At 42.1% G+C, this 102,881-nt stretch overlaps 4 protein-coding genes across 6 annotated transcripts; 2 read left to right on the top strand and 2 right to left on the bottom strand.

Annotated features, from left to right (window-relative positions):
- The first annotated feature begins 9,295 nt into the window (after positions 1-9,295).
- HSP90B1 (heat shock protein 90 beta family member 1) lies at positions 9,296-26,263 on the top strand. Its single transcript, XM_045826607.1, has 18 exons — positions 9,296-9,474; positions 10,434-10,536; positions 11,167-11,308; positions 11,853-11,969; positions 12,997-13,328; positions 17,131-17,242; positions 17,516-17,638; positions 18,378-18,494; positions 20,104-20,241; positions 20,335-20,412; positions 20,535-20,600; positions 21,121-21,390; positions 21,646-21,891; positions 22,630-22,766; positions 24,515-24,593; positions 24,673-24,828; positions 25,342-25,464; positions 25,965-26,263. The coding sequence occupies exons 1-18, from the start codon at positions 9,426-9,428 to the stop codon at positions 25,992-25,994; spliced, it is 2,418 nt and encodes an 805-aa protein (XP_045682563.1). The 5' UTR covers positions 9,296-9,425; the 3' UTR covers positions 25,995-26,263.
- A 6,249-nt stretch (positions 26,264-32,512) lies between these two features.
- Positions 32,513-39,720, bottom strand: CUNH12orf73 (chromosome unknown C12orf73 homolog). Of its 2 annotated transcripts, XM_045826468.1 has the most exons (4): positions 39,660-39,711; positions 38,107-38,213; positions 36,006-36,123; positions 32,513-33,736 (listed from the first exon to the last, which is right to left on the bottom strand). In XM_045826468.1, the coding sequence occupies exons 3-4, from the start codon at positions 36,111-36,113 to the stop codon at positions 33,641-33,643; spliced, it is 204 nt and encodes a 67-aa protein (XP_045682424.1). In that variant the 5' UTR covers positions 36,114-36,123; positions 38,107-38,213; positions 39,660-39,711; the 3' UTR covers positions 32,513-33,640. The 2 variants fall into 2 exon arrangements, with proteins under 2 accessions (XP_045682424.1, XP_045682423.1); XM_045826467.1 differs by lacking the exon at positions 38,107-38,213 and having other exon boundaries at positions 39,660-39,720.
- A 93-nt stretch (positions 39,721-39,813) lies between these two features.
- On the top strand, positions 39,814-59,998 carry TDG (thymine DNA glycosylase). Of its 2 annotated transcripts, none has more exons than XM_045826466.1 (10): positions 39,814-40,032; positions 48,416-48,558; positions 51,804-52,039; positions 52,824-52,893; positions 54,363-54,498; positions 54,694-54,776; positions 54,855-54,949; positions 56,981-57,152; positions 57,562-57,687; positions 58,109-59,998. In XM_045826466.1, the coding sequence occupies exons 1-10, from the start codon at positions 40,010-40,012 to the stop codon at positions 58,237-58,239; spliced, it is 1,215 nt and encodes a 404-aa protein (XP_045682422.1). In that variant the 5' UTR covers positions 39,814-40,009; the 3' UTR covers positions 58,240-59,998. The 2 variants fall into 2 exon arrangements, with proteins under 2 accessions (XP_045682422.1, XP_045682421.1); XM_045826465.1 differs by having other exon boundaries at positions 58,106-59,998.
- A 188-nt stretch (positions 59,999-60,186) lies between these two features.
- Positions 60,187-79,268, bottom strand: GLT8D2 (glycosyltransferase 8 domain containing 2). Its single transcript, XM_045826577.1, has 9 exons — positions 79,221-79,268; positions 77,012-77,104; positions 73,019-73,190; positions 69,136-69,253; positions 67,896-67,980; positions 67,178-67,290; positions 64,865-65,031; positions 63,920-64,032; positions 60,187-60,713 (listed from the first exon to the last, which is right to left on the bottom strand). Exons 1-9 carry the CDS (start codon positions 79,237-79,239, stop codon positions 60,541-60,543), a joined length of 1,053 nt encoding a protein of 350 aa, XP_045682533.1. The 5' UTR covers positions 79,240-79,268; the 3' UTR covers positions 60,187-60,540.
- Positions 79,269-102,881: the final 23,613 nt, after the last annotated feature.

Below are 102,881 nucleotides of genomic sequence, written 5' to 3'. Positions count from 1 at the left end.
CACTGCACCTAGTAACTAAACAGAGAATATCTATGAACTGGTCAAAGGCTCCTCTGACCTTTTTCAGAAAGTTCTGCATTCAAACGCTGTGCCTCCCACCCTCCATCCCCAGTGAACATAGCCTCTGACTTGAGTGACCTTTACTGAAAGCCCAAGGCTGTGCTTTTCTTTTAAAAGTTTTTTATACTTAAAATGTAAATCGGTGAGAATGTAAATTGGTACAACTTTCCTTGAGGGCAATTGGTCAGTGCCTATCAAAAGCCTTTTAAATCAAGCCAGCATTTTATTTCCAGCAAGCGTTGCAATGTTAAGAACTTATTCTATTTGTCTATACGGATTTGCCTCTGAGGATTTTCATAGCAGGAATATTTGTAGTGGTTTAAAATTGGTAATAAGCTAAATTCCAACAATAACAAATTGGATAATTATGACATAGTCATGGCATGAAATAGTGCACAGCCATTAAAAGATAATTTGTAAAAAATATTTATTTCTAATAATGTTTACCATATGTTGGCAAATGAAAAAGGCAATTATAAAAAGAGTTATAAAACAGCATTATTCTGTGATCCTAATTTAATTTAAATAGATGTTAAATATTAATAAAGACACCAAGATGCTAATAATGATATATCTAGTAAAGAAATATGGGTTATTTTAATTTTTATTATTTTTAAAGATTTTATTTATTTATTTTTAGAGAGGGAAGGGAGGGAGAAAGAGAGAGAGAGAAACATCAATGTTCAGTTTCTGGGGGTTGCTAGGGGCCGTGGCCTGCAACCCAGACATGTGCCCTGACTGGGAATTGAACCTGTGATGCTTTGGTTCTCAGCTCGAGCTCAGTCTACTGAGCTACGCCAGCCAGGGCTATTTTAATTTTTTCCTTGATCTTTTTTCAATTTCCAAATTTTTATAATACATATTTGTGTCTTTTGAAATCATACAAAGATAAAATTTCTCTTTTAAAAAAAGCCTTTAAAACTCTTTCAAGTTGTCAAGAGGTATGTGGTGACTAGAACGACGTAAGAAATTTTTTAAATGTGAGTTCCACTTTGTTATGCCATCACTTAACTCTGGGACCTCATTTAATTTCTCCAGACCTCAAATTTCCTAGGCTTTCTAATTTTCTTCATAAAAGGGAGACTGGGAGGTTGGAGATGGGAGTGTAAGTTAGTAGAGCCTTTCTTGTAGGGGAATTGCTAAATATCCATGGAATTTTGCATGCACATACTCTTTGCCCTAACTATTCCACAACTGAAGATTTAGCCTCCAGATCAGCTTGCACAAATACGAAAACCTGTGCATATTCAAACATTTCCCGAAGCACTGACTGTAATAACAACAAACTAGAACAAGACAAATGCATGTCAATAAGGGGAGTACATAAAAAGGAATGAAACAGCCAAGATATATTACATGGAATAAGCTAACATGTAGAGTATTGTTCTATTTATCTTTAAAAAGTTAGACATTTTATTTTTTAATTTTATTGCACACACACATCTCTAGTAGGATGGGAACAGTGGGGTGGGCAGAACCTGGAACTCTTACCTTTGATCTTATAGTTTTCTTTACCATTTGGGTTTTTTAAAATACATGTTTTTAATTGAAACATATAATATATGAAAATATGAAACATGAAAATATATGTTTTATAATTTAAAACTGAAGGGAAAGTTGTGGAACTACAAGATTGTTAAGATTGCCTTCAGCTCAACAACCGCATTGAAAATTACACCATCTGACCATGTATAATGTGCACCCACATTTTTGGCCTAAACTTTCAGGAAAACAATCTTTTGTTTTAATTTTTAAATTCAATTATTTACTTATTTATATTTAGATACTTGTTTTTGTATTTTAAGGAATTTTGGCATTTATTCTTGAACATATTATGATACAAGAAATTTTATGTAACAAATTATTACAAAACACAGGAACACACACAAGGTATTTCAGGTACTACCCGGGTAAAATGTGCTTTCTTATGTTTCCCTCCAAAACCTGGGCAAAAAAAGTGTGAATTATGCACAGTAAAATATGGCATCATCAACATGGCTGATTTGATCATGCAAAATATCAAATTTATCTCCACAACTTAAAATTTAATAAATCTCTTATTTGAAATTCAGTTAAGGCAGACTCTAGGGAGATGTTTGTTTTTAACTAATACAAAAAATGTAAACTACAGGACTAGAGGTGAATTTAATTTATAACAGGTTTAAACTTTCTAAGTACATGTAAGAGACACCAAGAGAGACCCAGAGATTTTATTAGCAAATGAAGGTGACCATTTTATAAATTCAAAATCAATTCTCAAGCAGGGTAATGTGGTGTGAATTGGGGCAAGGGATAAGGAAAAGAACATGAATAATCCAAAATTACAGATAAAACTAGTCAAAAAGAAGATATAGCATAAACTATACTTACATTAAATATCTATAAACATTTATTCTATAGCCAAAAATAATACAAGTTCCACAGTTTGGAAACATTAAACATCATATAAACTGCTTGATGAAAAGCCACCAAAAGGTTCACATGAGAATATAACTATGGTTGTCTAATGTCTTAGCTAAAATCTTCATATTTTTGAAATGTTACTAGAGGACCAAGGATCCATTCATTTACTGATGGGCACTTAGGCTGTTTCCAGCACATGGCTATTGTAAATAATGCTGCTATGAACATAGTGGTGCATAGGTTCTTTTGAATTGGTGTTTCAGGATTCTTAGGGTATACTCTCAGAAGTGGAATTGCTGGGTCAAAAGGCAGTTCCGTTTTTAGTTTTCTGAGCAAACTCCATACTGCTTTCCACAGTGGCTGCACCAGTCTACACTCCCACCAACAGTGCACTGGAGTTCCCTTTTTTTCCACAGCCTCTCCAGCACTTGTTATTAATTTGTTTCTGATGGCCATTCTGACAGGAGTGAAATGGTATTTCATTGTGGGTTTAATTTGCATCTGTCTGATGGCTAATGATGCTGAGCATCTTTTCATATGTCTCTGGGCCCTCTGTATGTCCTCCTTGGAGAAGTGTTTATTCAGGTCCTTTGCCCATTTTTTAATTGAGTTGTTTGTCTTCCTGGAGTGGAGTTGTGTGAGCTCCTTATATACTTTGGAGATCAAACCCTTGTCCAAGGTATCATTGGCAAATATGTTTTCCTGAAGCTTTTTAATTTGATGAGGTCCCATGTGTTTATTCTTTCCTTTATGTCCCTTGCTGTAGGGGACATATCAGTGAAAATATTGATGGGTAGGATATCTGAAATTTTCCTGCCTATGTTCTCCTCTAGGGCTTTTATGGTGTCATAACTTATATTTAAGTCTGTTATCCATCTTGAGTTTATTTTGGTGTGTGGTGTAAGTTAGTGGTTCAGTTTCATTTTTTTTGCATGTACCTCTCCAGATCTCCCAACACCATTTGTTGAAAAGGCTTTTTTTACTCCATTTCATGCTCCTGTCCCTTTTGTCAAATATTAATTAACCACAGAGACATGGGTTTATTTTTGGTCCCTCTATTCTGTTTCATTGATCTATGTGTCTGTTCTTATGCCAGTACCAAATGAGTGGATCAAAAAACTGCGGTACGTTTACACAATGGAATGCTACACAGCAGAAGAAAAGAAGGATCTCCTACCCTTCACTACAGCGTGGATGGAACTGGAGAGCATTATACTAAGTGAAATAAGCCAGGTGGTGAAAGACAAATACCATATGATCTCACCTATAAATGGAACCTAATCAACAAAAGAAACAAATGAGCAAAAAAGAACCACAGACATGGAAATAAAGAACAAACTGAGAGTGACCAGAGGGGCAGGAAGATGGGGATAACAGGGTAAAGAACAGGAAGGGTCAGGTCAAGGAACAAGTACAAAGGACCTATGGACAAGGACAGTGGGGTGGGGACTGTCTGGGGGAGTGGCCGTTGGACAGGGCAGGGGAGAGCAATGGGGGGAAATGGGGACAACTGTAACTGAACAACAATAAAAAAGAAATAAAATTGAAAATACATAAATAAATAGATAAATACCTAGAGCCTAATAAAGAAAAAAATAGGACCGACGACTTCTATTACTATGTAGATCTACATCTACTTCTCCATTCCACAGTTCACCCTTGCACGACACAGGTTTCAACTACATGGGCCCACTGACACACAGATTTTCTTCAATAAATATGGACAATACCATCAATATATTTCTTCTTCCTTTGATTTTCTTAAAAACACTTTATTTTGTCTAGCTTACTTTATTGTAAGAATACAGTATGTGATACATAAAACATATGAAACGAGTCAGTCCACTGAGTATGTCTGGCCAACGGTAGGCTCTTCGTAGTTAAGTTCTCGGGGGAGTCCAAAGGCATGGACAGAGTTTTGGCTGCACAGGTTGTCCAAACCCCCATGTTGTTCAAAAGTCAACTGTACTATGACGGACAATTTGAAGGAAGCTAACCCTCCTGTCAAAATAACTAGAGAGGCTGGATAACATACCTGAGAATGTATTTAAAGGCATCAGGTAGCTACTCAGGCAACCAGGGTTTGAGGAGATGCAGGCAACAGGGAGTTGAGGACACAAGATTCCAGAGAGAAGAGAACGTTATAGAAGCGAGCCCTACACTCTCTGCTGCCTTTGCCCTCCCTGTGCTGACTGATGCTTACGCCACACAGCACCGCTACTCTTTGAAGAGGGTGCGTGGCTGAAGAGAGAAGCAAAGCTCAACAGCCTCATCACGCTAGTGCTAGAAAGATGGAATTGGAGTTCAGGGCCCACCAAGAAGGGGGCCTGGTAATCCCTGGCTTTCTGGTGTACTTTCCAGATGCTCAGTCTTGGTTAAGAAGATCTCCCTAACCCCTAGCACGTACTCACAGGCTTTCTTATTTACATCTAAGCTGGATTTATTTTCTACAAGGGGTAAGATAGTAGTCAATTTTATCTTCCTGGAGATGGATAACCTGTCAAGGTTTCATCATGTATGAAACAAACTATCCTTTCCCCTCTGAATTGAAACAGTTGCTTGTCTCACGTATTACATTTAAATTATTTCTGGATTCTCTCTTTTGTTGCACTCATCTGTCTGAATATTCCAACATGTAGTGGGTATTTATCATTCTTTTTTATTTTGCAGCATCTGAATCCTCTCCCTGTGTTTGGGGAAATCCCCACCTTATGATTCTTATCCCCAACTTAGGAGCCGATCCCTCACAAAAGCATCTGAAAATGTCAGAGCTTTTCTCAGCTTCCCTTAAAACAAGGGTGTGGCATCCGTCAGCTTCTAAAACGGCCTCAGTGATCTCTGACTCCTGGTATTCACATCCTCGTGTATCCCTTTCACCAAGCAGGGTTATTGCAGAAGGGACGGTGTGTGATTTCTGAGGTTGGTCGTGAGTTATTATGGCTCCTGCCTTGTTTTCTGCCTTGGCTCAGCACTCACTATGGGGAAAGCCAGCTGCCATACGGTGAGCACACTCAAGCAGCACTATGGGGAGGTCCACGTGAGAAGGAACTGGGACCTCCTGCCAATAAGTATCGGAGTGGGCCATGAGAAAAACATATTCTACAGCCCAGTCAGGCCTTGGATGAAGGTGGCCTCTTGAGAGACCCCAAGGCACAGCCATTCAGCTAAGGGCTCCTGGATTCCTGACCTATACATACTGTGTGAGGTAATAAATGTCTGTTGCTTAACCTGCATAGTGTGGGGGTAATTTGTTACACAGCAATAGGTAATATGCAGCGTATGGCACCAGACAAGTTCTCCATTGGTTTTATATTCTTCCGTAAAATTCCATCGTTTTCTTCATAGTTTTCTTCTGTAAAATTGCATAGTGTTCTTCATAGTTTTCTTGCATAGTTTTATATTCTTCCATAAAATTGCATAGTTTTCTTCATAGAGGAGCTATGTCTTTCTTGACAAGTTTAGTCCTAAGTATTTTATGGGTTTTGTCTCTAATATGAATGAAACTTATTAAAAAGTTCTATGTATGTTTTTGCAAGATGAAAGCAAGTCCATTGATGTTTATCTATTTACCTTACAGTCAATAATTTAGTGTGTGTGTGTGTGTGTGTGTGTGTGTGTGTGTGTGTGTTTCTTGAATACATAATCATTTCATCCGCAGGAAGGAATTTCAAAATAAGACTGCAACTTTTCTAAAACTACTTCCTTTTCTGGTCATACTGTTAGACACTCTTAAGCAGTACGGGACAATGCTGACAGCAGTGGGCATCTCTGGTTCCTGATTCCTACTAAAATGGGTTTTAGTGTTTTGCTGTTTAGAATGATAGTTGATTTTAGTCTGGGTTGTTTTTGTTTGTTTGTGGTATAATTTCCACATCAGAAAATTCACTTTTTTTAATGGACAGTTTGGTAAGTTTTAATCACCACCAAAATCAAGATCAAGAGCATATCTATCATCCTAAAAAGTTCCCTCATACTCTTTTTGCATTCTTTTATATCTTTGCTTCAGTTTAAATAAAATGCACGTACTTATGATGTAACTCCACTGTCTCTGTATGAGCAGAGACTGTACCTACACTGTTCACCGCTACACTGCCAGCACGTTGCATAATACCTGGCATACACTGGATCTCCAACCCTGACAAAGTAAACACATGAATGAATGAGTAAACCAATCGACTAACCAAAAATTCACCCTGGTGCTCAGCCCCATTCCTTCATGCTCCCTGATACCGGCTGCTTTTGTGCCACGATCTCCTGCATTCTGCCTGACCCCCCACTGCCAGACTACACCTGTCTACACCAGGGAAGCGATCCACTGCCCTTAATGGCACTCCTTTGCTTATGTTTTTTTTTCTTCCAAGAAGAAGCTTAACGACAACAATTACAAACCAACAAAAACAGCTGTTTCCAGTAGAGTCCATAGATACATAATGTCAAAAGAGATAAATTAGAATTAGGAAGCAAGGGAATCAGATCCAAAAGTGTTCAATCTTAATGGTCAGTCTGGAATGTAAGTCCTGAAGGAGCTACACGAAGATGGGAACTGATGATAAAACAATGGGTCAAAAGTGACAAGAGGTAGAGAGAACAGTGAGAAACTGCAAGTCCTCCCTCCCTTTTACAGGGTGCATAGCCAAGGATCTCCTGTCTTAAAGGGGCAGAGGCAAGCCAGACAACAGCTAGCCATCTTCTGCCAGTCTTGTATTCTGTCTGCTTTATAAATTCCCACCATCACCGGCAGAAAAGTGTACCCACAAACACTGGATCTATTTTGGAGGGCATGTCTCATTTTCAGTTCCCTCCAGGTGCAGCACGAACCGCCTGCCACTGGTCAGTTAAGGATGGAATTTGCACTCTCAGAACTGGTTGCTTACTTGTTCAGGGCTGAAGACAAATGTAAAGGGGTTGAACTGTGAAATGCAGGAAAGTAAAAGAATTCATATTTTTCCAAATATAAAAAATAAACAAGAGGGAGCCCCCTGAGATGTGCTAGATGAGATGCTGCTCGATTCATGAATCTCTTGATAACACCAGTTAAATCTTCAAAAAAAAATAAACAAGAGTCAAAACACACAAAAATGCAATTGAGATTTCTGAATGTAATTCACACCCTAGTATATTCTTTTAAAAAATATGCAAGCACAGAGGCATTTAAAAAAAGCTTTGTAAACTACCTTTTGCTTGCTACTAATAAATGTAGGTAATTTGGGCAGATGTAAATAAGGCACCACCACAATGTGTAAGCACCAACCACAGAATTAAGACGGTCAAACCCAAATAGGGGAAGTTCTAAAAGATTGTGATAGATCGTCACTGTAAAGCATGTCTTCAGGAATTTGAATGATTATCAGAAAACAAATTCGAAGTTCAATTTTTCTAGCAATAAGAAAAGGAGTGTTTTTGTTGGAAACGAAGGTGCGTCAGGGTGAGGGGTATGTAAAGACTAGGTTAGAGACAGAACGTGTGTCGAAAGGCGCAAGCTGAGCGTGAGGGACTTCCCTTACAGGAAAGACACCTGGTGGTTTTTGTGTCTTTCTGAACGCTGACTGAGTATTTCTATGAAGTTACGAAGCTGCACTCCCTCTCTCATTTTGCAGCCCCACAGGTTTTGCTTTCAAATACCTGCAGGTGTATCCTCCTGCACCCGTTAAACTGAGAGGTTTTGGGGTCCCCCCCCCCTTTCGCTCTGCTATACCGGACTTCACAACCATGCTCTCCTCCCGACCTACGGAAGGGACCCTAGGACCACCGGGGCCACCGTCTTTGAATTTTATGAGGAAGTCGAAGGCATCAAAGTTGCACTTTCAAAGGAAAAAAGAAAGAAAATAAAAACCCCACTACCCTCTTCTGTAAACCATAAGGTCTCAGGCAGTCGGCAGCAGAACAGGCTGAGGAAGTACAGGCTCGGCTGCCCAAGTGACTCACAAGAAGCTATTATCGGAATCCCGTGCTTCCTAGCCCCAGGAGATACCCAGACTCTGAGAGGCTGGCCCGCAGAGCACAGGTCGGCCTTGGCCCAGGCGTGGCTGCTTCCTAGTCCCGCTTCTTAGGGGTGTGTACATTGAAGAGTCCTAGAATTGGTACAGATCGCTACTACAATTAAAACTAAATGTAAATTCTAAAGAATGCAGCGCACCGTTCACGCAAAGACACGCTGGGAAAGGGCAGAAGAAAGGGCCAAACTACGCAGCTGGTCAAAGACTACGATTCCCAGCATCCAATACAGTGTACCCTTAGTATGTTGCATGCCGGGAACTATAATTACTCACAACCCCCCTCCCCCACCCCCTCCCCCGCCCCCCCCACACCATCCTCCCATCTAAGAGCACTCCGGGGATTTTCATCCTCTCACGTGTGTCTCTTTTCCGAGATGCACTGACAAACTGAAAGCTAAGAAAAATCGCACTGGAATCCTTGCAATGTGACTCCACGTGCAAACAGCCAAGATCGCGTTGCCATGGCTACCGTTCCCCTGGTCACGGAATTAACGCGCTCTAGGATCCGGAAGTAGTACCTCTGCGACCTCTCCAAAAAGAGGAATGTGTTCTGATCTGACGTTTATTGGACGGTTTCCCATAAAGGCCAAAGCTTCCCAGGCAAAGGGGCGGACCCGGGTGAGAGGGGCCCGCGGAGCCATTAGATTGGAGAATAGAAGCTGTGGATGACCAATCGGAAGGAGCCACGCTTCGGGCATTGGGCATCGCACCTGGACAGCTCCGATTGGTGCACTGAGGTCCCCCCCTCAGATCTCCATTGGGTACAGAGAGTGCGTGGTGGGGCACGATTGGTGGGTTCGTGTTTCCCGTCCTCCGCCCTCGAGAAGTAGGGTGAAAAGCGGCCGTACTTGCTTGGGGTAGTGGGCGGACCGCGCGGCGTGAGGTGTAAGGATCTGAACCCAGGGGTGGCGGGACCGAGGCGGCTCCTGCAATCAAAAGGGACTTGAGACTCGTCGGCCGCGCGACATGAGGGCCCTGTGGGTGCTGGGCCTCTGCTGCGTACTGCTGACCTTCGGTGAGTGATCCAGGAGGAGCGGACACCCCGGACGCCCCCCCTTATCAAGCGCGGCCTCTTCTCGAAGGTTCTGGTGCCGTTGATCTTGCGAGTGGGATAAAGTAACAGGGCCTGAGATGGCCAGGGGGGACCATCGCTTTTCCTCGAAAGAGGCTATGGGGCTTTCGTTTACTGTTTCTCCTCTGGAAAGAAAAGAGAGAACGGGGTTATTTAAATCCCTTATAGATCTCCTGGTATCCGCGTCTGGAGGTGGGGGCCTCTTTCGAGTTCTCGCTACCCCGAAAGCATTGCGGGTGCCTGGTCGCAAGGACTTTTTGCCGATGCCTCAACCTTTGGCTATTAGAGCTTGAGGACCCCCGTCCCCCACGTCTTCCGATTCCTGGCGAACGTGCGTTTCCTTTCTTAGGTCCCGGGTTGGGGAGCGTGGAGCCCTGGATCACGGCAAAGGCACTGTCCGCGCGACTGATTACATTGGTGCTCCAGCTCCTTAACAACTCCTCCCCTTCTTGGGTCCCTGGGCCCAATTTCAGTTCCCCTCGCCAGAGGTTACACAAAATCCTATTTGCATTCTGACCTGTGATTTTGAAGGCCTGTGCTTTGGCATGGTCAATTTGGAGGCCTTGTCTTGGCCTGCGCACTACACGTGAATGTGGAAGGGGCCTGATATCAAATCTGCTGAACGTTAAAAAGGATCGGGGGTGGCTCTTTAAAAGTGATGATTACCTCCGTATCTCAGAATCTAGTGGGGAACGAACCGCAGTGTCTGAACTTAAATAAGAACTCGGCAGGCTTGTTTTACATTAGCTAATTAAACCAGGGGATCCATTCTCCCATCCCTATCTCATATACATACCAACTGAATTTTGCAACCCCTACCCATTGCCCTGTTTATTTTCCTTCTGAGAACTACACGAAGCAGTGGGGTTTTAAGAGGGTTTCATTGTTAAATCTTCCTCCAGGGTTGGTCCGAGCTGATGATGAAGTCGATGTGGATGGCACAGTAGAAGCGGACCTGGGTAAAAGTAGAGAAGGCTCAAGGACAGATGATGAAGTAGTACAGAGGTTTGTGTTCATTTAAAACTATACTGATAAGCCCTCTCCATACTGGATACTTCCTTGGTATCTCCAACAGCCCAGGTGAAGTAAATTTAAATAGCTAAAAAATGGTCAGAGAAAATGTAGCAAGTGTGTGCACCCAGAAGTATCTCCTGACTTGTCCCGAAGAATGGTCAAACTTGAATGAATTCCTTTGAGAACTATTTTGATAACTATGTTGCAGAATACTAGCACTGTAACCTTCTTAAGACTTTAGAAAAGACTCCAGTTGAACAATGTTTTAAAATTTGGCCTCTTGGAACTTAGTTGTGTAGACCCGTAGAGCTTCCTGGGCAAAGGGGTGGTTCCACATGTGAGGGAACATTAATGAACATGACTTTGCTTTTTCGTGGAAGAAAGTTGGGTTTATTTTTCTGACAAAGTTAAGAACCGAGTGTTTGCAATGCAGTGTTAAAGGTAACAAACTACTGTGGTACAATAGCAATGACATGGTAGATTAGTAATATTGTATAAAGGTCTCCATTTTACCTTTTTAACCCTTAAGACCACCTTAAAACACCACTGTGCTCTCATCACAGATCCTGTCTTTTTAGAGGGAACTAAGAGATTCAATATTTATCAAATTTACTTTCTTAGAGAAGAAGAAGCTATTCAGTTGGATGGATTAAATGCATCCCAAATACGAGAACTTAGAGAGAAATCAGAAAAGTTTGCCTTCCAAGCTGAAGTAAACAGAATGATGAAACTTATCATCAATTCATTGTATAAAAATAAGGAGGTAAGCAACATGTGGCTAGGATAATTTTTTTCTCTGTATGGGAGCATACTTGTTTACTTTCATATTTCATAGTAAATGTACTTAAATAGTAACTCCAAATAAGTAGTTAGCAAAGTTTAAATACCCAGGACTGTAAGTACAAGTAATTGCTACTAGATATAGTGTGTGCTGTGTGATGGTGGGTGGGGATTGTTAGACATTCTCCCTCCGCTTTCCTTTCCCCTGCATATATGTTCATGGCCTGCTAAACAGTTGAGAGTCCTCAAGGACCCTAACAAACCAAGCTTCATGTGTTACATACCTAAAGATCACCAGTAGATTGGTGTTACTGCTCTTACCAGTTCAGGTGTCCCTTTGGGTTGCTATAGTCCTTCATGTAAAGAGCTGTACCTCCTTTACCAAGAGAGTAAAGCCTCCTCTTTACCATAAAATGCTTTTTTTCAGAGCACAGAGGAGAAATAAAATGATTTTGACATTAAATGTAATGTTTCGTGTTATCTTGAGGCTAATTAATCTAACTGTATTTAATCTGGCTTCCAATTAGATTTTCCTGCGAGAACTGATTTCAAATGCTTCTGACGCTTTAGATAAGATAAGGCTAATATCACTGACTGATGAAAATGCTCTTTCTGGAAATGAGGAACTAACCGTCAAAATTAAGGTAAGCTTAACACAATTTTCTTTTTCTTTTTAAATAAAAAGAATCCTTAGCATTAAGAATTCACTTCCATCAAGGTAAACAAGTTATGCTGCAGTAACAAATAACCCCCCCCAAATCTCAGGGAATAAATCAAAGGTCAGCAAAGTAGGGCCTGTGGGCCAAATCCAACCTGCTGCCTGCTTTTATAAGTCAAGTTTTATCGGAACATTGCCCCGCCTGCTTGTATATTATCTGTGACTGTTTTTGTGCTGCGTGGCAGAGCTGAGTAGTTGTGACAGAGACCATATGCCCCCCAAAAGCCTAAAGTATTTACTCTCTGGCTGTTTTACAAGAACAGCTTGCCACCCTCTGGCTTAAATCAATCACAGGCTGTGGCCTCTGCTTTGTATCATCCTCACTCCAGGCCACAGACTGATAGAGCAGCCACCACCTGAAGTGCAGCCGGTTGCCGTGGTGTAGAGAGAGCTTGGAGGGTCTTATATCAATTAGAGGCTCCGTCTGAAGGTCACAGTCTTACTTGCAACTTACTGACCAAAACTAGTGATACGACCTCCCCAACCATAAGTGGAGGGAGGAAGCATATTCCTATTACGTTTCTGGAAGGCAGAGAGTTGGGAACATGTGGTGAAGAACATTGATCCCCACAGATTCCATACACAGAAGTGATTCAAGCTTTCAATTTTTATTTTCTATCAAAGACATCGGCAAAACATAAAATTTTATTATTTTTGAATATTTTCTTCAAAAACAACTTTTGTTTAGTCTGTCTCTGCCCTCTTCTGAAACTTTCGCAAATACACTGAATTTACACTTACCCTCTCTATAAAGAACAATGCATATACTTAAGATGTGCATTTTCTGAAAAGACCATAAAACACTATATGGAAGAAAATACCACAGTTCAGTTTTCTGTATTGGAATTGATGTTGCACAAAGCTGGGAGTTTTTTAATATTTAGCTCAGTATTCACTTGTCATACCATGAGTAGAAAGCAAATATAACTATCTTGTTTTTGCCTTCCCTGTAGTGTGACAAGGAGAAGAACCTGCTGCATGTCACAGACACCGGTGTGGGGATGACCAGGGAAGAGTTGGTTAAAAACCTTGGCACCATAGCCAAATCTGGGACAAGCGAGTTTTTAAACAGAATGACCGAGGCGCAAGAAGATGGCCAGTCAACTTCTGAACTGATTGGCCAGTTTGGTGTTGGTTTCTATTCTGCCTTCCTTGTCGCAGACAAGGTCATTGTCACATCGAAGCACAACAACGATACCCAGCACATCTGGGAGTCCGACTCCAATGAATTTTCGGTGATTGCCGATCCAAGAGGAAACACTCTAGGACGGGGAACGACAATTACGTGAGTGTTACTAATTCTTCATGATAATTAACAGTGGGAGTGAGGACCTTGACTGTCCAGTTTGGGCTCTCTGAGCAAACGCCTTATTCTGGGTTTCAATTTCCTTGCCTATAAAACGAGGAGATTGAGTTGTTCCCATCAGTTGAAGAATGTTTTCAGGGTTTGCTAAGGGCCAGACACCCAGAGTTAATGATGGCTGCTACGCATGGAGGACGCAATAAGTAGGCAAAGTTAGCTCTTCCCGGGGAGAAGGCAAAGTGGAGGCCTCCCAGAGAAGGGGCTGGGTCCAAGTCTCCCAGGGAAGCGAGACTTAGAAAGGTAGTCAGTCTGTGGAGCATCATAGATAAAGGCGTGGAGGAACGGCGTGGTCACAGGATTAGTTTTCCAGAGGAGGGCGGGATTGGGTGCAAGGAGACTCCATGGGTGGCGATTGGAAATATTTGAGATCTGTGGTACTAGTGGGTTGGGGTGGATTGCAGAGACTAAAGACTTAAAGTTAAGAAATTTTTTGGAAGAAAATGTCTCATTTGAAGATAATTGGAAATTACTGAATTCTAATTACTGAGTAGGAAAGAAGCATGTATCTATCATCGTAACCAACTTTCTTCATCCCAAAACATAACATTTCCTGTCTCCGTGGTCAGAGATGTTCCTTTCACGAAGGCTAGTGGGAGGACTGCATGTTAGTTCTTTACCAGTGTACTTGTCCCAGTTTCCCCTTCCCCGCTTTGTTATGAACGCTGACATCTCCCAGTCTCCTCAGGAGGCCTCACTAACAGCCATACCCCAGTGCCCTCTCTCATTAGGTGTCAGAGAGGAGGTAAATCACACCTCTTAACTAGAAAGAGAAGGAAGATGATGTCCCAGGAGGTGGTGCTGTTTTAGGGCCTGAGAGACAGTCAAGACTACCCAGAAGGAAGCTTCGTGAAAGCAAATGCTTTGTTGGCTGCTCTGTTCCCAGAGCCTAGCCCTCGACTGGCAGATGTGTGTGTGAATGAACAGGCGTTGGGACAGTTCTGTGCAGGCAGCGTGGATGATGTTTGATGAGTCAGCGAAACTGTACAACAGGTTCTGCTCTCCCTGGGCAAAATTGCCTTTTTTTTTTTTTTTTTTTTTTTTTTCCTTCAAGTCTTCCTACCCTGCCATTCACTCAACAGATACTCATTTGAATGCCTAATACCTGCCAGGGCTTAAGGCTACAGTGGAGAGTAAAACATGCAGCCCCTGCTCTCTCATGGCTCATTCTGGCAAGGGGAAAAACATGAAGTCTGATTCAGGGCGGCAGACGCAGGAAAGGCCAGAGGGCCTTTCTGAAATAGTGATGAGTTCAGATGTTCCAAGCAGCATGTTGAACGTTTCGGAGACGAAGTCCCTTTGAGGAACTGAAAGTCTCGAGTGGCCAGAGGACGACGGAGAGTGGAAGTCGGGGTCCTGCCCTGCGTGCATGACTTCATCTCTCTTTGTACCCCTAAATTAGCCTCTGCCGTACCCTCAGGAGAAACTTTGTGAGGATTGAAAGAGATCATGAAATAGGAGTGCTTCTGTCCTTCCTACCACAGTGAGGGCGGGATTCTCCACTTTTCCCCAAAGCTAGTCCCTGCTTGCGATCCCTCATCTGGCCTCCTCAGAAACTAAGCACACATTAATTCCTGCCCCACCTTTTCAGGTAGGCCTTTCCCACACACCGCCTCTCTCCGGGCAGAGTGGAAGCATTCCAGGGTCCCCGGGGTGGGGGAAGGCAGGTGGTGCCATCCTCCCTTCTGTCGGGCACACGCTCTCTTTCTGTCCCTCTCCACAGTTGGGCTTTAAGACGCACACTGGCCTGTGCTACTTCACGTCTGTCATGACTCGGCCCACTCGCTGTATCTCTACCTTATCTACCGCCTTTCCATTGAAATAACTCACCGATAATCCTTGTCGCCAAATCCAATGGATTTGGTCATTTTTTAAAAATATTTATTTATTTATTTAGAGTGGGAAGGGAGGGAGGGAGAGAGAGAGAAACATCAATGTGCAGTTGCTGGGGGTCATGGCCTGCAACTCAGGCATGTGCCCTGGCTGGGAATCGAATTTGTGATGCTTTGGTTCGCAGCCTGTGCTCAATCCACTGAGCCACACCAGCCAGGGCTGATTCGGTTATTTTTTAACTGACATTGCTCCAGGAATAGATTCCCTGTTTTCCTTAGTTTTTCTGGGGTGCATTCTACCGAGTTGGCTTTCTACTGCCCAGTTTCCATGGCCCCGCATGTCTTTTCTTTGCCCATTTCTTAAACGTTGGTATTCTTTTTATTTACATTATGACGTTTATATTCTTTTTATTTAAAAGTTAAGTTTCAACCCTCTTCTCATGCTTGTGTTCCTAATTTCATCTTACCACTGTCATGGATTCGGGTTCCAGATTCTTCTCAGGATTCTCAAATCTGTATTCTTAGTCGACATTACAAGTCAGCAAACTTTTTCCTGAAGGGCCACCTAGTGAACAATTTAAGCTTGTGGACTGTTGGGTCTGTCACATGTCACAACTCTGCTGTTCTAGCTGAAAGCCACCTTAGGCAATATATGATGAGGTTTTGTCCCTGTAAAACTTTGTATGGGTACCAGCCATCCACAGTTTGTGAACTCCTAGTCTGGATCTCACTACTGGGCACTGTTCCTATCTATATCTAATTCCCATTTAAATGCCTCTTAAGATGTCAAATCATCAGCTTCAGCTCACATCCACAATTGAACTCTTGCCCTGACTGGTGTGGCTCAGTGAACTGGGCATCCTTCTGCAAGCTGAAGGGTCTCCAGTTCAATTCCCAGTCAGGGCACATGCCTGGGTTGCAGGCTGGGTCCCTGGTTGGGGGCATATGAGAGGCAACCACACATTGATTGATGCTTCTCTCCCTCTCTCCCTCCCTTCCCCTCTAAAAATAAATAAATAAAATCAAAATTGAACTTTTCCCCCAACCCAGCATCTCCAAGATGCATTCTGCTCTGAGACTAGAGACTTAGTCACCTCATTAGGCTGCGTCATGTGCACTGTCTGCCTACTTGTTGGCAAATGCTACTGAGCTGTTAACTTTTTGAGGCAGGAAAGGAACCATGGATACATCTTCACTTTTATTGGGGGCACAGACGCCAAGATAAGGGCTAGCTCTGCTGTGTTTGAGAATGTGTGGTTTGTTATTTTTGGTGGGTAGGGGTCAGGATGTGCAGATTGGGCACTGAGGAAGAAGAGGAGGCAGTGCTGCAGTTTTCGGTGTTGGAGTTAGCTGACCAGTACTGTCCAGTAGAACCCTGGTGGATGTCTTCTGTGTCTGCATTGTCCAGTATGGCTTGGATGGTGCAGCCATAACAATAGTTCGGGTTAATTTTCTAGCTTTTTTTTTTTTAAGGAACATTGTTTTTATTAGGGGTTCACTCTCTATAATAATCATTTGATTTCTAGATTTACTTTCAGAGTGCATATAATTCCACTTTTCTCCAGCTGTTTTCTCACCTTGAGCTTTCTTCAGATTTCAGTTCTTTCAACTGAAAAAAATCAATATATTTAGAAGGGTGGGAACATTCTCATTTCCTACTTGGGACTAAGGATAGTCTCTACTTCAGGGAGTGCAAGGAAGATTCTTTTACCGTATCCATACTGGGTATATTTCGCTCACAACCACTTACTGGTGATGAGAGTTCTTACCATGAATAACAGGCTATCTTGAACTAAACAGAACTACTGGCTATTAGTATTGTCATGAAGGCGAATTTATAATCAACTCTTCTAAACCATGGATGTGTCTCTATAAATGTCTTATTTCCTTTGCAGCCTTGTTTTAAAAGAAGAAGCATCTGATTACCTTGAATTGGATACAATTAAAAATCTCGTCAAAAAGTACTCACAGTTCATAAACTTTCCTATTTATGTGTGGAGCAGCAAGGTAAATCTATATTGCTAAAAATTTATATATTACTTTGGTACATATTTAGTATTTAGAGAAAGGTAAATGTGTTTTTGTGTTTTTTTCCAGTTCAGGATACTTGGGCTTTTTTTTAACAGAAGACCTGTTTTGTTTTGGGTTTTGGGTTTTTTTTGTTTGTTTGTTTTTGTTTTTTGGGGTTTTTTTGAGCTGTCATTTTGTTTCATTCTGTAGATGAAATCAGAATCATTAAAGAAATGAGTTTAATCCGAGTTCTACTTTCTATTTCAATAGACTGAAACTGTTGAGGAACCCATGGAAGAAGAAGAAGAAACAGCAAAAGAAGAAAAAGAAGAATCTGATGATGAAGCAGCAGTAGAAGAAGAAGAAGAGGAAAAGAAACCAAAAACTAAAAAAGTAAGTCTGGTTTATGTCCCTGCTTAAAATATTTTTCAGGATGTATCAGGAAAACACAGAAACCTAAGTAGGTACTGATTTAGGCAAACTTCAGTTCTTAAAGGTTGTCTCTTTTTCAAATGGTAAGTCCATCCTATAAAAACGAGGGCTGTGTGTGTTTTTCCCCTTCTAGAAAGTTGTAAGTACCAAACCCGGTTCATTCTTATAAGAGTTTTCTGACTTCTAAATATTGCTCAGGACTGGCGGCTTATAATGTTTTGAATTTTAAAATCTTAAAAAAGTGTTCTACATCTTTTTTGTTATGTAGGTATTAACTATAAAAGTAGTTCTCTGGCCTGTGCAGGAAGCAGAGTAGGTAAAAGTTAATGGCTGTGAGCTTGAGTAATAGTTATTTTAAGATGTTGAGTTTCTATAATACATAATACGTATATCCTAACCTCAAAACCTATTTTCAAGAAATAACATTTTAGCTAAAAATAGTGGGGAAAAAATTGGCTTTTTATCAATTTCAATGATAACCAGTTGCCTTTTTATATTAAATATCAATCTTAAATCAGCCTTAAATGTTGAGAAATACTTTTTTCCCCTAAACTTTTTATATAGTTGGCAGGAGCTATAGTTAATATAGATTAGAGGTATCTTTTGTTCCTCCCATGTTCTTTTCTGAAATGCCCTCGAGTCATGGTTTCCACTGGTGTGACTGCTGGGAGAAACTAATTAATACTGTTAATAACTTCAGGTTGAAAAAACTGTCTGGGATTGGGAACTTATGAATGATATCAAACCAATATGGCAGAGACCATCAAAAGAAGTGGAAGAGGATGAATATAAAGCTTTCTACAAATCATTTTCAAAGGTAACTATTACTTAAAATAATGTGATCATAAAAAAATACTAAATTCCAAAATAAGTTTAAAACAATTTATAACTGCTTTACAATTGGTTTCCTTTTTAACCCTGTGTATTTTATATTATACATTTTTTTTAAAGATCCATTTATTTATTTTTGAGAGAGAAGGGAGGGAGAGAGAGAGAGAGAGAGAGAAACATCAATGTGCGGTTGCTGGGGGCCGTGGCCTGCAACCCTGGCATGTGCCTTGTCTGGGAATCGAACCTGCGATACTTTGGTTCACAGCCCGCGCTCAATCCACTGAGCTTCGCCAGTCAGGTTATATTACGCACTTTTTTAAAAAAGTCACTCTGGGAAATCTGTAGGCTTCCCCAGAGTGCCTGTGTTACAAGAAAAGATCATACCTCCATGGGCATATGTGTGACTCCGCTCTAGAACCCATAAAACAAAGTTGCATTATTGACTGGCTTTTAACATAATCCTCAAAGAGCTTGTTTACAGCAGCATTAAATAATTACTGTGAGGTCACAAACCTAGATGGGAATAACTCCTAACTTTTTTTTCTTTTACTGATCCCTTGTAACTCTTAAAGATCCAAAACTAGCACAGGCTAAGATTATTTCAAGTTAATGTTTCTCTAAACCACATTTTGTACAAAATAGAATAGTTTAATTGACTTAGCATGGCTAGCTAAAGCAATAATCTATGATTGCATTTGTTCTTTACTCTGTAATTCTATCTGTTGATTTGTTACTTAACCTTTGTCTTCCTTATGTTAACATCCAACCACTCTTTAAGGTTTACCTCTAAAAACTTTCCCTTGGTTCACTAAAGTCCTACTAGTGTATATAAAGGCACTTTATCTAGGGCAGTTGCATTGGAAATACACCGTAATGTGAGCTGCATCATATTATCCTAAATATTTGTAGAAGCCATATTTAAAAAAAATAGAAACAGGTGAAGTTAATTGGTAATAATATTTAACTCAACACACCCAAAATAGTATGGCTTCAACATAAAAAATTAAAATTTACTTTTGGGGTTTTTTTTTACACTGTATCTTCAAAGTCTGGTTGTGTATTTTACACTTAACCACCAATCACATCCCAATTCGGACTAGCCACATGTGGGTTCAGTAATGGATAATGCAATATATGTAGGGAATTTCTGCTTTTATACTTTTGTAGCTATTCACATACATCTTTATACCTACTGCTATAGTCCAAATTCCATGGGAGAAATCTGTTCTTGAGTACTTTCCATGGTTGACAGGAACACTCATGAAGTATGGTGTATGGTTTTGTCATTTGGGTGGGTTGCTGGTTTTCCCGTCCTGTAAAACGTGGAGTCCATCCTTCCCGAGTTTAGGAGTAATGTTATTGCCAGTTACCATCAAAACAGCCCTGTCTGGCCAGCTGAAATCACAGTCTTAGTTGTTTCCTCTTCCCTCCAGGTGCTCCCCCACCCTTTTTTTGGAAAAGGAACTTTTTTTATTAAATGCTAAACTGAACTGTACTATGTAACAAATTGCCTAGCCTTTGTACTGCCTGTGTGTGTGTGTGTGTGTGTGTGTGCACGCGCGCCTTTTGAACAACTAAGTACAAACTTTCCACAGGAAAGTGAAGACCCCATGGCTTACATCCACTTTACTGCTGAAGGGGAAGTTACCTTCAAGTCCATTTTATTCGTGCCCACGTCTGCTCCACGTGGTCTGTTTGATGAATATGGATCTAAGAAGAGTGATTACATTAAGGTGGGTTTTTAAGTAATGTAAACAGAGGTTTTTAATTTGAAAGTACAATTTCCAGATGGTAACCTTTTTTTTTTTCTTTTTGTCTCTGTTTAGCTGTATGTGCGCCGAGTGTTCATCACAGACGACTTCCATGATATGATGCCCAAGTACCTTAATTTTGTCAAGGGTGTTGTAAGTACCTGAAGGTTGGGAGAAGGGGCAGTTCGCTGGTTGGTTGGTTGGTTGGTTGGTGGTTGGTTTTGTTTCTTTCCTGTGTTTTTATTGCTCACTGGACTTTCTTTTGCCGTGTGTAGGTGGACTCCGATGATCTCCCCCTGAACGTGTCCCGTGAGACTCTTCAGCAACATAAGCTGCTGAAGGTGAGCGTCTCTGGGAAGAGAGTGGCTGCTTTGCTCTTTGATTGGGCCTCGGGGGACAGTTTCCATTAGCGGAGTCACCAGATTGTGGGACTAGTCCTTGGCTGTTCAGATGAATTTCATTTTACTCTGAAATTCTCAAATCCTGAGAGTCTGACTATTTTCCCCCCGCCCCCCCCCCGCATTATGTAATAACAAAATATTCAAATGTATAGAAAAGAATCAAAAGAAATGTATCGAAAGAATTACATAGCGACCACATACATATGTATACATATACACACACACTACCTGGTCTAAAGTTAGAATATTAACATTAAATCCAACTGTGACCATTTCCGCTGACAGTTGAGTTGCGCTCGGTCTGACATGGGGGTGCTCACCGTTCCCTGCCCCTTGGTAAACGGCGGTGATAGTGCCTGTCGGCGTCTTTCCCCACTACTCCCCTGCCTCCTCACATGTCGTAGGTTCTCAGAACTTTGAGATGAAGTTCTCTAATCAGTTTTTCTTTCATTGTGGTTAGGTGATTAGAAAGAAGCTTGTTCGTAAAACTCTGGACATGATCAAGAAGATTGCTGATGAGAAGTACAATGACACTTTTTGGAAAGAATTTGGTACCAACATCAAGCTTGGGGTGATTGAGGATCACTCCAATAGAACACGTCTTGCTAAACTTCTTAGATTCCAGTCTTCTCATCACGCAAGTGACATCACTAGTCTAGACCAGTATGTGGAAAGAATGAAGGAGAAACAGGACAAAATCTACTTCATGGCCGGGTCCAGCAGGAAAGAGGTGAGACACGCTCTACTTGTCAGGGACCATGGTTTGTGGCTGGGAAGTGACAGCTAACTCTTGAGAACAAAAAGGAAACGTAATTGTAACTTTGAATTGTAGTAGTTATGAGGCCTGGTCAGTCACTTACAGTCTCTGTGCCTCTTAACTCTCCAGCTGTAAATGAGATGGTTGGTACTCTATAAACATAGCTGCTAGCATGAACACGTACATCAAGGCTAGACTTGGGAAGCTAAAATTCCCTTTATTTTGTAGGCTGAATCTTCTCCATTTGTTGAGCGACTTCTGAAAAAGGGCTATGAAGTGATTTATCTCACAGAACCTGTGGACGAATACTGCATTCAGGCTCTTCCTGAGTTCGACGGGAAGAGGTTCCAGAATGTTGCCAAGGAGGGAGTGAAGTTTGATGAAAGTGAGAAAACCAAGGAGAGTCGTGAAGCAATTGAGAAAGAATTTGAGCCTCTGCTCAATTGGATGAAAGATAAAGCCCTCAAGGACAAGGTATTCTAGAAATTAGAAAGTGTGAACATTTTTTAGTATCTGTAACAATATTTTTTTTATTGTTTTGTCAATAAATTAAACTTTGCAGCTGGTTACTTTGTAACCATTAAAACTTGTCAGGACAACATTTAATATTGTGGTTAAATTATTGGAAGAACAGGCTTAAAATTTAGGAACTACAAAGATTTAAAAGGATAATAGTGGTTATTCTATACGTGGGTGCTAGATGGTTTTTTTTCTTTATTAAATGAAGGTTTTCTGTAGTTTTAATATTGCTGTTGTAATAACTTAATTTTTTACTGGTTTAGTTTTATGTTTTTATTTTTTTTTATTTTTTTATTTTTTTTTTTAAGATTTTATTCATCCATTTTTAGGGAGGGAAGGGGGGGGGGAGACATCAATGTGCGGTTGCTGGGGGTCATGGCCTGCAACCCAGGAATATACCCTGGCTGGGAATCGAACCTGGGACACCTTAGTTCCCAGCCCGCGCTCAATCCACTGAGCTATGCCAGCCAGGCTAGTTTTATGTTTTTAAAAACTGATGTTTAAGTATTTCTGGCTGAAAAAACTCAGATTGTTAAATGACAGTGGCTCCTATGAATCTGAATGAGAGATACTTTGTTAGACTGCCTCTATGTTTATGGTCTTAAGGGAAGAATCCTTGAGTTGAAATGCAGTTGTCGAACGGCTTTAACTAGTGATATTTATACATGTCTAACTTTGGTTTCTTATCCTAAGATTGAAAAGGCTGTGGTGTCGCAGCGCCTGACGGAGTCTCCGTGTGCTCTCGTGGCCAGCCAGTACGGGTGGTCCGGCAACATGGAGAGAATCATGAAAGCGCAAGCGTACCAAACAGGCAAGGACATCTCTACAAAGTAAGTGGCCTTGGGAGAGTCCCTGCCACGGGGTGAGCTCTCATCCAGCCCTCCTGTGGAGGCTGGCATTGTCCTCTACGGAGCTGGTGTCAGTGTCCACTGTATGTTAGGTAGACGACGAGCTTTATAAAGGGGTTCTTCCCACATTAGCTTGGGAAAGAAAGGGTCTTGGATTTATAATTTATTTTACAGTATTTCAAATACAAATTTTCTTAATCTCTTACTCATAAATTATCTTCACTTCATTAGGTTATGTGCTTGGCCTGGTATCTAGACTTCTTTATATTTTTAGTTGTATGTACAGATGAGATTAATGACCATTTTATTACTCAAATTAGTTAAGTCTTTTAAGATTTTCTTTATTTTTACAGAGAAGGGAAGGAGAGAGAGTGGAATATCAATGTGTGGTTGCCTCTTGCACACCCCCTACTGGGGACCTGGCCTACAGCCCAGGCATGTGCCCTGACTGGGAATTGAACCAGCAACCCTTTGCTTCACAGGCCAGTGCTCAATCCACTGAGCCTCACCAGCCAGGGCTGGTTAAGTCTTTTTTAACCACCATGACTCTCCCTCAAATAGTATGCCCCACAAAATTAAAGATAAAAATACAACCCATGAGTTAACAAGTATTTTGAACTCAAAGTTCAAGTACTGGAAGTAAGTGGGTCTTTGGTACCCTTTATTTTTAAGAAATAATGTCAAGTTTATGTTTCATTGTTGTATCAGTAGCCTTGAAAATGGTCGTCCGTATGTCCATCCACACCACCACCCCCCGCCACTGCGCTTTTACTCTCTTGTCCACCTCTTATTGCTACCTAGTATCATACTTTTTTCCCCAAGGCCTAGCTTAAGGAGCCTTCTCACACATGTTTTTTTAAAAAAGTAAATACGGACTTACACACACTTAGAGTTCATAATTAGCATGACTCACCAATATATGTTTATACAGTAAAATGCTAAGGTGTCATCTCGCTTATGTGTTTTGTTCCCTAACTAGACTATAAACGCGAGGTGGAGAACAGGTTTGTGCTTATCCCATTGCAATAGGATAGTAGTCATTTAATAAATGTACACCTATTTCAGTCCTTCATTAATAGGAAGTTGCCTTCCATTCAATAAACATATTTGAGCACCTACTGTGTTTATTCATCGATGGTCTAAAGTGGACATTACTGCTGTCTTTGTCACATACAGACTACTCAGGATGACAAATCAAGTCCTAATCTTCTAAGGCCAGCACAGGTCATGGGCATACCGGGATGGGGACAGATGGAGTTCCTCCCTGTTCTCAACGTATAGTTGTTAGAGTGAAAACACTCATGGCTAAAATGCTAGAGATCACGAAGGAATGTTCAGAATTGGGAGCTGAGCTCGGGTGAAAGAACCAGCTGACTTTTCTTGGAGCCATACTGGGGAAGGCATCGTGGAGAAAGTGTTATTTGAGCAACACCCAGAAGCTGCCTAGACGACCCAGAGCTCTGGGGACAGAGCTGCAGTTGAGGCAGCGAGGATAATTATGTGGGAACCAGCAGGCTACTGAATCAGTTCGTCCACTCTGCGTGTTCTAGGCGCTTGGGATTCATCTAACAGTGCCCGTCCCCCTTCAAAAGGGAAAGCATGATGTGGCAGTATAAGAACATCGTGATTCCTTCCAGCGCTGCTCCTGTAATTATGAAAGTGAGCAGTAGAAAAACTGCATGAACCCTAAAATTGGATGTTTGTTAATGTTCATTTTTACCCCTTAACAGTTACTACGCCAGCCAGAAGAAAACATTTGAAATCAACCCCAGACACCCACTGATCAAAGACATGCTCCGACGAGTTAAGGTGAGTGAACATTACAGCCGTACTCCTTCATGTTGAATGCTTTGTGCCTTTTAATAAAGTCTGATTTCTTCCTCTTCAGGAAGACGAAGATGACAAAACAGTTTCAGATCTTGCGGTGGTTTTGTTTGAAACAGCAACACTGAGGTCAGGATACCTTTTACCAGACACTAAGGCATATGGAGATAGAATAGAAAGGATGCTTCGCCTCAGTTTAAACATTGACCCTGATGCAAAGGTTTGTATTCCCAACCTTCCCACGTAGGCTTTTTTTTTTTTCCTTTTTTTTTTAAGAATAGGTTCCCCTTGATTACGTGATTGATGTAGCTCTGAAAATTGGAACTAATCTCTACTTTTTAGAAATAATTAATTATTTTTTTAATTTACTGATTTAGAAAGAGAGAAACACCAATTCATTGTTCCTCTTATTTATGCATTCATTGGTTGATTTTGTATGTGCGCTGATCAGGGATCGAACCCGCAACCTAGGCATGTCAGAACAATGCTCTAACCAACCAACAGAGCTACTGAGCCAGGGCTAGAAATAATTTATTAAATGTTTGAATCCCCAGTATCATGTGCTGTACTAGAAGTTAAACAGAAATTCTTTTGTGTGCTTTTTTTTAATCTTCCATTGTTAGCTTGACTGCTAACTCTCATTGGAGGACTGTGAAATTCATTGAGATCTTACACATTTAAATAGGCGAAGTGAAAACAGATCCATTAATGGGCTCATAAATGTTGTTCTTAGGTGGAAGAAGAACCAGAAGAAGAACCCGAAGAAACAACAGAGGACACCACAGAAGACACGGAGCAAGACGAAGACGACGACGTGGATGCCGGAACAGACGAAGAAGAAGCAGAAACAGCAGAGGTATGGCTAATCGAGAACGGGACTTAGTTCTGGCAAATTTAGGACTGTGTAACGTAAAGAAGTCAGACTTATCAGAAATCTGCCCCAAAATAGGCATCTCATATGAAATTCAAAAGCTCTAGAGCAAATCATGTTCTTTCTTTAAATAAAGTATATCCTTTGATCTTCCAGCTTCTTTTATTTCTGTATTTTAGACATCCATTCTTGATGTTTCTAAACAGATTTTTCCGTAACCCACAATTCTTCCATACTGTGCCATTTGCTCTGCCTTACTATATAGCAACATTAGGGTGTTTTAAACTTATTGTTTGTGTTCGGGGCATTGATCTTGTGAGTACTAAATGATCAAAAAATTGTTTCCAGATTAGCAAGGTGAGGTGTTAGCCTACCGCTGAAATAATAGAAATAGAAATACACAGAAGGTGCACATACGAACCTTCTGTGCGCTAAGGGTTTTATTTCTGCTGGCTTTTAATGTCTTCTGATTTCTGTTTTCACAGAAATCTACAGCTGAAAAAGATGAATTGTAAATTACACTCTTCACCATTTGGATCCTGTGTGGAGATGGAATGTGAAATTAAGTCATTTCTTTTGGGAGAGACGTGTATTTTGGATGCTTCCCCCAGCTCCCTTTTCCCCTGCACTGTAAAATGTTGAAATTGTGGGTCACAGGAAAAAGAGGGTTTTTTAGTTGAATTTTTTTTAACATTCCTCATGAATGTAAATTTGTACTATTTAACTGACTATTCTTGGTGTAAAATCTTGTCATGTGTATAAAAATAAAAAAGATCCCAAATAATCAGTGTCTTGCCTATCTTTGTTTGTTTAAATATAGCCCGGACCAGAGTGCCTCAGTTAGTGCCTCAGTTAGTTCCTCAGTGCATCATACTGCAAAGCAAGAAGTCACTGGTTCAATTCCCCATCAGGGCACACGCCTGGGTTGCAGGTTCAGTCCCTAGTTGGGGTGCATGGGAGAGGCACCAATCAGTGCTTCGCTCTCTCATCGACATTTCCCTCCCTCCCATCCCCTCTCTTTTATTTAGAAATAAAATCTTTAAAAAAATAAAATGGGAGCTCAGCCAGAGAAACATGTTATGAAGGTATAAGGATCCTTTCATAATAGTATTAATTAGCTATTTGTAATATTTTCAATTTGGGGGGCCACAATAAGTGACCAGTTTTAATGATTGTTACAGAAGTTAGAGCCATTGGTTTACATTAAACAGTGACATCTGAAACATGCTCCTCGGAACCCTCCAAACTCCCCCCACAGCTTTACTAAGGTATAATCTCGTACTACTAGTTTCTGGCTTGTGTATGTCACGTATTTGGTTCTCCAGGAAGCACTGCGGTGGAGTACACAGGCTGTTTATTAAGGAGTGTCCTCAGAACACCTGTGGAAGGAAGTGGGCCTGAGCGGAAGGAGAAGTCCAGCTGCCGTGCAGGTCCAAAGACCACCTCCACCAACCCTGGGGAGTTAGGGAGCCAAAGTGGGCCCCTTGAGTCCATCACTGCTCTATAAATTGCTTTTGTCCTGTATTTAGACCCAGAAAAGAGGTTTCCAAGGACTGCCAGAAGTACCACTCACTAACTGGTTGGATAAGACAACAAATTTATTCTCTCAGTTCTGGAGGCCACAAGTCAAATCCAGGTATCAGCAGGGCCATGCTCTGAGATTGGGTAGAATCCTTGAGTCTTCTAGGTAGTGGTAGCCCTCAGTTCCTGGTGTTCCCTGGCTTGTGGCTGCACCACTCCAGTTTCTGCTGCTGTTGTTGCATGGTGTTCTCCCTGTGTGTCTAAGTGGCGTGTTCCTTTTCTTTTATAGACACCATCCATATTGGATTAGAGCCCACCCTAATGACCTCATCCTAACTCATTACATTTGCAAAGACCCTCTTCCCAAATACAGTCACATTCACCTGTCCTGGGGGTTAGGACTGCAACATCTGCAATGGGCAATTCAACCCGTAACTTTTTTTAAAGGTTTTATTTATTTTTAGACAGTAAGGGAGGGAGAGAAACATCAATGTGGTTGCCTCTTGCATGCCCCTTACTGGGAACCTGGCCTGCAGCCCAGGCATGTGCCCTGATTGGGAATCCAACCAGTGACCCTTTGATTCACAGGCTGGCGCTCAATCCACTGAGCCATGCCAGCCAGGGCCCCATAATTTTTTTTAAGTTTTTCAGTTATATTTCATAACAAAGATGCTAGCATGGGTTCCTCAAAATTGGGGGTAAAGAAATTGTGCCAGTCCAAGTCACAACCGTTAGAATTTTGTTACGTACACAATTCCAAAATAACTTCACACTTCCAATATTTCACCTCGGTTCAACTTAATTTGTTAACAAAGACTACTTTCTCTTTGTAAATTCTTATTGAGTTGATTGGGATGACACTGGTTAATAAAATTATATAGGTGTCAAGTGTACAGTTCTCGAAAACATCATCAGTATACTGGATTGTGTCCACCATCCAAAGTCAAGTCTCTTTCTATAACCATTTATTCCCATTTACCCTCTGCCACCTCCCCTTCCCTCTTGTAACCACCACACTGCACAGTGGCAGTAAGGTTTTTGTTTTTGCTTAATCTCTTCAACTTTTTCTCTAAGCCCCACAACCCCTGCCCCTGCTGACAGCTGTCAGTAGGTTTTCTGTATCTATGAGTATGTTTCTACTTAGTTTATCTTCTTCTTTAGATTCCACAAATAAATGAAATCATATGATATTTGTCTTTCTTTGGCTTATTCCACAGAGCACAATACTTTCCAGGTCCATCCATACTGTCACATAAAGTAAAATATCCTGTTTTATGGCCCAGTAATATTCTATTGTGTAAATGGACCACAGCTTTTCTATCCGCTCATTTACTGATGGGCACTTGGGCTGCTTCCAGATCTTGGCTATTGTAAATAATGCTGCAGTAAACATAGGTATGCATGTATTCTTTTGAATCGGTGTTTCCAGTTTCTTCAGATATATTTCCAGAAGCAGAATCTCTGGGTTATAAGGCAGTTTCACTTTTAATTATTTGAGGAAACTCCATACTGCTTTCCACAGTGCATTCCAGCCAATAGTGCACAAGGGTTCCCCTTTCTCCACACCCTCACCAACACTTGTTGTTTGTTGATTTATTGACAATGGCCATTCTGACAAGTGTGAGTTGATATCTCATTGTGGTTTTAATTTGCATTTCTCTGATGATTAGTGACATTGAACATCTTTTCATGTCTATTGGCCATCTGTATGTACTCTTTGAAAAAGTTTATTCAGGTCCTTTGCCAAATGTTTAATTGGATTGTTGAGTTGTATTAAGTTCTTTATAAGATTTGGATATTAACTTTTATCAGCTGTATCATTGGGAAATATGTTCTTTTCATTCAATGGGTTGTCTTTTCATTTTGTTGATGGTTTCCTTTGCTGCACAAAAACTTTATTGATGTAGTCCCATTTGTTTATGTTTTCTTTTGTTTCCCTTGCCCAAGCAGATATATCAGAAAAAAGTATTGCTATAGTGCTATAAGAAATAGCTGAAATTTTACTGCCTATGTTTTCTTCTAGGATTTGTATGGTTTCATGACTTATATTTAGGTCTTTAATCCATTTTGAGTTTATTCTTGTGTAAGTTGGTCTAGTTCCAATTTTTGCATTGATCTGTCCAATTTTCCCAACACCATTTATTGAAGAGACTGTTTTTACCCCATTGTATGTTCTTGCCTCCTCTTGAATATTAATTGACCATAATGGCATTGGTTTGCTTATGGGCTTTCTATTCTGATCCATTGTTCTATGTGTCTTTTTTTAATGCTAGTACCATGCTGTTTTGTTTACTATAGCTTTGTGGTATAGTTTATCAGGTAGCATGATTCCTCCAAACTTGTTCTTCCTTCTCAAGATTGTTGTTGCTATTCAGGGTCTTTTGCAGTGCCATAGAAATATTTGGAGTATTTATTCTAGTTCTGTAAAATACACCACTGATATCTTGACAGGAATTGTGTTGGAATCTGTAGACTACTTTGGGTAGTATAAACATTTTAATGATGTTAATTCTACTTATCCATGAACAGAGAATATCCTTCCATTTATCTGTATCTTCTTCAATTTCTTCCTTCTGTGTCTTTTATGAGTACAAACCTTTCACATCCTTGGTTTAATTTATTCCTAGGTATTTTATTTTTTGATGCAACTGTAAATGGAATTATTTTCTTTCTCCCTCCTTTCTCTCTCTTTTTCTTTCTTGCTAGAGGGGAAGTGAAGCAGACAGAGGAAAAGAAACATCAATGTTCAAGAGAAACATTGATCAATTGCCTCTTGTATACCCCCAATAGGGTACATGGCCCACAACCCAGACATATGCCCTGACTGGGAATCGAACCAGTGAACTTTTGTTTTGCAGGATGATGCCCAACCCACTGAGCCATACAAGGCAGGGCAGTGGGATTATTTTTTCAGTTTCCCTTTCTGACAGTTCATTATTGGTGTATAAAAATGCAACCCATTTCTGGATATTTATTTTGTATGCTGTCACTTTAATGAATTCATTTATCAGTTCTAGTAGGTTTTGGGGGGGGTAATCTTTAAGGTTCTCTATATCCAGTATCATGTCATCTGCAAATAATAATAGTTTTACTCATTCTTTTCCTATTAAGATACCTTTTATTTCTTCTTTCTGTCTTCTTGCTCTGGCTAGGACCTCCAGTCCTAGCTGAATAAGAGTATGAAAGTGGACCTCCCTGTCTTGTTCCTGATCTTAAGGAAAATGCTTTTAGTTTTTGCCCATTGAGTAAGGTGTTGGTACTCTGGGCTAGGGAGCCTGGTGTGGAACTGAGACTCCACACTCCTCAGGGGGAGGATTCACAGCTGAGATACCACTCTGGGATCTCAGCCACAGCCCCTGGGAGCAGGGTCAGCCCTTCTCACATTTCTGCCCTTCCTACCAATCTTGGTGTGGTTTCTCCTGTAAATCCTTGGTTATACGACTTCTGTTCAGACTCTTCAGTTGGTTATTCAGGTTGATTGTTCTACATTTTAGTTGTATTTCCAATTTGGACCTGGGAGGAGGTGAGCGTAGCTTCCACCCACTCCACTGCCATCTTGGATCTCTCCAATAGTACTTTCTAACATTTATAGAAACATTAACTTAGCACCATCAGCACTCACTGTCAATGTCATTTTTATTATAGTTAATTTATAATTCCCACTTGCTGTCATAGTCAAGCTTATACAGAGAAACAATCAAGAATTACAGGAGGGGAATCAGAATGCTTTGATAGGCCAGCATGCCAGGGCCCCAAACTCCAAGACAACAGCTCTTTGTTCAAGACCTTGACCTATGAATCTCTTCATCTGGCTGCTGCATTGCCATTAATAAGGGATGTCAATTGTGTAAAGAAAGGAATGGCTAAAAATTCCATTGATTCATTGTTAACCACAGAGCATTAAAGTCATGTGAAAGATACAGATCACTTCTAAACCCACAACTGGTTTTTCCTGAATTAAGAAAAATGCTGTGGTCCTGGTCAAGTAGCTTGGTTGGTGCATGATCCTATATACCACAAGGTTGCAGGTTCAGTTCCAAGTCAGGACCCATACCTAAACTGCAGGTTTGATCCCTGGTCAGGGTGCATAGAAGAGGCAACTGATGGATGTTTCTCTTTCCCTTTCTTTCCCTCTCCCTCTCTCTCTCAAACATATCCTGAGATGATGATTTGAAAAAATAAAGGAAATTTCTGGTATTCTATCTACATGGTGTCAGATCAGAGTCACTAAACAAGAAATAAGTAAATCTGGTGTTTCTGGAGACTGGGGGAAGTTGCAAAAAATACAAAAAAAGAAAAATAGTCATGTTGTTAAGATCTGAGGCTTCATTTCCAAGACTGATGTTGACCAGAACCTAATTGTCCTGGGGGCTTAATGATTATGGGAAGGCAAGTGCAAGGAAGGAGAGAGGCAGATTTGGATGGTCTGCAGTTGACAACTGAATACAGAATAGCCAGCTGGCAGGGAGGCACGGGGCGGGGGATGGGGAGAGGGTGTGGAGCCACCACGCTGCTCTACCCGCATCTCCACGTGTTCATCCACCCAGACGCGCTCCCGACAGAGGGAAACTTCCGGTGTTAGGTATCATTTGACAGTGTACCTGACACCCATTCGGTCATAACTTTTTGATGTTATATCCAGCCAGCAAGGCATCCATTGCTTTTTATTACACTGCTTCATGGCCAGAATGCCTGTTTGTACTTTCTTCTAGACGTTTATTAACTCTTTGAATAAAGAGTTGCTTTTTATTTTTATGAAATATGTTCCCTAAGTGAAATATGTTCCCTAAGATGCTAGTGAATGAAAACGTAAATATGGTGATGTCTTTTGTGTATTTACAACCAGGACAGAGATGAACGGCTTCATTTCTAGTCCGTGAAACAATTAACCTTTACTGACTCAACATAACGTTGTTTATATTAGGATACCCATTGATTCAGCTACTAAGGAAGGAAAGAGAAACTAAGAGACAATTTAGCTCCCCACTTCACCTTGCCCTATTTAGTAGATATTAAAATTGGTAGATCCTAAGATACTTAAGAATTTCTGGCTCTAAGTCATTTGCCTGTTACTTTTCTTTGTAAAGTTGTACAATTATATGAATAAGTATTTCAATTTCAAGAGAATTCTTATTGAAGTCTATGTGTACTATTGAATCACATACCACATGGCTGTGTGAAGGTGTGTTAGGATTGTTATAATTTAATTTTGAACTAATTTCATAAAAGACCCAATGTGGTGGTGAACGGTTAGTAAATTTTTAGGACCTGTGGGACATGAGGGCATGTTTCTGGAGGTCATTCATCAGGGTCTTTTCCAAGTTCAGGTCCAGGAACACAGGGTTAATCTTGTGTAGAGGCAGAGAGAGAGATTCTCTTATGGAACTAGTATTTCCTCTTAAGCCTTATATCAAGAGAACTCTATGCAAGGTTCCTGTAGTGACCACTTTCTCTAGGAGCTAACAGTCAAAATCAACAGTGACCGCAAATCATATAGCAGTGTGACCATTAGTAGTCTGAATTTTTTTTTATTAAATTTGACATGTTATATTATGTAAGCTTCAGGTGTTCAATGTGTTACTTTGATACACTTATATACTGTAGATGGTTGCTGTTGTAACAATATTTATCATATTACCTAGTTAAAATATAATATCACTGTCTAGATCAGTAATTTTCAACCTTTTTCATCTCATGGCACATATAAACTATGTATTAAAATTCTGCAGCACACCAAAAAAATATATTTTTTGCCGATCTGACAAAAGAAAGATAAGTATAGTTTTGATTCATTCATACCAGACAGTTACTGTTATGTGGGTTGTTGTCATTTTTTTTTACTTGACAATCTAAGGGAAAAGAGGTCAGTGCCCCTGACTAAACAGTCAGGTATCACATGTTCTAAAAAGTCCTGCGGCACAGGGTTGAACACTGCTGGGCTAGCGTCATCACACTGTGCATTATAGTTCTACGGCTCTTTTACTACTTGTTATAAGCCGCACCCTTAAACACCATCACTCTTATACCCCCTCCCCATGCCCTGCTAACCACCATTTTACTCTCTGCTGCTTTGAATTTCACAGGTTTGATGTTTTTAGGTTCCATATATAAGTGATATCACAACAATACTTTTCTTTTTGTTTGATTCATCTCACTTAGTATGCTGTGCTCAAAGCCTATCCATGCTGCGGTCAATGGCAGGATATCCCCCTTTCTCGTGGCTGGAAACACTCATTGTATACATGTTTTACATCTTTCTCACCCATTCATCTGCTAATGGGGTTGTTTTCGTCCCGTGGATAACACTGCAATAAACATGGGAGTGCACATGTCAAAAAAAAAAAAGAATTGTAAGAGCAGGAATCATTGCAAATACTCTAGCTCACACGACAGTCACAACTAAATATCTATCAAACCACATTAAGAAGCTGATGATACACGCTTTGGCAGTTTTCAAGAGACACTAGTGAAATCATCAATAAATCTCAACGCATCAGTTACTATCGAGTGCACCCCTCCTCCCGCAGTTCGAGTTGTATTGGGTGTGTGAGGACAAGCAGTCTGACTCCATAAACTTCAAAAATATACACTGAAGACTTATTATTCACAGAGTTCTTGGCATAGTTGTATTTTGAGGTTTCTACTGTTGAGAAGTTTGAGGTTTTTGTTCTCTCTCTTTCAGTCCCAAAAGCTCCGTTTTGAGTTCTCCAGGCTTTGGGGGAATTTCAGGTATTGTCTATTAAAAACAAAAGAAAACATAGATGCCAGTGCTTTCTTAGACTGTAATTCAATGTGACCTGAAAAACTTCAAAGCAAATAAGAAGTTAAGGACAGAAAGTCCCTTGCTACTCACTGATAAATCCCTATTACGAGAACCCATGGCTGCCCAAGGTCCTTGCTAGCCCTACATTTATGGCTCTACCATCCAGCCTATGTCTTAGTTCTGCAGAACTCCCAGAGGGAGAGTCTGCATCACTACCAACTAACAGATCAAAAATCGGAATAAAGCTTTCCATATATGGAAATGTATTCCTGTGCAATTTACTGCCTCTCTACCATGCATAAAGCAGTAAGCAAAAACATACAAAACTGCATTCAGGAAAGAGGGTCAGGAAAAGCCTGAAAAGGCCACTTTTTTTTTTTTTGGTAAGTCACTTTAGTGAGATTATTTGCATACCATATCATTCATTCACTGTAAGCATAAACTGAATGGCCTTTAGTATGTTCACAACGTTGTGCATCCATCATTACAATTGATTTTAGAACTGCGTCCCCAAGAGACGCCCCAGAGCCATCAGCAGTCACTACTGTCTCCACACAGCCTTCCGGCCTCCGAGCCCCTGCCCTAGGCAATCATTAATCTACTCTTGTCTCTATAGACTGGGCATTTAATATAAATGGAATTATACAGTATGTAGGCTTTTGTGACTAGTTTCTTTCACTTAGCATGTGTTCAAGGTTCATCCCTGTTGTCACATATCAGTGTTTCACGTCCTCTTAGAACAAACAGTATTCCATTACATGGGTATACCACATCTGTGTATGTCCACTGATCAGCTGACAGACAACTTGGATTGTGTCCACTTTTTGGCTCATCTAAAACTCGTATTTTGCCATGTATAATGCACACTTTTTGCCCAAATTTTTGAGGGAAAATAAGGATGCACATTATACATGGTAGCTACTGGAAAATAAAATTTCTTGTACCTTGTATCTGTTTTTGTGTTTTGTAATTATTTGTTACATAAAATTTCTTGTACCATAATATGGTAAAAAAATAATTGCTGCACCCTGGCTGGCGCAGCTCAGTGGACTGAGCGCAAGCTGCGAACCAAAGCATCACAGGTTCGATTCCCAGTCAGGGCACATGCCTGAGTTGCAGGCCACAGCCCCCAGCAACCACACATTGATGTTTCTCTCTCTCTCTCTTTCTCCCTCCCTTCCCTCTCTAAAAAATAAATAAATAAAATCCTTTTAAAAAATAAATTAAAAATAAATGCTAATATTCCTTTAAAATACAAAAAAAAATCTAAATATAAATAAGTAAAATATTGAATTGAGGAATTAAAATGAAAGATTTTTTTCCTGAAAGTTTGGGTCAAAAACATGGGTGCGCATTATACACGGCAAAATATGGGAATACTTCCATGAATATTCACATACAAGTTTTTGTGTGGGCATAAGTTTTTCACTTCTCTCGGGCATAAACGGGGAAGCAGACTGGCTGGGACACACGACTCCATGTTTAACTGAGGACCTGCCAGGCTGTTTGCCACAGCGGCTGCACCCTTCGACATTCCTCACCGCCCTGTATGAGGGTTTGAATTTCTCCACTGCCTCACCAAACCTTGTCATTACTTGGGGTTTTTTTCATTAATAGCCATCATAGTGGTTATAAAGTGGTGTCTTATTGTGGCACAGTCCTTTGTGGACCCTACATTCTAGTGGAGGAAACAAGAAGCAAACAGAGACAAAGGAATAAAGTAATTGTAGATTGTGCCCCGTGCTCTGTGGAAACAAAGGATGGGGACAAAGCAGCAGAGGAGCAATTCTTGTGACGCTGCCCAAAGGACCCCCACTGCTGGAGGAGATTTGAAGCAGAGACCTGAAGTTTTGAAGGAAACCAAGGCAAGATCTGGGAGAAAAGCAGTCCAAGAAGCGATAAAGCATGGCCTTGAGGTAGCAATAGGCCTGATGAACTTGAGAAACAGCAAGGAAGCATGTGTGGCTGCAACAGAGGGAACAAGGAGGAAGGAGATAAGGTAAGGGCCCTGGCAGGCAGGTGCCAGACTGTGTAAGACGTTAAGGCTGTGTATGATTTCTGGGGAAGACTGTGTTAGAGCAGGCAGGCCATGAGGACATGGCATTGCTGCAAATGCAATTGGATGCCATCGTAAGGTTTTTAGGCGCAGGGCAAATGTGCTCCTGACTTTAAGATCACTTTTGCTGCTGCGAGGAGAGCGCAGTGGTCCCAGACCCAGGAACGAGGACCCTCCTGCACTCACCAGGTCTGGCCGGTAGTACCTGTGCACCACTTCAGCCCCTGCGAACATGGCCAGGAGGCTGGCTGCCATCATCTTCACGTAGCTGGTCCAGGGCACTCCCGCGGGCATGGTCAGCAAGCTGGGTGGGGAGGGAAAGTGGGCAGTGTTAGTAGGTTTCCAACTCACGTCTAAACCAAGCTGGGAAATAAGTTTCTCAGCAGTGCAGGACAGGGTCAGAAGACCATCGTTCCCTCCATCCCTGCACCTGGAATCCTTCAGAATTTAAAGACAGCTCTGCAGGAGCCAGCGGAAGGCCCACCCGCCTTGTTTCCCTGCACCCCTCCAAACTCTAGAACTGCAGGCTGCACTCCCACTGGCCCTAGGTATGCTCCCAGGGGCCGACTGTACCTCGGAGGGCACGGGCACTCTGCAGTAGGTCGGAGAGTGGGCAGAAGTGTGTCCAGGAGCCCGAGCAGCCGGCCATCACACCAGTCAGGCGTGCAGGGGCTGGGGCCCCTGCCAGAGAGGACAGTGGGGGCACTGCAGTGCGGGCTTGTGAACTGGGCAGGGCGGGACTTGGGGCCAGGACCAGCATTTTTTTTAAACCGATTCCCAGGTCTTTCCCAGCCCAGGTGTCTGTCTCCCTCATCATTCCCCCATAGTAGGATTTCCCTGGCAGATGCTGAGGCTTAGGTTTGGCTCTGGCTGGATTAATGCATCATTTGTCCCTTTGCGTGCACAAATTGCTGGCGTTAGCCACCTTTAACAAGCGGGTGGAGACTGGCACGCTGAGCAGTGAGTGCTCAGGTGAGGTCACCTTCTAGTGAGTGAAGTTAAAGGCACTCTGTCCCTGTGCCAGATGTCCTTTGATGCCTGAAACACCTACACCGAGACAGCTGTATACCTCTGTGCTATGATGCTACTGGAAAAGAGGAAACCTGAAGTCGACATTTAATTAGGCATTTTTAGGTTGTGCTTTGGTTACAGATTGATTTGTGTTAAGAAAAGGTTAATACAAGACAATTTCAAAGGATTATGGTTGTGTGTATAAGATGAATCATGATATACCCACTTTTTAAACAGGGATGTATATCTGACATAAAATAAATCACATATTTAAAGTACAACATTTGAGGAGGTTTGACATGTGTACACCTGTGTAACCATTCTTAAATCAAAATAATGAACGTATCTATCATACTCAAAGTTTCTTTGTGCCTTTCTTTTTTTTTAATTTTTTAAAGATTTTTTAATTTATTTACTTGTTCTTAGAGAGAAAAGGGAGGGAAAAAGAGAGAGAGAGAGAAACATCAATGTGTGGTTGCAGGGGGCCATAGCCTGCAACCCAGGCATGTGCCCTGACTGGGAATCAAACCTGCAATGCTTTGGTTCACAGCCCACGCTCAATCCACTGAGTTACACCAGCCAAGGCTCTTTGTGCCTTTCTAATCCCCCCACATCGCTTTCTGCCCTGGGCAACCATGGTAAGCAAGCTTACTAGGTTCTTGAAAGGAACAGGAAAACTGGGAGGACAAGGGAAACAAGGTGAAGTGACTTGGCCTTCTTTTGCTTTCCCGTCACACAAGGTCTGTTGGAAGTAGAGACATATTTGGCAAAGACAGGAGATTTTCTCCTAGGCTTTCCCCATCAAGCTCACAGCAGAACAAGTCTGTCTTCCAGGTAGAGTCAGGGTGGTGAGCGAGACATGATGGAACAGGAGTCACTTTGTTGATTGCTTCACCATTCCCACGTTCAATGTCCTGCTCCCCAACAATCTTCTAGTAATCTCTTCATAAGACAGAACTAAACTGAGGCCCCTGGTCTGCTGAGGTTATGAATGGACCTGGCAGACCCAGAAGGCGCAGCCCCAGAAGGCGCAGCCCCACAGTGAGGGAGGTGCTGGTTGCCCAAGGGCAACTCTTCCCGAGTGAAAACCTCCTGAGAAAAGTTTGCAGCTCTTACATGTACTTCCCGTCACCAAATTTACCTCTCTGAAATCAATTAGAAGGCACCTGCTTTAAAACTTTTCTAGACTGTGATCCTAGGTGGTTAGAAACCAGAGAAAAAGAGGATGCACTGCTATTCATTCATTAATTCAACAAATAACTCAATAGATACCTACTGTTTTGTACTGGTCTCAGGTTATCACCAACCAATGTTGTGACTGAACCAGTCCTTTCGGTTCTTATTAGGGCTGTGAGACACCCTTCAGCAATAGCCATCAGGAAACTTTGAAAAGATACAGGTTTATTATTTATAAGACCTGGAAATTACACAGCACACCTGCGGCCCCACAGCAAGGTGGCAGCCAGAGAGTGAGTGAGTGCACCCACGTGCTCGGACCTGGAGTTCCGCTTTTACTGGAGTCAAGTACGGGTGCCTAGGGTTTTACAGTTCACTCTTCATCAGTGAATTTAAAACAAGAGAGTGAAAATTTAAAGCACAGGGGAAGGGGAAAAAACAAGTAGCCCAATGGTCATTTATTGAAATCAACCAAGATTCCTAAAGTAAAGCAGTTCTGGGAGGTGGCCCAGCTCTTCAATGGCTCTTTAACCTATAATGTGTGTGTGTGTGTGTGCATGTGTGTGCATGTGTGTGCATCTGCCTGTATGGTAATGTCTTTATTCTAGATGGTGTGTGTGTGTTAATGTGTGTGTGTCTGGCAACGTGTCTGTTCCAAATAGCCAATCTATGAAATTGGATGCCTCTTAGAAATGAATGCCGCATTCAAAGCTTAAGTGAGGCACCTGCATGAAAAAAAGAAAAAAAGTACCAGGGTTTATACATAGCCACCACGAGTTAGGTTCTGAGTAGTACCTAATAAGGGACACCGTATTTGTAAAGGTTCTGAAAAGTTTTAGAATAGTAAAAGTTGTATTTAAATAATTTACATAATACAAATTAATCATTCTACATATACTCATGAAAGCGCTTTCTTGGATTGCAGAATGAAGAAGCCACATAAAGCGCAGAGGCACAGCCATCTCCCAGCCCACGTTACATTAGTGAGAAATAAACCTTTGTTGCTGTAAACCACTGAGATTTTAGAGTTAGCTTTTACCGCGGCTTCACTAGGGAAAACTAATACAGCAGCCATGTTTTTCATCATGCAAACTAGAGAAAAGGAAAGAGCCATCTCCATTAAGTTATTTAATGAAATCCTTGCACAGCACCAATGACAACTTGAGAATCAATGAGACAAAAACCAGCTGTAAGAGCCATTGAGAAAAAAATAGCGTTGGTCTGTAAGGTTATAAAGAAAACCATGTTTATAACCAAGGTTATCAAGATGCCTCAGTGGCATCTACTATCATAAGCTCCAAACTGATATTTTTTACACACCCAAGGTAAAGCAGACAATAGATGTAAAGTTTTAAAAAGCAGTTTCACAATCATCTCATTTTATACATTAGGAACTTGAGGCCCAAGATGGTAAAGTGGCCTGGACTCCCAGGGTTTCTGATTCCACAGACTCTTCTTTCTCCCACAACATGCTTGATAATTAATGCAAAACAGTTTTTAACCAGGATAAAATTTTGGGTGGAGAGGCCTGGATAATTTTGATCGGTAAGCATAACCGCCCCACCTACACAGCGTCCCCAGAGGACATCATCACCCATTCACTCCCACCACCCGTCCACCCCCTAAGAGTCCTGGGGGGGACAAAAAACTTACGTCAGCGGAGCGCTCACCCTCCCACCTTTGTGTCCTCCACCCTTCCCAAAAGGCCAAGCGGCAGGTAGACACTTGATTGGACTGTCCTATGACACGTGACGTCCACTAGTCGTGGGACTTGGCGCCGAACGAACGGAAGCGCCCCGCAAAAGAGGGGTTTGCACTGTGGGGAGGGGGGGACTAGATGCTTGGGGGGAGGAGCTAGAGCGGTAGCTGCTATCCCAGTTCTGCCACCAATTGTGTCCAAGTGTCTCGTTTTTTGTCGAACTGCTGTACAAAAGCCAAGATACTACAGCGACATCGCTCGCTTGTCTGGCAGGAGTAGCCGTTTTCGCGCGCGGCAGCTAGGAATGGAAGCAGAGAACGCCGGCAGGTAAGGCCGGGGCGGAGCGCCGCCCCTCCCCCCCGCACTCCTCACGGCGGGGCTGGCCGGCGCGCGCGCGCACGCACGCACGCACACACACACACACACACAGGCAGGGGGTCTTTAAGTTCCGAGGCCCGATACAAAGGCCGGCTTTGCGCGTGCGCACTGCCAGCCTGCTCTGTTCACTTCCTCACCCGGGCGGTCCTGACGCGGCCTCTCTAGCACCTGAACCCCTCTTTTCTGTCGTTTCCGGCGTCTAGCTGGTTATAAAACGTGTTAGTAAGCAATCAGCAGCCTCCTGTTAATATTTCTGGCTGCCATTCTTGGCTGCATTTCCTTCACCCCATATTATATGTGAAGGAGCTGTGAGGATGCAGTATCATCGTATCCGTTCAAGAGTTTGCATTTTAGAATTAGGTGTAGTGTGGCTTCCTTCCCCCAAAGGTTTGCTGAAAGCATCGTCAGGGGCCACGAGGTAGACAGCATTGCCAGCCTAGAGCTCTTGAATTCTGAGACTTTGGGTAACAGTCCAAGAAGTCCTCTAAAAATGTCGTCTAGGTCTTGGGGACGAACTGAAGAGTCTACTTTTAACATGTCCTTTGGGGAGTGTTGGACGCGTGGAAGGAAATGTATTGCAAAGTCAGAGGTTTCGAGATTTGAACTGGCAGAAAACCAAATAAAAAATAATTAGATATGTTATATAACAGGGTCTTTTTAAAAATAAAGTGGTGATCTATATTGGACTAAAATACTGTTAGATCTATGAAGAATTAGCCTCACTCTCAGTGGCTAATTGGCCCCGAAGTTAGGCAAGACACTTCATTTCTCTGGGCCTGTTCACGTCGTGAAATAGGGCATCTCTAAGATCCAGTTCTGACACTCTGTGAATCCGGGTCATGTGGAAAGGGTTAAGTAACCAACATAGTCTTAGAGTTTAGAAAGAGATACTTTAGATAAAGGAGGACTTTATCCTGACTTTGTGGGTCAAATTCTGAAATGAAGTACTCCACTTCTTTCCCAGAACTTTACAAGTAAAAGAATTCAGCAAAACTTGTGAAAATCACTCTCACCCTTGCGATCTTCAGATCAGAATTGAAACTTGGGTAAAAACCTACCATCGGGTGAACTACATGTTTATAAGACCTTATTCAGTGTCTTATAAAGCAAAGTAATAGGTCTCTGGTACAACGGTTAGCTCAATACTGACTTATATTCTGTCTTCAGTTAATCCATAGGGTTACAGATAATTTTTAAATTTTAACTTGCAATACTTTACCCTCAGGAAACATGGAGAATTCTGCATTAATACTGTAAGGAGTTTATCCCTGGGAATTCTAAAATGACAGGCCACAGACAATTCCAAGAAAGTGGTCTTATGTCACCCTTACTTTGGAATCCATTGATTCATGCCATCCAAATGATGAGTTTGCTTTTTACTTTGGAATATTAACCTCAAAAAATTAAAAGAAAAAAATCTGTGGGTATAGACTCTTTTAAAAAGAGAAGATAGTTCAAGAGCCATCTAACCAGAGAGGAAAAAAAGGAAGAATAGGGCCAGTATGTTTCTAGTGAGATCAAGCATGGAATAGACATTTACCAAAGATGGAAACAAGATGGCAAATCAGAAATGGCTGGAAAAAGTGTCCCATGGACCACTGAGAATACAGACAGGGAACATTAACCCTCGAATAAGATCAAGCATTCTAGAAGTGTTAAAGAGAGCAAGGAGAACTTTTGGGGTTAGGTGAAGACAACGAGAAAGACAAGAAAGGCTCAGGTTTTCTCCCTAGTTTACGTAGTGTTGGTAGCAACAGAAACATAAGCACTTAGTTCTGATTTTTGTTTTTCACCTTCTGTGTTAAAGTGATTGCAGACTAGAAATGGGGAATGAATGTTTGTAAGAGATTTAAAGCTAAAAATCAATGAGGTTCTTTAGGAAAACTTTAGCTGCCATAGCAGAAACTCTATTCTCTGGCCTGGATGAGTTGGATTTTAAGTGAAAGGCCACATACAGCAGTGTTTGAGAACTTGTAGGCAACAGGGGAGGGGTCTGAAGCCAGAAAATAAATGTGTGGGTCCCTGTTTCTCCCAAAGGTGGAATCTGCCGTTATGGACTTTGATCCTAAATAAAATGGTTACTTCTCAGTGGTTATTGAGCATATTTAAAAGGCACTAGGCTATAGTATAAGTGCAGAAAAAAGCAAGACCTACCAAGCTAGGTCATTCCCTTTTATATAACGATACTAGACTAGACAACATCAGAAGGATGATGACAGAAGGTACTTAAATATTTCATCATTTCCTGCTGTTTTTATTATTGTCATGGCAAACTTAGTTTATACCAGGTGCTGTTTTAAGTGTTTTACACCTGTTAGCTAATGTAATCCTGGTAACCAATGAACTAGGTGCAACTATTCTCATTTTACAGATGTGGAATCTGGGACATAAAGAGGTTAAGGAACTTGCCTATAGAGCTAGTAAGTGGCAGAGTGGAAGCTTGGACCCAGGCAGTGTGGCTTCAAAGGCTGCCTTCCTAACAACTGTGCCGTACCATTTGTGTATGGGGATGGGGGGTGGGAGGGAGCAAGATGAAGATGGGTTGATGGCAGTCTAATTAGGCGAAATCAAAACTGGTTAACTACTGGAAGAGTTGAGAGCAGGCTAAAGAGAGGTCTATACTGATGTGCCATGTACTTCTACCCCAACTTGGTTCTCTTCAGAACTTTAACAACTTCTCAGGGTGCTGGTGAAATGATAAGATCTACCTGTGACCTAACTCTGGGAGGGTTTGTGGAACTGATGGGTTGACTCAGAATCCAGATCAGTCCCAACGGGCTGGAATGGTGAATCATCTTTTACAAAAAGAGGCACAATCCTTTGTTTCAGTGGGGAAAAATCAGCGGTCCAAACGGGAGATGAAGGAGAGGTGTTAAAGCAGAAGTTTTCGTTGATGGGGAACGCCGCAGTGTGAATCACCAGTGTACTGCGAGTGCCAGTACAGCCGAGTGCCAGTAAAGCCAATGTGTTAGGTTCTGTGAAGTCTCCAGGATGAGGAAGTCGATCGCCCTGCTCAGTTTCAGGACGACGGGGCTGTATCTGAAGTGTTTTTAGTTTGTTTGCTTCTGAGCATCAAAAATGACCAAATAGTGGGGAAGCTTGAAATCATACTACATGAAGAGAAGCTAAATGAACTGGGGGCTCTGGCTTATTCTGTGTCTTTGCTTTTATAGTTTCTGGTAGACTGTGCACAGCAAGTACCCAGTAATCTGTGACTAATACACACACATCCACTTAAGCAATATTAAATGGAATCCTTAAATAGTTACGGTATTCCATCATAGTTTGCATAAGTAGTCCTTTTTACTTGAGCATTGGGATTACTTAGCATTGATTGATGTTTTTGTAAGTATTCAGTGTTCTATATGTTTGTTTAAATGAAGATGATAAAATGTTGCTATGAATGTTTATGCCCTTCCAAATTCATATGTTGAAGCCTCATCCCCAGTGTGATGGTATTTGGTGGCAGGGGGTGGGGTTTAGGAGGTGATTAGTGCTCTTGTAAAGGAGATCCCCAGAGAGACCCATCACCCCTTTTGGCACATGAAGACACACGGAGGAGGCAGCCCTCTGTGGGCCCAGAAGCAGGCTCTCTTCATTATCCACCCATCTATGGTATTTTGTTGTAGTGGCCCGAATGGACTGGGACGAGTGTATTTAGAAAGAGCAACTGCAGTCTCTCAAATAGTGCAAAACAATTGTAGATTTTAAAAAGTTGGAATTTGGCAGAAAACTGTACTTGAACAATGATTAAAATAAATTTTTTTTAAAAAAATGGAGTTGTTCCTTTTAGAGAAAACCTTAAAGAATTCGTTTTTTGAAATACAGCAAAATCTGAATTAACTGGACTCCTCGGTCAGCTGTGTGTGTGTGTGTGTGTGTGTGTGTGTGTGTGTGTGTGTTGAGAAAGACTGTTGGGAGATACACAGTTCATCAGGAAAATACACTTTTCTCAATTTCAGACGACTATAAAAACCTACCTTGGAGCAGTGCAGTTGAGGAGAAAGGGGGTGCACGGAGAGGCCAAAAGAAAGGAAGGGCAGTTAGCAGCAGGGACAGGAGACAGCACACAGGGCAGGTGGGGACAAATGTAAACGATAGGGAAAAGTGAACGAGAGGAAGTAAAACCATTCATACCTCTCTGACCGAGTAGCTCATTTGGTAAGAGCATCATCCCGATATGCCAAGGTTGTGGGTTCAACCCCTAGTCAGGGCACATACAAGAAGCAACCAATGAATGCATAAATAAGTGGAACAACAAATCTGTGTTGCTCTCTCTCTCTCTCTTCCTTCCCATCTCTAAAATCAATTAAAAATTACTCAGCCCTGGCTGATGTGGTTCAGTGGTTGAGTGCCGGCCTGTGAATCAAAGAGTCGCTGGTTCAATTCCCAGTCAGGGCACATACCTGGGTTGCAGGCTGGGACCCCAGTTGGGGGTGTGTGAGAGGCAACCACACATTGATGTTTCTCTCCCTCTCTTTCTCCTTTCCCCTCTCTAAATAAATAAATAAATAAATAAATAAATAAAGTCTTAAAAAATCATTCATACTTATAACTGATATTAGAGAATTCTAAAAAATGAAAACTCTTTTGGGATATGTCTGGAGTCTGGACAGATTTGGCCCTGTTTTCTATACATTCTCCATATACAGATGGAGAAGTCACCAAATCTCACCTCTCATTTTCATGGTGAGGGAACCGAGTGCCTGCCGGGATGAATGATTTGACTGAGTGCTATTTTGTAGCTCTTCCTCTCATACAGAGATCATTATTGTTCATCAACATTGCAGAATTCTGAGTTATGAAGTGGCAGTTACCATATATAAATACAACAAATGTATTTACATTAAGGATGAAGGAAGTTTATGTTGCTTACAAATTTAACTGCTATTAGATGAAAGAAAATGAGACTATCTAGAGTCCTTTAGTTTTCTAGTATTCAGGTTCATGAGGGATTTTGTACAGATGGCATGCATGCTTCTGCCAACCAATAAGAACGTTGTAATCCACCCTCTTTCCTGTTCTTCTTGCTGTTGGAAGCTGTGAGATGGTCAGACTAAATGTAAACATTCAGAGATAGTATGTTGCCTTAGAACTTACACATTCTATTTTCCAAAGCTTTATTTTTTCGTTTCTGTTCTAATTTAACTTACCACAAAGTATCACTTAAATATTATAGGTAGATTTCTAGATTTCTTTCAAAATTGATACATAAAATAAAACTCCATTATTTTTCTTCATTATTTTTCACTTTAGTTAACTGATTTTGAAAATACTAATTTTCAGTTTCCAAACCCCAGAATCTCTCAAGATCCTTAATGACCCCTACATATGCTAAGGGAGCCACCATTTGGAAATTTATTTTTTAAGGTTCAGAATCCTTTTGGAATGTGAATGGTGTCTCCCGGATTTACCTGTTTTGTCATGTATAATGTGCCCTTCTTGCCCACATGTTTGAGGGAAAGGTACGGAGGCATATTACACGTGGGTAGCATGATTGCACACCGTGGGTGCAGTAACCCCCTGCATGACGCACACAAAAACGCGGGTGCACGGTGGACACAACAAACGGTGTGTGCTGTGGGCTTGGGTTTCTGTGAGGCACTCAGAATGGAACCCGTGTGTGAAACTCCAAGAACAGCAGCAGGAAGCTTGGGGGAGGGCGGGTGGAAGGCCGCCGTCCTGACAGTGTGACAGACTAAGAACAGACCTCGTGCGTTTTCTGGCCGCGCGTTTATTGTGACCACATGTCTTTCCTTCCCCGTATTCCAGCGGAAAGGGGCTGTGAGCCTCTGGGGAAGCTGCCCCTGGCTGCGACGTCCCAGTTCGTTCTGCTGGGATTTCCAGAGGGTAGACTGCCTGTGATGTCGAAATGTGACCCAGCCTTGCCCAGCTCCTCATTAGAATATTTAAATCGTGAACACCGAACACCCAGTGTTCTATGAAAACACTGAAACAGTTTAAGAAAAGAGCTACAAATAGTAGTAAAGCAAAGTGTGAAAAAGGAGGATGTTATACTTTATGCCAGGCACAATTTAAGCTCTTCTCTTCGTTTTTATATTTGAACTTCTAGTCCTTGGCTGCATTTTTTTTTTCTATGTGTAGCCTTAGTTTACAGTACCATTTTATATTTTTTTCCATGGTAAAACATATATTAAATGTTTTCTGTGCTTTCACAGAATGTCCGCACATTTAATTTTTAGGTGCTGCATAATGTTTTCTCATATTACTGTTTGCTAAATCATTGCTCTTTTTTTTACATAATTTGAGAACAATGTATTTAAAGAAATAAAATTCTTCAGAGGCAGTTTGATATCCTTCTTGCTAATTCTTAACTTTTTAAAATCAAAGTACCCTTAAAGATAGCTGGAAATTAAAATGCCTCTCCTGCCCTGACTGGCGTGGCTCGGTCGGGTGTCATCCCGCAAAACCGAGGGGCACTGACTCGGTCCCCAGGGGGCACATGCCTGGGTCTCGGGTTCGGTCCTAGGTCAGGGCCTGTACAAAAGGCAGACCATCAATGTTCCTCTCCCTCTCTTTCTCCCTCCCTTTCTCTCTCTCTAAAAATCTTTTTAAAAAATAATAAAATAAAAAGCCTCTCCGGTGATCTGTCTGTTGTGAACCAGGGGATTGAGCCTCTGGCTTTCTTTGCGAATCTGTTCTCTGTGCCAGTAGCCCAGCCGCCCAGGGGTAGACCCTTGAGTCTGTCTCAGCCGTTTACACCCTCCCAGGGGAATGCTTGGTTTGCCTCCTTTACCACTATTTTGTTAGGATATGAGGTACGTCCCATAAAATTGACCCACTTAAAGTGTACTAGTTTGCCTTTTTAATTTCTGCTTTCTGACTTTCTGTCTTCTTTCTGCACATGCAAAGAGAAAGAAACCCCGTAAATAGAGTATCTTACCACAGAGCATACGACTTTTCTCTCCAGATAGTAAACAGCACTTACCCACCTTACTTCCTAGTGTTGTTCTTCCTACTGTGTATCATATGGCGTTATTTGGCATTAGTGTAACTTGAGTTGCATAAAGTGTGTTTCCTTCCCTAGCTTTGTGCTGATGGCAACAGCTTGAGGTAGAGTGGTTTATTGTCATCAGAAATATTTTGGGGAAATTGTTGTCTGTGAAGGTCTCTGTTCCTTACGGTGAACAGAACACTTTGAACAAAGTTTAAATCGTGTTTAGAAGAAAGATCTAGAGTGGTTTTTTTCTGCATAAATTCATAGACATTCATAAAATATTCATTTCTAGTCTTCATTTAACAGCAGAAAAAACAAACCCAGCAACAATGAAAAAACAGATCCAATGAATGAATGAATGAATGAATGAACAGGCAAATAAACCAAAGGAGAACTTTATTTTATTTCAACTTGCAACATATATTTATTTTCTTCTCCCCTGCTCCCACATTTAAGAGAACTTTAGATTAGGCTGGAAGAGGGGTGGGACTGGGGAGATGTTGGTTAAAGTGTACAAACTTCCAGGTAGAAGAGGGTAAAGAGGGGGATAAATGGTGATGGAAGGAGACCTGAGTTGGGTGGTGAACGCATAATACAGGTGATGTATTATAGAATTGTACACTTGAAACTATATAATTTTATTAACCTATGTCACCCCAATAAGTTCAGTAAAGTAAAAAAAAAAAAGATGAGCAAGTTCTGGGAACAATGCACAGCATCACCATGCTATTATTTACTTGAAAGTTGCTAAGAGAATAGATCTTAAGTGTTCTCACCACGAAAAAGAAGTGGTAATTATGTGACACCATGGTGGTGTTAGCTAAGGCTGTGGTAGCAGCAGCCGCTGTGCAGTATGGAAGAGTACCCAGTGAACATGCTGTACACCTTTAACTTACACAATGTTGTATGTTAATTTCATCTCAAAACTCAGGGGAAAGTTAGGCTGGGGGAGGGTTAGGTTGGGGGGAATCTTTGCGACAAGAGAAATAAATACCAAAAGTAGGAACACAAACTGTTTTTGTGTTCCTCTGTGAATTAGTGGGCCTTTCGTGTCTCCCTACTAGAAAATTCCCATGATCTCATTTCAAAGAAGCTACAGGCTGACTTGACAGGACTGTTCAGTTTTATTGATGACACATCTTCTCATTAGACAGTGTGAGAATTAATGAATGTCTGGTTAGTAGGCACTCAGCAAATGTTGGGTGAGTGTGTACGTATGAGAATAGCGCTTTCTCCTCACTTTGGGTCTGTGGTCAACTCTAAATAAATACTTGTCTGGTTTCAAAATATTTGGACCCTGACAATTTTTTTTTTATAGCTGATCACTTAAACTTGCATGTGGGTAATTAATTTTATCCTCCTCTGTTCTTTCAGCTATTCCCTTCAGCAAGCTCAAGCTTTTTATACATTTCCATTTCAACAAATGATGGCTGAAGCTCCTAACACGGAAGTTATGAACGAGCAGCAAATACCAGCAGAAGCTGCAGAGCCAGCTCCTGCCGAAGAACCTGCACAAGGTAGTTTTTACCAGGATACTATAGAAAATTAGTTATTGGATCAGCTAACTTTTTAAAGAAGGTGTTTAATGATCAATTTTAGTTTGGTTTTAGTGTTAAAATGTTTAGCCATTTTATTTTATTTCATTTATTTTATTTTTCATTTTTTATTTTAAGATTTTGCCTAAGATTTTATTTATTTTTAGAGAGGGGAAGACAGGAAGAGAAACATTCATGTGTGGTTGCCTCTTGTGCACCCCCTACTGGGAATGTGGCCTGCAATCCAGATACGTGCCCTGGACTGGGAATTGAACAGGCGACCCTTTGATTTGCAGGCTGGCACTCAATCCACTGAGCCACACCAGCCAGGGCAAAATGTTTAATCTATGTTTCAAGTACTTAGTATTCATCAGGCATGTGATAGGATTGGGGGAATAAAAGAACACAGATCTTGCCTTGGAATATCTCATAATCTAGTAGGGGAAATAGTAAGTAAGCACACATGCGTGCCTCAGCACACAATGCAGTGAAGAGGGGCATGGGATGCTGTGAGAGCCTATGGGGTGGACCCCTAACTCAGACTGAGGCTCATGGGCAGCTTTCCAGAGCTCAGAAACTCAGGAGTAATGACTTTATTATCCCCATGCAGAATGGGCTGGGGAAAACTGCAGGCTGAGGGAGAAGCATGCACAAAGCACAGGCAAGAAGAAGCATAACAGTTAAAAAATAATGATTCTGTATCATTGGATTCTGGGTTATAGCAAAGAAATGGTGAGAGATGAGCCTGGATAGGGGGCAAGTGAGGCTTGATTAACCTAAAAAAAAACAATAATAATATGTATTGGGTTGGCCAAAAAGTTCATTCAGTTTTTTTCCATAAAATAAAAGACACACTTTTTATTTTCACCAATAACTTCATTGATTTGGATATTTTGAGTATCTTGGCTGTCTCCCACCTAGTATAACGCTGATTGTTCTCAATTAATGTCTTGATTTGATCCCTATCAACTTCAACTGGTCTACCAGACCAGGGAGTATCATCCAGTGAGAAAGCTCCAGCATGAAACTTTGCAAACCAGTTTTGACACATTTGATCAGTCACAACATCTTCACACACTGCACAAATCTTTTTTTGTGGTCCAGTTGTGTTTTACGTTTTTGAAATAATAAAACATAATATGCCGGTAATGTAACTTATTTTCTTCTATCTTCAGTATTAAAATAGTTACACAAAAATTCACCGATTTCGATTTGTTTTAATGCACGCCGATATGACAGCTGTCACAATACAATCCAACAAAATTGTTTCGAATAAAGTTAAAAACAACGAAGTGCTACTACAGTCATCCTAAGAAAAAACCAAATGAACTTTTGGCCGCCCCAATGCATCCTATCCTGAAGACAATAGGGAGTGTCAAGAGAATGTAAGCAGAGAGTAACTTTAGTATACTGGCATTTAAAAATACCTTCCTGGCCCTGACTTCTGTGGCTCAGTGGATTGAGCACTGACCTGAGAACTGAAAGGTCACCAGTTCGATTCTCGGTCTGGGTTGCAGGCCAGGTCCCCAGTTGGGGGCATGCGAGAGGCAACCAATTGATGTTTCTCTCACACATTGATGTTTTGATGTTTCTCTCCCTCTCTTTCTCCCTTCCTTCTCATCTCTCTAAAAATAAATAAATAAATAAAATCTTTTAAAAAATAAAAATGTTAGCCTGGGATTGTATACCTGAAACCTGTATAATTTTAGTAACCAATGTCACCCCTAATAAATGCAACCAATCAATCAATCAATCAAGTAAAAATATCAATCTGCAAGTATTATAGACGATAGATCACGTGGTAGCAAGCAAGCAGAACTTGGAAACAAGGAATGTGTTAGAGACTCTGAATAATCGGGACGAAATAAAGAGAACCTGGAGAGGTGGAAAAGGACAGAATTAGGAACTACTCTGAAGGTGGAATTATGTAATTACCTGGCCATGGTCAACTGCTTTCATGAGGGGACGAGGGAGAAAGAGAAACCCAGAAGTAACTCCTGGGCAGTTGGGTGAAGGAGGTACCATTCACCGAGACAGGGGATTAGAAGAGAGGGGAATAGATTGGGGGTTGGGGAGTGGAGAGAGGGCAGCAATATTGTGTGAGAGACATGCCCAGAGTTCTAGTTTATGATTCCAGGAGCACATCTAACTCCAGGGCATTGGACATAGCCCTGCCCTTGACTTCTGTCTTTCTGGGCAGGCAGATGAGGACTGTCCCAGCTATAAGCCAGTGGAGGCGGATCCCCTGGCCTAGGAGGGGAAAGGAAGGACGGGAGGCCAGGGTGGAGAGACACCAAGCAGTAGGAGTGTGGGGTAGGAGCCTGAGAAGTTATGAGTCATGTCAAAGAACTAAGGGTAAGGAAAGCAAGGCTTCCTGTTGTATACTTTGGGGCAGTGGTTTGTGACCAGGGGTGATTTTGCCCCCTAGGGACATTTGTCATTATCTGGAGACACCTTTAATTGCCGTCACTGACAGGGTGCTACTGGCCTCTAGTGGGCACAGGCCAAGGTTGCTGTTGAATATAGAATGTTAAACATTCTGTAATATACAGGACAGGACCCCACCACCAAAAATTACTCAGCTTAAGATAAGATGTCAGTCGTGCTAAGACTGAGAAACTGTGCTTTAGGTCCTGAGATCAGATCCCTGGTCTTGCCTTTTGAAAAAATACTGCCAGCCAGAGAGTTCATCCTCAGCACCTCCAAATCTACCTTTCTGGCTGTGTGTGGAACAGCGTACCCACTCACAGTCTCTAAAACAAGCACACAAGCTGTCTGAGGCTTTCTACTGCTGGAATTATGAGGAAATCGAGTTAAATGTTTCCTCTCCTATCTGTTTTGCCATCTACTTACTCTTTCATTTGTTTACTTAACTGTTTATGTATTGACATTTGGAATTCTTATAAAATAGTACATAGATACTTTGTATTCACGGGGAGGCCAAGATGCTAGATAAAATTGTGTGAAAAATCATCTGTCATCATTGTGGAAGTTTCCTCTCAAGAAGACCCAGTAGGAGAAGGAGAGTTGGGGACGGGGCCACATGAACCCAGTCCCAGGGTGAGACAAGGGGAGACGCTGTAAAGGAGACTGATGCTGGGAAATGGAAGAGTAAGGTAAAAAGAATGTTGATGGGTGACTGTTCTGGGAAAGCTGCCTAGAGTTTGCAATTACGGTTTTCTGCATCATATCCTGGAATCATTGTGTTTCATATCATTGTGTTTCAGAGACTCGAAAGGGAAGGAAAAGAAAAACAACACAACCAAAAAAACCAGTGGAACCCAAAAAACCTGCTGAGGCCAAAAAGTCTGCCAAGTCCACAAAGTCAAAAGAAAAGCAAGAGAAAATTACAGACACGTTTAAAGTGAAAAGAAAAGTCGACCGTTTTAATGGTGTTTCAGAGGCTGAACTTTTGACCAAGACTCTGCCGGATATTTTGACCTTCAATCTGGACATCGTGATTGTAAGGACTTTTTTTATCTTCGTTTGGTTTTGTAGCTAGCATTGGTGGATTAACCTGACTCTATCCATGCAAATAATTTTGCTGAAAAGGAACATTGCTAAGAACCCTTTTGGCCGCCTTAACGAAGTTGTGTTATTTGGGAGTGTGTAAGGGGGTGGACTCCCGCAGGGGGGCTGCCTGGTTCCCAGTCCTGCCTCATGAGTTTGACCCTACACAAGCCTTAGAATTTCTGAACACTGGTTTCCTCACTGGTGAAAGAGGGCAGATAATAGTACCTCCCGCACAGGGGTGCAATTCAGTTAAATAATCCATGTAATTCCCTAAATTGCATGGCATCTGGGAGTTCTCCCTAAGTGATAACATTGATTTTGAACTTTGATTTTCGTCTGCACTTGTAAGAAACAGCAGCATGCAGACAGCTGTGTGGGTGGTGCGGAGGCAGCGACGTGTTGAGAGTTGAGAAGCAGACGTGTGGCTGGCCCGGGGTTGACCGATTGCTGCAGAACCTCCTTCTTCCCAGCCCAGCTGGGTGGGAGTGGGGCCCTGGAGATAGGAGGGAATAAAACTGGTTTTTAAAAACAACAGCAAAGCTTTCAGCATAAAGGAAGTTTCTCTTCTCAGGATGGAATAACTTTTTCCAGGTCAAGAGTAGGGAATTGATAAATGATACTATCTATAATGTCAAATTAAAATCTTACTTTAATAAATTCAGTTTTGTCTACCACTCCTCCACAGAAGCCGTAAGGCCTAAACCCTGACAAAATGTATACATTTTTTTTTTCAGATTGGCATAAACCCAGGATTAATGGCTGCTTACAAAGGGCATCATTACCCTGGACCTGGAAACCATTTTTGTAAGTGGTCACTTTTCACTTCTTTTTTTTTTTAATGTTGGTAACATCTTTTTTTAAAAAAGATTTTATTTATTTATTTTCGAGAGATGGGGAAGGGAGGGAGAAAGAGAGGGAGTGAAACATCAATGTGTGGTTGCGTCTAGCACACCCCATACTGGGGATATGACCTGCAACCCAGGCATGTGCCCTGACTGGGAATCAAACCGGCGATGCTTTGGTTCACAGGCCTGTGCTCAATCCACTGAGCTACACCAGCCAGGGCTACTTTTCATTTTTTTTATTATTATTTTACTTTTAAACTAGGTATTTTTGTTCAGATTTTAGTTTTCTTAAAACCAAATTGTGTTTTTAATAAAAAGAATTGTGTGTACATATGTAAATGTATATACATGTTTTCTTTTTGTGTATACAGAATGACACATCACTGGTTAACATTTTGGCTTATGAGAGTAGAGGGGCGTGAACAGGAGTGCTTTCTCTTAGTTTTACCACTTTTTTTAAAGATTTCTTTTTAGTTGTTATCTACTAGCACAGCGACAGCAGTGCATCGCTGTGCCAGTGCGGGCACAATGCTGACCAACCCAGGTTTCTGCGATCATGTTTCCTAGGAGACACGAAGGCTTGCCCATTGGCAGTCAAGCTGAGAAGTGCGGTGATTGGAGACATTCTCTGCAGATACTTTGTATCTAGCAGAAGTGGTATTAAACGCCTTCGCACTTGTAGAGTGAGCCTCAAAACTGTCACTACCCTTGTACTGTCCTGCGTGTAAGCCGTCTTACTGAGCACTGCCTCGCAGAACAAGGCTCGCTGGGTGGAGGCCCTCGGGAAATACTTGTTGATTATCTAGGACTAGCATGAAAGACATTCAGGGTAAATGACAATAGTGTGTTTTTGGAATGAATAGCATGTTGTCTCCATTATTTTATTGCTTATTTATTTTAAAAATTGTTATTGTTACTCTGTTATAGTTGTCCTGGTTTCTCCCCCTCTGCCGTCGTCCGCCCAGCACACCCCCCTGCCCCACTCTAGAGAATTTTGAACTTTTCACTTTCCCCACTGCCCGGGTGTTTGAGTGTTCTGAGTCCCTCGATGTATGTTTATCTGTTTGAGGTATTTCAGGGCCAGGTGGTGATATCACCAGGTATTAAAAAGGAGATCAAAGTTTCTTACACTGACTGGCTGTGTATTCTCAACAGGTGTTTAACTTAACCCCCCTATGAAAAGGAAATAATAATAGTAATTATCTCATGAGATAATTATGATGATTAAATGAGGTAATACGTGCAAAGGGGCTAGCATGGTACCTAGGATATAGTAAATTGTTTAATACAGTATTTGGCCTATGTTATAATCTGTTTTTTGTTTGTTTGTTTGTTTTAATTTCAAAGATAGGATATAGACTCTCACATCAGTCCGTAGGGCAGAAACCTTTGACCATCTGTGGAAATAAACTAAACCCTCTTTCACAGGGAAGTGTCTCTTTATGTCAGGACTGAGTGAGGTCCAGCTGAGCCATATGGATGATCACACTTTACCAGCGAAGTATGGTATCGGATTCACCAATATGGTGGAGAGGACCACCCCGGGAAGCAAGGACCTCTCCAGGTAATCGCAGGGCATGTCTGGAGGCTGGAGCTCCGCCCACACCCGTGCCTCCCGTCCTCTGGGGACGCCGCACGCATCTAGTGCTGAGCCTAACAGGCAGTGTGCGAATGGCTCTGCCATTGAATGCTGTCTGAATTTAGCATATTATAAATATTGCCATACTTACATTTTGATGACTTTTTAATTTAATTTTAGTAAAGAATTTCGTGAAGGAGGACGTATTCTAGTACAGAAATTACAGAAATATCAGCCACGAATAGCAGTGTTTAATGGAAAATGTAAGATTTACTTTTAACTTTCTCTTTTTTCCTTGGTAACATTATGGGCAATGTAAATATGTTTGTCTTTCATTTTAGGTATTTATGAAATTTTTAGTAAAGAAGTTTTTGGAGTAAAGGTTAAGAACTTAGAATTTGGACTTCAACCTCATAAGATTCCAGACACAGAAACTGTAAGTCGTTAAAATTACCTTTGTAAATCAGCTAAATACGAATTTTCCTTAGCCAGTTTGTCTTTTTTATTTATTACATCCATTTAAATTTATCTCATGAAAAGAAAACACTGTATTTTTTAATAATATCTATATATCAACTTGAATTAATGGTTATAAATTAATTTAGATACTGATATAATTTTGTTTTCTTTTTCTGAAGAAACATTTATCAGATAAATGCCTCAATGGTGTTATTTGGCTAAAAACTGAGAGGAGCTGGCTCACATACTATATTCAAAATGTATTTAATGGCATATTCTCATCAAATTCAAGTAAGTTAGCCCTTCCTTACTTGTGAAACAAACATGAAAATTATAGGTATCCTGATCAGTACAACTGGAACTGCTCCACTTTCGTTCGAGAGCCGTATAAATGGTGCAGGCCGGTTGCAGGCCGACGGGACAGGCTCTGGGTACTGTCGTCTGACACATGGAGGCGTCATGAAATAACTCAGTGGTTTCCAAATTCTTCTGCCATTTCTGCAGAGCTTCTGCAGACATTGGTTCAAACCATGCTTCTTAAATATGGTTTTCAGTTTTGTTTACAGCTTTTAAAAAAAACAACACACACACACACACAAACGCGTATGTTATAGACGACATTTTAAATGAAAGAGAAGCCGGTGTGCTGACAGGTTTCTTGAGACCTCAGAATAAAGTTTCCGCCTCCTGTCTTTGGTGTTTAACTTCTAGTAAATATACTGTTGACAAAGTGGGTTGTAGCACAGACAATTCTCCAAACAGAGGCCTGCCTACCCTGTCCTCGTGAGTAACATTGTACGTATGAGTTCGCTGTTTCTTAACAAGCACTGCATTATTGTCCCTTAAATGCCGGTTGAGGCTCAGGTGTGTGCGGCTCATGGCCGTGTGACTGTAGCAGCGCAATCGTCAGTGACCTTAAATCATGTCACGGCAGGTTGTTTTAGCTCTTACAATGAGCTGTGAGTACATTTATTTTGTTTAAATTTTATTCTCTATCATAAAATATTCAGTTATTGATAAGGTACTAGTGATTCAACTTTGAAATAAAAAATACCTACTTTTTCAAGTTTCTGAATCCCTTCAATTGAAGGCTATTTTGAGATTGGAGAATGTGCTGTTACAAGACCTGGTAGCATTTGTGCTGACATATCAATGCCTCATAACCAAAACAAGCAAATAATGCTTTTTTCTGTAGTACGCAGTAAGGAGGACGATTTTAAAACGGCAGAAACTGGACCCGGAAAGCCCGTGACCCGGCAGTCTCACTCCTCCGTGGGTCAGAGTCGTGCTCTGTGAAGGGCGTTTGTTGCCACCGTCCAGATATTTTCCTCCGCTTGCAGGAACTTATCCAACAGATACACGCACACATATTCTATAAATAAAATACGTATAAGGTTTTTCATAGCTTACAGTATTAAAAGATTGGAAACAGCGTACATGCCCACAGCTGGACTCTGGTTAAATAAATATGAAAAGCACCACACATTTATAAAAACGAAAGCTCTTTTTACTCTACAGAATTATCTCAAAAGCAGGGTGCAGAATAGACCATATTACCCTGTGTGTGTGCTTTAGAAGGGGTAAGGGAGAATAGTGATCCAGACGCATTTTATTGTGCAGTCGTGGCTACCCCTGCGACTAGCGCCCTTGATGGCCCTGGAGGAAGGGCGCCAGGTGCACAGAGAGAGAGCTGGGCGGGGGGCTGCACTGGAAACTTCCATGCCTTTTTCAGCCTTTGCAACTGTGAACACGTGTTTACTATTAAAAGACTGTTAATGGAGAGATGAACACGGGGGGTAGCTGCCTTGTTTTTGATTTATTCACTTTATAATATGTAAATGTTACAAATTTTGAACTCGAACACAACTACTTTTATTGATTTTGCATATATTGGTATGTGGTAAGTATCAAATTATTAGCCCAGAGAAAGACAAATTTTCTAGTCGCAATAGGAGTGGATTCAACAGAGTTACAAGATTTCCGTAACTGTGAAATTGTATGGTTCCAGCTCTGCTATGTGATGCCGTCATCCAGTGCAAGGTGCGCTCAGTTCCCTCGGGCCCAGGACAAGGTGCATTACTACATTAAGCTGAAAGACCTAAGAGATCAGTTGAAAGGCATTGAACGAAACACAGATGTTCAAGAGGTTCAGTATACATTTGACCTGCAGCTTGCCCAAGGTGAGTCACCATCGTCGCTGCTTGTTTTCATTTCGAGTGCATCGTACTGCAGAAAGTCTGTGGTAATTTGACAGCAGGAGAAGAGAAAGCAGTTATATTTGCAGCCGGAGTGCTCTGATCATGGGTGTTAGTCACTGTTAAAATCTTTTACTATGGTCTTCCATCTAATCTGGTGCCCCTCCAGATGTCGAGGCCATAAGAAACATTGCAACCCACCTCATATTAAATCTTACAGACTTTAACAGTTATTATGAGTTAGTGTAGTATATGTTATGAAAAGTGAAAAAGATGTATCTCAGTATACATGGACATTCAAGAAAAAAATAGCATCGTGATTTCCGAATAAAGCTGTCTCCGAAAATTCTTGTACAAAATCAGTTTTAAATCCCTTCCCTCCCCTCCCTCACAGAGGATGCGAAGAAGATGGCTGTGAAGGAAGAAAAATACGACCCGGGTTACGAAGCAGCGTACGGTGGTGCTTACGGTGCAAACCCGTGCGGCAGCGAGCCTTGCAGCTTCCCTTCGAACGGGCTGAGTATGTTCCTCTCCCTGTGCGCGTGCTTGCAGAGACTGGCTTTGGTCAGCATGGGGGCGGGGGGGAGCTTTTTTAAAAAAGCAGATTATTGAAGAATGGGAATTACAATATAAACATCTGTTTAGTGACTTATAGAGAAAATGTGATGGTTATTTAATGTTTAGCTACACAAGCTCCCGGCTCATTCTCTTTGTCACTAACTTTAGTAAGTCATCTTAGCAGCATTTTCCTCCCCGAATAACAAATGAGGGTTTGTCAGTCCTGTATCCAAAAATAGAACAGAAACTTATCGTTGTATTCAAGAAGCTCGCTTAACTATTTTAACACCAGTTGTCCTTCACTGAAGACTTGAATCTCCTAATTTGATCATGTAAAGCTTTCAAACGGAATAAACTAACCTTCTCTCCCTTCCCCGCAGCAGCTGGCGGCGGAGAACCAGCCTTCGGTGATGTTCCAAATGGGCAGTGGATGAGCCCGTCGTTTACAGACCAGATTCCTTCCCTTAACAATCACTGTGGGACGCAAGAGCAGGGGGAAGGCGACCATGCCTAAGAACGGTGCTTCTCGGCTCTGCTCAGATGCTGCAGTTTTAATGCAGCTGTCGAGCGGCGGCCCTCAGTTGGCTAACTGAAGTATTTTGTTAGTGTTTTACTCTGGTGATGTAGTCATAGGTACAGTTGCATGGTAGAGCCAACTGTATGAACCTAAGTAGTTTAGAAGGAAAATGTAGGGGGTTTTTTTATATATGAGTTTTTGTATTTGAATTACCCATCATTCCAGCATTTTATAAAGCCTTTTTCATTTATGAGGAAATTGATTTTCTTTTGGGAGTCACTTTGTATCTGTAATTTTAAAATGCAGCAGCCTGAATATTTATATTAGATTATTAGCATAAATCTAGAGACACCGTTATCCCTTTTATGCCTGAGAAGGGCATACTAATAATAAGAATTACCACCGGGAAAGAGGCAGGTGTGTTGATTTTCACTCGAAGTTAAGCCTCAGTGGAGTCTTGTTCACACTCGGGCCTCTTTACCGGCGGTGATTGTTTGTGAGAGTTGCTTACTCGTACAAATGTAGTGTGGCCTTGCGGCAGCAAGGCTGTCCTGGCCTTACTGACAGGGCGTTGACCCCTGCTTTGGCCTCCGCACCCCTGTGTGCTAGTCCTCCAACGGGCAGAAACCATGCTGCTGGGGTGGTGGGCTCCAGAGAATGCAGCAGACCTTTTCAATATTGTCGCCACCTCTGTGTTTTACTTGACAGACATACATTTGATAGGGGAGGAGCTGAATTTCTCTTTCCGTATCTGTCACCATTCGAATTTTATCCTCCTTGGCTTTAAGGGTGTAGCATGGACCGTGACGAAAAATGCACCTTCAGGCCGAGCAACAAGAAGCTGGAGGTGTTCAATAATCTTATTTAAACTGGTGCTTTATGTACATGAGATGTACTGATATAAATAACACAGAATTTTTTCACTCGTTAAATCTAATAAGCCAGTAATTTTAAAAATTCCTCCTCTACATCATTGCTCTTTGCTACTGTGGACTAAGTTAACCTTATGGCAAGGTTGTTTTGAAGTAACGTACCCTTGTGATTTCCTAATGCATTCTCCAAGGTGCTACAAACAGTCCGGGTGGCTAGGCCTGGCAGATGGAAAGCCGGGTACTTGGAAATGCCATGTGCGTTGATTCCTGATCACTTATACCCAAGGAGCATGCTTTTCAATATGAAATGTTTATCAGCTGTTTTTTTCCCTAAAAGATTATATGGCCTCTCTCTTTTTTTTTTTTTATATAAGAGAAACAACTCCTTGTGAATCTGAACATGCTTTTTAGCTGTGGCTGTGATGGACTTTGTTCTCCTTTAGTCTGCATCAAGCTGTGTGAAGTCATTCATGTTATTTGAATCCTGTACTGTACTGCTGTTTACATGGATGTTTTGTGTGGGTGCTTGGAAGTGCCTTGCATCAGGGATTAGGAACAATCGAATTATTTTTTCATGGGACTATGTAAAGCATGTAACTAGGTATTGCTTTGGTAAATAATAATGTGTAGCCTTATAATAGATTTGTTTTTATTTAAGTGGAGAAAATGCCCTTTAAATTATGGACACTCACTGGAAGAATGGGCTTGAGGGTTTTCCAAGCATACGACAAAGGTGTTTTTCATTAAATATGACCGACGAGTAGTAAATGGTGGCATATCCCATCCATGACAGTGCGAGACTTTTTCATTAAATACCATCGGAAAAGTTTTTAAATTCACTTGAAAGTGTGATGGTTTTTACAATAAAAAATATTAAGAATGAATACGTTCCAGGCTTTTCTGTACCAAGACTCACTGGTATTCTTTCTTCCTTTAAACCTGAGATCAGTTTACCACCTATTATATTTACTATATAGAATACTGTATTCTACAATGAAAATCATTTCAAAATCTATTTTATTTTTTTCAGACATTCATGTTTTACATGTAATACAAAAGACAAGATGGGCAACCTGTTAAAAAATACCTACATGTGAAAAATACATTTAGAAAATTTTTGAAATTTTATATAATTGTCACTGAGTTAAGCAGATTGATTGCTGAAACCCAGATGGGTTTCTTTCTTTGTTTCCAACCATATGTTTCACTCACAGAATCTTGATTTCCACAATTACCACTTGTACTTAAGGAAGTACATCCGCACCAGCGGGACCCAAGCTACTACCAGCACACAGCAGTCTTCGTTTTTCACATTGTGCGTCATACGTATCGAAGATACCGTTCCTGAAGAATGATGTCATAGTAGGTTACAAGTGGACAATTCCACGTTTTCATACAGAAAGTATCTAAAATTCGCCCAGTTCTATCAGGTGTCGTGGTGATGGAGTTTAAATATCCCTGCAGGGTCTGGAACAAACCAGCTCTCCCAGAGGTCGTTGTGGGCACTGGAGAAGTCCCAGGGTTTATGCCTTCCATTCCAGTGGAGTAATTTTGCTTCTTGCAGAAAGTGCTCTGAATATCTGGTATCTGGATTCCAGCCTTTATTGTATTTATAGGAAAATTAATAGGCTTGTTAGAAAATAAACACTTGAGAGATTAAAATTTGAATATAGGTTCAATATAAAAAATAAAAATTAAATCAAAGGGTATACAGTGAAGAGTTTACCACCCACCCTAAGTCTCCAAAATAACCACAATTTGAGTTTCTCGTGAAATCTTTTAGTAATATTCGCCCTGGCTGGCGTAGCTCAGTGGATTGAGCTCGGGCTGCGAACCAAAGCATCGCAGGTTTGATTCCCAATCTGGGCACATGCCTGGGTTGCAGGCTGGGCCCCCAGCAACTGCACATTGATCTCTCTCTCTCTCTCTCTTTCTCCCTCCTTTCCCTCTCTAAAAATAAATAAGTAAAATCTTTAAAAAAATCTTTTAGTAATATTCTACCTGTACACCAGTATGTATGTATGTATACATATTATGTATTTGTGTATATACATACACATGCATATTATATATGTGTTTTTAAAATTTACTTGTCACTTGCCTTTAAAATTATTCTTAGGAAATGTTCCACAGTAGCACATGTGGATTTACTGAATTATTTTTAATGAGTCATAGAGTGCATGTGTGATTATTGAGCGAGGTCTTTATTGAGGGCAGTTAAGTTATTTTGGACCCTTCACTAAAATGAGCAATGCTACAACGAACACAGCCTTCTGTGCATGTCTGTGCATGTACACAAATGTGACTGGGGCAAAAGTACATTTACACTTGTGAGTACATGAAACAGAATTTATTCTTGTATTACTTTCTATATGAACAACTAAACCTTTGCTCTAACCTGTAGGGTAAAAATCTTGTGGGTGGAATTGCTACATTGAAGGGCGTGTGCCTTTTAATTTTTGATAAGAGATGATCAAATTGTCCCCAAAAGAACTTGTCACAGTTTCGCTACCACCCAGTATTTATAGTTCTTGTTTTCCTACACTTGCCTGCCATGTGGCAACATTTTCTTTTAGTTTCATTTTTACTGTATGAAATACAACTAGAAAAAAAAGGTCCACTTTTTAACACCCAGCTATTACCTCTATTTGAATATTATTCCCTTCGTAAGTAATCACTTAGAGACTATGCATTTACCCTAACATTGCTGTTGCTCAGAGTATTTTTAGAATATCACTTCTAGAAGTGCATTAAGATCTTGCAAATGTAAATCTTTTTAAAATATCCTCTAAGGTGTAAAACTTTTTTCTAGGAAAGGGAAGTTGATGTTTTTGAAAAACAACAGAAAGTGAAGAGAGGGTGAATATTAGTAACTAGGATTATGACACTCTAGTTTAACATAGGATGTACGGAGAGGACCAACACCTGTCTTCTGCTGTTCATAAACACGGCTGCGAAGGCAGTGGCAGAAGAGGAGCAGTGTTCCAGGCTATCGTGGCAGAACTGGAATAATTACCAACTTCCAAAGAACCTGTGTGAAGGCAATGCTCACTCGGGAAGAGGTACCTTCAGGGGAGAAGTCTCGTGAAGTAGGACGTCCATCATCTCTCAGCTCTGTGACTGAAGGATTCTAGGGACTCGCAGGTTTGCTTTTAGCTCAATGTTTCATCAATTTTTATTATTTTAAGCCTCTCTGTTTAGACGCAAACTTAATACCCATTCGCATTACATTGCTTTCTACTTTCCGAACACTGAAACGGGGTTGTTTTGTCAGATGACCACTGTGTAGATTTACTTTGCGGACTATCCCTGTTTCCAAAACCCTCAGCACAGAATAGGTTCTGTTCTACAAAGAAAAATGACTTCTTTCCCTTGGCAAGGTTCTGCCCCTTTCTACTTGTCAGTAAGTCATATGTTTCATAAAACGTAATTCTGAGTCTCTGTTCTGAGATCATAAAAATGCTCTAACCTTATCGATCGAAGCTCCCCATAGCTGTTCCTACAGAACACTTTTTATAGACACGCTACTTCAATGGGGTTTTCTGCTCATCCATTACATGGAAATGTTGATATCTGACCTAACAGTGAACTCAGCGTTAATATAAATCAAGTCAGAGGGAAAAACAGCGTCCTTAACTTCCCTGTGTCGCTTTTATGTGCACAGACAGACACTCGGGAAAATCAGGGGAGAATCTGGTGATGAGGCAGAAGCAGTGTGTACAGAACCAGTAAGAGGAGACAGGAACCCTGCATCCACAGTTTTGTCCGCTTTTCTTCTGAAAGGTAGAGTAAGGGAAATGCCACCTTAAAGGCTTGTTCCCAGAATTAGAAATAACGTTCACCTTTATCGTCAGAACTTAGCCGGGTGCCTAGAAATGTCATGGGCACTTGATAAATGTAAATCCATAACCGATTTGACTGTCTCCAATATCAAAAATAATCCCAAAATGTCTGCAAACGAAAGGATTTTTAATAAATTCTCTGGCAGCATAACCAAGATTCCACTTAGGGTATTGCATAACATAAATATGTGCACCACTTCAATTTTCAAAAATTCAAAACCCATCTCAGTTTCTAAACAGGTCTGGCCCAGTGGTTTCAGCTACCGGGCTGCGGCCATGTGTTTGCGTGAATGTGAATGTCTCTGTGCCTGGCTCTGCTGAACAATTTACATGTGTTAGGTAACTGACTGTTTTTGTAAAAACTTTATAAAGGGTCTGTTAGCTTCGGTTACAAACGAAGAAACTAAGGGAGGTTGAATAACTTGCCCGGGGTCACAGGCAGTAAGTAGCAGAGTTGGGCTTCCAACCCGCACCCCGGAGCCTGCCCTCCTGCAGTGAAGAGGGAATAAGAGACTGCTAAGGGACTCACACAGTACACAATCAGTAACTTCCTTTTCAAAGACACATTGCCAATTTTATATAAATGCATCGCAAGCCATTATGCTAATTCGTTTGCTTTTGTCCACCACAGGCCACTGCAAGAGTACAATAAAGGCATGTGGAAGTGTTTTGACCGTGAAAGCTTTCACAATAGTTGATGCTTATCTTGCTCCTACTGGGTACTTGCCAAGCATGAATCTCATTGCTTTTCAGGAATTCCTAGAAACACACCTCTCAGGTAGGCCATTCGTATCAGCTGCATTTGCCAATCTGAGCAGGGAAGGTTAAATGAGTCCAAGGTCATCTCCAAGGTCGCCCAGAGGATTTGCATTGAGGAGGCTGGTGCTGTAGCACGCTTCCCAGGCTTTGGCGCTCCCTGGGTCTACGAAATGCCCGTTCGTGTTGTTTTCCTAAAGTACTTACCCAGGTGCCTTATGTGCCAGAGGGGGTTGATTGTGGAGTATTTCCCGTGGAACACAATCAGCATCGGGGAGGTGGCCACCCCGCCTCCCAGGGAGCTGCTGTAGAGATTCTCCCTGAGAAGAGGAAGGGAAAGGCAGCATTTGGCCTGGAGCCCCACAGACTCAGACACAGTAGAATCTAATAAAGTTAAAAGATGCAAAACAGTCTCTCTCGCTATTTAAGAAGACTATAGTCTTCGTATTTTGAAAACTGTCACACCTACACAAATTGTAAGCAGAAAATCACGAACTTCCACGTACTTCACCTAGCTTCACAGCGTTAATATTTTGCCATTGTAATTCTCAGTCTTTTTAATGACAAACATAGAAGATCAATTTCTGATCCTCCGTTCTTCAGAACAGATCTATTTACAAATTCAAGGTTACGATGGCATTTAAAATACCCAGAATAAAAGCAGGAAAGGAAATGCAGGGATATGGTCATAGTGGTTGTGTTAGCAGCGTTCATCTTCTCTGTTCAAAATTTCAATAAAGAAAAATGATCCATGGAAGAAAATTCAACCCTAAGAAAGTTGACTTCATAAAATAATCCTTAAGAACAAACCTATAAAGGAGATTTATATGATTTTCTCCTGTAAAAAGAAACAACTAAGATAAGTGATTTTTAGTGGGAAAGGTTCACTAGAGTTCTGGGAGGAGAGTTAAAGTCACATTGTTAAACAATTTCCTAGAGAAAAAAACATATAACAAGGGATTCTGCAGGATCTCACTTCCTCTGACATCCCATTTGAGAATAAATTTTCATCTACTACCTCTTTTCTTTCTCTGGGAAAGTCTGACCTAAGATGTCTATAAAATATCCCTCACTCCTGAGCTATGCACAGAAGATTAATTGAGTAATTCTGTCCCCGAGCACAGAAGAAGCGGCAGACGGGTCTGCACGCACTCCACGTTTTTTTGCATCCATTTCTCCAGCTGTCTGGTGATGCGCTGGTGCTTCCATTCCGTCATGTTGGCCACGATCACCCCGGGATTGAATGAGCACGTGCTGGGGCTTATGCCAAGGTCTTTAATAGTCTTCTTCCGGTAGTCCAGAAAGCCCATGTACGTGTTCTGCAAAGGAACAGGACAGGCATGCTTGTGACCAGCGAATCTTTCGTTTCTGGAAAACGATCGTTTTCTTGAAACCATTGTGCGGGGTCTCTGGGTTTCCTCCGGTGTCACCGGCCACTTCCTCGTGTCCTTGGCCGGTTTCCTCTTGTTTCCCCAACGTCTAAAAGCTGAGTGCCCCAAGTCTCAGTTCCAGCACCTGTTCCTTCCTCCAGTCTCGTGGCTCTAAACCCCGTCCATGCAGACAGCCCTGGCCTCCCCTCTGGATTTCCCATTCCTGCTACATCTGCCAACTCAGTGTCTCCTTCTGGATGCTTAATAGGGCAGCTCCACTTATATCCAAATGTTCCCAATCCTATCCCAAACGTGCTTTCGTACAGCCTGCCCTGTCTCAGTGGCTACCCTGTCCTTCTAATTACTTAGGGAAAAAAAAAAAAACACCTAAAAAAAACAGCCAAGCAACCCAGGGTCATTAGGTCATCTTTGACTCCTCTTTCTCACTGTTCATCCAGATCTGTCAGCAAATCCTGTTGGTGGAATATTCCAAAATATATCCAGAAGCCAAGTACTTCCCACTGCCTCTACTGTCGCCTTTCTAGTCCAGGCCATAATCACCACTCACTGGATTTCTGCAAGTTCCTGCTCACCTGGGTTCCTTGTTCTCCCACCCTTTGCAACGTTCCCTCCATCTCTACGTTACCCATCTGCTGTAATGCCTCCCCCTGCTTTCAGAGTAAAAGCCAGAGTTCCTAAAGTGGCCAGCCCTGCCCTGTACCACCTGCTCTCCACTTTCCAATATCTTCCCTCTTGACCCCTCCGCCACCAGACCACCTTGCTTAACCCACAAGACGCACCCCTGCCTCAGGACCTTTGCACTTGCTGTTGCCTCTTCGTGGGATGTTTCTCTGCATTTAGGTGGTTCCCTTCCTTCTTTCAGGTGTAGGCTTGGCCGCACCATCTCTGTGGAGCCTTTCACAACCACCCTATTTACACTACAGCCCCACCTCCACCCTCATCCTCTGTGAATTACTGAATTTTACTTGTCTTCCCACTAGAATGTGAGCTACACAAAGGCAGGAATTTTAGTTTTGTTGACTATATCATTAGTACCTAAAACAGTGTCAGGCACATAGTAGGCACTCAACACGTAGTTCAATGAATGTATGGGCACCAGGCAGGATGTACTGTTCCACCCACAAAGGCTGCTATAATAATCTGCCTCAGTGGGATGCTCCAATTCGACCTGGAAGCAGTAGAAATATTTGAGCACTTTCCATATGCCAAGCACTGTTCTAAAAACTGTATACGCATCGCCTCATTGATGGCGTGCCATAACGTTACATGGATTAGCTGATTTAATTCTCACAATGACTCTCCCTCTACTTGACAAATGAAGGAGAAAACCATTGGTTAAGTCACTGGCTCAAGGTCACAAAGCCACTAAGTGATGGAGCCCAGATCCTGACAAAGTCGTGTCTGGCCCCAAAGTCTCAGCCTTAAAGTATGTCACCTCTTCAGTGTCACACATTTAAAAGTTACTCCCTGGAACCTCTTTTGAAGAACAGCATGAGATTCTTAATAGCATTGTGTATTTTACAGCCATTCTTTTGGTTTCAGCATTACCCATGGGGGCACCTTTTCTCATTTCCACCAGGGTAAGGAGCTGTTTACCTCTCAACAAAATCAATGTTTTCCTCTACCAAAAGGTGGGGGGAGGGGAGGAAGCAATGGTCAAAACTCTGAAAAGAGAACAAAGGGATAGCAAGTCTTTTACAGAAAACACCATCTCTGACAGAGAGGGCAGTTAAGAGCAACCTAGATAACAACCACCATTTCCGGTGCATTTATTACATGCAGAACACATTGCCCACATGCTACCTCATCACGGCTCACAAAAGCCCGACCATGCAGATATCACTGCCGCCATGTTTCAGCGAGAAAAGTGGGTCTTGCAGGGCTTAAGTAACTTGCCCATGAGTTGCTAGGGAGTGGAGCTGGGGTGTCAGCAGAAGCCGGAGCCCTTGGGTTCTGTCTGCAGCAACCCAGCTCACATTCCTCCAGCATGCAGCTCACATTCACTTTGAGTTGTGGGAGGGGCCGGGGTGGGAGCGGCAGGACGAAGGTGGGATTTCCGAGACAGTGCGCTCACCTGCAGCCCCACAATTTTGTTCGCATCCTGAAATGAGGGCAAATCACAGTCATCCGAAAATGCAGCCGCGTGGCCCAGGGCCAAGGTGGTGTCATAGAGTTCTTGGATGTCACCTACATTTAGAAGCGCCAGGAGTTAAGATAGTGCAGCATTTGTTTTATAGAGCCTTGGAGCTTAACCTAGTCCTACTAGGGGAGAAGTATGGGATCCCTGGGGGAGAAGTATGGGATCCCTGATTTCCCCGTGGCTTGTCAATTTACTTCATTAGAATAGCTCAGATCCATTTAGAAAGCCACTGGATGAAAAGCTCAGCTGAGCACTGGTCAAATGTCTTTACTTCTATTGTTATGCAGGTGCCACGCCACCACTTATCTTATTTGCATGTATACACCAAAACTTAGCTTAGTTCTAAGAATGTCATCGTGAGACTCACTCCCCACCTTTTAGGGTGCAGGGAAAGGAGAGGCTACCAAGCTATTTCTCTCAGACTTTGACAATGTGAGAGGATCTCTCAGAAAGTCAACCGGACTGTCCAGGGAAGTGAGCATCAGCCCCTGTTTTCAAAATATTCCAGAATTTACAGCAATATGATACTCCCAACCTGAATAAGCAGGAAACATTGCTGGGCAGCTAGTGATTGGAAAATGAAGAAGACAGACAATCATTCTACTTATCACTTGCTCCTTTTCCGGGTGGTCTTGGCAGTCGCCTAGCATACCTTGTACGATTACATCATCGTCCAAATAGATGACTTTCTCGTGTTGGTGGATAAGCAGAGGGAGATAAAATCGAACAAAGTTCAGCTGTTAAAACAACAAAAGAAGCATCGCTGGAGAAGAGACACACAGCTCAGCGTCTTCCACGGGTGCTGGAGGATCGGCTTTGACCACGGCCTTGGCTCAGCCCCAGGTTTGGAGCAGATAAAACAGGCCGCAAAGATGCCTCACCCCAGCTTCTGATGCCCGACTTCTCTGGGCCCTGGGGCTGAAACCAGCACTGGCCCTAGATCCGATCTCCAACCGCTCAGGCTGTCGCTGCTTTCATCTCTGTGAACTATAGCAGCGGGAGCAGCCACAGAAGCTTCCTCATTACTCGTTTAGGCCACAGATTGCCTGTCTTCCTCTGCGTTCGGTAGTTTGACAGCTGTTAACTGAATCAGCCTCACACACACACACACACACAGGCATCATTCTCAACAACAAGCTCAACCTCTTAGCAACTTGAGCCAAGAAAAAGTCAAGAAAGGCATTGGCTTGAAGGGAAGAGTTTAATTAGCCACAGCGTGGCTTAATCCACAGTCCCAGCTCTGCTCACACTCTAATAATAAATACCTGGAATTGGGGGAAGATGATGTCATTACACAGAGGGCTTAGAATTTAGTACATATGCAAGGATGGATTTAAGTAATATATGTAGAAGGTGGCTACATTTTTTTTTGTAAATTTGCCATCAACACTCTTAATGCAGAAGAGAGTCCCTTTTGTAAGAACTCTTGCAGTAAAATACCTTAAGATTCCAAAGCTAGGAAAAGAGTTGGTGTCTGCCAAAAATATTATCTTAGCTGATACCAGGAAGTACATTATCCATCATTCTATTGGTTTCCTTAGCTGCTGGGATACTCCAAGCCGAACGTTGTGTCCAATCGCGGTACACACAACAGCCTGTGGGGCTGGGAATATTTTTTCCCTGGCCTCCCTACTTGGCCCTTACACACATACATGCTTCCTACATTTTCTTATGCTTCATTTCTTCTTTAATAACTCCATTATGTTTATGTAAACCATCTTAAATCCTTTCTGGAGCAGCTGGCTTATAAATCACAAATAAGCAGAGTTCGGTAGAAATCTAACACGTGTGAAGCTTCAAAACTATTCCATATGCACCCCAGTGGCCAGAACTCCGTGCTGGGCAAGGGTCCCTCCAAGAGCCATCCCCAGCACGGGCATGGGCTTACTCACAGGCTGGAGCAACTCGGGCCTCGATGAGTCTGGTCTGATCTTCCCTTTGAGGACCATAGGGTTGAACTCCACGACTCTAAAATTTATTTCTCTCAGTTTAGAATGCTCGATCCATTTTCTAAAGAGATGACAAAAAAAAAGCCCTCTAGTACACATTTCTCACCTTTCCTCAGTTTGCTTATTGCTTCAATCTGTTGCCTCCTTAGAAAGTTAAAAATAAAATGTATGTAACCTTAGTAGAGTTTAGTCTATAAATCCAGATTTTCCCCCCATCTGGTCTGGTTTAACTCCTTTTTTTTTCCCTTTCATTATTCACATAACTTTTCTGCAAAGGAAATGAAACAAAACAGTAATAACCAAGCATCTCCCCAGATCTACATAATCTCCGCAGGAAACTGGAAGAAGACAAAATGTTCCCCCTTCCCTATAAAGCAGCATCTGTAGCTGCTGACACCAACTTTGCCACGTGCCAACAACTCAGTCATGTTGTGAAGCAGGACACTCTCGACCTCATATGGTAACTGAAGCCACTTGGACTCCCAGGATGATCGGAATTGACCTGTGTTTCTTTGTCTCCGTCCCCCAGCCTTCCTCATGCCTCCTCACTCCCTGTCTTCTCCCCTTACGTTTTCTCAGTCTTATGGTGCTCTTGTCTTGTAAGCTAATTCATACGTTTCTTGGAAAAAAATAATCTCAAAATAAAATTTCCAAAACTTAAGCCATCCATGGTAACATTTGCTGTTGATTGAAAATTGACAAAAAAAAAAATAAAATCTTTCCAACAAAATTCAGGTCTGCAAAATTGGAACCATAAAATTAGCCATTTAGCTCTGACCCGTGTGGCTCAGTTGGGCATCATCCTGCACACTGAGAGATCGCCAGTTCGATTCCCAGTCAGGACACATGCCTGAGTTGTAGGTTTGGTCCTCAGGGCGTGTACGAGAGGCCACCGATTGATGCTTCTCTCTCACATTGATGTTTCTCTCCCTCTCTTTCTCCCTCCCTTTCCCTCTCTCTAAAAGTAAAGAGAGAAAATCTTTTTTTAAAAAAATCAGCCATTTACACGATGTTACCTGTCCATTCTATCTCAATAGAGCCAGGGGTGGGAAGCAGTCATGTCGGTAAGAAAAAGACAGCCCAGCTGAAAAACTGGCAAGAGATTCAAACGTGCATGTCCAGACAGCCGAGCAATGTGTGGAGAAAGTGCTCCACCTCGTTAGAAATAAAGGGACCTCAAATGAAAGCCACAGTGAGACACTGCTGGGCTCTCAGCAGAATGGCAACGTCAAAAAGACTGACCAAGTGTCGGACCGGTGGTTCTCACATGAGTGTGTTGCTTACATATTGGTGACGATTCACTGAGCTGTACACAGGATTTATGCACTTTTCTATATTTGTGTCATACTTCCATGAAAGTGGTTTTAGAAATATGCTAAAATAAGGGGTGGTGAACTGGGAATCATTCCCTGCTCAAACGTCACAGAGTCCCTAAGCTCGTGACTTTTGCTCAAGTACAAACCCTTAGTACATACAGCATGTGCCACCTTGTGGTTTGGTTATCTGGTTTTCGTGCCCACAGATAACTAAGGGGCAGACTAAGTGAATAATCTGCAACAATAACCAAAAAGAAGAAGAACGGATGAGGCAGAAAAACTAGAAAGCATGTATAAGCCCACAAAACCCACAACAGCCAAGGGTCGGTCAGATTAGGAGCCAATGTCTTCCATATCTCAGCACGTATCTCTTAATGGTGCTGTTACCCAAAAATATAATTCTAGGAGTCATATGGAAATACATTCTCCTTACAACGGATGGAAATAACACTTGAAATACCTTGAACTTCCCTTTATAACTGCTTTTCCCAAATCTTCCACCCTCCCCGGGGTAGTCACTGTTAACATGGAGATCTTTCCAGGTGCTTTCTTTACAGAAGCACATGTTATATATGTACACGTACACACATAGCTTGGGGGTTTGATTTTCATTGCTATAGACTGAATGTCTGTGCCCCCCTAGATTCATATGTCGCAACCTAATCCCCAAGGTGACGGTATTTAGATGTGGATCCTTTAGGAGGTGACCAGGTCACCAGGATGCAGGCCTCAAATATGGGATTAGTCTCCTTATAAAAGAGACCCCAGTGAACCTCTTGCCCCTTGCATCATGTGAGGACACAGCAGGAAGGCAGTCTACAAACCAGAAAGTGGGCTCTCACCAGACACGGAACCTGCTGGTGCCTAGACCTTGGGCTTCCCAGCCTCTGGAACTGTGAGAAATAAAATTCTACTGTTTATAAGCCACCCAGTCTGTGGCTTTCTGTTGTAGCAGCTGGAACAGGGTAAGACATTTGCAAAGTGGATCATACCACGTGAGGTGCACTGCAACTCACGCTGTCCACTTAATGGTCTGCCATGGGGGTCTTCTACGTCAGTGGACACAGATTGCCTTCTTTCTTTATTTTTATTTTTTAAGATTTTATTTATTTACTTTTAGAGAAAAGGGAAGGGAGGGAGAAAGAGAGAGAGAGAAACATCAATGTGTGAGAGATACATCAGTAAGTTGCCTCTCACATGCCCCCAACTGGGGACTTGACCTGCAACCCAGGCACCTGCCCTAACTGGGAATCCGACCTTTTGGTTCACAGGTCAGTGATCAATCCACTGAGCCACACCAGCCAGGGCGCCTTCTTTCATTTTTAAGAGCTGGATGATATTCCATAGTTCATTTAAATATTCTCCCACTGATGGACATTTAAGCACTTAAGCCATTTTTTACTATGTTCCATAATGCTGAAATTAACATTGTTGTGCATATATTTTAGCATTATGTACTGGAATTTCTGTAAGCACAGGTTCCTGAGCAGTGGAAATGGTATGGTGAAATGGTATATATGCATATAACGTGGTACCAGATATTGCTGCATTGCCCTCTCAAAATGCTTTACCAATTTACAGTGAATGAGCATGTTCATTTTTCTGCACTAGATACTGTTGTCCTACTTAATTTTTACTATCCTGATGAGTGCAAAGTTACCTGTCATGGTTGTTTTAATTTGAATTTTCCTATTGGTAACATGCAACATCTTTTCATATTTGTTGACTGTATTTTTTTCTTCTGTGAATTCATATTCTATGCTCATTTTTTATTAACTGCTTGCATGTTTTAAAATTGTTTGTATGAATGCTTTACCTTTTTTGGACAGTAACCACTTGTCTATAATACATGCTGAAAATATTTTGCCTAATCTATTACGTGATTAATTTCACTTTTTGTAGTGTTTTTTTTAATCATTTAAAAGTTTGTAATTGTTATGCAGTCAAATCTGTCAGCTTTTTTCCATATGATTTTTGGGCTTAAAGAGAGTCACTCTTCATACTAAAATTATACAATTATCCCACATTTTTATAATACATTTAAAATTTGGTTTTCTGTCTATTTCTTCTCAATCTAACTCCAATTTTTTAGTATAGTGAGTGATATGAAAGATATCACTTTGAAGTTCAAAAATTATTATTAGTGATGATTCTAAGCCATATTCAAATGATTATATTATGTTAATATTCTTTTAGGTTAGGAAAGCAGAGAAAAGAGATACCATTTTGGAGAGAAAGACTTTCATATAAGCTTAAGGATCGGGGTTCCTTAATTCGTTAAACAATTCAGTTCTGCAGAATGTCGCATCGCCCTACCAGATTAGTGAGGCTTTGGTGAAAATTCCTTAGCGAGGTAACACATTTGTCAGGTCACCGAGTAAACCTTAGGTCGTCCCCTTCTAAATTCAAATGACATTTCTCAAACAAAAAAAGGAGGAAATCCATTTATGAAAATACAAGGAAGATCAAAATCAAATAGAAAACTCCAAAGTCTCTAGTACACAACTTACCGTATTCGAGACAGAGTGTTCCGGAGCCCGACTACATAGAACAGAATGTTGGCGTCAGTGTTGCTGTAGATGCTGTTGATGGCAGCCATTGCAGCACCCATTCTCCCTGCTGCTGCACAAATCACAACAGGGATCTCATCTTCCAATTCCTCAGGAGTCTCAGAGTCGTCATCTGGAAACATCAAAATCAGTGTCTTGGAAAATGAAAGAATTCCACAGTAGAGCCAGTTAAACTCGCCTTCTACACTCCCAGGGGAAGATAGCATAGTGTGGAAGAGGCTGCCAATTATTTTCCAATATCCAGTCGTTCCCTCTTCCCTTAGAAATAGAATGCTGGAATTTTAGCTAGCACATAGCCAACCACTAAGAATATTTTTTCCAGACTCCCTTGCAGCTTTATGTGGTCAACTTCTAACCAGTGCAATGCTAGTGCAAAGTAATATGTGCAACTACTGAGTTTGCTTTTGTAATAAATTTGCTTACCCTCCCCTTTTCCTTTACCCCTTCCCCTTGGCTGGCATGTTGATATGCCAGCAGCTATCTTGGACCATGAGGTGGAAGCTACCTGTTGAGGACACCAAAACTGTAAGGTAGAAGCAATCTTGCTCTAGTCAGAGGTGTCCAACCTTTGGCATCTGTGGCCACACTAGAAGAAGAAGAGTTGTCTTGGGCCACACATTAAATACACAAACACTAATGAAAACTGATGAGCAAAAAAAAATATTTTAAGTAAATTTACAATTCTGTGTAAAATACATAACCATCATAACCATCCTGGGCCGCATGTGTCCCACAGACCATGGTTTGGACACCCCTGCTCTAGGTGACTGTGGAACTGACACATGAGACTTTCTCTTGAGAGAGAAAATAAACTTCTATTTTGCTTGAGTCACTATTTTTTTGGAATTGTCTTACAGAAGCCAATTGGATAGCCTAACACATACATACAGTTGAAAAATATGTGGAGAACTGAAAAGCCTCATTTGATTCAACAATTCCTCAACTCCTTAACTTTTCCCTGAATTAGAATATTTACCTCGCCTATGCTGTTATAAAATAGATTGCTTGTGATCTTCCTTCCCTTATCCATTCTCTAGTCAAGTGTCTCAAAAGTCGACAGGAAGGGAAAGAAAGTAAATGAAAAGCATGACTAATACACAAGATCAGTCAGTGATTATTCTTTCCAGCCTTAGCTATCATATCAAATACTGATAACACATACATGTATTATTTTAACACAAAAATGAAATCATACTTTTCACAATCTTCTGTAACTTTCTTTTTCCACTCAACATACCATGGACGTCTTCCCATGTCAACATGACATCCTTCTGAATGGTATTTCCTAATAATGATTTCATTTTAATTCTCCATGGGAAAAAATTATGACTCTGGATCCATTCATGTGATCTAAACACTGTACCAGTATACAGGTATAGCTGATTCGTCAGGATGTGCATTTCCTCAAAGTTGTCCTAACAACTATTGTAAAAGCTCTTCATTTCACTCCATGGAGAAAGGAGTTTTTGCAGTGGGATCAGCTGATTGAAGGAGTTGGTTTATGGGCAGGGAGTGAAATGTGAGGAATAAAGAACTCGAAGCTCACACGGCATTTGACCTTGTATGACTTCCATTCTCTCTCTCTCTCTCTCTTTCTCTCTCTCAACAGCTTTAGTGAGCCATAATTTAGATACTGAATTGTCTATAACCTCTAATATTCCTATGTTGGAGCCCAGACTTGTGACAGTATTTGGATGTAGGACCTTTAAAGAGGCAATTACAGCGGGGGTGAGGGACACCTAATCCAATACGACTGGTGTCCTGTAAAGAAGAAAGAAAGATACCAAGAACCATGCACAGAGAAGCAGTCGCGTGAGGACACATCAAGAAGGCAGCCATCCGCAAGCCAAGCAGTGAGGCCTCAAGACAGACCAACCCCGCTGGCACCTTGCTCTTGGACTTCTAGCCTCCTGAATTGTGAGAAAATAAATATGCATTGTCTCAGTCACCTAATCTGCGGTACTTTGTTATGGCAGCTTTACCAAACCAATACAGATTTCTTTGTATTTACTTATTTCAAGTGTACAGTTCAATGATTATTTTTTTTGTAAATGTGTACAGTTGTGCAACCATCACCACACTCCAATTTTAGAAGACTTCCATGGCCTCCCCAATGCTCCCTCGAGGCAGCCTGCAGTCGACTCACTCCGCTCCCAGCCCTAGGCAACCACTGCTCCGCTTTCTGTCTCCACGGATTTGCCTTTTCTAGAAAGTGTGCATGAATGGAATCAAACAACACATGGTATTTCGGCTCTGGCTTCTTTCATTTGGCATAACGTTTGTGAGGTTTATCCACACTGCAGCAGGCATTGGTAGTTTGTTCTCTTTTACTGCAGAAAAGCATCCATTGTATGGATGTGCTGCATTTTGTCTGTTTCTTCACGAGTTGCTGGGCACGTGGAGCGGTTCCGGTTTGGGGCTCCTGTGAACAGTGCCCGATAAACATCTGCTGGCATGTCTGTGTAGAAAGTACTTTTTTTCAAGATGTCCCTGATGTTTATTTAAACAAAATTGTACATATTCTTAATGATCTTTCATGAAGTTTTGTATTAAGAAAAAAGAAACAGCTTTGTGACAGCAGGGACAGGGTTTTTGTTCATTGTTGTGTAACCAGCACCTAAGTATCTGGCTTTTTAAAAAAAAAATTGTTGAATGAATGTGCGTAAAGCACCAAAATAGAAACTGTGCTTGTCTTTGGTGGATCTAGCTGCAGTTAATATTTTTCTCTTCCGTAATTTCCTTAATTGAGTGTATTTGCTTGACTCACATAGAAAGCAAACGAGTTAAAAATATAACGAACACCCTACCAGTGCTTCTTAATTTGTGTGTGAGCTGACTCTGCGTGTCTGCGGTTGCGAAGGTGGCCCTCTCACACAGCGCCCCCTGGAGAAGGGAGGCTGGGCTGCTCCGTGCAGCTGGAAGAGGCGATAGGGTCAAGGCAGGATGTTTTTTTCAGTTGACAGTCATGAGGCTGTTTATGCGCTCATGACAATGAGCCAGCGAGGAGAAGAGAGAGGGGGCGATTTTTGAAAGTGAAACGGTTGAGACTCCAAAGGGATGGATGCGGAGCCGGCCACTCATTGTGTGGCCCAAGAACCAACAGTGTTGGCATCACCTGGGAAGGTGTTGGAAATGCAGATTCACGGGCCCTGTCCGATGTCTACTGATTCAAAACCTCTCCAGGTGGGACCCAAGCCCTCCATGTGACCCTTTTATTTGCTAAATTTTAAGGAACAGTAATATTTTAGGACATAGCCGAAAAGTTGGCCTTGGGTGGATAGTCTTCAAGCAGGTCCTTGGGAGCTGACCAAGTTGTTGTTTGTCTCTGAGCCCAGCTATTGAAAGAACTCAGAGAATCATATTTAAACTGAGTTTAAATAGGTCTCCCATCTTGATGGATTACCTCTTCATTTTAAAAAATATATTTTTCTAGCCCTGGCTGGCATAGCTCAGTGGATTGAACATGGGCTGCGAACCAAAGTGTCGCAGGTTCGATTCCCAGTCAGGGCACATGCCTGGGTTGCAGGCCATGACCCCCAGCAACCGCACATTTATGTTTCTCTCTCTCTCTATCTCCCTCCCTTCCCTCTCTAAAAATAAATAAATAGAATCTTTTAAAAAAATATGTATTTTTTTCTTAAATTGTGGTAAAACACACTTAATGTAAAATTTATCGTCTCAACCATTTTTAAATGCCCAGCTCTGTGGTATTAAATACATTTACATTGTTGTCCCACCATCTACACCATCCACCCCCATAACTCTTCTCATTTCATAAAGTGACACTCCACCCATTAAACAATAACTCCCCATTTCCCTGCCCCTGACAGCACCTTATACTGCCTGCCTTTCTGACTGCGATGGTCTAAGTACCTCGCATAAGAACAATCACACACTATGTGTGTTTTTGTGACTGGATGACTTCATTCATACCTGCTTCATTCTTGAGCACCGTCCCCTTGTGAACTTTCTTATACAGAATCCCACAGAGGGTCACAATCAGAAGGAACAGCAGCACCTGATTAACTGAAATTAAAAAAAAGAAACACATTCAGATTTACTTATCAGGCTGGAGTTGTGGAAGAGTTGAGAACAGCCATGTGAGCAGTTGCCTGACATACACAGGAGTGGTGGCCTGGGGCCCCTCTTTAAGCAGATAGCACGTGCAGTGAAGAGTTAGCCTGCAATACTCTTGATACTCGAGGGCACACCCATGCAGTTTAAGGAGGATCCAGGGATAAACCCAGACAGTCAGAGGCTACCACCTTAACGACTGTCTGATGCTGCCTTTTCTGTGCATAAACTTTGCTTCAATTAAGAACCAGCATTTCTATAGCATTTGTGATGAGTCTGTTCTTATTTTAAGTACATGTTCTCAGCCATTAGCACCCAGCTGCTTCTCAGTTAATTCAACCACTGGTCAAGGAGGACATCTGTAAAATTCTCACCCTGGGTATGAGGTTGGAAGACCCTCTATGGGTCTTGCTGTTCTAAGCCTCCAGGACAGTGACCCTTGCCCCTGGGGTCTACTGAGAAGTGGAGTGATGTAGAACAGTGTTGTCAGAAGTATGGAGCACATACACTGGTCCTACCAGGGATGATTCAGGAGGTCTGTGTTCATAGCAGGAAGTAACATTAAATCACAGCATGAGAAATCAGCCCCAATTTTGTATGCAGGCAGGCCACAAAAGCTACCCAGAATTGAATAGCACTGTTCTAATCATACACAATTGTACAGTCACCTTCTTTTTATGGGAGGAGATAACTTCTTCCATTTACAGGAAGGATATATAAACTTTCTATTATAAAGTATATGTATACTTTTTTAAAATGAGTCAGTTTTTAAAAAAAAAAACAGTCATGCCAAGGAAAGAAGGAAAACCAATGATAAAAAAAATTGAGAAGGTGCTACATTGGCATACGTGGTGTACAAACGGCTACATTTGGGAAAATGTTGGCCGAAGGGGAAGGGCTGGGATTTGGAGTCAAACGCAAATTTCTACTACTCCCTAGCTGTGTGGCCTTGCACGGGTTATTTAACCTCTCTGAGCCTCAGTTTGCTCATCTGCTAACTGGGATTGTAATAATAATCATTACCTCACAGGGGTGTTTTGAGAGTTAACAAAGGCAATGGAAGCCCAACAAAGATTTTTCAATTGTTGTGTGTTGTTTTTGTGCCTCGAGATATTTACTTTTACTGGCCTCATCCTAATCTATTTTTTTGGCCCCTAGGTCTTTTGTTTTCACATCTGTAAAATCCGTAGAAGGAAGGAGTTGGACAGCATCCAAGGATGCCTTCCAGAGCTGCGTTCTGAGGCTCCGTGACCCTGCGTTGCTGACATCCAGCTCCTCCCTGCCTCTGCATCGTCAGATTTGGCCAGAGACAACCAGACGCTACTCAGTTTGAAACAAAACTGGAGAGAAGCGGAAGATAAGGGGTAAAGTTCTATAGTTTATCAATACATCCAATGAACATGCACCTGCCACAGCCAGTTCGGGGAAATGGCCCAAGGTCACTACCACCTGACCCTTTCAACCATGGCTGTTGCTGCAGATGCAAGGTTGACAGATAAAATGCTTTCTTCTTAGTGTAAGTATGTCCCATGCAACATTTGGGATATACTTATGCTAAAAATTATTCATAGTTTACCTGAAATTCAAATCTAACTAGATAACTTGTCTTTCCATCTGCTACACCAGGCAACTCTACCCTGAGTATAACAGTACACAACTAGGTTATAATGTTTTCCCCCAATTCACAAACTATTGGATCTAAAATTAGGGGCAAATCTGGGTTTTGATGGGGTTTGGGATTATATAATTTGAGGTAACTCTTTAAGAATAAGAATATAGAATTACCAATGCTAAAGTAGACAGGAGCACAAATATTTATTTAGATACAAAAATAAATAACATTTGTAAGTTTTATAGAAACATATGACCCCTCTCACGACAAGTTCACCTTTGACCCAAATACTTAACAAGTTTCCACGGAATGTGATGATGCCAAGAACTGCCTCTGGGAACACTATCCATGATAATGAAAGCAGATTTCAGAAGAAAAAGGAAGCGCCAAGACCCAGCATAACAACAGCCGTCCCAAATATCTTTTAATCATGATTTTCAAGAGTTGTGATCTTACTTTTTCGTAACAAAGCCATGTGTGTTCACGGGTAAAAACAGTGACCTGTGGATTAAAGAATAACATTTTGTTTAAAATAGAATCAACTCAAAGGTCATTATATGATTCTTAAGGATTCTGTCTTTGACTGTCTGGTATGCAACAAAGTGTACAATCAGTGTTTACTGTTCTGAACCGAGAATTTTGGAAACTAAATATTTCTTGAAGGAGCAGCTCACCTCTTCACATTGATTTCTCTGGCTGTACAAACTGTTCAAAGGTACCCCCTGCCAAAGGTAATCTTTTGTCTTCCGGGTTTTTTTTTTTACCTTCTACAAAAAAGAACATCAGCAGATCAGACGGCACTCACTAACCAGAAGAGGTGCCACACAGGAAGGTCTCCCCATGCACAACATCAACCCCGTGCATTTGTTTCTGCCATCGGGGTTTCATTCCTTCGATAAGGAAGCTCTCACATCTTCAGGAACCCCTTGTGGACACAGAACCATCTGTGAGAGGGGCACACCTACGTTCAATTCAGTCATTCATTCATTCGGTGTTTACTGAGATACTGACAAAAGCCCAGCACCACGCCACATAATGGGGATGCACCAATGAACAAATCAGTCCTGGTCCCTATCATCACAGAGTTTTCAGCCTAGAGGGGAAAACAGATGTTAAGATATAACCCACAAAACAACTAGATTATGGTAAGTGCTATGAAAAAAAAAAAACAACAACAGACGTGATGGGACAAAGATCAGCAGAGCTGGGGAGTGCATCAGGAAGAGAAATCAGGAAAAGACTGGTTTGATCAGAAGGAAGTCGTCTTCAAAGGAAGGCTGAAGAGATGCCAAAGACAGATTTGGGATGAGATTTGCCAGTCTTGCATTGCTGCACACCGTCAGAAGTAATTAAAATGCCCACCTTTTCACAACTTCGTAGAGACCAGTGCTCAAAAGCCCTTCTGTCTCTATATCGAAGGTTACAGAAAATAAAGAAGGGGTCGGGACACAAAGCGAAAGGAGACTCTTCACTTGATACTCTCACAGGACTCCTGTTGAGCTTATTTAATAACCAGGATGGCTCTCGGCACTGATCGATTAAAGTGAGCACAACAAGCGTCCTAGCGGTGTATTGTGACTAATAAACAGCAGCATTGGAGCCTACAGACTGTTGAATCATATGAATGTACTACACAGCCACACAAATAATCAGCTACTTAAACACAGGAGATCCTAAACAAACACACACACACACACACACACACACACACACACACACACACACACAATGTGTCATATTCTGATGAGCAATGAGAGTCACTGTCACATTGTCAATCACTCTCGTGTTCCACCACACCAGCTTTTTACTGTTTACAGAGAGCCCTTGGCTTTTCATGAGACAAATTCAGGGTGAATTCCAAGAGGCCTATCAATTGAAGAGAATCCAGGAACAACTTTTAGCAGAGGAGGCCAGCTGCTTCCTCAGCAAATACAGAATTGGCCTTAGGACAATTTTTCTGCCAAGATATTTGATACATGTTGACAAGGTAACTTCTTTGTGGTCTTCCAGATTTCCAGAAATTTCCTATTGTGAACGTCCATAACTAGAAAGTGTGTTTTACCTAGGGAAACACAAAAGGTGCTGTACAGTAACTATTCTGCATACCTGTTTCTTTATTTTTAAACGAACAAAAAAAATAGGCTTCTTTCCCATGACACATGTCATTTATTAAAGAGATATTATCAGGTCAGCTTCCAAATTCGACTTGCTGACTTTTAAACGTTCAAATATTTACATACAGCAGAATTCACTTACGGCGGTTGTCCTGTTCTATGAATTTTAACACGTGCATAAATTCTTGTACATAATCACCACAAATGAGATAGGGAACAATTCCAACACTCCCAAAGAGTTTCCTCAGGCTGCCCTTTGGTGGGCAGACACTAGCCTCTGGGCTGATCTGTTCTCCGTGCCTTTCGGCTTTGCAGTTTCCAGAATGTCCTATCAGTGGAACCATGTAGCGTGTGATCTTTCGAGACTCTCTTCTTTCACATGGTATGATGCCCTTGGGATTTAGCTTTGCTTTAGAGTGTATCAATAATTTTTTCTTTTTTATTGCTGGATAGTAGTATTCCATTGTATAGATGTGCCACAATTTTTTTGTGCATTTACCTGTTGAAGAACATCTGGGCTTTATCCAGTGTTTTCTTAACATGAGTAAATCTTCCACTGACACTTGTTTATAGGTTTTTGTGCGATTTGAAGTTTTTGAGTCTCTATAGTAAATACCTTGCAGTAAGAGTGGTGGGTCATTTGGTAGATGTGCGTTTAATTTGACAAGAAACTGCCAGTCAGTTTTCTTGAGTGGCTGTATCATTTAGCAATCCCACCAGCAGTGTAAAAGAACTCCATTTACTCTGCATTCTTGGTATTATCAGTATTTTTTATTTTACCTGTTCTAACTGATCTATTTCACTGGTTTCAATTGGCACTTACCTCATCAATATTGATGTTAAGTATATATTTAATGTGTTTATTTGCCATTCGTGTATGGTTATAATGCTTAATCTTGTACATCTATTTGACTGAGCCAAGGGGTGCCCAAGTATTTAGTCAAACGTTATTCTGGGTGTTTCTGTGAGGGTTTGTTTTTTTTTTTGGATGAGATTAACATTAAAGTGGAGGAGTAAGCCCTCTCTGATATGGGTGGGCCCCATCCAACCAGTTGAAATTCTGAATAAAACAAAGAGACAACCCTTCCCCTGAGTAACGTTAAATTCTCCATCTTGATTGTCTTCAAATTAGGACACTGTCTTTTTCCTGCCTTCAGACTCAAATTAACGTGTGTGCTTGTCCTGGGTCGCTAGCCCGGCAACCACCAGCCTGGATCATCAGACCATGGCTTTGCCTGGTCCTCAGGCCTTCAGACTCCAGCTGGAACTACACCCTCACCCCCTAGAGCCTCCAGCCTGCCCACTCTCCCTGCAGAGCCCGGGTCTTGTTCTCCTCCATAACCACACGAGCCAGTTCCTGACAACAACTCTCTTGTCCATGCATATACATCCCATGGGCTCTGTTTCTCTGGGGAACCCTGACAAGTACAGTGGGGAAGCATTTGTTAAAATGTGTTGCCTATTTTTGAGTCATTGTTTTCTTATTTTTGAGTTTTGACAATTCTTGACATATTCTGGATACAGGTCCTTTTTTTTGGGTATGTGATTTACAAATATTGCAACCTAGCCCATGACTCATCTTTTCAGTCTTTAACGACGAATTGTGCAGAGAAGTTTTCATTCCGATGAGGTCAACTTCATCAGTGTTTTTCTTTGTGAGTCATGCATTTGGTATCATATGTAACAATTTTGGCCTAACTCAAGGTCACGATGAGTTTCTTCCATATTTTCTTCTGAGAGTTCTGTGGTTTCGTATTTTACATTTATATTTCAAGTCAATTTTTGTAGATGACATGAGGTATTGGTTAAAGTCTGGTTTCTAGCATATAAATATCTAGTTGTTCCAGGACCACATATTATGAAGACTGTCCTTTCCACTGAATTGATTTTTCTCTTTAATATTTCATCCCAATTTCAGGGCGTCCAGAAGGAGACTCGAGATGTGTCAAGGAGTTTGAATCTGGAGGATAATATGTGTCCCGAAGAAGGGAATGAGGGGACAACCCAGGCTTTAGATGCTCTACTATACTTTCCACCAAAAGGATTTCAGATCTGGATAGCCATCGGTGGCTAAACGTGAATTATATTATCAAATAAAGATTTCACCATGGGATCAAAGTCGCACCAGGCTCAAGGAGTCAAAAAAGTGGCTGGTTCATCCATCTTGAAGAAGTTCCAACCAGATATTTCCCCAAATTCAAATACTATCTTTTCAAACTATTCTGGAGCATTTTGTTTATGCTCTGAAATCCAGAGAGCTACCAAACTGTTCTCAAAATGGAGCTGTTACAACTCCGCTTCCTGGTGTTCTGGTTCACAATGTACTTATATGCTAATTACAACCTTACATATTCATTGGAAGAAGCAGCAAGTATTAAGAGAATTATGGAATAGCTGGGCAATCTTGAGGGAAAAAATGAAGTTAACCATTAGAAAAGAATTTTAGGTTATGACATTCATTTTAGTCTATACATCTAAAATCAAATCATGTCACATGTATATGTTCATTCACTTCTTTGTGGCATTTTGCCAAGCACCCCAGGAGCTGGAAACTGACTTCTTTTATGTTTGAAAAAAAAGTTAATTTTCTATAAACAACAATTTGTCTTGAAAGCTCAAAGTTTATTTCCAATTAAGCTGATTCTTCTTAATTATGGCCCTTCAGAGGAACTTCTGACCTTGACATTTGACTGGAGGCAGCAGTCAGCAAACAGGGAATAATACCCTTTAGAAATTAGCACCGTGACAGAGGGAGACAGCCTGCGGGACCGGCAATCAAGACAGGCAGATGTCACAGTGCTGCAGAGTTCCTTCATGAACCAGTGTTGTGAGAACCTGTGGGAAGTGATCTAGGGGAAACTCTTCAACAGGGATTTGATTCAAGTCTTTTTTTAAGGTTTTATTTTTATTTATTTTTAGAGAGGGAGGGGAGGAAGAGAGAGAGAGAGAGATACATCAATGTGCGGTTGCTAGGGGCTGTGGCCTGCAACCCAGGCATGTGCCCTGACTGGGAATCGAACCTGCGACACTTTGGTTCGCAGCCTGCATTCAATTCACTGAGCTACGCCAGCTAGGGCTGATTCAAGTCTTTCATGCACTATAAACAACCAGCTACAATGCCCCTTTTATTTCCTGGGACAGAGACTGGATACCCAGAGTGCCGAGCGCAGTTGCGGTGACCCTTGTCCTCTTCCCTGCTTGCACCCAGGAAAGAATCGAGCCAGAAGAGCACTTCACTTAGGATTCTTCTGAGATCGGTTTTGGGTACTTTGTATCCATTTATAACTTTAAATGATACACATTCAGCTAACTTTTTGAGACAATATAAGCCTAGAATGTTCTTTGGCCACAGGACACCCATTCCCCGCCCCCCGCCCCACACACACACTCCATGAAAGAAGGCCATCCAGTCTCAGGGGAGGGAGCGAGGAGGGAAAACCAGAGGGATCCCAGCTCTGAGTCCCTGACGCCAGTTCCTCCCGGTTAGCCAAGCCAATACATTCCCCCTTTTTCTTAAACTACTTTGAAATGAGGTTCAGTGTCTCGAAAACAAGAATCCTTACAAACACACTCCCTGTGGCCAGAATGGTGTGCCCATAGCAGGAGAAGCTGGCAGTGGCTAGGTAATAATACTACAGTAGCTACCACCGTTTGTTGAAAGTTTCATTTGCACCCAGCTCTATACTGACCATTTAGGCACATTATCTCCTTTAATTCTTATAACACCTTTCCGGTGGATATATTACTATTTCCATGTTTCAAAGGAGGAAATTGTGGCTCAGAGAGGTTCAGTTGTGGCCCTTGCTCAAAATCACACAGCTAGTACATGGCAGAGCAGGGATTTGAAATGAAGGGCTCTCTGACTTCAAAGCCTGTGTCCTTTAACCACAGGTGCTGGTGCTTATAAAGGACCATTTTGGACCTCAGGAAGCAGGTCAGTTGAGCTCCAGGTCACAGATGTCACTGGGTGTCCATAAAATTTTGCAGCTCACAGGCAAGGTCGGTCTGCTCTCCCTGAGTGCTTGGTTGTTACTCTAACTACTGAGATCATGTTAGAATCCGAGAAATAATTGTTAAGTGTTGACACGTCTGAGAAGGCGGGCCCAGTCCAGCCTGTTGCCAACTCCGAAATCACTTGAAGATAAAACAGGCTTCTGGAAGCTGATGATGGCACAGTTAATGGCAAGGTGCAGCGGTGGTGAGTCAAGGAGGGAAATTCCTGAAGCAGGAAACCTGAGCCTCTTTCAGAATACAAGGCAGAGTGAAGTCCTTGAGGAGTATGGGCTATAGAAAGAACGCCTGGTGTATTTAATTTAAACATAAATGAAGTTGGACAAAGATTAGGCATGCCTGACTGGCTTTCTTCTCTCCTTCTTCACAATTTCATCTCACCTAGGACAGTAGTGCTTTCTGCTTAAGCTGCTGTAAATTGGTATCTCTGGTGCTGGCTGTCAAAAGCATTTCCATAGACTAAGTAGGTGCTCAAGGAATGTTTGCAGCTCCCAGGTCATGTGGACTCAGAAGAAGGATCAGAATTATAGGAGGTAGAAAAGTTATGGAGGAAGTCAAGGCCAAGAGCTGGAAAGAAGGGCTGTGGGACGTCTTAAGAATGTGTAGAGGCCCTAGTTGGTGTGACTCAGTTGGTTGGGCATTGTCCTGCAGACTGGAAGGTCATGGGTTTGATCCCTGGTCAGGGCACATGCCTCAGTTGCCAGTTCAGGTCCCTGGATGGGTCTCGAACAAGAGGCAACCGACTGATGTTTCTTTTTCACATCCATGATCGTGTCAATGTTTCTTTCTCTCTTTCCCTCACTCTCTCTCCCTCTCTTTCCCTCTCTGTAAAATCAATAAGCATGTACTCAGCTGAAGATAAAAAAGAATAAGAATGCATAGAATAAGAGGCAGAGAACTGGGGCCAGAGAAACAGGAACATCTGGGGCAGGCCCCGAGAAAGGATCTTCTGGGTTAACACGGCTCCTGCACGGGAGGAAATGCACCCTAAGACTCATCCCTGTGTGGGGAGAGGCCCGGGTGTGTGGGAGGAGAGGACCCCCTGCCCGCGCTCTCCTCCTTTACATACTTCCTGTAAAGGTCTGCAGGACTCCACACCAAAGCTTCCCTACCTCTCTCAGAGTAAAAGCCAGAGTCCTTACACTGTCCTACAAAATCTCCCATGATCACCCTGGCCTCCTTGCCAGACCCTCTCCTGCCTCAGAGCCTTGACACTTGCTGCTCCTTCCACCTGAAACGCTGGAACGCCGCTCCCAGATATCCACATCGCTCGCTTCTTCATTCCCTCAGACTCTTAGTCAAAAGCCCCTGATCCCAACAATGCATTTGTTACTTCCCAGCAATCACCACCCTCCCACACACTCCCTGGTTCATTATTAGGTATTGTCTGCCCTCCCAATGATGGATTACAGGCTCCATGAAGTCAGGGAATTTTGTCTGTTTGGTGCATCCTCCAGCACAAGTGCCTGGCAATATATACAACCCCTCAAAAACATTAACAGACTGAAGGGATGCACACAGGACTCTCTCCTCTAGGATGCTGCACAAGCACCTTGAACCTCCTGCGTTCACCGCAGCTCCCTGCCAGACACTCCTCCTCTGCTGTTCTCTGAGCATGCTCTGCAACTTCTCCCTCCTAACTCCTCACTCAGCCATCACTGACTGCTACACTTCCAGCCCCTAAGTCTTCCTTAAACCCATGTCCCGCCTCATTTCATGCACTCGCTGCCTCATTTATCTCATTCGCTGGCTCTGCAACAGCTTCCCACCTGGCCCCCCTGCCCCTAGAATTCTGCTCGCTTCCCTTCCTCAATCTGTCAGTAATACAACTGTGGCGATGGTGACTATTTTTGTTGTTTGATAATTATATTAAATTCATTTGAAACATACAGCAGTTCGAGTACTCTTAATTTTTTTTGTTCAATTTTCCTTTTCTTCTTATCACTCGAAACATTTCAAGTCTACCAAAAAGCTGAGAGATTGAATTCGCATATGCCTTGCACCAGGTTCATCAATTGCTAGCATGTTGCTAGATTTGCTTTATTTCCTTCCTCCTCCCCTCCATGCGTACATAGGAATCATGACATCATGACACTTCAGCTCCTAAAACTTCAGCATGCATCTCTTAAGAACAAGGATATTCTCCCATGTAACCACAATGCCATTATCATACGTAGGGAAAACAACATGAACTTAATAACATCTGATGAGCAGATGTTATTCAACCTCCCCCTTTGTTCCAATATTGTCTTCTATAATTTGGTTGCCATATCTTTAGTTCCTTTTACTCTGCATCCATCCCACCCCACCCACACTGCCTTTGTATTTTTCATGACCTCACTTTTTTGAAGACAAGCCAGTTGTCTTGCAGAATTCTACTGACTGATTTAAAAACAACAACAACTCTGAGTGTCCCTTCCCTGTTTAAAGCCCTACACTGGAAACCCACTCTCAAAAGGTTAAGGTTGGAACTCAAGGTGCCCACAGGTCCCCATGCCACAATTGCTGTCCAGGCTGAACTGCTGGAAGGTTAGTCTCCAGCCCTCCACTGTCCTCGGCACCCAAGTCTATGTTTCTCTTGCCTCTGTGTGCTTCAAAAACTGTGTGACCCTGGCTGGCGTAGCTCAGTGAATTGAGCTCGGGCTTCGAACCAAGGCATCGCAGGTTCGATTCCCAGTCAGGGCACATGCCTGGGTTGCAGGCCATGGCCCCCAGCAACCACACATTGATGTCTCTCTCTCTCTCCCTCCCTTCCCTCTCTAAAAATAAATAAATAAAATCTTTTTAAAAAACTGTGTGAGAAATAAATGAGTGAGAAACAGGAAAGAGGAAGAGAGGGAAAGAAGCCCTTGTTCTATTCTTCAACAACTTCACAAAAGCCTAAAGAAGGGCACTGTTGATGGTCTTATTCCAGGAATAAGAGCAGAGGGCTCTCGTGTTCTTACCAGGCTTCCTCTTACCCTCACAGCGAGGAGCCCCAGAACCACGTGCCCTAAACCTTTGTGAACTTGTCTAGGCTGAGCGACTTCCATGCCGTGGTTTCCCTGGAGTGATAAGTAGTCCGGCCTTGAGCATTCGAGAGCCTGCAGGCTTGTTTTCAAGACAGCAAGAGGGATGGGGCTGGGGAGCCACCGGGCAGCCCGTGTTGGACAGAAGGTCTCCCTAGACAAGGCATGGGATGGCGGCAGCCTCAAAGAGAGGAAGAAAGAAGGCCACGGTCCTAGTGCCTGGGACTGGGAAGAAAAAAAGAGCCTAGAAGATTTGCCTGGACCTGAGAAGAGGCCATGAGATCTAAAAAGACACCCTTAAAGGCCTCGCATGTGGAGCTATTTTACCAGGTAACGAAGAGTTTGGGCTTACGACAAAACCTAGAAAGAATGTTTCAAGACCTGGCAGTGGCTAAGGGGATTAGCTCTTCCCCAGTAGAAAAGGCAAAAATGAGAAGGACTCTTCAGAAAAATGTTTCACAATCAGAGCTCCTAATCGGTTTTATCCTACAGGCCAACTTTGATCAGGTAGGACTTTGAGTATTGCTCAACTGACATGGGCTCTGAGGCTATCCCCAGACTCGATAAGTTAAAAAAAAAAAAAATCCTGTGATGGATTAATCATGGCTGCCATGGGTTCAGGTAGGGAGGAATTGAAAAGGATCTGGGAATCAAAAGGGAGCCTAACAGAGGAGATTTTAAAAGGTATTGTTGAATGACCCAAATCCGGCAGGCCATGCACCTGCGTGGAAATATCACGGGCTTTGTCATTAGACAGAGCTGCCTTCGAGTCTTGGTTCGGCCCCATTTCTTAGCTGTGCAGTCTTGGGCGATTCACAAAACCCACTCTCTAAAACGGGACTGTTCTGCAGGTTAAATCAGATAACCTATAGTAATAGGTAACACTCACATAGCAGTTTTTATGTGCCAGCCGTGGTTCTCACACCATTATAAACACTTCCTTCATTCGATTCACACAACGACCCTATAAGGTAATTAGCTCCAACTCCCCAACAAGGGAACAAAAGTTAAGAAAGGTTCAGATACTTGCCAAGGGTGACACAACTAATGAGTGGCAGAGCCAGGATTCACAGGTAGGCAGTCTGCGTCTGAGTTCACATTCGTCACCTCCTTAATAGCTCCTACAAGCCAGCCGCTTTCCAGTGCTGAGAGTTACCATTATGCAGCAAGCAACTGACAAGCTCTGTGATTTAACTGAACTCCGCAAGACTGGCCCCCTTACATTTGCACATGCATAAGACCCACTTAGTAGAGTGCTTCATCTTAAACCCGGGAAGCCACAGACTCATGGACAGGACAAGAGTATGGGTTTGCCTGAAGAAAGAGAAAGAAGGAAGAAAATCAGGACTTAGGAACTGGGCCTCTTAAAAAAAAAAACAACCACCCTGGCATTTTTACTTTTTGCCGTAGCATGAAAGGTTTACTCAGGATTCACCAAAATACGCAGGACAGGGCAGCCAGGCGAGGGAGCCTTTAGCACGTGGGGAGCCCGTCCTGCCTTCTCTGGAGTGGGACTGAGGCTTCGGTCATAAAGTGGTTTTAGATCAGATACCAACAAACTGTGGCCCCTGGGCCAAATCCTATCCATCACTAGTGTTTGTACATAAAGTTTAATTGGAACATAGCTGGACTTATTCCTTGACTTTTTAATTTAATTTAATTTTATTTTATTTTATTTTATTGTATTGTATTGTATTGTATTTTTAAGTATATTTTATTGATTATGCTATTACAGGTTTCCCAATTTTCCCCCTTTATCCCCCCTCTGCCCTGCACCCCCCAACTCTCCAGCATTCTCCCTCTTAGTTCATGTCCACGGGTTGTACATAGAAGTTCTTTGAGTTCTCTGTTTCCTATATCCTTTTGGACCTCTCCCCATCTATTTCATGCCTACCAATTGTGCTTCTTCTTCCCTGTACCTTTTCCCCCCTGTTCCTCCCTCCCCCCTCCCCACTGACACTGTGTCTGATTCCACACTGTAACAGTAGATCTGAGTAGTTCCAACGGAGACCGCATGGTCTGCAAACTCAGGCCCTATCTGGCCCTTTGCAGAGAGTTTGCCAATCCCCGCTTTTTCTCTTTGGTCAGATTTTCTACATATCAATATGGCACGTGTAATGGACCTTAGGTCCTTGACAAGGAAACTTGGGTATTCACCAGGGGAGATATGACAGAGGCTGTCCATAAAAGGAATGAAAATAAAAACAGATGTGGTCAGAAAAGGACATGGCAGAGTGTGCGCCAAGAAACGTTCATCAAGGTTATGTGATAAAATAATTCAGGGGTCAACTGGGAACCACGGTGTTAAACCACTTTAAGCAGATTTCTCTACTGTAGGACTAATCAGGACGTTTGAAATGCTACGATACCATGAGATGTCTGGGAGGACTCACAAAGCTCATGTCCCCCCCCATGAGACTAGCTGCTTCAGAACGTTCCTTGGTAAATGCCGAACCAAAAGAAGTCTTTAGAACCATGCTCTCTGGGGACTAGACATGAAAACCATGAGAGCTATGGCTTCATGAGCATGACTTACTCTCAGCAAGGAAAGAGGGAGAACAGAGAAGAAATACGCCAGAGTGGGGAAAAAAGCAAAGAGGTGTTTGAAGGGGGGAAGAAAGACAGCAAGCCCCCGAGAGACACGTGGGGGTACAAGGAGCCTGATGCCCAGAGAGAAGGATGTGTCAGAAGCAGGGCTGCTGCCCACTGCAGGATGCGTGGTCGCTGGCTCTCATCTCCAGCAGCAGCAGCAGCACCAGCAGAGACACTAACCTTCCCTGCGGCCTCAAGACTCTGCAGATCCTTTAGACACATGATATCACTTAATTCCCATTTTACAGATGAAGAAATAGAGTCACAGACAAGTTAGCTCCCCCGGAGTCAAAGCTTGTAAGTGGTGGTGCATGGATTCGACTTTGGGAGTCTGACCCCTGAGCCCATGTTCCCAGAGCTGCACCACACTCCTAACCGCATTCAACGGAGGGCTGGAATTTCATTATGGAACACAAAAAAGGATACAGTATAGAAACAAAACAACAAGACATTTGGGAAAAAAGAAAAAACACACCAACCAATGTCGCTTTGGATATTTAGCTGCACGGGGCCATAGGGCCACAGTACTGATCTCCCTCCTTCCCCAGCACAGCCAGATGTTCAGACATCGTCCTACTTTCTTCACAGCTCCCTCTGTCTCTCTCTCTCTCTTTCTCTCTCTCCTCTTACATTACATATACCTTGTTATATCATCACTTACATGTCAGGCTTACCCAATACATTATTACACTTGCTCATAAAATGAACAGAAGAATGTTGAAAACCATTTTCAACCTGAACACTATGACTAAGCTCTTGCCCCGTTCATAACTCTGTACTTCCAATGAGCTTCATTTACATTTCCACAACGGCCAGTTCTTTTTGGGGGGAGGGGGCGTTGGGGAAATCAGAACAGCTTCCTGGGACAGATCCTGAAAACATGAACCACGGATCAATTAAATCTTTTGTGGCTCAGACACATACCTGCATTAAATGCTAGAGTAGCATTTATCTGGGTCCTAGCTGACCGCAGATTTCCATCTTTAAAATACGGTGCAAATAGGAAATCACACCATTTGGGGTGGGTGGGGATCAACCCAAGACTGGAAAAGCAGTCCAGGATGGAGACTTGTTCACCAACTTGCACAGTAAGTATCCTGGATTTGCTACCATGGCAAATGGCAAAAATAAACCTCAAAACAAACCAAAACAAAAAAACACAAAAAATCACTGGAATGCCACACACATTGGCTGGGGCTCCTGAAGACAAAGTTTGTGTGGGCCAGTCTCCCTCTGGTTTACTTTCTTGCGTCTATAGCAAAATAAAGGACTGGTACAGGGTAAAATGGAAAGGCTGCCACGCTGCTTGTAAGTCTGTTTACCTGGGGACTGGTGAGGGCAGGCTTTGGGCTCCTCCGTCCAGGAGAGCGGCAGGGCTGAGCAAACAGTGACTCTCCAGGCTGCTGCCGCCGCCGCCACTGCTACCGCTGCCGCTGCCACTGCTGCTGCTGCTGCTGCTGCTGCTGCTGCTGCTGCTGCTTCTAAGATCCCATTGGAAAACCCAAAGGGCTGGAGAGCCCAAGGCCAATATTACGTTTCCAAGAGAGTATTCATCCCAGACTTGCAACACCCTTTGCTTTCGTTGACTCTGGAGCAGCTCGGGTTTCTTCCACTCCTGGGCGCAGCAGCTGGGAATCCAGGCGTTGCGCTGGCGGCCCCTGAAACCACTTCCAGATGTGCTGGGCAAGCCAGAGGGGACGGGCCTGACTTCCTCTGGCATTTTAGTCCAGGAGTCTGCGTGCAAGTCATTTTGAAAACAGGGCTGCTCTGGAGGAAAAGATTAGACACTGAGGAAAAGCAAAGGCTTGGACGGTAAATTTCTACCACATGTTGGGGTCTAAGGTAAACTTTCCATCAGAAGTGGAAAATACAGTTTATAGTGTACTTAAGAATATCTTTATAGACACTAGCGTCTCCTGAAATCGATTAAATGCTGTTGTCCCCAAATCAAAGCTCAGCTAACTATGGTCATTCTACCAAGGCAATGATAAGCGACAGAACTTTTCAAGAAGGTGTGCTTTGTGCCTGAACATGGAAAGGAATCAGGCGAGGAACCAACCCTCCCCCACCTGGGGTAGTGGAACTTATTCCTGCAATGGCCTTTCTCCCTAGTTCCTGCAAGGAAATGAGGACCCCTCCACTCACTGCCTCCTTCTAGAGTGATGTTGCCAGAAAGAAATTTGATGCAGGCTAGATGGTAATTTTAAATTTTCTAGTAGTCACTTTTTATAGAGGAAATTTACAGAGGTAAAATTAATTTTAATGATATATTTTATCTAATCCAATATATACAAAATATCATTATTTTACTATGTAATCAATATAAATATCACAAACCATGCAGTTTACATTTTTGGGTAATAAGTCTTTGAAAGCTGGTATGCATTTTACACTTGCAGCACACCTCAATTTAAAAACTAAATTTCATCAGAAGTAATTGATATGTATTTAGAGCTCCTAAAATTGTACAGCTTAAAAAATACATACCCAGGTTGTTCCAATCATACTTACAAGTTTTCCAATAACAAATGGAGTATTGGTTTTTCAATTTAAATTAAAATTAAGTAAAATGTGAAATTCAGTTTCTCAGTTGCAGTAGTCTCCTTTTAAGTGTGGCTAGTGGCTACTTGATGTGGCTAGTGGCTACTCTGTACTGAATGCAATTACAATAGTAATTGTAAGGAAAAGGATTCAGTGGGTTTGTTTTTCAGACTTGACCTTGAAGAGTGGGAACATCCTGAATATCTTTCATCTGTACAGAACTTCGAACATGGACGAAATGCTCCATATCTTCTATTTTATTTTACTCTCACAACATTCCTGTTAAGTAAGTGGAGCAGCTGTGGTGTGCCCTAATTTGCAGATGAGCAAACTGAGGCTCTGAGCAAGTTCAAGTCCAAGTTTCCAAAGCAAATTTAGTGACGAAGCCAGGACTGGAATGCCTACTCAGCATTTCTCAACTGTTTCTTACTTGAGACAAATTTCAGATCCTAGGATTTCCTGCAGCAACTCGAGGGTTAAGCTGCATCCACAGTTATTGCATTCTTCCCCTGGTCATCCTCCGGCATCAAGTCACTGCTTGTATAGAGTGATCGGCCGCCCTGGCACTGTTCCCTTACACACTCCTATCCCCCAGTCCTCACACAGCCCTGCAAGTGTGTCGGTCATCTTCCTCCGGAGGTGGCTTGACATTGCTACTCCTCTTCTCTCTTGACTCCCAGCAAGGTTTCAAACCACAACTCCAGTGAATGTTTTAGCTAACAGGTGTGGTTGTGAGATATTTATCTCTATTTCTGGCAGAAGCACTTTTATTCATTGGTCCTTGTGGGAAGTCAGAAGGGTTAGTGGCAGCACAGAGCACTGAGTTCTGCAGAGCACTATGCAGAACTTGCTCTAAGTAAGTTCTCTTGTTCCGTCCTCACTGCACCCACGTGAGCAAAACAGCACCAACATTTCCTAGCCCGGGGCTTGCCGCTGTGCTTCCAGAACCACGTGCAGCCAGGAGCAGCAGGACAGCCCCTCACACACGTCCCAAGCCACTGTGGTCGCAAACACTCCAAGCGAACTCAAGCCCACCCCAGTTTCCTCCAAAGGTCCTGTTTTCTCTTCCTTTGTTTCTCTCGTCCACTGAGCAGAATGCCAGACGCAGTGTGAGAGCTGGTGAATACGTAGGTTCGGAGAGTAGGACAACCAGAGCACCCAAGGGGGCACTCAGAATTGAAATAGTCATTACGTGGCTTTCAGAGACCCCACTTGCTATTCATAGTAACAGCTATATGGACCCAAATCTCTCTGGTCATTGTTCTTTGTCTCCGACACCAATTCTACAATCTTTCTTCTTTATTCTGCTGGGCCACATCCTGAGGATGCAAGGCACTTATTATCCGTGACCTAGATTTTCACATTGTATATAGATATTCTTCCCTGGGGAAGAAATGGGGAGAACAGAAGGAGACACAGGATATAAGTGCAGTGGCTACCAGCATGGGCTCTGGAGATAGACAGACCCAGCTGTTAGCTCAACCCTTATACTTACACGTTACTAAAATCTCATTTCAGTTTCCTCATCTGTAAAGTGGGGAAGTCTCATAGGACCCTTGCCAGGGTTAAAGGGCATCATGCTTGTAAAACTCAGTAAGGGCTCAATACATGGAGGTTATTATTATTGTTTCCTGGAGAAGCCCAATGTATGGACTAGGAAAAGGAAGTGTAACAGTAGGGCATTTGTAACAACTACAACAAAAAAAGTCCATGTGAGTTACATGATGTTGGAAACACTGCTGGCAGCCTACTTCATAACCTTCTCTGCTTCCCCTGTTCCAATGGAAACACTATCTTTTGGGACAGCAAGGTGCCCAGTTAAAAATATTCACCTTCTCAGACATCCTACAGTAGAGTGTCATGTGAGCCGAGTCGGCCGTCTACGACTTCCTAGAAAGCTACATTTTCCTGGCAAAGAGCTGTTTGGTGCCGTTTGCCCTTGCTTCCTGTCTGAAATCCAACTTTGATGCCTGGAGGCGGAGTAGCGTTTTGCAGCTCTGAGAATAAAGATCCACGCTGGGCCGCTGCATATGGTCACAGCGGCTGGGCGAGGAGACTGCAGCGTGAGTCAGTCAGGCTCCTGGCGGGGCACAGATGGCTTAATCCAATCGGCTAACAGTGGAGACTTTGAAAAAAGGCCATTTGCAAAGGCGTAGGCAGCGTACAGAAACATGGTTAAGAGATGTACAGTAGCTTGGGATTAGAAGTTGTAGGAAGCCATAACACTGCGTCTGGCCCCAATGGGCAAGGGCAGGAAGTAGTTAGCAGGACTGGGAGAGGGTAACTGTATGAGCAGGGCAGCCCAGCAGGAGCAGCCTGTGCTGACCCACCTAAAAGGGACTAGAGGGCTAATTCCCCCAACCTTACAATCTCTTCTTGGCAGGGCCTCCCATTGGCCAAACCCAAGTGGGGGTCAAAGGGCAAGAAAGATTGAGTGATGTAATCCACTTAGGTCAGCCTCTCAGGGCACTGAACAGGTTGAAGAGCGGAGGGTTGACCTGTATAAGCACACAGAAAGTATCCTTGCGCAGGGTGGCCACGGTGCCCTGGAGTTGTGGTTCAGCAGCCTGGCACATGCTAAGAGGGCAGACCAAGAACACAGCAGGAGCCTAAGTCCCTGATGGCAATGGGAGTGACACAGCAGCTCTGAACTAACTACTTAGGAAACATCTTGCTAGGCGAGGAAAATAAACCCTCATGTGCTTAAGTCTCTCTGGTCAGGTTTCAGTTCAAAGCCTGAATGCATTCCTGTGTGATCTGTATGTGTTTCACACACATTTTAAATTCGTGGTGTCATTAGTCAGCACAATCTATATCTGAGTCATTATTATTCCGTGTTTATTTCTTACCAGTTGAAAGTCAAACGTTCATCATTTCTTCTTACCCAATGGGCCTGCCTTGCTGAGTGTAGATAAATTCTCAGATAAACATCGATGAAGGCTGACGAAGGTGACTGGAAGGAAAGGAGGAAGCATTCTGTAGTAGTGGTGAATCACTAACGGGGTCAGGCTGACAAGTCTCTACCTACCCTTGCCTCTGTCTCCCAGGGCTGGGCTCCAAGATCACCCACGCAGGGCAGGAAGTACAACTACTGGAGCCTCAATTCCCTCTGTCGCCTGGTGCCTTAGCAGCTCTGGGCTCTTCCCTGCTACCTGCTGAGCTGCAGCAATTGCTACTGCACCATACTCTTTGCACCCAGGTTCCTTCTCTCCCGTGTAAGATGGCTGTGTTTCGTCCTTGGCTCCTGTGCCAATTTTCTGTTCTGGTAACTGTTGGAGGCCCTACCTGGCCTAGAATTCTGCCTTGCTCTTGCCAGCTGCCCTCTCCACACCTTGGCCACAGCTCTAGCCAAGACCCATCGGCCAGAGCCCTGTGATCTGTGAACAGGCCTCTCAGACACCATCTGCTTCCTTCATTGCAGGAGCAGTGCCTGCCCAGGCTCTCTGCTGGCTAGTCCAGTCTCCTTGCTGGCACTCCCCAAAACCCCTTCTCAGAAGTCTGCCAAGAAACCCTTGGCCTGAGTCCTCAACTGAGATGAAGGTATCCCTTGGACATGGCAATTTACACTCTCAGCTGAAAACAAAGCCCGGTCTGCGGCCTCCCAGCACCAGCCCCGCCCCCTGTGACTGATACCTCAGTGGCTTGTAGCTCAGAGGGAGTAGAAATGGCAGTGACAAAATGAAGAGCATGATGACGACAGAAGTAAAACAGTTCACTACTCACTAAATGCTAACTACAGGCCAGACAATGCATAAATGCAGCACAGTGCTCGCTTTGCATAGCAACAGCATAAATTTGGCTCCCATGGTTTAGTTTAATAAGACCGGTCCACCGACAACACAGTTTGAATCTGTCACCAAAGAAGAACTCTAATTTCTTAAGTACAAATTTTGCTGCTAGCTTTTCAGTCCACAAGGTAACAATGCAAATGATAGATCTACATCATGATCAGTGGCCACACATGTTACTTCTTTGACAATGTGTCTGTTGGTGACTGGTCACTGGAATCTGTTGTTCAGTTTACGTATAGACAGGAAAGCATGTAGTTACATTGCTTCCTTAATTCCCATTGATAAACCATTCAATACACACAAAAATGGGTAATAGAGAAAAGTGGCCAACAAAAATAAAAGTAGTAAAGAAACAAAAAAGGGAGAACAGTGGGAGTGAAGTTCACATCAGAGGTAAATGGAGGTAGAGAAGAAATAGTTGGTCGTAGCATGTAACTATGCAACTCTAGCTATGAAGTCAGAAAAATTTAGTGAAAGTGAGTTTATGAACATAAATGAGGCAAGTGGTCATGATAAAAAGGATGCAGATGTTCCAGAGAAAGTGAGAGAGCAAAACATTCACATGAAAGGAACTCTCAAAGATGTTTTGTGTCATTGAGAGTGCAAAGGATAAAATACGGGAAGCTGATCCAAAATTGGAAAGGAAAGTGACAATTTCACAATCTGCTGAGGCACAGAAAAGATGCTCACTCTGTACAGTAAGTTATGTAAGAAGGTAGTATTGCTATGTTTTATGCAAAAAATAGAAAATTATAATTCTCAATGTTTCTAATGTTTTAAATTATAGTATGACAAATAATATTAAGTCTACTAATTTTTCATCTCCCTGAACATTTAAAACCAACAATAAGAGAGTTTTAAATATTTTGACAAATTTTTTATTTGTCATTTTATTTTCTTTGACAAAAATTTTAAGCTCACACAATTGTAATTTTTACCACTGAGAATTAAGACAATTTTGCAGCATTTCAACTCATGGTCATTTTTACAGAGCTGTACTACCATGCAAAGCAAGGACTGCTTGCATTTTACATATACTCTCTCATTTGACCTTTAAAAAACCCTAAGAAATAGATGAAATCTAATCTAAGATATTTTCTAAGAAGAAATATCATCTCCATTTTACAGACAAAGAATCTGAGGACCAAAGACAATAATTTGATCCAAACCACAAAAATAGTACATGGCTGTACCTATTAGATTGTAAATTCCGTGATCTTAACCACTATGCTGCTATATTGTGAGTCCAGGGGTACGGCTGGTATTTGATACAGGGGAGCCGGTATGAAGGAGAGCAAGTGGTGAGAGATGAAGGTACTTTCACTAATGTAACCTTAAAAAGACTAGGATGGCATTTTTCAGAGGAGCTTTCTGTTTTCTAATGCATATTTATAGAATTTACAATCTATAATATAGAAATATAATATATTCTACCTTAGTATACAAGGTCTGTCTGGAAAAAGTCCAGCCATTGTTAATATGATGAGAACGGTTTGCACGACATCAATGTGCACATGTGTGAACAATGATGACTTCACTGTACTAGTCAGTGTAGGGGGTGGCTGTCATTCAGTAAGCATGTGTACTGTGTGACCGTCACACTCAAAATGACTAAGCAACAAATCTGCATCAAATTTTGTGTTAAGCTTGAACATTCCTCTGCAGAAACTATTCAGATGATTCAGAAGGCCACAGCCATGGGCAACTGGTGATTGGAAGCTTCATCACAACGCGCCCACTCATGTATCACATCCTCTGCAGAGTTTTTTGGCGAAACATCAAATCAACCATGTGACTCAGCCCCCCTGTAGCACAGATTTGGCACTGTGTGACTTCTGGCTTTTCCCAAAACTAAAATCACCTTTGAAAGGGAAGAGAGTTCAGACTATCTGAACTCTCAGATTGAGGAAAATATGATGGGGAAGCTGATGACGATTAGAACTGTGTGAGGTCCCAAGTTAACTACTTTGAAGGGGACTGAGGCATCATTGTCCTGTGTATAATGTTTCTTGTACCTTGTATCTTCTTTAATGAATGTCTCTGTTCTTCATATTACACACAGCTGGATGCCTTTTGGACAGACCTCGTATGTGTAAATCTACATTTACTCCTTAATCTATCTTTTTTGATCTTCCAGGATCTTGCTCTATCAAATTTCAACTCTTCCTGAGGCAGGCCTAGTTGGTTAGCTAAACCAACTCTCATTTCTAACCTTCTTCTTTCTTGTCTGATTCTCATTATTAAGGTTGAAAACAAACAAACAAACCACCTTCCCAGACTCCTTTAGCCATCCTTTTGTAAGATGACCTCTGGTGTTTGTTCCCCTCTTCTTTGAATATGAAGAAATATTCAAAGTGATGAAAAGCAAGGACCTACATCCAGGATTACTCTACCCATCAAACCTATCATTCAGAATGGAAGGGCAGATAAAGAGCTAAAGGGCAGGCAAGGTAAAGCTAAAAAAGTTCATCATCACTAAGTCATTATTGCATGAAATGGTAAAGGGACTTATTTAAGGAAAAGATCAAAACTATGAACATTAAAATGGCAACAAATTCACAACTATCAACAACTGAATCTAAAAAACAAACTAAGCTAGGGGGAGGGTGGTAATGGGAGGGAAGTGGGGAGGGTTGGGTGGGTGGGCTGGAATGAGAGTAAAAGGGATAAAACTGTACTTGAACAATGATTAAAATAAAATTAAAAAAAAAAAAACTAAGCAAACAACCTGAATAGGAACAGAAGCATAGATATGGAGATCATTTTTGAGAGTTATCAGTTGGGAGGGGGAAGTTGGAGAATTGGAAAAAACATGAAGGAATTAAGAAGTACAAATTGGTAGGTACAAAATAGACGGGGATGTTAAGAACAGAATAAGAAATCCAATAGCCAAAGAACTTATATGCATGACCTATGGATATGAACTAAGGGGAGGGAATGCTGGAGGGAATGGGTACTGGGTGGAGGGGGACAAAGAGGGAAAATTGAGACAACTGTAACAGCATAATCAATAAAATATATTAAAAAAAATGATTTAGCCCCAGCTGGTGTGGCTCAGTGGGTTGAGTGTTGGCCTGCAAACCAAAGAGTCGCTGGTTCGACTCCCAACCAGGACATGTGCCTGGGTTGTAGGCTAGGTCCCCAGTGGGGGTTGTGCAAAAGACAACCACACATTGATGTTGCTCTCCTTCTCTTACTCCCTCCTTTCCCTCTCTCTAAAAATAAATAAAATAAAATCTTTTAAAAATAAATAAAAAATGATTTAAAGAAAAGAGACCCTAGAGACTTTCCCAGCCCCTTCCCCCATGTAAGAATAGAGAGAGAAGTCAGCAGTCTGCAACCTGCAAAGGGGCCTTCACCAGACCCTGACCGTGCTGGTATCCTGATCTTGAACTTCTAGTCTCCATAAATGTGAGAAATAAGTTTCTTTTATGTATAGCCACTTGGCCTGTAGTGCTTTGCTATAGCAGCCCAAACAGAATTAAACCCACTGATGGCTCCTCCAGTCCTTGTTTTTCAACTGCATCCTTCTTTGTGGCCACAATCAAGTTTCACTTATGCAAAAGGCAGCTTTCTTTGCACCCATTTCTCCCCTCCAGCCTCCATTCTTTCTTTTCTTTCATGGGCAAGTCTCTGTAAAAAGTGGACTACGTGTGTTATTTGCACTTCTTCACTTGCTGCTTGTTCTTCGATCTTCTCTGCTTTCCCTCCTCCCACTCCACTGAGTATTTTAATCTAGGCCACCGGCAGCCTCCTAATTTTCAAATTGAATAGGCACCTCTTCATCTTTTTCCTCTTTGAGCTTTCTATGCTTTTTGGCTTTGATAACCACTTCCGCCTCTGTGAAACCCCCTTTACCGGTGGCTTCTTTGACATCAATCAGTTCCCTTTTGACCTCCCTGGCTCCTCATTCTCTGTTTCCTTCCTGAGAGTCTCCTTCCGTCTGCACCTCGTCAATGTTGGCTTCTTCAGGGTACTTTTCTGCCTCGCTCTTCCCTCATCTTTCTACCCTCTCCTCCTTGGTGGTAGCTTCCTGTAGTTTCCAAGGTTGAAAGAAGCTTTCTTGAGACTTGGGGACCTAGTCTAAACTCCTCACCTAAGCAGAGCTGAATCAGGGCTGCTCTGGTAAAACATCTTTCCCACTGCATTAAGCACTTACTTAGTCATGGATTGAAGTGTGTGTGCCTCCCAAAAATATGTTTAAGTCCTAACATCCAATAACTGTGAATGTGACCTTATTCGAACATAGGGTCTTTGTAGATGTAATCAATTTAAGATGAAGTCCCTCCCATGGGCCTTAATCCAACAAGACTGGTGAATTTATAAGACAATGAGACACAGACACATGAACAATGCCCTGTGATGGCGGAGGCAGAAACTGTAGTGATGGCACCATGAACCAAAGGATGCCTAGGATTGACAGCCACCACCAGAAGCTGGAGTCAAGGAAGGATACTTTCCTACAGGTGTCAGAGGGATTGTGGCCCCGCTGACTCCTTGATTATGGATTTCTAGCCTCTTAAGCTGTGAGACAGCAAATTTCTGTTGTTTTAAGCCACCTGGTTGGTGGTACTTTGTTACAGCAGTCCCAGGAAACAGATACCTATTTCCTCCATTGTCTGCAGCTCCTTAGCTGACCAACTATTTATACCTTATAATCTCTTTTGTCTTAAAATTTTGCCTTCGCCCTTCTCCTAGTTCAGGCATTTTCGGACTTTCGAATATCACAGACCAGTTTTGTTTGTTTAATTTGAGTAGGAACATTGGGTTTGTGACTTTTAAATTTTGCACTTCATCCCTGAAAACATTTTTTAAGTAAAAAATACCCTATCATCTACTTACAGCATCATTCATAAAAGTTAGGACAATTTAACACCGAACTCTCAGAATATAATACAGTTCTTTGTAAATTTTGTATTATGAAAAACTCCTTGCTTTATTCCAACTTCTTCAGTTTTGTTTCAGATACATAAAACTTTGTAACAGAAACATTTGAGCCCATGTTAAATATATGACAAAGAAAAATATTAATATGTAAATATTCATACCTTCCTTTCTTTGTTTCCAGCCATTGTCCCCCCCTCTTCCCCAAATTTCTTTGTCTATATTTGCTATTGGGGTAATAGTGAGAGGAAGAACTTGAGAAGCGGGAGCTGAAAAGAATAGTGAGATTAAAAAATAAAAAGAAGAATGTAGAGAATCACCCATCAAGAGTACGTTTAGGTGGATGAAAAGGTGGAGAAACATGCTTAGGTTTGAGGGACCTAGGCATAGGAGAAATATTGAAAATTATAGATTATGAAGAAAAAAGAATTTTAGAAAATTTGAAGTATGTGCATATTCCTCATTCTTGAGGGTGTAAAATAGGATTTAAATTGCTTTCTTTTTTCTTTTTTTCGTGCTGCCTTGTATCTCTTTGAGTGTGACTCTGTGTGGGGCTAGATTACAAGGCAGCCGAGCTTTTTAAGGGTTACATACAGTTATGATCGGAGGCGGTACTGTGGTTAAGGGTAGGGGCTCTGGAACCAGAAGCCCTGCGTTTGAATGCCGCTCCCAGTCGTTTTCGGCTCTGTGCCCGTGGGATAAGTACTTTACTTCCCTGTGCCTCACTTCGCCGCCCACAAAAAGGAGATAACAGTAACTATTCCACTGGATTGTTGGGAGGATCAAGTGAATTAATACAGCTAAGGTAATTAGGGCAGTGTTTGGCAATGGAAGATGCTTAAGTGTTACTAATAGAACAGAAATCTATACATAACGTCACCAGCTTACACAAAGCAAACAAAAAAAACGGTTCGCGGCTTGCCGTTCCTAAATTTCTTGGCACGTCATCCCGCAAACCTGATCGGCCTGATACGCCTTTGTAGGCTCAGCTCCGATCTTCCCCTTGGGTGTTCTTAGTGCTGCGCTCCGGGTCGCGGTATCCTGGTTCAACCTCCCTCCCTCTCTCCCGCATTCGCGGGCATCCTCCAAGCCCGGGCGCTCACGTCACCTCCTCCGCGAAGACACTTGCCTCTCCCCTCCCCGCTCCCCGGCACTTGGAACTTCTACGCGAGCTTT

The sequence above is a fragment of the Phyllostomus hastatus genome, unplaced genomic scaffold (assembly GCF_019186645.2).
Source record: "Phyllostomus hastatus isolate PE091 unplaced genomic scaffold, TTU_PhHast_1.1 phas_scaffold_755, whole genome shotgun sequence".
Classification (NCBI taxonomy): Eukaryota; Metazoa; Chordata; class Mammalia; order Chiroptera; family Phyllostomidae; genus Phyllostomus; species Phyllostomus hastatus.
The sequence above is the reverse complement of the archived record's forward strand: the minus strand, read 5'-3'. Positions and strand labels throughout refer to the sequence as shown.

Bases quoted from the DNA above. Each gene is read 5' to 3' on its own strand.
- HSP90B1 (XM_045826607.1), top strand. From the start codon at position 9,426: ATGAGGGCCCTGTGGGTGCTGGGCCTCTGCTGCGTACTGCTGACCTTC. The intron at 9,475-10,433 runs GTGAGTGATCCA...ATCTTCCTCCAG, and splicing joins CTGCGTACTGCTGACCTTCG to GGTTGGTCCGAGCTGATGAT. The intron at 13,329-17,130 runs GTGAGTGTTACT...TTTCCTTTGCAG, and splicing joins GGACGGGGAACGACAATTAC to CCTTGTTTTAAAAGAAGAAG.
- CUNH12orf73 (XM_045826467.1), bottom strand. From the start codon at position 36,113: ATGCCCGCGGGAGTGCCCTGGACCAGCTACGTGAAGATGATGGCAGCC. The intron at 33,737-36,005 runs GTGAGTGCAGGA...TGTTTTTAATAG, and splicing joins GGTACTACCGGCCAGACCTG to ACAATACCTGAAATTCCCCC.
- TDG (XM_045826465.1), top strand. From the start codon at position 40,010: ATGGAAGCAGAGAACGCCGGCAG. The intron at 52,894-54,362 runs GTAAGTGGTCAC...CCTCTTTCACAG, and splicing joins TGGACCTGGAAACCATTTTT to GGAAGTGTCTCTTTATGTCA. The intron at 57,688-58,105 runs GTATGTTCCTCT...CCTTCCCCGCAG, and splicing joins CTTCCCTTCGAACGGGCTGA to CAGCTGGCGGCGGAGAACCA.
- GLT8D2 (XM_045826577.1), bottom strand. The intron at 73,191-77,011 runs GTATGAATGAAG...TGATGTTTCCAG, and splicing joins GGTGCTCAAGAATGAAGCAG to ATGACGACTCTGAGACTCCT. The intron at 67,291-67,895 runs GTATGCTAGGCG...TTCTAAATGTAG, and splicing joins CGATGATGTAATCGTACAAG to GTGACATCCAAGAACTCTAT.